Genomic DNA, 144,179 nt, shown 5'->3' on the forward strand with positions numbered 1-144,179 from the left:
TCAGGCAAGACGTTACACCTTTATTAGGAGCAGATAAAGCTTATATTGAATTACCTGGAATATAGCACCCAGCAGGAACTTGAAACTTCACAGTACTGCTGGGGTCTGTCACTTTCAACACCACTACCTCCACTGTTGTTCGAAACACAGAAACACAGCGCTACTGTTTATTTGCTAAAGGCCTCAGCTCATAATGATAAGCAGCAGCTAATCCTCCAATATACTTCTCAAAATTTTAAGCACAGACTAAATTTTGCAACAGAGCTTATCTTGCTGCCCGTTTGTGGTCACCAGCCCTTGCTGTGCCAACTGCGGCAACTACTGCTTTGGGAAACCTAATTTCTATCCGATTTAAGACATTGTTTTGATTTGCAAAGCAGGGAAGCCAAGAGCATGTAGCTGCTCAGTTCTTGCTGGTCCAGCAGGACCTCAGCACCAGTTTTGGACTTCTCTGTCAACTCCCCCTCCCATTCTTTATCCTAGGGCATGCTTGTATGTGGGAAGGATAAGGAGGAGAGTGAAGGGGGAAAACAGAATAGTCTTTCTCTTCCACTCCTGGAAGGCAGCAAGACCAGCTATAGAGGATGCTGAAGGACTGTTTTTCTGTACTTTCCTATGCAAGTTTTGGAAAGGGATGGTTACAGGAGTGAGAGAAGGGAAGATGCCCATGGCTCTGAATTTAACAAGGTGAGCTCCGAAGGGATTGCACCAAGAGGTCCCTGGATACAACATAGATATCATCCATGCAATCACATTCCACTTATTACTCTGCTCATCTGGCTGCATAGCACCTCTTCCCCCAGTACATTAGTCAGACTTCTCTGGCAGTGTCATGGGCAGATGGGAGATCTATAGGACCAATGCAACAGAGTTTCTCCTGAAAGCATTTCAGAGAGACAACCCACCTACTAGGTCTAGCACATGCCACACTCTTACACGGTGTATCCTGCGAACTATAACAGTCAATGTAAATGACTTGCATGAATCTGGAAATGATGGAGAATCACTCACCTACATCTCTCAGACAACTGGTCCCACTACAAAATCCCCAAACTCATCTTCCAGTGTTTCACAGCATTTCAAAGTGCAATTTGATGGCAAGCTGACTTGCTTCCTTCAGTTCAGATGTGTCTCATCACAGACACAGTAGCATCATCCAGTTTGTTCCTTGGTGGAATCATGAAATGCAGATACTTTTGCTTTCAGATTGTCTGAAAAAATGACATTTTACCATCTGTAAATTAGAAAGACAATTACACCTTTGCACAGTCAGAATAACTACACCGAGCAAAACTGGATGCATTCTGTACTCCCAAACGTGCAGACCAAGGTTATCTATTGAAATGCCAGGCGTAAGTTATTCATTAACTAAAACCATTCTGTAATTTTATTGATATATTTTGTGGAGTTCACATATTTTTGTACAGCAAACATAACACTGTAGGCCACAAGAAGCTGCAGCACTATTGTTTAATAGCAGCAAGGTATATTTTATAATCAGGGTATGTGGACAATAAATAGTCTGTTTCTTTGGATGTGAATGTTTAAAATGAAGTTCTGCTGCAGCTTCATAATGTGATTGCTATTTTACAGAGCTTATACACAAAAATATATATGCAATCTTTTTGTCTATATTTTATACAAATACAACAGTAGTTTGTGAATACATTTTAAAGTACATATACATGATAAGCAACTCAATTTCCCATATCACAGGATAGCAAATTTTAAATGCAAGAAACATATACAAATTCAGTCTGGAATGCAGGGTTTTCTGTGTTCTTTTTTTTTTCTTTCTCTATTTTTGACTCAAAACTTTTCTCATTAAAACATAAAGTCCAAACCATTTTTCCACTAGCTAAAAATATAATTTCAGCAATCCAAGTCAGGTTTGGGTGTGTCATCATTCCCCAATATACTTTCCCCAGTTATTGTCTAAATTCAAAGGCTTTTAGTAATATATAGTATGTTCTTCACTCCACACCATATAAAAAGCCCACATTTGAGTTTAACTAGCAGTCACCTGTGTTTGTGAACAAGAGCTGGGCTTGTCAGCGTTTAAATTTGCATGTCCAAAATTTTACTTTTGCAAGTGCATATGAATACATTGTGGTGTTGCACAAAGTTCATTAATGACAAATTAAGTCACAGTATAAAAATATATCATACAACTATAGGTCTAGTATAGTCCTTTTTTTCTATGGGTAAAAATACATCTGAATGAGACAGGGAGGTTTGTAGCACCATGAGAGGAGTTGTATCCCAAGTTACATTAGCAGCATGATCCAATATAACAATATTGCAGGAGTGTTTCTGAGGAGATAAACATTCACTCTGGTTCAACTGTACCACTGAAGCTTATACTGAAAAGTGTTTACATATGATTAGCAATAGTTCTGTGTCACTTCCAGGGCTAGATAACTGTTATCAAAAGACACTGCCTTCCAACAAAAGTGAGACACCCTTATTGCGTAAAAGCTTTGGGACTATCCAAACACAATTTGAACGACTGTGGCATTATCTGTATGTTGAGCATGATGCTAAATAGGCTGTGGCTTTAACTGTACACTGGGAGGATGCAGGATGGGCAGCTAAGCCTATGCAGTTTACTACACGCTAGATAAGTACATTTATTTCAGAGGCTTATCTACAGACTGAGAAGAATACAGGATGAGCTGCTAAACCAGTGTATGAGACAGACATAACGAAGGATGCAATCCTGCTCCCCCTGACCTTTACGGATGCAGGATAAGGCCCTAAGTCAACCTCAGGCAGCAGCATAGCGATGACAGGATATGATAAAAAGATCTGCATCAAATACTGCGTGTTAAAACATTTTTGCCATAGTTTACCATCCAGAACTCCAGAGGACACAGTTTGCATTTGGTGAGGACAAACTCCTTTCGTTTGACTGGTATTCAAAATGGCAGTAGAAGACAGTGTAGTTTGAAACATGTAAACCTAGTAAAAACCATTGTAAAACCCTCAAGAAAGACACACTGGTTCTGTGCAATATAGCAAATTGATAAGAAAACACTGTAAAAATGTACCTGTTTAAAATTACAATGTCTACCATTTTGTACACAAAGCATTATACCAAAGGCCTACATATATGTAATCTAATGGCACTTGAAACAAATTATAATAAAAGGTTTTATAATAAAAAGCATAACCTGTAAGAAATTTTCTTAAAAGGTTTAGGTTTTCTTTTTGAAAGTGCTATATCTTGTAATATGTGTAACATAGAGGTTGACCAAGCTTTATTTTAAAAAATATTGGCCTATAATACAAGTTTAGCTCACTAGGCAAATGATCCTGAAAATATGTACTCTTAACATTCATTATTAGCTTAATAAAGCAATCAGCTCTGGCTCATGTTTCAGTCAGTATATGGTTTTTAAAAACCGCTACTGCCAAATTAACAATAAATCACTCTATTCCACAATTTACTACTAAATAAAGCACAAGCAACAAGTACACAAAAATATATATCTTAAAAAAAAAAAAGGAAACAAAACCCAAAACAAGAAAACAAAAAAAACCTTACTAGAAGTCTAGAAGTTGCACAAAGAGTGGTGCATGATCAGCCAGCCCTCCCCCCTCCCACCAAGAATCCATCTGAAATCGAGAAGACAGGGTTTGAAAACTGATGGTTTAGTAGTGGCCAATAGTGAGTCCGCCTAAGTGATACTCAAAAGCACTCCGGTAAGTATTGCTTACAGTGTCAGTCTGCTTCCACGTTACCATACATCCTAGTTCAGTGGCAAACACGCTCGGTGCAGCCACTCACTGAAACCCTGACTGAATGAGGTTCAATATCTTGTCTGAGGTCCCTATTTCTTAAGTGAAATGTACATCTAACTCCAAAGTGAAATGTTAATCCCTTTTCAGGAAGCTAAGGCACGAATAAAGTAGTAAGGATTCTGGCTACGTGCTGAGAAACAGGTGTTGGCAACGTGTCTGTTTCAGGTTTCTTTTTGTAAATGAAGTCTAATCGGCAACTGAGCCTGATAAACAGCCGCTATGGATTGGGAATTTGTGTGCCTGAGGCTGCACAGCCACGCCGCTGGGCTGGCTGCAGGATGTTGAACACTCCCAACTTTCCAAACCACTGGAGGAATTAAGCTCATTTATCTTCATCTCAGATTGACTTAAAGGATTGAGAAAAAACCCGAGTTCTTCCTAGCTGCGTTATAGTTGCTGATTTAAGCTAGAGTTACATTCGGTTGCATTCACCTTGTGCTCTGTTCATCTGTGTTTTTCTTTCGTTTAGAAAGGTGAAAGAGAAAAGAAGCAATATTGAACAAATCATTCAACTAAAGATGTAAGCAAGCAATCTGTTTCACAGAAACCAGAGGAAGCAGTCATGAAGCAGAGCTAAAAGCCCACTTTGAGATAATGTGCTCCTAAACCCAAAATCTAGGAGTAGTTTGCAGAATTTCAAAAGGTATTTTCCTTATTAATACATCCTTATTTTAATGCCTTTGGAACACAAACGCATTTATAAAAATGTTATCTTTCAGTAATAAAATTTAAATACACATATGTATAAAATAGTAAAACTACACCTGCATATTGCTCCTAAAATTACAAAAAAAAAAGTAGGAGCTACTGATAAAACATCTGGAGCATGAGCTCCTTAAATGGGAGCAACTTTTGTTTCTGTGAAGTATATTTAGTTTAACCACTTAAAACCTTGTACGAATTCTCATTATTGTTTGAGAGATACTAATGTACTTGATCTCTATTTTTTAATTCCTTGTACAAAAATGACAAGGAAAAGAATGTTACTGTTGAAGTACAGCAAATCTAGTTTGCTTTCATGCATCACAGGGTTGTTTGTTGTTTTTTTTTTATCTTTTGGTTATTAGGGGTTGGGGAATAGAATATATTGCATTAGGTAAAAGTGGTGTAAGCAATATGCTTTTACTTCACTCCTAAGAGTCCTGTCTTTAAATCTTGGCAATGGGCAAAAAGTCCCTAACCAAGTACCCAGGTGTAGAAAGTGTGATTAACATCTAACTTGTTGCTTAGGAGGACATAACACACCATGTAACACAACTGAAAAGATCATTCCAATAGGAAAAAAAAAAAAAAAGGCAAAACAAAACCAAAACCCGGTATTTGCAAATTTACATTCACTCTCTGACTGCACACTAGTTTTGAACTGAAAATAGATACACACTTTCTGGCTGGACTTGAACCACCCTTCGGCGGTGGCAGCTGGGAGAAGACTGATGCTACAAATGTGAATATACTACTGGAAGATTCCTATGCAGTACTCTTTCTATACTACTAAAGAGAAAAAACCAGCAAGAATTAAAACAAAAACTGCGACAAAATATTCTGCGTTACTACATTACAACACTTTTATATTTCAAGATCAGCCATTAATTTAGCCTGTTTCCCTATACCAGAGTCATGAAAGCACAACAACACAGTTCCAAATTCAACTTGAAACATTCGTCATTCAGGCAAATTCTGTTCAGCCATGATTTTAGAGAATTAAACTAATTTTGTTTTTCATCTGTTATCTGTAACAGGCCAAAAAAATTTAAGCCAGAAAATGGCAAAATTCTTAACACCTTTTATAATGACTTCAATACAAGTCAAATGCTATATATATGTATTTGTGTATATATGGACTTCTATATATACACACGCAAGTTTTCAGAAAAATCTGAATTCTCTATTTATTTAAAAAATTTAGATTTGTCATTATAGAACAGATCAGACATGACAGCATATGGGAAGAGGATTTGTTTGGAAATGGACTGGAAATATATATTTTTTTTCCCAAATCTTCAGGAATCTTTGTGACACATACTTTAGCTGGATTCTTTGCAAATAGTGAAATATATATTAAAAGTGGTGGTAGCTCTACCACTGACATCAATAAAACGGAATAGCTGGTATGGTTGAAAAAGTTATGACAAAGGGATGAGCGCTGAGAGTTTGCTTGGGATGACTTTCTACTGAGCATTTTCAATGTGTCAATTGGCAGTGAAAACGAAAACAATACAATGAGACTGCTTAAAAAAAACCCCAACAAAGTAAACACAGCTGAGAATAAACACTTTCAAAACATTTTTAAAAAGTTAATTTAAATTTCTTACTGGCTTCATGAGATCGGTACTGTACAAAAGCAGAGAATTTATAATGTCTTATAGTAGGCACTAAGTTAAAAATGGTCACCTAAGGCATTTCTACAAATAGACAGTAACAAGCCAGCTTTGTACATCCTATTGGAAAGCTTGATGAAATCGTGGTAGGGTGGTGGTTGTGCTTAGACTGCTTGTGAAAGCTGCTGACAACGAGTGCAGAGACCCAAGACCTATACTATTGCTAGGATCTTGTGGATCCTGGGTTTGTGGTGGAAGTTGAGTCATAGAAGAATGTGCCTCCTCTTGCGTATAACTCATTCCGAGGTTCCCCACTGAAACGGAAGGATTATAGGGAGGGCCATTTACAGGTATGAAGTTGAACAGCTGAGAAAAGTCCAATGATGGGGTGTTTAGAGGTTCACTAATAGGAACAGAGCCCTTGGAAAGGGAAACCTCCCCAGACCCATCATCTAGTGGCCCTACTTGTGGATCCAGCCCTAGTTTTGATGAAGATGCTTGAGAATCCTGGGATGAAGAAGGCATACCACTTTGCAACTCCATTAAGTAACTTTCGATTTCCCCTTTCAATGGCTGTTCTTTTTCAGGCATAGAAATTGCGTATGAGGTAGTACCGAGTGGATATTTCAACGATAGCTGGTGAGGAGGGTGGACAGACTCCATATCTATTGGACAAGGCATTCCCAATGGTAATGATGTGGCAACCATTTGGTGTGCAGATGCAGAACTCTGCATGGACTGAATCTGAGTGTTGTAGAGATTTAATTGCAAAGTGTTTGTAAATGGCTTTGATGTCAGTTCACTGGAAGGTAAAGACATCACTGGAAGCAGCTCATCCTTAATAGGCACAGAAACATTGCAGGTAAAGGGATCTAGAAGGTCCATTGGCTCTGTTTTGACCTTCAAAAGTTCTTGGTTGTGACTTTTCTTCATGTGACGCGTGAGGTGATCCTTCCGCCCAAATCTCTGTGCACAGTACTGACAAAGGAAGTCCTTTCTTCCAGTGTGCACTACCATGTGTCTACGGACATCCTTTCGGGTGTAGAACCGACGATCACAGTGTTCACACTGGTGTTTTTTCTCCTTCACTCCACCCGATGACTTGCCTGCGTGAGTTTTTAGGTGCTCCAACAGCACTCCTGTGCTTTCAAAAGTCTGCAAACATACCTTACAGGTGAGGTCACCGCTTGTTGCAGCATGCAAAGCCAGGTGACGTTTGAACCCAAGCTTGGTATTGTAGTTCTTTCCACATTCTTCACACTTAAAGGCCTCTTTGTTGGGATTGTGTGTATGTAGGTGATTCTTTAGGTGATCTTTTCGGTGAAACATTTTCTCACAATAATTACACTTGTGGGTTTTCTCAGGAGAATGAGTAGCCATATGCCTTTAAACACAGATATATTCTGTAAGTAATTATTTTGATCAAAAAACACACGTGCTCATTTTTTAATGGCAGCTAAATACTACACTAAAGGCTGCTTTGCAACAGAACCTTTTAACTGAAAGCATGACACTACATAGACAGTTCAACAAATTTAAATATAGCAAAACACGAGCCATTTCTCTTAAATCGACACTTTTAGGTTTTGGTGGGTTTTAGCTACTGTAACAGGGACATATAGGCAAGTATGAAAGTACTCATGTAAAAGTCCATAGCCAAAAAATTTTCAGTCCATACTCTTTTTTCTTGTGACAATTCCTTACACAAATGAAAATTCTACGCTCATTTAAAAACAAAATGAAATAAAACAAAAATAAAAACAAACAAACAGAAAACAAAAGCAGAAAACAAATTAAGAAACAAAATCAAAGACATTAGCTTGCAAACTTAGGTAATTTAGAATTCTAGAAACAATCCAATGGCTACTTTAATTAACACATCCTCTCTGCAATCAGCTGAAGGCGTACAAATATATACTTTTACACGGCTTAACACGGCCAACATAAAATAGATAATATAATCTGAAAGATAAATAGAGTTTAATACCTTAGTAATTTGTACTTAGAAACAAAGGCCTTGGTGCAGTCTTGTTGTGTGCACTTGTAGGGCCTCTCTCCTGTGTGAGAGTATGAGTGAACCTTTAATTTCTCAACACTGTTAAAGGCCTTGTCACACAGTTGGCAAGGAAAGTTTTTTCTTGGTTTGGTTTCACCACGCTTACGTTTCCCTGAAGGGACTTTCTGGGTATCTCTTACTTCTGACAAATCACCAGGAATGACAGTGGCCATCGCAGCCTAAACCAGGCCTTCTTGTTGGACACTTGGGAATTGCCCAACTCCACTAAATGATTTAGCTTTAGATGGCTTCTCAAGTTTCATGTGGTCGTAAAAGAAAGCAAAAGGGGACTGGAAAAAAAAAATAAGAAACAACTAGTTTGTAACTAAACTTAGATTTTGAAGTTTACTTGCTATGTGATGCTTCTGAATAAAACTTAAAAATAAAATTAGGTTCAGCTGGTCTAATGTAATACCTGCAGGTTTGTTTTTTGTTTTTTAACACTATTTGCTGCAACTCTTACAATGCATTGCTCAGGATGAACAGATCCACATATGCCCTGAAATCACACCTCGCAACCTTCCCCTCAAGCACTGATGGAGAACAGCAAAGTTCCTGACTGATTACGGGAGGCACCAGGCAAAGAGCCTACCTACCTACCCAGATGGCTTTTGGCAGCTTCGGATTTCAAAGGAATTAAAGGTGTGCCTGTGGTGTTTGCACAGACACATGCACACACACATGCACACACTTATCACAGTGAGAATCTGTAAGGCTCGAAGTGTTTGAAAGCCTGTGCGAGAAGTGGCAGTACCCAATGCTGACAGTCTGCGGGGACAAAGCTCATGTTCTCGGGTGTACTTCCTCGCTGAGGTTACTGCACATCTATGCATCTGCTCTAGTGAAATATACGCACTGACACTGATTGCTAATGCCAGGAGAAATTCTCCTGTAAATTTACCCCTCGCTAACAGAGACCTGATGTATTAACAACAGAAATCCTACGGATTAGGGATAGATTAGTCAGATTAGGGTTTTATCAGCGCAGTAATGGAGACCTCCACTCTCCTCATGCTACCCTGGAAGATGTAGGGGCTATAAATGTTCAGATTTAGGCTAGCTCAGGATGGAGGCTCTTAGTCCTGCTGGGGCATTGCAAACCATAAACTAAGCCAGACGCTTTCGGCTAAAGGAGGTGCATGATGCTCATCTAAGCTCATCTAATGTCTAAGTTGCGGGTGAACAGCTTGAAATTCATCATCTGGTAACATATAGTAGCAACTGGGCACCTGCTATTACATGGCACTCAACAACAGCCCTCCTTTGTCAGGGGTAGCTGACAGCGTTTTTTCATCATCAGAGCACAACTGCTACTACAGATACCAAAACCCAGCGCAGGAAAGGTGGAGTGCAAGGTCTGCAGCAGTGGGAATGAGGAGGACAACAGGAGGACAGCGCTCAACGCAAGCGTTTAGCAGGGCTGGAAAGCCCTGAAGAGTGGCTTTTCTCCCTCAAAAGCATGCCGTCCCCCCAGCCCCGGTGTCACGGCTCACAGCTGCTGTCCGATCCAACCTTAGCCAGGGCAGCTGCTGCAGCAGAGGCGGCTGTGCCAGGCAGCACAGAGGCTGGAGGCTGTGGCGGGGATGGGGGCTCAGCGGCCGGCCACCAGCCAGCAGCTGCTGGGACAGGTGGAGCTGGGAGCCTGGAGCAGGGCAGGGAGCTCCAGGCCGCAGCTGCTCAGCCTAGCACCACCTCCTCAATGAACAGAGCAGGCTCCTCGCTGCTGGCAGCGAGGGAGGATGCAGAGCTCAGGGCAGCCTGTGCCCGGCCTCAGCTGTTCTCTCTCCCTGCTGAGGCTCAGCTGACACCTGAGCAGTGCCCAGGTGCAGCAGGAGCAGAACTAAATGGTCCTTGCAAGAGCCCCAGTGTGGTCCTGGAGGAAAGCGAGGAGAAAAGAGAGCCTGTGTGTTCCTCAATGCATGGCAGGATGGGAGGGCTGGAGGGGCAGGGAGGGAGAGGAGGGGATGCGCCTCCTTAATGTCTGCATTTTACAAAATATTCAGACTGACATCTCCACTTGAAACGCATACACAGAGTATGCTGTTGTCTATGCCTCTTCCTCCCTCCTCCCCATGACTTTTCCTTTGTCTTTATAAGAGGAGAGAAGTACTGGCACACCAAGATGGAAATCTGCTGCCTTCCAACCTAATGTCCTTGAATATCAGGTTAAACTCTACTATCATCTTTAAGTGAGACATTTTGTAAGACCACCTTTACTCCCCCCCGTTACATATGGAACCACTAACCTTTTTAATGATACCCAGTGACTGAAAGATCTTTCTTTAAGGACTCTTATGATTTCAGATTTGTCTCGGACTCATTCCCACTCATGGGACAAAGTCTGCAGACATCAGTTCCATGAATGGGAACATGCACAGGTCTTCAAAGGATCAGCTTAATTTTATGGTCTGTCTCACAACCAACTATCTAGTTCATAAGTGAAAAAATGAAACAGTTGTTTGGAGACTTGGGAGCAACAATTTTCTGCAATAAAAGCAAATGAAGACCAGCTCCAATGTCAATGAGGCCGCCAATGGGATCAAAAGGAGGGTCTCATTCACATCAAAGTTGTGATATATTTGTGAATTGAAAGATTTTTTCCAATATACCCTTTAATCAGAATCTGGTAATAAAATAAATTTTGCTTTCCTGTAAACAAACGCACTGGTCTTCTACACATATTGGCCTGAAAATAGAATGAAATCTTGTTTTAGTCTAATGTCTTCTGACAAATGAAGTCTAGGGGCAGGGGGAGAAAAAAAATCCAACCTGATCTACTTAACAGAGAGTATATCTATACCACACAGGCCCCTATAGAAGACCTGCTACACAGAGCTGACAGTGCAGCAGCCATGACCCTCACTACGTGCCTAGGACACCTAGTCTCAGAGAGGTAAGAAAAAGCTGTGATCTCCTTCACCTCCCTACCAAATCTATAGGCTGGGACAAGGCAGGCAGCATTAGCAGCGAAGGGCAAGAGAACCACCTCCACAGTCTGTGGCAGGGGACCGTGGTTAATTTGACCATGCTGGGTCCAGAGTCCAGCAGCAAGTGGCTTCTCTGCCTAGCTGGTGACAAGGAAAGCCGGCACAGCTGGTAGGATACAGCAGAGAAAGTGAACTGTTGCAGAGGGCACAACAGACAGAACCTAGATGGGGCTATAGGGCCAGGAAGGTGCAGGGAGCGCTGTGTAGGGGTTGGAAATATCTAAGAACATGAGGATAGGAGCGAGTTGATGGGGACAGGTGGGGAAGAACAGAACATGCATCAAGTCTGGGAGATGCAGGATGTTAGGGCATATAGAAGGGTGATATGCAAGGTCTGATGTGAGGCCAAAAGCAGTCCTTGCTGTGGAACAGCATACAAGCTTAAATTAACAACTCTGACTACTTCCCCTTCCTTTTCTCAATGCAAAGATCACATCTCAGGCTGGAGGTTTAGACTGGACATTAGGAAAAATTTCTTCACCAAAAGGGTGCTCAGGCATTGGAACAGGCTTCCCAGGGATGTGGTGGAATCACCATCCCTGGAAGTGTTCAAAAACCGTGTAGATGAGGCCCTTAGTGACATGGTTTAGTGGTGGATTTGGCAGTCCTGGGGTAATGGTTGGACTTGATGATCTTAAAGGTCTTTTTCAACCCAGATGATTCTATGATTCTATATTCAGGCCAATCTTTTCCAAAAGTTCAGGTAACCTAGCTGCTGCACCAGAAGTAATTCAGAACATTCACGCAGATGAATTCAAGATTTTTTCCTCTATGATCAAAATGAATTAAGCTGACTTTGAACTGTGCTTAAATGTCCTTAAATATGCATCACTAGAATAAATATAGTGTGGATCCAATCTTTGACAATGACAGTGTTTTATTAAAAGACATGTATACACTATTATCTCAGTATCATTTCTCAACAGATGAAGAACTTCAGTATTGATCTCTGAATAGCAAATAACCACTTTTTTTTTTCTTGTGGACTGAGCAATGGAGATAAAACTTAAAAAACCACTGATCCTCAAATATTACACTTTCCAAAGACCAGCTGAAAGAATTTTATGAGTAATATTGCCTGCTTGTGTCTCAACATATTATCACTTAAAATCCTCATTCTTACTGGTGCTTTCACAACTGCAGGATGAATGATTATATGCAGTATCAAATATAACAAACACATTACACAAAACCTCATATATAATACTATCTTTAAACAAGCATATACTTAAAGCAGAATTAAAGCAGCCTCTGTTCAATGCACACCTGATGTTTGCCCACTAAAGTCCTCAGATTTTGGTCTTAACCAGTTCCGCTGACTCTTCTTGGAGGAAACCAGAATCCAGTACTTCCCATTTTTACTGGTCTGAAAAACAAAAGGAAGAACGGACTAGACTCCAGCAAAACCAGTACGGTCAGAAAGCCTGGGATGCAGCAAGACCGAGGGATGGAAAAAATCAGAAAGGAAAAGTTAAAAAGGGATAGATCCAACCCATGCACAAAACATTATGTACTGTTAATTATAAACTGTAGGAATCAATCGTTCTTGCATTATCAGTAGCAATTACGCACTTCAATTTGCAGTATACTTACATCATTTCAACTAATGCTATGCTGGACAGTAACACATAAAGAGATAAAATTAGACAAAAGCAAAGGAGTTTTCAATAAAGTTAAAAACAAACCAACAATTTCCACAGACCACAAATAATTTAGAAATAACAATAAAACATGTAAAATATTGGGCCCAGACTTGAGTTTCTTACTCAGGAAGGCCTGAATAAGTGATTTCTGGATTAGGCCCAACTTTACTAGAACCTAATGCCTTCATTCTGCTTAATTATACAGGAAATAGCAGCTTAAAAGGTGACCTGCAAAGGAAAATAAAATTAATTTAAAAAATAATAAAGCCTCTTAATGATGTACATGCTACAGGTAAATCCCAGTGGAGGCAAGTCTAGGTGTGCCTGAGCAAATCCAGAGGGCCTTTCTGGAATTTCCCTTAGATCTCCCTTTTCCTTGCCACCATCCTTTTGTAATTTGCAGCATGTCTTTCTTTTCTTGCTAGAAGACCTTCTGGATGACACAGGCATAAGTGGAAAATGTTCAGTGCCTCATTATAATGGGAAGGTTTATCCTCTCCAACTCTTCCAGAGAGTTAAGGGCGAAGCCCTATGCAGTGTGCACATATCCCACGTGGCATAGCAGGCTGAAGGTATTTGGCAGGAACCTGGGAGTAATGTAACATTTCCCTTACACAAACCATTTTCCCTTCTCACTTCCCATTCGCTCCATCAAAGTATTCTTCCTTTTGGTACCAAGTTCAGCTTTGCACAGCCTCTGATGGTAAGCATGAATGTGAGCAAACCAGCATCCTTGAACATCTATTAAAGGCAAAAGTGCTTCAGAGCAACTGACTGAAGCTTTCTGACAGTTGAGGAGCATTTATTTGGGGCTCCAGTACCCAAAGAATTTGTTTTCCACTAAGGAGCAAGAAAGGGAACACAGCCCTCATCTCTTTTGGAGGTCCCCAGGTCACCTTTCAGGGCAAAAATGCCAATGACTCATCATTCACTCTCCCAGCAAGACCCTTATAAATTAGTTACCCTGCAATGCCTATCTCAGCATCTTCCACTGTCACAGCAGAAGGGAAGAGCTTCACTATCCAGATTTTTCTGCTAATGTAGCTCACACTACATAGACAATATTTAAGACAGCCACACAAATGTAATGAACTAAGTCCTCATGGACTTAGTGCTTCCACTATTGGTATTTACAGACTATTCCCTATTCAAAACTACACATGCCTCCCGCTCCCAAATTCTGCCTAAAATATTATAATGCCCTCTCACCACTGTTCATTGTTTTCTCTTACATGCTTATGGTACTCAGTTCTCACCACACATCTAAAGTCTCACTAGCAAAAAGCAGATGCCCTCAGAAGACACGCCATTAGAGGCATGGAAAGACTCGTATGAGGGGAAACTGAAGCAACTGGAACAAGTAAGCAAGCAACAAGAAGGAGTCAAAATGCTGAAGGTACTCTTTATTCATTACCTTATGAATATAGCAAAATCACAATGCAGTGCATCCAGATGAGGGCAATGCTATACCTACAATTAGCTTGGATCTCAACCTCTAGACCATAATTAAGCAGAGCTCAACAACATACACACAAAAAGGGGTAAGTTTGTATGAATAATGAAAACATTTGCTACATTTGACAGGATTAACACAAAATGTACTATAATTCCTATGCTTTGTGACAGTAAATCAGCTATTTGATAAAAGACATTTTCTTCTGCACAGAATATAAAAGTTGTCTCTGATAATGTTGAATTTTAGAGCACCTTTCTCAGAAGCTTTTGGAGCTGGCAAATGTCTGAGGCAGAATACTGAACAAAGATGAACTATTCTTCTCATAACGGCTTATAGTTACAGTGTTATTACGTTTTCTTCTGAACTAGATGAGTTAGGAACAATCTTTTAACAAATAACGAAGCTCAAATTATTCTCCACGTGAAGCAGAGAAGCATCACACTGCAGAAGGCACTGTCACAGCACATGCCCCAAACACATTTGCGAACTAGTAACAAAATACAACTACTGTGATTTGTCAGATTACAATTCCTAGAATTGATCATCTCTGCCAGTATCTGTGAGGCACTAATTTTGCTAACTCTCCAGGCACCCAGTTCCAGATTAGACAATATTTCAATTTCTACCACCTAAGTAGCCAAAGAAAACAAAACAAAACTCAAACCCTAAGCTAAATCTTTTACTTCTGGTTTTAATATTAAAAAAGACTAACATACTTCTTTCAAAACTCACAGTTCATGTTTAAAAATCTGAAAAAACAGCTACACTTGAAAATGTTTTAAAACATTGTTATCTAAATTAAAAGGATAATGAAGACATTACATGAATACAACCAAAATCCTCCTCCTAATTTGCATTTCTTACTTTTCTTAAATGTCCAAGCACAGTAAAGGACAACACCAGTTTCATGGCTATTTTCTTGCAAAATAAGAGAGCAATAATGAGAACCCAGCATTGAGAACACTGTATCTGTCATTCTGCCTTGCATACAGGATAGTGAATCTAGCTTCAAATCCTGATATTAATCCATTTTAAACCAGAAGAAGATTCCTAGAAACATTAGTCATAATAATGGTGGAACTGGTTAAGAATTTAATAGTATTACAAGGTCATCCTGGGTTTTAAATATTTCTGTAAGGAAACAAAATGAAAAGCAGTTACTTACCCTATGGAAACTGTGATTCTTTAACAAGTGCTGTCCACACAGATCCCAGGTGAGCATGTACTCACATGAACAGGATCAAGTTCTCTGAAGACAGTAATGTCCATCCAGGCTGCGCCTGTGAACCCTCCCAACTTCTACTGGCAGTGGCATAAGGCAAAGGGTTCCTGACCAGCGCCACGCATGTCATCACACCACCTAACACGCTCTGCAGCGACAGCAGCTCCCAGTTCTGCTCTTCACTCACGCCGTGGGGAAAGAGCTGTTACATATATCACTGCCTTTAACATACTGCTTTGACAGGTGACAACCTCCCTCTCCAGTAGCTGACGTAGCCCTGCTGCTCCCAAACCTGATGCTGATGTGGAGGAGCTGACAAAGTCTGCTGTGGCTGAAGAAAGGGAGCAGGGCCACGGGAGAAGAATATGTGGGCAAGAGCTGATGTCCTAGCTGGGAGCACAGTGTGAGGAGTAGAAAGCTGAAACACAGACTGGCATCCTGGGTTGGGAAGAAGGAAGATGAACATGTGCAGCCCAAGGAAGCCAGGAGCTGCTGCTGCTCAGGGTGGTAAGGGAGCAAATTAAGCTCAGAATGCCCGAGTCTAACCACTCTCCGGTTTGCCAACAGCAAAGGCTCATTCAGAGAGAAGGACAAGAAACTGCTTGTGGTTCCTCTATGGAGCGTGTGCCTGGAAGAACCACAATTAGTGTAGCATAAGTAACCATTTTTCTTCTTTTCTGTATCAAGAGACTATTAGTCACCTGACTAAAAATCCTGTGACAGAGGAAACCTGCTCTGTCCAAGCAGTCAAGGATAGCTGGGAGAGCTGAGCTGAAGGAGGCATCAGCACGCATCAGTCAACGTAGCCATGTACTGTGGCTCCGCTAAAGACCAGCAGAACTGAACTACAGATTTCATCATGTCTGCTCCTCACAGCTGAGGCTACTGAAACTGTGCAAATGTCACCAACGCTCCAGAGGTGAAGGAATCCACCCTGGATTAATGCAACTGAAGAAGGAGCACCATTTAGCTGCCTGCTTTCCCTGTGCTATGGGCTTACACACAAGTCTCTCACTGGGCAGTTCAATTTGTGAAGGTGCAGATTTAGCCCTCCTTCCTTCAAACACTTCTGATACGACAGCTGTTGGAAGGGGCTGAAGGCATTCAGTGGTGAAGGCTCCAGGACAGCACGCTGAGATCTGTAGCCCTGCAAAGTTCAGCCATTCTTCCTGGCTCATCAAAGATCGAGGTGGCTACTGCACCCTAGCACTGACCTCAGAGCGGTAGATCTCACAGGCTTTGTGGAAAAACGCTAGGCTTTTTGCAGCAGAAAGCCTCATCTCAGAGCAGGAAAGGCGAAACAAAGTGAGAACTCTATGGCCCGAGGTCTCCTACATCTGGAAGCTCAAGTTGAGGCTTTGATGGTGGAGGACAAGGAGGAAGAACAGGCATTGCTGGGGTGAGACTTAACCAGAAGGTGGGTTTGACCGGGGAGTCTGCCTATGCTAGGAGGGGCTCACGCCTGCACTTTCACAAAGTGATACTTCATTTAATTTCCTGCCTGTTTTATTGTGTAATTTGGAAGTGATTTGAACAGGAAGCAACATGTACGTGCACGTTTCTGCCCCAAGCAGTAAAGACACCTGGCACAACTGTCTACAAACACAGCACTGCCAGACGGCCCGAGGGACCAATCTCAACCCCCAGAGCCCTGACTGCAGCCACCATGGCCTTTCACAGGGGAGGCAGCAAGAAGGTCAGAGCCAATAGGTACACTACTGGACAGCAGCCAGGAGTTAAGACAGGGCTCTACAGCTCCTCTCCTTCAGCTTGTGAGGGAACAGCTTGTAAAAAGACACAGGGGTCCACGCTGAGGCCCAAGGGGGACAAGACGGCACTGAGAGGTGGGTGAAGCAACTTGGCCTTTTGCATTTTTGGGCAACAGTTACTGTAAATAGTCATTCAAAGACGTAGGTGCTGGCCCTACCATACAGCAGTGTCTCATGTAAGGGGAGCGCAGACACACATGAACAACAAAAGAACAGATAGTTTGTTGGCTGGTTTGTTTTTTTTAATATATACAAGGCTGTATTTATCTTATCTTGAACTTCAGGACTTCTCCTTATAGCAGGCAGCTAAGCTCAGAGACATCCTTCATGAATTCAAGCTCTAGCCTATATTATAGAAGGGTGGCCAGGACAGCAGCAAGAGCATGCACAGACTTCAGGAAGACACAACCAACTGCAAGCATGCAGCAGGAGAACTGCCCATGAAAGCTGCTGCAAGAAAATAGAACAATGTGGGCAAAACAGTGAAAGTATCTATCCATTATCTTAGGTACAAACGTAAGAAATACTTAGAGATAATAACACATAAGACTTTACCCTTCAGGGAAACACCCCAACATCTAGAACATAATGAATTAACATCAGCACTGAAACTAAACCCAGGCAACCATTGTAGTCTACTATTAGTGACAGCACATTACTAATATCTACTGCGTGTGCAGAACAACGATTATGCTGCAAAGGGTATTACACAGAAGGTAAAAAGAGACAAGAACTAAGGTATCTCATCAGTTCAAAATTTTAACAAAGTCTTTCTTGGTGTTTTGGGGTTTTTTTTGGAATACCTCCATAAACAGAGAAACCTACTGAGTACGCATAAAGCAGTAAAAAACCCTGACCTTTCAAACTAGTGTGAAATATGGGTAGCAAGGGGAACAAATGCACTAAAATGATGAAATCCACTTCTTTTCTTTTGGGCAGTAAATACACAGATTACACTAGCAAACTTGTATTAAAGATACATACCTTTTATTAATTAATAAAGCAAGCATTTGAAGGAAAACAACACTAGGCTGCTGTGGGACAGTAACCCTCATGAAAATAGGTATTTATACAGATTTGACTATGAAGTATGACATGGGTTTTTCATGATTTTGAGTAAGACCGCTCGCAATTCTTAAAAGCTATACTACAGTCATGAAATTTGGACAACCAGAATTTTTATTTCAGAAAATAACTCATTCTTTTAATATGCTACAGTAGAAAGAGCATTACACAACCTTTTTCAGAATATAGAGGAAAATTCTAACACGCCTGCCTTTTTCTCCTTAAGTTTCTGGAAAAGCAGAACATGAATTTACCAACGTTTATTTTATCATGACCTAATAGTCTGTAATTTAAAGGAAAAAAAAAATCACAATACTATTCAGTATCTCTTTGTAGGCTTTCCATGTTTCAAATTGCTTAGGTCCACTTTAAGTCTGAAAGCTCAGTTTTGGTTACTAAATGTTTCAAAGGATTCCTGATTATATACTAAATTTAAGGAAACAAGAGCAGCCTCGAGTTAACCCATCTGATAATTATGGTTTTATGGGCTTTTTAAGAATCAATACGGCACTGCATAGATGTTTTTCTAAACACTTTGGAGAGGCTATCATACAAATAACGTTAATATTATCACCACTGTTAGAATGTTTATAACATTCTTTGGAATCACACCACCTCACTCCACCCCCCAGGAATAATCTGCATCCATTTTTAAAGTGATGATGCTTCTGTGAAAACAAAGTTTGGTTACTGCTTAATCTGCATACAGGACCAAGTCAAGGCTGAGAGAGTTGGGGTTGTTCAGCCTGGAGAAGACTCCAGGGAGACCTTATTGCAGCCTTTCAGTACTTAAAAAGATACTCATAAGAAAGATGTGGAGAAACATTTTAGCAGGGCCTGTTGCAATAGGATGAGGGGTAATGGTTTTAAATTAGAAGAGGGACATTCAGGACCGATGTGAGGAAGAAATTTTTACAATGAGGGTGGTAAAACACTGAAACAAGCTGCCCAAGGAGGTGGTGGATGCGCCGTCCCTGGAGACATGCAAGGCCAGGCTGGACGTGGTTCTGGGCAACCTGATCGAGTTGAAGATGTCCCTGCTCATTGCAGGGGGTTGGACTAGATGAGTTTTGAAGGTTCCTTCCAACCCAAACTATTGTATGGTTCTATGATAAACCTTAATCAAAAGCAAATCCTGAATATGTACAAGTAAACACAAACACACATCATAAAGGTACATATGAGATTATACACTAATATGATCAGAAGTTACCTGATGTTCACAAGGAGTATTATTTTCCTTTGTCTGAAGACATCCTAAAATGAGACTAGATGTTTAGGCTAGATAAATGGTACATCCAGGCCAGTATTCTATCTCCAGTAACAGCCAAAAGTACAGAATAGGTCGCAAACGTGTGATGTTTTTTATTGACTGTGTATGTTCTTGTTTTGACAGGCAGTGGTTAGTCTGCCTCTTCCTTCCTCTGCAGATCTTCATGATGTTGCCCTCAATTTATTCCTTTCCCAGACCAAAGCCACAGTTTACAGAAGTGTTTTTCAGAGCAGCAGTCTCAAGAATTATAACATCGGGGGTAATAATCTTGAGAGAGAGATATATATGGTTTAGTGTGAGGTGTCCCTGCCCATGGCAGGGGGGTTGGAACTAGATGACCTTAAGGTCCTTTCCAACCCTAACTATTCTATGATTCTATGATATGGAAGCCACCCCATGTAACGCATCATCCTTGCTGACCTTCTGTAAGCCTCTTCCAGTTCTAATAAATCCTTTCTGAGATGAAGGCTCCAGAAGCACACGCAGCAGTCAGCAGGGAACTGGACCATACACTCTTGTAGATCACATTATCAATTTTATTCTATATTTCTTTCCTCTAACATCTGGGTTGTGTTTTGGTGACCAATGAGCTCATGATCCCACAACCAAATCCCCAAATCTTACTTCTCAATGGTAATACTCAGCTCAAACTCATTACCTTCATATATAATCAGGACTGTTCTGCCCAGTGCTCCTCAGTTAGCCTCATTTATCTACGCTGAATTTCATCATCCATTTTGTTGCACCGTCCTCAGCACTTCAATGCCTTTCTACTCATCTCCACAGCTGGCTCTCTTCTTCACAGCAAATTTGTTCACCCAATTGCTCATCCCCTTACCGATACCATTTACAAATAAGCTGAACTGCACAGAACTCTGCAGAACATAACTGGGACCCTCGTTGACTGAGAATTGACTGTCTACTTCTGCCCTTTGATCCTGCCTTTTAAACTGTCATTTACTTGTACAAAGACTTCGCTCTTACAATATGGTTCCTTAGTTTCCTTAAAAAGCCTTTTTGATAAAGTTCACTTTGATTTTTGAACCAGAACATCTTGCTGATGCCTCCAAAGTACTCAAACTCCCTAAGACTCCCAAACGACAACTGATGAAGGACAAAAATAAAGTGCCTGTGAGAAAGGGTAGTGTCCCCAGCACATACACCACATCCTGGATACAGGTGGTAAATATGCGATAGTCCAAAGAAAGCAGCAGAAGTCCAGTCCTGTCCTGAATATCACACTGCCTGGGAGCAAAAGCTGTGACAGGGTTTAGCATTGCTTTTTCTGTAACTCTGGATTTTCATATAATTTATTGGAGGTATTCCAATTAAAATGCTGATCCTGGTTGCCAGTCTCCTCTGCCTCTTATCCCAGCCTCCACAGTAAGGCAACACGTAAAAAAGAGTGCCCAATTCCCAAGCAGCTGCTAATCTTCTAATACACCCTACAGTTAACTGCTGTTCTGTCTGAAAATACTTACTAGATTATTTCAATTTTACCTTAAATAAAAAGTGTCATGTTTAGTCATGATGTCCTTTACTACTACTGCTACAGCTGTGATGTTGGGTGATTATATCAATGACCTTATGAGCTAAAACACAAAAGCCTTAGGAAAGGATAACTAGAGGTGCAGAATATTTAGGGTAATACCAAAGCAAATCCCTTTTCAAAGCTGTAATCAATGAGCCTTTTAGATCCTGCACAGCACAAATATTGAATGTATTTCTGACTGTTCATGTACCAGCTTTGTCTATGCAACGATGTTAGCATACACCTAAACACCTTACTCTGATTAGGGTGACTTCACAGAGTGCTGGCATGCCATTTTGCTATGAGGGCATCCTTGTTAACAAGGTAAGTAAACAGCTCTGCATTTGTGCCCATCTCTCATTTGGTGCATTGTGCAGTTCATTTACAGCGCTCTGCTTCAGTTTCAGTCATGCAACACACTTTGGGATGTACATCTGAATCTGTAAGCATTCTGAGACTTCATGCCAGGTTGATGAACAATTAAAAGCAGTTATGCATGACTGAACATAGCAGAGGGAGATGAAGCTAGGTGGTTAGTATCCAGAACAATCACTTGGAGTACAATTTTTGGATTTATGTGACTGGCAGCAACTACTGGATTCAGTTTCAGGCAGCAAAGGCAGAACCTGCCAGAAGTCCACACAGATTCTACCCTGGAGCTGCAGGCACAGAAAACCAGTCTGGGAGCTCCTGTCAGCCTGACGAAAAGTTGTAAGGATGTAGTCACCGAGCAACTTGACCACTAAATCACAAGGTAATCAGCTTGTTATTGGCAGGGCAACCAAGTCAGGAAGGCAGACAGAGCACTAGAAGGTTTGTTTGAAGGGACAGGGCTCCCTGCTGGCACAGAAGCAGGCTGAAGAGATGCGTATCTGTCGCCTTACTCTACCCCAGCTCTACTTCCCAAACACACAGGCTTATGACTTTACCAACACAATGGCATATTCCTTCACAGTCTTGTTGGACACAGTTTATGACAGTAAGCATTCATCAGTGTCAATCATGGGTGCTCGATGATGAAAGGCCTGTGTTCTGCAAGTAATTTTTGCCCTCCACAAGAAACCAAAGTAACTTAGTAGGTTCAGCTTCCCTGACTTCCAAGCCTACAGTAAGCGATGGGAGAAAAAACACATGAAAGACTCTGCCTTAAATAGCTGCAGATTGCCAGTGGAGCAGGCTTCCAGAAAGGTGGAAGGAAGATGGTGACAAAAAAAGATGGAATTAAAAACAGTCTTATGACTGTATGGCATGCATCAATGTTTCATGCACATAATGGGAAAAAAAGTCCTGGAGGGCAGATGGAAACATGAAATGGAGATGCTTTTGTAGAGTCCCAGAGAATGTATTCCTCTAAAGTGCTCTCCAACAAGATGCTTGAGCTCCTTTCATGCTGTAGGAAAGTAGCTGTAGGCTAGCAAAAAAAATTGCAATCAAAAAGGTATGGTTTAGTTTTATTTCACTTTTAAAAAGTTGTGAAGAGTCTTACAATAGTTGTGTTCAATTAATTTTTCAGACAGGTGTTTAGAAATATGGATTTATTTACTGACTTAACTGATGGCGAATTTTTTTCAATGAAAAAATAATGACCTTAAAACCAAAGTAGGTCATACAAGAACTGCTCCTCCAGATGACCCTGAATACTGTCCAGGAAACATTTCTGATTAGCTCAACTGACACAGTGGTCTCAATACAGAACATCTTTCATGTTTTGCAGGGTGTTGGAGGTAAAGTGCTGCTTGATCAGTGTTTTGTTACAACTGTTTACGGTTAGCACCTTTGCATTGCCTGTTTCTTGTCCCCTTCCAGAATTGTATAATCCATTTCAATCTTCTGGGAGTTCTCCAGGAAACCTTCCTTTCACCACTCTGCCTTTGCAACCTCTTGCTGAGCTGAGCTGACAATTTCAAGGTTCAGATCCACCTTTTGTTTATCTTCTGAAATCTGATGGCTATCTTTTAGCTAATAATTCCCCTCTTCACATGGGCTGCAGCTTTTTTATGGGCTAAGAGAAATCAGAAAAAATAAAGATGTTACTGGTCACCCCACTCATTACAATCTCTATTTTATATTGTTAATGAGTTTCTTCGTGACCACATTCAAATTCCTTTCCCCCAACTCTTCTTTTCACCGTGTTCCCTTCAAAACTGCAAGATGCCTTCCAAATTACTTCCACATACTACATATGCTGTTGTAGGGGTTTTTTTATGGGACATACATAATGGGGTAAGTTGGCTGCTATTGTTTCAAAACTCAAAATGGTCACACACTGTCGGATAGGCATTTGAGTATAAAGGGTTCTGCTTTGGGATCTGTTTTTCTCTTTAAAAAAGGAAAAAGAAAAGAAAAAACCAGTAGGCATCACATTTGTAACTGCACACATGTGCAACTGGCTGTCCTTATGCTGAAGGATATTACTCCCTAGGGAATTCCTAGGAGACTTAAGGGCCTCATTTAGAAAAACAACAGGCAAACTGTGATAATACACTGCAAGGCTATCTATCAGCAAGCCTTATCCAGGAGTGCTAGAGGAGCATTTCCTCAGAGGGGAGGGGAAAAAAAAAAAACCACCCACAAAAAAAAAAACAACGGGGGGGAGTGGGGGTGAGGGATGGGAATAAAAAAGAAAAATGACGAAAAACCCCAACACCTCCTTTACCTGCAATGTCTGTGTCAAACCTCCCTCCCACTCTTTTCACTCTTTTTATGGCTCCTACAAATTACTGTAAAATACACTGCAAAGTTAAGACAATTCTGTAGCAGCTGTTAGATACACACAAGCTCACTCTACTAAATAAAAGTTTTAGAACAGCAACACAGTTCAAAATTCCTTGTGTATTTCACCCTGAGCAAAGATTGAGCATGCCAGTGAAACTCTGAGACAGCATAGCATTATATTTGAGGCTGCGTTAAGATTCATAAACACACTGAGCATGACTAAGGTCTGGAGCAGGGGGGCAGCATAACCAAAGCTGGAGAAGGCTGTGATTAGCGACAAGGAAATAAGAGGAGATTGAATCAGCTGAGAGAGGAGGCAGAAAAGTACAAGTTTGGGACTTGGCATAGCAAAGAAATATACCATTAAAGCTTTATAAAGTGAGACCAATGAGAAGATGCCATTTCAGAGAGGGGGGCAAGAATTTAAAAAAAAAAAAAGTGAAAAACATAAAAGCATCAGAAAGTGTGATCAAGAGCTCTGGTATTCGTAGTGTCAGGTACTGGAGAAACTATGAAGCCTTGAGTTAGCAGCACAGATGTGACAGATGACACTGGCTGGAAGGCATACCAACAGTTGTTAAACTGAAGGACATGTTACATGGGCAGGGGTGTAGACAGCAGCAGGAGGAAGCAGTCCCATGTAATGCCATCTGTCCTTTACATCTGTGCATCCCCCAAAACATGGTCCTGTCCAGACTGCTTCCCCCTGCACCCACACAAGGAGCTCAGCTCCAGGGAGCATAGAGGTGAGCTGTGCCATGGCTCCAGCTCAGCTGGAACAGGAATGCTCCATGCTGTGTCCAGCCAGCCTGGGCTGCTTCCCCACAGCCCCAGGGCTCCCCAGGGCAGGGAGGTGACAGCGCGCTCACTGTTGTCATCAGCACCAAGAGCAGCGTCATCTCTCCCTTATTAGATATCTCCAGGCCTCCCAAACAGCACAAGGTGTCTATAGGGCAGAGTTGCAAAGACTTGGGCAGTGAAGATAACCTGATGACACACCTCACGGGATGGATCTTTCACACAGAGGGTAGAGAGAACGGAGAGAATAAGGGAAAAGAGAAGACATGGAAATACAAGAGAAATGATATAGTACAGTTTCTCAGAAATCCTTCAGTACAGCAGGACTGGTAACAAGACAAGAGTAGCTGAAAAGAATTTGCTGGATTTGACATGCAGAATTTTGGGATAGGGGATACCAACAGTAAAGGCTGTTAATCTGGGTGAGATGGTATGAGAAATGTAGGGATGCAGGGACAGTAACTGGAGTGCAGAGGTGGCCAGTGAGTGACTGACAGTGCATCTGTGGGGACGAGGAGCAAATAAATAAAACAGGAGTTTGAGAAAGGCAAAAGGAAAGCTGCTACCTGAGCAAGAGAGCTCTGTTCCAGAAAAAGTAGTTTTTAAACTGTGAAGTTTCACCTCCTGTGAAGTTATTGTGCAATTGGGCATGCAATACTTACCAGATCAGCTTCCTCCTTCAGCCTCTGCAGGATCCTGTAGCAGTTTCTTGGGTATTGTTCATGTCTGATGAGTCACAGTGCGTGCAGCAGGCCCAGCTGGACACTATGCCATAGGTGATGCTACTGACCTCTATTTTCTGGGGTTTTATCCTGTTACCTTGGGCCTCTACTATGGCACTGTGCAGCATCCCACGGCGGGGGTTGGGGGAGGGAATATAAATCACTCCTGGATTCAACAGCAGTATCACTTGCAACACCACAGGCCAGCACACTTACGAGGGCACTGATCAAGAATTCCGTTGTGTTTGTCTTCTGCTACATCCTTTGATTCATTCCCAAGGCCAGGTCCAGGTGTGCTTTCATTTATGTGGGCAATGACCTGTACCTATTCATCCTGTAATGATTTGTATCTAAGTAGGGTCAGACATAGATGAATCAGAGACCACCAAAGCCTTAGCAGACTTTTCGAAACTAATCAGACATTACAACAAACTTGCTTACAACCCCCACCATAAAAAGGCAACTCTTGACTACCTACAACACGTATGGAGCATTTACCTCCAGCCAAGATGACCCTGGATAAAAGTACATAGGCAGCAACTCAGAAGGGAATAAATGCAAACTCCAGCACATTATAAACAATTCACCCAAAGAAACCTTAGAGTGGAAACTAACCCATCACAACAAGCATTTACTGCACTTGCTAGAATATGTAGTCCTTTTTGATATAACCTTGAGAATTAAGTTCAGAATGGACACATGATGCTGTAAGAGGAACTGAAGTGTGTTCAAGGTAACATCCTACTGCAGACTGTGCCACAGTAAATTATTTTTGTTAGTTATTTCCCAGTGATCAACAACCTAGACATTCTCTCTCGCTATCTCCATTTTAAGGTTTACAAAAGAACAATTCTACCTATTATTTGCTTGAGTGAATCCTATGTTTTCATACTTAGAAAAGCAAAATAAAAGCAAGAACCTGAAAATACAGTAAAGTTTGCATGCAGTTTCTGTTTGTTACAGCAAATCTTTTTTTTCACCATGCAGGAAGAATATCATGCAGAAGGGGAAAAAAAAAAAAAGCAAGCATTCAAAGGATTATTTCTCATCCTCTGCCTTTAAAGACTACTCTAAAAGATAACACAAATGGGTTTGAACAAGTTTATAACTGTTTTCAAGCGTATCTTCTCTAAGCTACTGAGATGCCAAAAGAAAAATTCAGGTGGACGGACATTTCAGATCTGCATAGTCTTGGGTCCTCTCCCTCTCTCACATACCCCTCTGCAATTTTGAGCAAAAGCAGCTCATACCTACTGCATATCAGCTAGTGCATTTTTATCAACCTGCAATCCTTGCTCAAATAAAGAAGCAAACTCACTTAACTAAATCCAGGCTACCTCTCTGTCAAATATGCCCTTCTCCTGCAACCTGACCAGACCATCCCTAGTTCCCAGCACACAGCCCCAGTCACTCTACTCTCACAGCTCCTCCATCATCCATTAGCAACTGCAGCACCACACTCCTCCTTCAAAGGTTTCACTGCTCTAATGGCAAAAGTTAAGGAAACACTTCAGCTCCTTGCTGCAAAAGCCTGTAGGTCACTGTGAATCAAGCGTTGGAGCTTTCTATTAAATACACAGGCTGATCTTTATTTACAAAGGCTTGGACGTTAAAACACCACTACAAACAGAAGTACTTATTTACAGTTATCATTAGCAATTTACAAGAAAATGTAATAAAACCGGGTCACATACAAATGTCTGAAGCACTAAGTGGCTAACGGGATATTTCAGCTATCTTAATTAACTTCAGTATTGCATCAAATGCTGTAAGAGAGCGACAAATCACTAATGCCAAGTTAGTCATTTTCAGTAACAGTTCTCATGGAATTTTTTCCTTCTAAATAATCAAAACAATTGGTCATTGGACCTTATAAGGAAAAGTGCCGTACCAAAAAGAATTCCATAAAATACAGCTGCTTTAACTTCACAGTTCTCTCCAGCATCTTTGCAGCACCTGAATTTTGGGGCTGCATTTTCACGTTTGTTTTTTAAACAAGAGGACAAGATAAAACTATTAAAATAATGTGCTGAGATGGTTTCATCAGTTCTTGCAACAAAGACATTCAATAAAACCACACCATAGCAGATTTTAAACTAATAAACACCAATACTTTATTTTTTACCAGCAAAGTATTAGCCTGTGAGATTTACTGCCAGAAGACAGCATACAGTTAGACAGACAAGACTTATGCACATAACTGGATCATCCATAATTATAATAAGATTTCAAGAAGGCTTCAGAAAAGGGTAATACCAACTCTCTTTTTTCCCCAGACAAAACTCAAACCACCAGAGAATTAAATAAGAGAAGATCGTCTCCTTTGAATCTTGTTATGCTACCCTTAAAGCATCTAACAGCAGCTAATGTCAGGACAGAATACAAGACTAGACAGAACAGCAGTTAGAATTCCAGAATTCCTGTGCTGTATCAGATCTAGAGAGGATAACACTTTTATGAACCCGAATTAGCAGCCTCCGCTCTCTCCAGAGCATCTTCTGAAACACTCAGTTAAGCTTGCCTCGAGTATAGCAAAGTATGTTTTAAGACCTTGGGCACTGGGATACCTGCCAAGTCACAACAAATATGTATACATAATCTAATCTACTTAAATTTTGAGTGGAAACTCTGTGCCCTTTAGCTATATCCCTCAAGGCTACAAATAGCATACTTGTCGGACAGGATGAAGTGTCCCTGTGTAAGTAATAACTGAGCTCTTCTGGCATCTAACCACACCTCCTGGCTTCTTCCAAAACCAAAGATGGGGGAGGGAGGAGCGACGAGGATGAACGTGAGGTTTGGAGATAAAGGAAAAAGGAGATTTAGGAAGGGGAAACAGAGACAAATTATAGGTGGATTAGGACCAAGAAAGCAACCTAGCGGGTGACAAGTTGGTAAAAAAAAAAAAAAAAAAATCAAAAAAGTGGGGAACTCCATGAAAAGGAAAAGGAGGCCCAAAAAGCGAAATGGAGCAAAGCAGAGGCAAAGCAGCAGAGTTACACTGCCCAACACTCACTGTCCAACAGCTTTGAATACAGACAGGATTATTACCAGCCTTGGTATAGTCACCTTTTCTTAAGAAGGAAAGCCAGTGAAATGCTTGGGAATCTGTATGGGCTTCTACTGCTAAAAATAAAACTAGCAAAACAAAAATCAAACTCATTCAGAATACACACAAATGTAAACAAACGGGCATATTTTGACAGCACAAAGCAGTAGTTAAATAATTGCACTGCCTTCTAAAATGAGGGAATATTACTATTTTGCTTTAAAAGCAGGTGACTACTGGGTTTGAAATTTCATACTACACTTGTTTCTGTGACCTATGAACCTTCTGTTAAGAAAAGCTAAACAACTGGATAAATTTTAATAAGAGATCTTTGGATTTGGACTCTAGAAGAAAAAAATTTCACTGGCAGCCTTACTTCCTACCACTAACCAATCTCTTAAAATATAGTATCTACTAATCCTTTAAAGCACTTGGTGTAATTGCACACAATAATGGGCAGACTTACCTGAAGCAGATCTAGTGTGGTCTATGGTACTTGTTTTAGCAATAAAGAGAAAAAATAGTCAACCTGCTACCAGATAATGTTACAACTACAAATTTCAAACTGCAGCTGCCCTGCTTACCCAAATCTAAGTACCAGAGGGCAGGAAAGGGAGATGTAGAGACTTATGCCCATGCCACCAGTGTTTCCAACTGCACAAACAAGCAGTCTTTAAGAAAAAAAGAAATACTTGTGAACACTAAGTGTGGATTCACGATCAGTCAATGATATGTAATACAGTCTGACAGCACAGCACCCACCCAAGCCTTCTATCATTAAGAACACGTGAGAAAGTAACACACTGAAACTTGGCTGTAGAAATTACATTTCTTTCCTGCCTCCTATCATATCACAGAATCTGCTGGAGTCAAGAAAGGTATGCATCCCCTTCTCCGGCAGAGAGAGCTGGAAGCTCATCTTTCTAAGGCACACTTGTTACATATTATCGACCACACATAACACACTCCTTCCTGACCTGTAGCAATGACCGTCTACCATCCCTCTCCCCAAACACAGGGTTCTCTCCTAGCCCCGACACTTCACATAAGCTGTTGCCATGACTAGAGCTGGGAAGAAACCTCTGCTAAAGGGCCAGCTGGTCAAAGAGAGTTTCGGTTGTGTGAAGGAATGGCTAAGAAAAACAACACGAGACTACCAAAACAGGTACAAGAGCCTGATAACCTCAACACGTCTCTTTCTGAAATAATTTTGTTTCGTTACCAAAGAAGACAGGTGCTTTCAGAGGAGCCTGCAAACCAAAACAGAACATGAGAACATGTCAGACATCTGTATTTCAGTCTCATTATTACCACAGTTGTCACCAAAACTTCACTGTTTGTACCCAAAAGCCTGTACTTGCAAAGACAAGTGTTGATACTTCCCATGAATTACAGCGCCACAGAAACCAGCACTGAGACATCACTTTTTTTTAAAGAACCAACAAAGCCAACACAAAAGAAAACACTGAAGAATCACTCAGCATGGATACAGCTCTGGTACAGATAATTGCTGCCAGTTAACCTCAAGGCCTGATCCCTCATCAGATTTGATAGCTGCCTTGGCAAGCAGCTTCAGCAGTTAGCTTCTCATCTCTGGACCCAATCGCAAAAGCAAAGCAGCCACCTCCAGAATTAGGGAACTCCACCCAAGCAAGCGGTGCTATGTCCATAGGCAGAGGCAGCAGTGCCCAGCCAACATCCCGAGCTGGCCAGACACAAGCTGCCCTCCTGGCTGGGCTGTGCAGTGAAAGCAGTGCCAGGCTGGAGTGCCCATGAGCAGTTCAGAGGCAGGGGGTAACAGCTCTGGCACAGCACCTTGGTGAACACTCTGGGGCTGGAGATGGACACATCTGTCCAGCTGCCATGTTGAAGAGAACACAGGGCAGCCCTCTGTCAGTCTGTCCAGAGCTTAGGTATTTTTGGTGTGCCTCCACACTGAAACAATTCTAGGTACACTGCTTTTTCCTCCCTTCCTCCCTCCCTTTCCTTCTTGCACTGTGCTTGTCTGGCCACACAGGACCAGACCAGAGAGATAAACGAGTCAAATTAACCCTACAGAAAAAATGCTGACCATTTCAGTGCAGTCTGATTTTGGAGTATCTTGGTGCCAGCACAAGAGGACGCAGAGAAGAGCTGCCTCAGGTACAGGGATGAGCAGGTTGGAATTCCCGCAGCTCTAGCTCAACCTCCAGTCACTGAGAAACTGCAACCACAGATTTCGCCTTGGCACTAACTGGAGTGAGCAGCTGCTCAGAATCAGGAACAGCAGAAATTTCAGCACCCTACTAAACAAGGGGATTTGGCACCACCTCTGTCTTGCAGACCCAAGGTCCAGGAGGGCAGTGAGGGGAACCAGCCTGGCAGAACAGATTGAGCACAACAGATTAATGAAGTATCACAACACAGTGAGATGCTCTCACCTTAGCGGGGGTCATGAGAGGTACTGACTAAGTTCATATTACTGGCAGTGCACAGATTTCCTTGAATAAACTTGGTCAGAACTAAGTCAGCCAAACATCTACAATCACAACAGAGAGAAGCACTGGCCAATTGTTTCAACTCATTATTTCCACTACAGCAAAAACAGGTAGAAGTTTACAGTCCTCTGCATCAGAGTTGGCTACCAACCACGGAGACCAACACAGGGGGTTCTGAAAGGTCCATTCAAAAAGTATCACATGTACGTATATAACCTTACCTTTCATACTGAAATACTATGTTCTGATTTAACAGAAAGCACGTCTGCTATGTGACGAAATGGAGGAGTCTTAAAAACAGCATCAAATCCAAGTAAACACTTTTTGCCTTATTTCAATACTGAGGGAAAGCAGAGAAAAGTTATCTGGATATACAATTCATAATGACAGCATACCCTCTTATTTGGAGCATGTTTTCAAAGAAAGAATGAAAACATGAAGGTAAAGAGAAAATCGAATAAAATGTAACATGATTCTTAAAAGCTGAACCATGTCAAACATCCAACTTTTCTTCAACATGGCAAAATATTCTTTATACAAAGGAAGCAAAACAGTTCCAAGTCTCATTTGGCAAGAAATCTGATACATTACCACCTGAACAGTAGTTTGTTGAGCTGAGAAGGGTTAGTTCAAGAACAGTATGGCAGGAAAAAGAGCAGATCAAGAAGAGATGACAACAGATTCTTTCTGAAAGGTGGAAGGATGTTATTTATGGACTTCGGCCAAGACTGGTCTTCAGTCTTTTTTGAGTCAACATTTTCATTTTTTTTTTATGCTTTTAAATGAGCACTACCAAAATGAGTAGAAAATACAAGACTAGGATGTACCAGAAGTACAGTGCAGACTGAAACAACACATGAGAAAAATGGCAACAAATCTTAAGGACAGCAGTGACAGAAGTGGGATGAAAAGTAACAGCAAAACACAGAGTAAGAGAAAATAGGGAATTCTGCTGAAAAGTGACCAATCATCAGCTGGAAGTAGCAGATATGGAGTGTATAACCATCCTATAAGCAGCTAGTAAAAATCACTAAGAGCTGCTTTAGAGGAAAGAAAATATAACGATTAGGAAAAGCAGCTGTATTTCCAGTGCAGAAAGGGACGCAGAGATGACACTATAGCAGCAGAGTATCAAGATCTTGCTGGAACACCATGCATAAATTAGTAATACATATTCTCAAAAATTTATTTGGGATAGCACAACAAAACATTGGACCAGAAGGAAAAAAAAAAAAAAGGTCTTAAGTACGCCAATGAGACAATCAGCAGGGCTGGCATAAAGAGTAAGTGTAAGCTTATTGAAAGTAACTTTAGCCTGGAAATTAAAGGAGTTCCTAAGCAACCAAACACTGGCTTTAAATTTACATGTCAGAAGACAGAGATGTGATTAGAGGAAAAAAATGTAACTAGCTTGCAAGTGAATCTATACAGGTTCACAGAGACAGACATGGCTTCTGTGTCAGTAAGGCATTTGGCTCAGGCAGGGTGATTTGTTCCAGTTCTGGGTGATTTGTTCCAGTTCTGGGTGCTTGCATACTCATTGGAACACAACGATGGTCCTAGCAGGTCAGAGCAGAAGTCCATACAGCCCAGCATCCTTGCTCCAGTACCAGCCAACAGCAGATCGTGAGGGAGGCAAGCGTGTAGTATTTTGGGTAGTATCACCATTTGTGATTTAGGGACTTCCCAAGCTAGACGCTAATTTGGCAGGCCCCTCTTGTGCCCATGTAAGCTTTTTTACTCACACCACCCCATGGCAAGGAGTTCCAGAGCTTAATTTCACATTTTATTAACAACTGCTTTCTTTAAGCTTGTTCTGAACCCATCTCCCATTATTTCTCTTTTCTCTCAGCTAATGATTTTGCTCCCTCTTCATCCCATCTATGCCACTCATGATTCCTTTCTGATCCCGTATGTGACATGAAACCTCTATTGTAGTCTCCCTTTTGTAGTCTCTTACCAGGCTACTTAGCCCTTCCTTCCATGCAAGCCATTTCACTACTTATTTTCATATTCATTGCCTTGTCCTGTATTTTTGCCATTCTACATCTATCTTTTGTATAGTACTCAGGAGACAGACACACCACAGATTTCTGTCTTTTTTATTGCTTTCCTAACAATTAATTCCCAATGTCCAAAGTACTAGAGTAAGCTTGACATTTACATCAGGCAAGTGAGCATAAACTTGAGTAACAGTGGGGGTGGTATGAAGACGTGAACAAATACAACATATTGGTGAAAAGGCAACAAATCTTGGAAAATTAAATCAAGCTCTGCAAAGCAAGTGGAGTTCTCTGAAGGAATGAATACACACGTAGATAGGGGAGATGCAACTGAATGGCATGCAGGCGTACCTGAAGTGGTTAGAGACCGACAAGTGAAGCTGAACAGACTGGTAGTTACTGCCTCTTCCAATAAGAGACCTGGAGATGTGAAATGAGATGACAAGGACACAGACTCACGAAGGAAATGTACTGTTCTTCACATGCTTCTGCTGTGGAACTCCTTGCAACAGGGTGTTTAAACACTTAACAGTTTACAAAGGCTCTAGAGGTCACAGTAAGTAGTTACGGAGAAAGTCCAGTAAAGGTTAGTAAATACAAACCCACTATGTCTGGCTCAGGAAGCCTTTGACAAGCGAATTATTGAAGATCAGGAGAATACTCTGAGAAAGCCAGCCAGATATGCTTGCCCTGCTTCTGCACCTTTCACACCTTTGGTTTTGCCACTGCCAAAAACAGAACACAAGGCTTTGATATGCACACAAGTGTAATTATTCTTATTGTGTAAAATGCAAACACAGAATTTGATTAGCATGTATCAGGTTGATTGAAAGCAGTATTTGTCATGTCAAGGCCTTGATTTGGCTGGTAAGACCTGTGATAACAGTTCTCTAACAGCTCTTGATCTGCAAGCAGGACAATTCCTCTGTTAACTTCCACAAGAGCTGACGCTGCTGTCAGTAGGTACAAATGCTAACTCAAATCCAGCATATTTTACTATTGGCAGAATGAGTAGGATCACATTTCACCAGGCTGCCAAACACTTGCCATTGTAAGACAAACTCCTCTACATAAGAAAAATCATGACTTTGCCAAACTGCCATTGTTTGGGCTGAAATTTTGCAAGTTAATGTCTGCTTCAGTGTTTTGTTTCTTCACTTTTTCTTCATTCAAAACAGTACAGCCAGTTCAAAAAATAAAGGTTAATGTAAAAAAAAGCTTTGTCCATGCTAAAAGCTTCTGGCAGGTTTTTCATATTCCTAGAGTTTTGAACCCCTGTCCTTTGGTATGGAGACTTGAAATTAACATGGGGATAGTGGTAAAGCTGTCATTTCTGTGAACTCTACCCAAATTAGGCCAATTTCTTGACTACTTATTCCACAAGCCCTTTAGTCATTCAGAAACCAATTTTTTCAGTCAGATAATTGAACACTGTCCTAGAGGACTCAAATTTAACTAGAGATCTCTGTGTCATTTAAATTGAATGCTAAAGAAGAGGCCATTAATTTTCCAGGTCCTTGGCATAGGTCTAGAAGAAGTGATTTGCAGAAATACTTAGTGTCTGCAGCTGCAGTGGAAAGCAGTGAAAGTTTCATTCTGAACAGATTATGAAGACAATGGTTTTGAAAAACTCAGCCTATGAATCTCAAAACAGGTTCTCAAAAAAAAAAACAAAACTAAAAAAAAAGAAAAAGCCTTAGAAACTTGATTCTTAAAAAAACCAATCCTCAGAAAAAAAACCCACAAGATCCATTTACTGCATTTTATCCTGTGTATGCATTGCAGGGTTTGGTATCAAGGTGCTTACAGTACAAGTGTCATGATGAAGGCTGGGCAAGTAGTGTCTCTCCATCACAAGGGTCAGAAACAATGTACAAGCAGCTAGGTGTTTCACTAGGATATGGACTGTGACTGTAGATCAGGATCTCTCACAGTATCCAGAGCCTGAGGCAAAACATCAAACGTGCTAGGGAGCATACCAGAACTCAGTATAAATATGTTCCATTGTCAAGATTCATGTATAAGTTTCCAGCCAGCAAACTGGCTTGTGAACTCCCATCTGCAGGATACATACAGCTCCGAGAACTAGCATCCCACTGGGTATTTGCCTTCGGTGATCCAGGGCCTGAAAAGCAGGATAGCATAGGAGTGCCCATTGTGATGACTGAGAGGAACATAAATTGGTTATGTGTAAATGAGGGGCAGCTGAATTTACTATTTTATTTAAAATCTGTAGCGTTGGCTGCTGTTGTTATATTAACACACAAAATTAAACAGGGTGCATATATGCGACCACAAGTACTTTAACTGCTTTTCTCCCTTTCCTTTCCATGTGTCTCAGTTCTCCTCCTTCAAATAACACTGTAAGCTTGTCCGGGGAAGGGCAGATGCCTGCTCTGTTTTTCTTTTCAGCCTCTAGTACACTGAATCCTAAAAATGGATGCTACGGGTTTTTTGTCTTTTTTTAAAGACATGAACAAAGCAACACAACTCCAAAAGCCTCCTTTAGTTCTATTTATTCTTACTTGGTCATCACTGCTTAGAAACAAACATTCTTCCTCTCTACTGCTCTCCTGTGAAAGACCACAGTATCTATAGTTACTGGAGAAGAGTGCTTCAGTTATCTAGGCTCCGATCCTTCCCATGCTTTACTTTTCAGCTTGCCCCAGAAGGCTTGCTTTCTCAGAGGACACCAGAACCAAGATCTCTCTCTTTCCAAAGGCTGCCGAAATTCTCTCAGATCACTGGGAAGCTCATCACTCCTAAAGAGAGTAAATATCAGAATCACGTCTGAAACTGAAGAGCTGAAGAGTCACTCCTGATCAACCTACAACTTCCAGCCAACTTGCCAGGCCCCCCCAGTGCAAGCAAAGCAGTGAGACTGCAACTCTAGCCCTATGAAATGCTGTCCGAGAGCACAGGCTGAGCTTTTTTAAAAAAAAAAAAAAAAAAAAAAAAAAGAGCCACCAACTTCCCCCAAAACATTTCTTTTCTTCTTAGCTGTAGGTCTTCCTGCCAAAGGAAATCATATTGGGCAGGTGGCACTCAGCACCACAGCAACACTGTGAAACTCTCATCAGAAGGTCAGAAGCAGCATCAGAAACAGCACCTCAACTTCCTTCAAAGTATCTGTGATTTTCTAACAGCCCTAAGAAGCAAACATCACCATAGTTCCCTATCCTAATAACAGAATGGCATGAGGGAAAAGCGGAGGACTATATCAAACAAGAATCTTTCCTATTCTTTTCTTAAGCCATTCCTGCCTACAAGTGGCAACCTCCCACAAATATGACATATCTCCTTGGCCACTTGGAAAACAAATTTATTAAAGAAAAGACTATTATTTTCATAGAGGTAGCTTAAGAGCTTTCCTCCTTAGAATCCATGTGAAGATACTTCCCTCTATGGTTCAGTGGAGCAGCACAAATTTGTGGCTAAGAAATTTTGGGCGTAATTCTGAAAAGAACAAACAAGCCAAAGTCCAAGTTCCCGCAAATATCCCCTCAGGATAGCTGTTTATTTTATATAATTCTTCCAGCTGTGCAAAAGGTGCTCTAAACAAACACAAGTATGTTGCAGAAGAAAGGGAAGCAGCTCAACACAACCTGCATTACGGCAGAGTTCTTCCCTACAGAGAAGTCTGAGCACAGGAAGCTGCTGCAGCACGTAACACAGGGCAGCAAGACTCAGGACATGAAACTCTGTTGGCAGATGAACATTTCTGATGGTTCATCTCAAGGAATGTGTTAAGAATAGCACACAGGAATCCACTGAAGCATTCAAATAGTTAGAGGATCAACATATTTTGCAGGTATGTCCTTGGCCACAATCTGCTAGTGCTTTATCTATAAACTACTTATCAATACAGAAATACACTCCGTTTTCTACTGCTCCTGTGTCACAGAGCAACATCAGACAGTGCAGAAATAAGCACACAAATATTTTTCTTTAGCAACTGATGAGTAATATGTGACTGAAAAATTATGAAAGCAGAGTAGAAAAGCAATGTGGTACAAGGAAATGATACATTAAAAAAAAAAATACTAATGAAACATTCATGAGAGGATGAATCAAAATAAAAACCAAACTGAACATTTCCTATAAATCAAATATTTCAAAATACTAAACAATAAGAGATTTGATTATGCAGAAACCTAAACACATGCAAAACTAAAAGGGCCAGATCAACAAGGTGTTTTAAAGTATTATTAAAGTGATGGTTCACCTTGAGAAGGTAGTTTTCACATGCACTGATATCTCTGGACAACCTTATTTTATGTTTCCCTTTTTTTTTTTTTTTTTCCTTAGAGATATAAATAAAAGAGGCTGTTGAGGAAAACTGCACAAACTTTGAATGAATAACAAGGTGGGAAACAAGTCATTACTAGGCAGGAAAAGAGAGAAAGCAGAAATCTAGAAAACCTGAAGCAGAAAAATCAAAACCAGTTTATCCTTTTGAGGGTAGCAGGATGCAGTTATGACAGCTAGGAACACACACTCTTCTGATCCTTTTTACTATAAGGAATTTATCATGGGCTTGACCTCTCATCTGTCTTGGCTTTTTATATTTAAAAGTTCCACTTTGGCAAATACATTCTCATCTTTAAAATATAATTATGGTCTGAAAGTTGACACTAAAAATAGCACTAAGGAGCTTCATATTTATGTCTTCCTGATTTTTGTATCAATTTACTTGATTGCAACTGTCAAGCGTTATGTTCTCCGGTCCTCACAACTGAGTTCTCTACGAGGGTTAGTCCCAAAGAGATGTTTGACAGAGTGACACTTCTGAGTATAAATCCATAAATAACAGTTGAAATATCAATGCGTAACTGTAAATACATATATATAAAGCACAAAACACTCACAAGTGTTTAGCAACTTTCTTACAAGAAGCAAGTATCTGAGTAAAAAAAAAAAAAAAAAAAAAAAAGAAAATATCAGATTAGGGAAACATTAAAAAAGTAAAAATAATACATATTCCACTAATCCATACTGGCATGCCAGGAAAACTTAAAGACAATTTGGAACAAACTTCACAAATTCTTACAATTAGGAAATACATGAGGAATAACATCATGAATAAGTCTTCAAATTATCAAGTGACCAAGAAGTATACGCTTTGCCAATTTCGGTTCAAATCAAAATACTTCATGATACAAGCATATTTTTAGTACTTTAACAAATAAATGAGTGAGTTCTCTGGAATAAGGTTCTTCACTCACGTTCTTATTTTTTTCCTGTGGTGTCAGAAACAACCCTTTCAAGATGATTTTTGCAAATCTGCAAATTGAAAGGGACAATTAATATGTAATCTCATATGAAGTCAGAGTCTTTGAAAAAAGGACAAAAAACTTTTAAACATGAATCTTGGAAAAGTTAAAAGTTTTGGTTTTCTGGTTGGTTGTCTGTTGGTTTGGCTTTTTTTCTTTCACTTTAATAACTGCCTGAACTACTGCACTAACCTGATGACACACTCATTTACTATATTTTCTTATGCCCGTTATTCAGATGTTGGCAGGAATACAACTTCATTTAGCAATAGCTTGGACCCCTCAGTAAGGGAATGTGTACATAGTAGCTCTCTAATCTTGCTGCCCAGCTGCTAAGACAGTCACATGAGTCACTTGCTGCCTTTAGAGCAACACACACCACTTGCTGAATTTAGAGACATTCTCTGTTTCTGCACTGGTCATACATATAAATTGAGTAATACCCTATCCTAATCACACGCAAAACTGCTCTCGGTGGTTTTTTGGTTTTGCTTTGTTTTGGTGGGTTTTTTTTAATTTAAACCGGTGAGTCAAAGAATGTATTTCTCACTAATGCAGTTAAAAACCCAGCTACAAAAAGTGATTTATGTACCAGTTTTCAGCATTATCGTTTTCACTCCAGCTAGGTTAACTTCAGGATTCAGTTCAAATGTAGGTAACTTCATCTAATTGCTCAGTGAAAATCCAGCCCTGAAAGAATGAGGAACTCTATCTGCCAGGACAATTCAGCATACAGCTTCGGAACAAAACACTTTACAACAATTCCTTCCTTATCAGGATTTTAAACTGTGACTGTCTGGAACAGCACCTTCTTCAACAGTCTATTTTAAAACAATTTACAGAAAGACTGGCACAGTTACTTTCATGCAGTGCTTCTGTCTACCGACACTTAAATCTCCTTGTGGAAAATAACTTTATTTATTAACATAACCTACAGGCACTACGTAGGAAGTACAAACAGCACGCAGCCTTACAGCAAAAACACTGTGAGGATAATCTTTTGTGGACTGTCACTGCACCCTCAGTGTAGGCCCTACAATGTTTCAATTTGCTCTGTATCACACTCTTTCCCGTATTTTCCCTGTGGTTTATTATGGCACTGTTCTTTGCAGATAATTGAATATGGAAGTGATCAACAGCACAATGTATTATGCTCGTATTATGGCCATAGGTGTTTAAACTACCAGTGTAACAAAAAGGCCGCACAATCATACTTCAAGGTATAGGGTTAATGCCACCAAAACTAAGGGTTCTTTTAGATTATATGAAACACACTTCTCCAGTTCAAAACTACCTTGGCCCAAAAATTACAAAAGGTGTTTAGTGTCCCTAAAGAAGAAAGCAGCATGTCAAACCTTACCTAACTCTATCAGTTTCAAGTACAACCAAGCTTGCCTTAAAATGGTCTTTACAGACTTCTTGCCAGTAGGAAATCATAGTAGGCAATGTCCCAACTCACCAGTCGAGCAGCAGCACTTTTTCAAGTTAAATACTCTAATCTGTCAGATAACATTAAATGCAGCTCCATAACTAGCCAGAATAGTATCAAGTAGTAACAACTAAAGTTTTCACTTATGCTGTACCATTCTGAATCAGCATTTGTAACAATAAATGAAAATGGCTATTTCTAAGCTGTTTCAGCAAACTTTGCACCCTAACTCAACTTGCAAATCCAAGTGAATTCCTTGTACTGGTATTTAATACCTAAAAAGTAGGTATTAAAAAGGAGTCACTGATGTTCACAGTGGCAGTCAACCTACAGTGAAACTTCAGGCTGACACATACATATCGACTGTTCTTACAAGTAACATGTAAGATTTCTGAAATCAAAAGATAAGGCAGAACTATATTTTTCTGTTGTATTTTTTGCACTTCACAGAATTTTCTGCCAAGTCAGTATTGCCAGTTCCCATGTTCATGTGACACATCATACAGTGACAGTATGCAATTATAAACATTGAATGAGGAAAATGCAGCTTCAGAAAACAAAGTGGCAGAGGAACATGCGGCAAGATTAGCAATTGAAACTACTAAAGCAGTTGAACTTCAGAGTTTCCAATCTAGCTGGCATAAATTCTCATCCTCCTTTACTCTGTCTTTCAGTATAGCATTCCACTCAGGTATTTGGCTATCACAACATAGCACTCTACATCAAAATTAGGAATTGCTACACCACACACACTAAGAAAAGGTTTTTGCATATGCCATTTTTAATCAACAACTTGTCTCAAATAACCAGAATGCCTTAAAGCAGGCCAAACCATGCTGACATGTAAAACAATTCTTGGAAAAAAGGCTGCAATTTGATAATGCATGTATTGTGCATTCAATTAAAGAAACCTCTCTCCTCAAGAATTTGAGTTTATGAGTATTTTTTTTTGATAACATGAAACCTTTCAGATGGACTCTAGTAAGAGGTAGCTGCCTGGAACAAAAACACTGCCTACAGAATGATGTATGATGGCTTAGTGGATTAGCACGTTAAAAGCATAATCTCTTTGGACAAAGCTATTTTTAAGTGGTCTTAGGGAAAAAAGTGTAAGATGTTAATTCTGTTTTCCAATAAACATAACTTTTGATCTGCTGAGTCAGAGGTGTTATGCATAATCATCACAGCAGGAGTACAATGCTATTTGTATTTGTTTGGAGGAAAAAGCATGAGCACAATTCCACACAAATAACAAGGAAAAAAAAAAAAACAAATCACTGAGCAGAATTCAATTAAAGGCAAATACACCAGAGGAAAACAGTAATTCCGACAAAACAAAACGCTTGTTTTCCTAGGTACAATCCCCGTTACCAGTAAGTCAACTCCATGTAATATTTACATTCAAGTTTTATAACCTACACTTCCAACACTGGACTAAAATACTTTGTGCTACTACATCAGTACCATACCACTTCTCTATGTATCACTTTTAATTCTAAATTCAAACTCACAAAACCAACAAACTCACTAACCTTAGAAAGCACTTTAGAATGCACTATCTGCATGTAATAGAAGAATCTGGTGTTTGTACAGCTCACAGGAATAATTATGGAAGGGTCCTGAGTACCTATGCATGCCTAGGTAGCTAACCTTTACATCACAAAAGAAAATACGGATGTACACGGACAAAACAGGTTCTTTTTCTGTTTTCTTTTGATCAAGTTCTGATGGGGTTTTTACTGAAAACTACATTCCTCTAAAGGCAGGTTATGTATTATTTTCATATGTTAATACAACACATTCCCTGAGAGATCCAAGCCATTGCTAAATGAATCTCCCATGACAGATATCCATGTATTATTTACTTAGTTATAAAGCATCATCAGATTAGCATAGTAAGTATTTGTCTTTGCTTTCTAGACATGTAAATATTTTTCCAAGATCTTTAATAAAAGGATTTTTGTCCTTTTCAAACACTCTGACTTCATATATGGTTACACTGATTGCCTTTTCAAGTTGACAGACTTGTAAAAATCATCCTGAAGTGCCCATTTCTGACAGTGGAGGAAAAAATGAACATGTCAGTGAGTGAAGGAAGGATCTTATTCCAAATAATTGATTTATTTGCTAAAGTCAGAGTAAAGCAGTTCCCTGTTTGCACAGCAGAAAAAGACCAGTCCTTCACTGCAGGTCTACGCTTTCCACATTTAGGACACTAGAGTTCCATCATTAAGCAGCATCCCCTGCTGAGAGGCACATGACTCTACTGTTCCATGATGTACACTCAAGGACCAGCAGTTTCCAAATAATGTTAAAAAAATTACTGGTTTCAACCTATAAAAACCCCAACCCTGACCAGCTTGATTCTTGACAACCTGAAAGATCAACCCTTTTCATGAATGCTACCTGAAACAATCTCAAATATGCATTACAGTAAAACAAAACACCAAGAAACAAACAGATGGGGAAGTACTACTCACTCCCTGAGAAACATTTCCACTTTAACACAGGTTTCATTCTGAGACAGGCTTAAAATGTTAGCATTGCAGACTATACAGTTCCGACTGTACATTTACTAATGACCCACCCAGAATTAGATAGATGGAAATGATGATATTTGGAAAGCATGAAGTAGAGGCTGCATACCCTTAAGGTCACAGTGAAAAGAATAGTCAGAGTCCAACTGGACTTTAATAAGCTTTGCCAGAGGGACCCAAGACATGCATTTTTATTGACTGTTTGTTCAATTTAAATTGTTCTGATTTATAGCAAAGCACTATTGAAGAGGCCAAGGAAGCTCGCAAATAATCTCATCAAGATCAGCTAGGAAAACAAAGTCTATGTCTTCCACCTACGAATTCTGTAGTTCAGGTGATTTAAAAACTTTGCCAGCCACAGCAAGATACTCAAAAAATACCAAGAAATGGAATTCCTAAACAACTGATGAATGCAACAAGTGGCAGGGGAAAAACAAACAAACAAACAAACAAAAAAACAAACAAAAAACATTTTTATCATCCCATAACAAGTCTAAAAATACCCAAGACAAGAAGATAGAATACTCAGGCTCTTCAGGCCTGATCTCTGCCATGCACAGGCAGGGAGTATACATAACTTTGACTACACACTCTCTCAGATGTACCCCCAAACACCAAAACACATCATGAATAAAGGAAATTGCTACGTAATAGTTCATTCATATGAGGGATACAAACACATTATGATCTCCATCCACTAGACCCCTCAACCTTCCTACAAAGGCCTAAGTTACAAAAGATTTAGTGAGGGAGATACACGGATAGATAATCCTCAGATCACTGTTGGCAGCAAAAGCGGTGGTGAGTTTTTATGTATATTGGGAAAGGAAGAATTAATAATGAAACTATCTCAAAATCTCAACGAAACAAATGTGATTCAAGTACTACTTCAGGTAATAGTTAACAGAGCACTTGCAACCTGACAGCAAATTTCTGCCTGCCTTTAAGGTTTTCTGTTAAGCTACCTACATAAAACCTTTGTGCTAAAACTACCGCCAAATATCGAACTACCTCCTTCATGGTAAATGCTGGATGCTTAACAGAAAGGGTTGACCTTAAACCACATTTTAACAACTAAAACTATGAAAGGAATAGGAGAGGTTTAGGTCATCTGTGAAATCTTTGAGGGTTTCCTCAGGGTTGACTTTCTAGTCCTTGATTTCTGATAACTGGAACACATAGCACAGTACTCTAGTACTTATTCAGACAAAACTTTGGGGAATTTGACCTGCCTAATGAAGAACTGTGGAGTTAATCTCAAGATAACTGAATGTATCATCAGTTTCGAGGCTGCAACATTACTGTGCAGCCAAAATCACAAATTCTTAGGATTTAAATATTTTGAGATTGAGGGGCAGTGATTTAAGGCATTAGAGCCCCTTACTGACCACAGCTCCCTTTCCACTCAGAGCTTGAAGAAAGATCCAGTCTCCTTTTATGCTCAATATTTTTATTAGACAAACTGCAGAAAAATAGAAAATAACAATACATATTCGACCTTGCCAAACTAAAGCACCTTTCTACTCCAACCAAATGAATGGGTAATCAATGTAGTTAAAAACTGCTTTAAATGCACTTCCTTTTCAGTAAAAATATTTAAATATACTGAAGAGTAAGAAGTTTGTTTTACATGATGCATAGATAAAAAACTGTACTAGAAACTGGAATTTATTACTCAAGATGAACTTAACTTACATTCTCAAATATTCTTAAGTATTCAAAAGTAAAATTATATTATATGACAGAGGAGACCTCTAAACCCATTTCTCCCTCTCTCTCCCTCCAAAACCTATTTCATAGTTTATCATTCTGAAAGTGTAATCTAGATTTCTGTTTGCCTTCTACAGCAATTGATGCTAGGAGTGTGTTTGAGTATTTCTTATGAGGAATAGTGATATTGCATATTTGATTAATGTTACAAGGCTGCAAAACCCGACATCTTTTCCTCATAGGTTAGTTTAACATTCAGCCAGTTTGGGACTATTCCCATCATCTAAATACTGTTACGTTTGAGTTTCCCACGTTATTCTACACTCATAGCATCACCAGCACAAGTTAATTCCACAGTACTCCTCAGCATGTTTTTTCTAGTACAAAAATTATCATGACCAACACTTAATGAAATACAAATTCATTTTGAGGGAATGAAAGAGGTTTAAATAAGTGAAAGAACTGCTGGATTCAGGAACGAGTGTATCCAAAAGAAAAGGATACACTCATGCAGCTAAGACAAAAAACCCTTTAAAATTACAACAGGGAAAACATTACGTTTTACAAGTAATGAGAAATTAAATGAGCTTGACATAAATATTTCACATATACTTTTTAAAGCAATTTCAACACATATTAAAACCAGCCTGAATAATTAGGATAATTAACATATTATGACTTCTGGTTAACTTTTTAAGTAACAAATAATGTAACTTTGCCGTTTAGGAACAGAGCTGATTTCACTGTACTGGTATGCTTATAACTGTACTTAAACACCATTTAAAATAGCATGTAGCAACACCATCCTTTGACAGATGCAATAATATTTTTATTACTTTTTCTGAAACTGATTAAAATATAGCCATAAGCTATATATTTGTGCTGGAGTATAATTAGAAGTGGTAAGTCTAAACACAATCCCAGTATTCAAAAGAATTAAAGAAAACTGTCAAGTTACAGAGGAAAAAAATTCTACAGATTGCAATTAATTGGCATTTATTGTGACCAGCTATGTCTAAGCTCTTCTCTAATCTAGTGTGTTAGATGAAACAAATTCTGCATGTATTGACCACAATAACTTCCAGTGAACAAAATAAGCTTGAACAATGTCCATATTTAACTTTCAAACACAGCATAAAACCCTGACAGGATTTTAAATTTGTTTTATTTTAGTTTAATACTCACTCTTCTTGAAGTACTTGTGAGGGTGAGAGAGCCAGTTGCTGGTAGCTAGCACCACAAATTCACACCTTTGCAGTGTATCATCTTATGAAAACCTAAGAACAGCTGTAGGCAATTTCTACTTTTACATATATTGTATCTATACTTCCATGTGGTAAATACAGTATTAAGGCTTGCATGTAGGCAGCTGTAGTAAATGAACAATTAGTACAAATGAAAATTCCACACGTGACAGTAAGAGTTTGAAGAAACTTAACATTTACAAACTTGTAAATATTTTATTACTAACTATACAGGCTTGACTGAAATTCAATAGTGAGCTGCCAGAATCTCTTTCTGCCTTTCCTTCAAACAGGTCTCTTTAAAAAAAAACAAAAACAGAACAACAAAAAAAATCCCAAACGACAACCAAGGGAAAAAAAAAAAAAAATCCTATTGTCAAAGACATAATGTTGTCCCTAAACAGCCAGATGTTACCTTAAAAGGGGTGCGTGTATACCTGTATTACGTATAAATGTAACACCCATGAGAAATACAGGTACCATGCAATAGACCATTCTATAAGAAGTGAGAAACACTTGGGACAGTAAATCTGATTTGCATACACATGGTCTTTCTGCTGCTCAAACAGTTAGTGTAATAAGATCTCATTAATTCAGAATCAGATGATTTGCAGGGCTTTTTAGAGAACTCATGCACTAGTAAATCTGATATCCTGCAGCATACAAGCACACACTCAATAAAAGAACAGGGAAGATAAGTTTTTTGACATTCTTGCTTTTTGATTACTTGGCAATTCACAGTAAACATGCAGAAGACAAAATCAAGTATCTACATCTTGTTTCATGAGAAATACTTCAGATTTGGCAGTCTCCAAAGCATAATGTGATCCACAACCGTAAAGAAAAGCTTTTAGGGTGTAAGTTAGTGATACACAGCATCAGGCTACCAGGTAAATTACCTGCACCATATATGTAAGTCTACGTGCAATCTGCACGGTGAAATGATATCAGATGAAGTATTATTTACATAATAGGGAAGAGATTATTACTAGTTATCCTAACCTTAGTAAAAGAACAACTTTGACAAATAATTCCCTTTATACACTTTCTAATCTGATTTCTAGGGATATTCTCCATTAAGAGAGGAATTTAGCACATTAAGTGCAAAAGAAGATTATAGCAATTCAGTTCTCTATAACAGACACTTTCTGCATTTTTCCAAGTTCCTTTACATAGTTATTTCTTAATTGCATCTGATGGTAGTTCTAGGTTTTACTTTCCTGATTCCCATCTGACTTCTCAAAGCTGATTTGAGCTATTTTACTTCAGGGCTTTGAGTTACTGTTCTGTGTATTATAGCCACAGTTGTCTACATACATTTGTTTTACCTATCTCACTTTTTTGTTTTATGCTACTTCAGACCTTTTGTGGAGGGGGTTGTGTTTTGGTCTTTTTTTAGTTTGTTTGTTTTCCATCTTTCCTTTAAACAAATAAAGTAAAATTATGTACACTGGGCCACATTCTACTTTCTTTGTGCCCCCTTGTAAGTCTATTAAAGCCACCATAGTTGGACATGCATAAAATAGCCCATCACTCTGGTCATGTATTTTAATGTATTTGACAAGGTATCTCTACACTCTGAACAGACAGTGAATTAGGAAAGGGACAGAAGTTATTACAAAGGCGGCTATAATAGGAACTGATCTATTCCTTCAACGTGAAAATAACTATATAAGCTTTCCCACTTTTTACTGTTAAGTATGTACTTATGCAGTCTTCTCAAAACCCTGCTATGTACAGTGGTTAATTTTAATGCCATGATCCCACAGTAACCGTTTACAAGAGATGCAGGGTCCACTTAAATATTAACAATTTTAATATATTCTATGAGAAGGCCCCATACTGTATAACTATGATCACATAACTGTTTTTAAAAACATGTTATATCTTGTAAAAAAATTTAACCCCCCCATCTAATTCTATTCATTTCTGCTAATTCATCCTTCTAAGATGAGACAGTAACAGGTGAACACTGATACTGAAGCAGACAAAAAACACTTTAACAAGCCAATCTAAATAAAAGTAAAACTGAATTTGCAGTAATGGTGACCAGTTCTGTTTAATATTAGGCTTTTATAACTTGCTCACAATTGGAACTTTTCACATTTGATGTCTGGTGGACAACAGTTCATTTAAAATGCATTAGTAAATGCAATCTATTGAGTTTCAGATAAAGAGTCCTTACATTCCTTGAAAAATTAAAAATAAAATATAGGCAGCTGTATAAGCGATTATATTGATAGTTAATCGATTTTTCACATTTAAATTACAAGCTCATACAATTTAAAAATTAATATAAATTTACTTAAATTCTATATGTGATTTTTTTATTAGCAGGAAAAAACACAACCCTCTACTAAGAAGATCTTCAGATAAAGGAAAAAAAAAAATCCCTTACACTTCACAAATTTAAACATTTTACTTTTGATCAATATAAAATGCTACTTTGTTCTAATATATGAATTAATTTTGAATAGTTTTTTAAGGCTACCTAAATGTTCGGTAATTGGTTAAAGATGCTTAACAGTTCAGTGGATAGACACTGCACATTTCTTTCAAAAGCAATGTAAGCTAAATCCTCACTAGTAGCAGGTATTTGGAGAGTATCTCCTTGAAAACAAGTGCTCTCTCACTTTGGTGGTGGTGGCTACTAGCTCCTTTTAACTCTACACTGATTTGAGAATGGTCTAACTGCGCTAACATATTTTACATTTTCCAGAGTATCTCCCTTTTGTAAACAAATAAACTTGTTCAAGAACCCTCCCAAAAAGTACTTTCTGACAAAAACTGGTTTTAAATACGTAAGAGATTCTAGATACAAAAGTTAAAAAACTTATGCTTTAGACTCTGAAGTAAAACATCTCTTTTAACAAAATAACCATGAACAGTTACAAACAGCAGTTTATTTAGAACATTAGCAGTGCCCTCTTTAACTCTTAATTTTAAAACGCATTACACTGAAAGGAGGAGACTTAAGGGCACCATTTTGACTGACTAGCTGTGGAGATGGACAACCATTAGAAATGCCTGCACTTTGTATGCAGTGCCTTTTGGAATTATACAAATTTTTAAAAAGCTTCTTAATTAAAGTCTCAAAGTTCTATACCGGGAAACTCATTTTTCAGGATAATTACTAAATGAAAAGTACACACCAAAAGACACACTTGAACTAAGCATTCAAGAAAAGATGAATGCATGTCAGTTTAGATTTCTGTGTTTGCTGTACTGTTGTAGAATACCATAGTTATTAACTTTAAAGCATTATTGAATAGGATGGGTAAGTATCTAAAAGGGATTTTAATACATTTATAACTCTCCAGTTTACCTACAAAAAGTAGGGTAACTTTGGCAGCAACAGCCCATAATATTTGCTTCCCTAGATGTTTAGATTTTAGAAAATCTTGAAAAAAATAATACTGAACAATGTATAGAATCAAAGCAACATGTAATACAAATGATTATCTTAACTCTTAGAAGTAAAGGAACTTTGAAAGTTACTTCTGATTTTATTAAACACCACATCATCCCTGCAAAAATAATTCAGTTTTCTACAAAAAAGAGAGTAAGTTTGTGAAAAACAATCCTAAACAACATTTACCTTCTGCTATTATTATCCCCATCTGGATTATACCTTAAAATTAAACCCAGTTCAGGAGAGTATCAAATTCTGTGAGAACACCCTTTCCTCTTCCTCCTCCCTAGGTCCTGAATCTTATACTATGGTTGGATACCCTGAATTTACTTTGTAATACATAACTGTAAGTCAAGAAAGATACTCCACAACATGTGCTTCTGCTTTTTTTCAGCATTACAGTATTAATGACTTAGAAGCTCTTAATTAGGTAAAAATGCAGTAGCACATTAAACACTTCATACTGATGATCACAAACACAGTATTTGAGAAGTCCTTAAATACTGTTCTCAGTACCATTAACTAGTTTATTAATAACATTAGTTCTGCACATCTACTAGTACCTATCTACCCTGGTACATCAAAAACACCAACACATGGTGTGCTGCTATTAATTTATCAAATTTCTATGCATTTCAGGATGTTACTTCAGTCAATAAAAAGAAGAGATCACTGTATGAAATATCTGGAAAGGAACTTTGAAGTATGAATTCTTTAAAACTGTAGAAGAGATCTCTAAACCATAAGAAACAGCTTTGAAAAAATGTTCAATTTCATTCCTTTATACAAACTGATTAATCTGTCTTCCTTAATGAGCCTTTTTTTCTAGCCTAAGAGTTGCTAATGTGATTTAATTTTCACAACTGTGAGTCACTGGAAAACTCTGAAATTTCTTCCAAAATCTCTAACCACAAGACTACCCCAGTCAACAACTACTATATCACAGCTTCTTTGGTCACACTTGCAGAAAAGGTACAGATAATTTGCGAACACATGCTATTCAATACAGAGAGATATCACAATTGATACTCAACTTTCATAAGTTCAAAAAAAGCTATTTGCTGAAATTGCCTCCCTACAAGTTCAGTACTCCATCTTCCCTCTTGAGAATCACATACCTGTATTCAATTTTTAATCTAGAATTAAATACAAAGACTACAAAAACAAGGCATGTGTAAAAGAAACACTGTAACTCTGCATAAAGATATCAAATTGCCATGTTAAGAGGCGATGCAAGTTTCTTAAATAGAACATTTCAGTAAAAATTAAAATACATAGGTGAAAGCAAAGCATTTCACATCATTACAGTCAAACATTTACAGTTAAAAATTAAGAAAAAAAACTGTATCAGCCAGAACCCATGCTAAAGGCATGCATGCACACACACACGCACACATATAGATGAAACTAAACCACAGTCAGGATGATTTTTCTTTTTTAAAACAAAGCCAGAGGCAACTCTTCCAAGTGATGTTATAATTACACAGCTAAGGTGTACTTGTAAAAAGCCCCTACTCTGGCCAATTAAAACCTACAGTTATTTTCACTATTTTCCAAACCTTTGGGGAGTGTTCAGAAAGTTTAAGTACAGAACAAGCTTCACAATACTTTGCAACAAACTCAGGTGTCCCCAACAAAACTGAACTTATTCAAAGTAAAAATAACGCACTTCACAACTTCTGCAAAATGTCTGTGAAACTGCCTTATGCACACAGGTCTCCTCCCTGGGAGTTCATAGCCAGCAGAACAGCACTAGGTTTTAATATTAAACAACCTGAGACCATTTCATTTCTGCAACACCCATTCCAAAAAAAACGCTCTCCAAAACGCAGCATTTTAATTGACACACCAAGAAAACTCCTCTGAAGACCTGCTACACACAAAAGAATTGCCTTGATCCAAACGAGTCTGCACGTTTTCCCCTACTATCCTGCCTTAATTTATCAGACCAGGGCCGATTTGACACCTTTCCATTACAAAAATAAACAACGAACCATCCCTCTGCTAGAGGCATCACCTCTGCAGAAGTGATGATAACCCTAGGAAAAGAGAACCTGTCTCTTTAAAATGCCCTGCTATGTCCCTGATCCCACGTGGAACCAACATCAGCAGCACTTTCGCATTAACTTCAATGTGAGGCGAGATGAGGCATCATTATTTTGCATAAATAAAACGAGGAGACTGCAGAACACATTCTTTGTAGGAGACAAACAGGTGAACTAAACGTGCCAGGGAAATCAGCAACCACCCGCAGAAGAGGTGCCCTGTGCCTGAGCCTTCTCTGCTTTCCCTATGGAGCATTACCTCAACCCCACACTACTCTGAAGAATTCAGTTTAAAGAGAGGAGGGAGCCACCAGGAAAACTGGAAATTCAAAGGCAACGAAAATGCACTTTATAAACCGGAAAGGTTTACTCTTCGCCTCACACATCCTAATTAGATCAGGAAAGTGACACTACAAAAGCATTACATTCCGGCCCGGGGAGGGACATAAAAAAGAGGAAAAAAAAAAAAAAAAAAAAAAAAAAAAAAAAAAGGAGGGTGATAAAAGAAAGAAAGAAAGAAAAAGAAAACAGATGAAAAGAAAGGGGCCCCCACCTCCCCAAGCCCCCCAAACATACAAAAAAGCATTTTAAAAGGAAGTTATAAAACAGCACATATAGTATTTATCTTATCTAGAATCACTCCACATTACCCCCAAGTTATGCACTTTCTGCACTATCATCTCCCCCTACCTCTCTCTCCTGAAAGGGATTTTCACGTTTTCTCATTGTCGGTGGCGAGTTATAAGAGGCTTTTGCCTTTCCAAAGAATTCATCAACAAAAAAAAAATAATAAATATTAACTCCTTGCTCCCTGAAACCTTAAAACGGTCTCGGGAAGACACGGGTTTTATTCTGTTACCTTGAGGAAGAAAACGGGGAGCAGCCCCGATTTTTAGGTATTTTTTGGCATTTTTTTCTGATTTTTATTTTGTTATATGCCTCAGTTCTCCCTCCATTTTGGTTGTTTATGATACTGACAACAAGCTGTCCCTGCTCTCTCTCTCTCTCTCTCTCTCTCTCCGGATCTCTCCTGCTTTCAGTTAGCAAACCCCCCTCCCCAATGCAACACGACTCAGCACTTACTTGGGTCCACACTTTTCTCTAAACACACACCGACGGGGAAGGGAAAAGCTTCTGGGCCACTCGGAGGGGGAGAGCAGGCAAATTCGTTTCTTTATTACGAAAAAAAAAACTTTTGTCCAAAAAACGACGGGAAAGGGGAGCCGAGTGCCCCAAAGTCACTCCGGATCCCCCCAAAGACGCAGCCGCCAGGTCCGGGAAACACCCCACGGGTAGCCGGGTCCACGGGGAAAATTTCTGTGCGAAATTCGGCCGGTTTGATGCGGGGGGCGAATTTATATTAATTTTTTCCCTCATTTTTCGGCACCGCGGTCTCTAATGTCTTCCGCTCCCTCTCGCCGCTCTCGCCGCTGTCATTGCATTCACAGCACAGGCTCCGGAGAGGCGAGGAGGGGAGGGGGCGGCTGCGCAGCTCCTGCTCCTGCCCCACGGCCCCGGCCCCAGCCCCAGCCCGCCGCGGGGGTCGGCGGCGGCGGGCACCCCGCGCCCTCCTGCCGTCCCCCGGGCAGACCGCTGCCTCGCCCGCTTGCTCGCGAACCAACATAGCGCCGCGGGGAGGGAGGGAGGGGAGGAGTGGAGGAAACTCCTGAGAGAGGGCTTTTTTTTTTTTCTGAAAATCATCTCTTTTTCTCCCTCCGAGGAAGGAGAAGGGGGGGGGACACCGCTCGCCTCAGCTCCCCACCCTGGCTCTTCCCCTCCGGGGAAGTCCGACGCGGGGCAGTGGGGGGCTGCGGGAGATGGGGGGTTGGGGGGGAGAGCGATGGAAGGGAGGGATGGTTAACACAAACTTTTCCTCACTGCTCGCTGCTCCTCTCTCCTCTCCCCCCTCCTTCTCCTCCTCCCCTTTCATAATTTAAATAACCCTGATATTTCCCTGCTAAACCCCGGCGCCTGCCCCCCAAACCCGCAGCAGACTCACCGCGGGAGCCTCAGCATCCCCTCTGCGCCCCGTTTCCACCCTTTACAGTGTTCTCCGATTTTTCTGTAATTTTTTCCCCATATTTCGGGCTGGACGCGGCGGGCCTGGAAATTGTTTGCTTTCCCGTCTTTCCAGCAGCCATTGTAGTGTATGCGCTGCGGTGCAGCCCAGCCTGCCGCACACGCCGCGCCCACACCGCCCGCCGCCCACACGCACCGCGGGTTGGACACCTCCCCCAGTCAGTCAGGGCCGCAGCCGCGCCCCGCAGCCGGCGCCTGCGGCCCGCGCCGCCAGCCCCGTTGGTGGAAGGAGGCGCCGCTCAAGGCCGGGGCGGGCCCGCCGCCGCCGCTATTGGCGGGCAGGCGCTGCCACTCAGCGCCGCCGGGGCGTGGGCGGTGGCGGCGCTGGGCCGGGGGGAGCAGCGAGGCCGGGAGCGGGGTAGGCTGCGCCCGTACTTAAGCGGGCTGCCCGAGCCGGTGACGTCTTTCGAATTGGAGACGGGCTGCCCCCCTCCCGTCGCGGGCTCTCTCGGACACGGCCGGGGACCGAGGTGAGTGCTGCCACAGCCGACCCGCGCTGCCCGCTCGTCCGCCTTCCTATCATGCCTGTGGCCGGGCGCCGCTTCATCTTCCCTGTCAGGAGAAGGGGAAGGCTCGCTCGCCTTCTTGTCTGGGCCCGGTGGCGGGGCCCGGGCACCGCTTGCTGGCGGCAGGTGGTGCTGAGAGGAGGCTGTGCGCGCGCGTCGGCCGTTGGGGCACCGGTGGCCGTGGGGACAACGGTCGATTCCTCGCGAGGCGGGCGGAGGGGCCCGGGACATGGCTGGGACGTGAGGAGACGGACCACCGGGCTCCTCCAGATACCCCACCATCGGCGAGGCAGGGGCTGGGTGGTGGGCGCCCGCTGTGGCCGTCCCGGTGGCGGCATGCCCGCAGCTGACTTGCCCCCAGCTCTCGTCTGGAGGCTGATCTGCGGGCTCAGCGGTGCCGAGCGTCCGGAGCCACCGGCTGCCCCCTCCCGCTTCTCGCTCGTCAGCTGTAACAGGGATAAAAACGGTAAGGTTTTTATACGGCCTTCGCTCCGGGGTTTAAGGTTTAATGAGTTGGGCTGTATTGCAGCATAATTAGCAATTTTGTATGTATATATGCGTTTAGAAAAACTCAAACACTTTTCAATGGGAGGGAGCCTACAGAAAAATATCCTCATGGTTTATGAACTGAAAAAGCCCTAAGGCTAAAGAGTGCTAGCAACAAAGTCATTTCTCTGTGGTACAGTTTACAACTGTTAATGTGTTAAAGCATAATTAAGAACTGTGGCATAGACAAGCCTTTGGTTGTGGTTGGGTTCAGACCTGCAGTCTGCAAGCAGGAAGGGAAGCCTGTGCATGGGTAAGGACTGGAGAGGAAGGCTTGCTTCCTGCCCAACTACTCATTCAATCACACTGCAGCGTTTCAGTGTGACCTGCCTGCCCTTCTAGCTGATAATGTTTCAAACCCTGATGTACTTCTGGGCGGAGGAGGGAGGAACATGCACAGGACTGGTCAGACCTCTTTGGTAGCGCTAAGTATGTGTAAGCTTTTGCCTACTTCGAACTAAGCAGCTTCATGAGAACCTGAACTGCCTGTTCACTAAGTAGCCATTTAATCTATTGTGTGCATTGTTCCTTAAACTGGGCATGGTTGCAGACTGGTAGTGTAATCAAATTGAAAATGTTAATTGCAGCTTGTATAATGAACACTGATGATGATACATCTTATGACTCACAAATAGCCTTTCAGGGAGTAAGGCTGAAGTCAGTCTAGTACCGCACACCTTGAGGCATGTCTGCTTAGGTGGTACTTGCACCTCTAATACCAGAGTTAAAACACAGACACAAACCGATCTCTACAAACATTGTGTCTGTCCTACTAACTTAGATAATCCACTGTGATATGCTGCCTTTGTTTTCTACTAATCCTCCTCTCCCTTTAAGTCTGAGATGATGCTACTGTGTCCTACATGTGTGTGCTTCCATTTGAGTTGGAAGTGCCAGGTCAAAAATCCTCTTGCACCCACAAAAAAACAAATGTTTGCCTGATTTGTAAAGTTAGATTAAACACTGGGTAGTTCTCAAAAGGAGGTGGATGGGTTTCTTGATGCAGTTCTTTAAAAAGCCCGTTTGTAGAAAATGAGCATGTAGAATGCAAAAAAACCCTCAATACTTCAAGCACCAGGAAAGTATACTTGTACAAGGTGCAAAACCTAAGGGTTATTCACCTGGAATACCTTCCTCCAGAAAGGAAAGAAGAACCTTCCTCTTGAGACCAAGCTATTAGGCCTTAGCTGACATAAGTTTGCTATTTCGGAAGAGTATGACCGCACACACTTAATAGAAACCTATCTGCAAGTAAGGACCTGCCCTCCTGATAGGGCATGATATACAGTAAGTTAGAACTCTAGTACGTAGACAGCCTTGCATCTGTTTTTGTAAGTTGCTTATAAGCAGGGACATCCCTGATGGCAAAATATGATAAGAATTTGAATGAAGAACCAAGTGCGTAGCTCGCAGGTATTAGCAGTTAATAATACTAAGCTCAAAGGTAAACAGCTGTAAGAATCCTGATTGATACTAGCCTGTAGACTATAGTTGTAGCCCTAATCCAAGTGCACAACAGGATAAGAAAACCACAAGTTATGTAACTTACTGAATTGTATGGATGCGTCCTTTAGGTAATATTATATCAAGATGAAAAGTAGGTATAAAAGGACCCCTAAGATTTACTGTTCTTTGGGCATGTGTATGGAGATTTGAACCCCTATGTGCTCCTGGTGCCAATAAAGGCTTGTGCTTTACTTTACAGTGTGTACTGTGGAGTGATTTCTTTGAATCAAGTTGGCAAGCCAGCCGGAGACTGTCCGTTTGGCTGTGAGACCTTCTGGGGCCGGGGACCATCAGGGTGCCCCTAGAGAATTCTCTGGAGAGACTTCCTGATTTCCGTTGGATTATCACAGGAACGGACAAGATCCTGAGACAGGTACACAACTTCAAAGCACTACCTTACTTTGAAGGAAATTCTTAGCCTGTGGTTTGGGGCTACCCATAAGTCATATGCTGGGTGTTGCAGCACTGACTTACTAGCGGTACACAGGTGGTTGGGGTTAGAGTCCCCATTGTTGTTTGTGTGGATTGCAGGTTAAAGTCCTGCCCAGATTCCAGGCTATAGTCCTGATTTGGCATGTATGTAGATAGAGGTTGGAATTTGTGCAGTCCTAGCTACTGTTATCAGCTTCCTAATTTCTTACGTATGGATATGCTTTAAGCCTTTGAATTTGGTACCCTGTATCTGTTGAATAACATCTGTCTCATAGTAAATGCTACTCTGTCTAGTCTGTCTTTAAGACATGACTAAATGCATGTTGAAGAATCCATAGAGGATGTTGCTGTAGAATTGATAGGATTATCACTTTGTGTTTAGTGTTCACCCATTTCTGTGTGTTATCTGTAATAAGTGTGCATTTTTTGGGAAATTTGATATAAGGGAAGGGCAACCTGATTTATGAAATCCAATTAGAAATAGTTCAGCATTTGCTGGAACAGGAACTATCTATTGAACTATAACTGCATGGTATGGAATGAGTGAATGTATGTGAGAGACATACAGTTAGGTACAAAGCGAATGTGGAGTTCCGATCCACGGTTCTGTTCTCCCATGAGGGAAACACTCACAGATGAACAAAGCAAAAGTAACGTGGAGCGAGTGCACAAGTAACAAAAGCACGACTGGGACACGATACTACCACAAAGCAAGTGCAAATGGGAAACCAGGAAAGTCAAAATTTAATACTGAAAGTCCCCTGGGATGCATCTTAACACATGGGAAGGAAATGGGGCATCCACTAGGAGGAAGCATGAGCAAAAAGACCTTGATAAAATATTGTAACCAGTGGTGGCCATTGCATGAATTGGAAGGGGGAGAAAAATGGCCAGAAAATGGATCCTTAAACTATGGTATGATGTTACAGTTAATGCTTTCCCTACGAAGGGAGGGAAGGTGGCATGAAGTCATGTATGCAGATAAGGTTTTCACACTCTGAAACCATCCAGAGTGGCAGAAAGACTGGGATAAACATTGCACCAAATTCTGTTTGTATTAACACTAGAAAAAGAATAAAAAGCAAGGAGAAGTTGAGGAGGTGCTGCTCATTATGCTCTATAGGCCAGAGGTGCTTGAAATACAAGGAGAAGGGGCCTGAGGAAATGCTAGAAGGTTTTCTTAGTTCCAGGGAAACTGCAGAAAAAGTATTAACTCCTCCCCCTTCCCCAGAGCATGGGAGGTGAAAGGAGAGGGAAAGGCAACAAAACTCCCTGTCACCATCATTTTTGCGGCTAAGCGGGAGAATGCAGGCCAAATTGTGAGCTTGATTGGCTCTGCCCATATTGAAAGATAAAGGTGTGGTGCAAGCCCCCCTTAGGGAAGATGAGGGACCCATGAGGCTAAAGGTTAATTTCTCTATGGGAGACTTAGGAAGTTGGAAAGCGATAGCAAGGACTTACAGAGAAGATCCCACAGATGTGGCAAAGAAATTTACAATCTTCACTAAAGCTCTAGACCCAGATTGGGATGGTTCTAATTTAAGGTTAGACGCACTGCAACTGAGACAATAATGAAAGGAAGAAGTCAGGTTGAACAACCACTCGTGCAACCATTGCAGTCTTGTGTAAAGTAACTTATCAGGGAGATGAGAAACTTGAGGTGCATAGAAAGAATCCTTTCGGGGTCATAACACGAGGGCTCCTAGTAATAGGGTAAGGGCTAATCAGTGTGCTTTTTGTAAACAGGAAAGGCACTGGAAAAGGCAGTGTCCCAAATTGAGAAGGGAGGAGGAGTACCTCCCATGCCTCGCTGAATTAGAATAGGGGGGACCGGAGGATCAAACCCCGGACAATCCCCTGGTTGTAATGAAGCTGAGGAAAGAAGACACAAATGTGGAATTTCTAGTAGACACCAGAGCTATGTTTTCTGTGTTAAATCAACAGTTAGCTTTGATTGATAGTGAATCTTTAAATGTGACTGAGGCAACAGGCCAGCGACAGAAGGTACCATACATGCAACCTCTCTGATATAAAATGGGTAAAATGGTAGGAACGCACATATTTTTATATATGCTGAACACCCCAAAATCGTTATTAGGAAAGGATCTGTTTAAAACAGTTGGAAGTGGAGATCAAGTTTAAAAATGATGAAATACAAATGAAAGCTAAAGATGACCAACTAATGGAAGTATTAAGTTTAGCTCTAATCCAGCCACAGGTAACAAAGCAGGTCCCCTTGGGTATCTTGGATCAAGTCTATCCAGAAGTGTGGGCTGATGGAACACCAGTTAAGGCAAAGCATGCCAAACTGATCCAAGTAAGACTGAAGTCTGGGACCCAACTGATAAGAATCAAACAATCCCCCCTCAAACTAGAAGACAGGAAAGGAATTAAACCTGTGATAGTTGTTTTTTTTTTTTTCTCAAATTTGGCCTTTTAGTAGAGTGTGAATCCAAATATAACATCCTCATTTTGCCAATTTGGAAACCGGGTGGGAAAAGCTATCCATTACTACAAGACCTAAGAGCTGTCAATAAAATAGTGGAAGACCTTCATCCCATAGTGGCCAACCCTTATACTTCATTAACAAAACTAAGAGAATCTTTTTTGGTTTACTGTTTTAGACTTAAAAGATGCTTTTTTTCTGCCTGCCCTTGGATCCAGAGAGACAAAAATTGTTTGCGTTTGATTAGGAAAATCTAGAGTCAGGTTGGTAATTCCAACTCACCTGGACCATGTTACCCCAAGGCTTCAAAAATAGCCCAATGTTATCTGGAAACCAACTGGCAAATGACCTTAAGGACTGAACAGCACCCGCTGGGGAAGGAGTTTTGCTCCAATATGTAGATGAGCTGTTGATAGCCACCAAAACCTTGAACAGCTGTAGGGAATGGGACAGTAAGCCTGTTAAATTTTCTTGAACTTAAAGGATATAAGGTATCTCAGCAAGAGGCATAAATAATGAATCAGGAAGTCACCTACCTGGGCTATGAGGTCTCAGGGGGCAGTGGAAATTAGGACAAGAATGCAAAGAAACAAGTTGCCAAACTCCTCAGCCCAGGACATCTAAGGAACTTCGAACATTTCTCAGGATGACAGGTTGGTGTTGACTCTGGATCTATAATTATGGTATATTAGTAAAACCCCAATACCAGTTGTTGCAAACAGAAATGAGGGAATTACAGTGGACTGGGGAGGCAAAATGAGCACTTAATGAATTGAAGGAATTCATGCTAGCCCCAGCCCTCAGACTCTCACATATCACCAAACCATTTTGGTTATTTTCACATGCGAGACAAGGCATAGCCGTAGGTCCTAGCTCAACATACAGGACCCTATAAAAGAGCTGTAGCTTACTTCTCAAAGCAACTAGATGAAGTAACCAAAGGATGGCCTGGATGCCCATGGGCAGTGGCAGCTGTTGTCCTAAACATCCAGGAACCTCGAAAATTCACTGTGGGGAAAAAAAAGATGACTGTCCTGATACCGCATACATATCTGCAGTACTGGATCAGAAGGGGCGGCACTGGCTATCTCCCTCTTGGTTCCTTAAGTACCAAGCAATATTGGTAGAACAAGATGATGTAGATGTAGTCACTACTACTGTTGTCAACCCAGCCTCTTTTCTCAGCAGTGCCACAGCAGTCAGGGAGCCAGTAACTCATGGCTACTTAGAAACCCTTGAAGCCACTTACTCAAGCTGGCCTGATTTAAAAGAACACCTGCTGGAAATGGAAACCTGGTTCACTAATGGAAGCAGCTTTATTGAAAATGGAGTTTGGAAAGCAGGATATGCTGTAACCACTACTCAGAGAATCATTGAAGCCTGAGCCCTGCCAGTGGAAACATTGGTACAAAAAGCGAAAATGATTGCTCTGAAGAGCACTAGAATTAGCCTACAGAAGAGACATTAATATTTGGACAGACTCAAAATACGTGTCTGGCATAGTGCATGCCCATGGGGCTGTGTGGAAAGAGCATAGGCTTTTGATGTCTCACAGAAAACAAATCAAGTACTCTGCGGAAATACTGGGGCTTCTTGAAGCTACAAAGTTACCGAGTCAAGTGGCAGCGATGCACTGCAGAGGACACCAAGGGGTGACACAGATCAGGATAAAGGAAAACCGACTGGTGGCAAAGAGCGGCAGAAGAAGAAGTAGTAAACCTACTGGCCATAATACCAAATGGAAAGATAGTAAGTGTTACTTCTGAAATTTCTTATTCAAAAGAAGATTAAAAACTAGCTTAGGATTTAAAGGCACAACTTGAAAGTTTATGTTCTTCCTGAAGGACAAATAGTAGTGCCAGAACAAATATTATGGAAAATAGTTCAAGAAGAACATAATAAGGCACACTGGGGAGCAGATGCCTTATGTAATAGTTTAAAGAGACAAATAGTGGGATGTAACCTGTACACCACAGTAACACAAATAACAAAACAATGCAAACTCTGTAATAATCTCCAGATTACTAATAAACCCAGTTTAGGGATGATTGGGAAGGGCAGTGTCCCTGAACAACAGTGGCAGATTGATTTCTCTAAACTACCCAGAAAAGGGGGGTACAGGTACCTTTTAGTACTAACAGGTATCTTCTCTGGCTGGCTGGAAGCCTTTCCAACCTGGAGCTACAAGGTTCGAGAATTAACCAAGGTGCTCCTTAATGAAATAACCCTCAGATTTGGAGTACCAGCAACCATATCCTCAGATAAAGATATTTGTTTTTATGTACAAGTTGTACAGCAAATCAGTCAGATAGTGTGAATTGATTGGCAGTTACAATTAGTTAACTAATTTAAACTGCAGTCAAGCATTACCTCTAGCCTTGTTGCGGATAAGGGTTAGACCAGGATTAAAAAAGAAACTAAGCCCTTTTGAAATGCTTTATGTATGACTGTATACTGTACAATATCAAGGGGAAGACTTACATCAGGCTGATATCTCAACCATAAAATCGGAATGTAAATCTTTTATTAACCAAAGTCTTGTAGGATGGGAAGCCTGGATTCAGTCTAGAATACCCTGTACTAGACACAGAATGGACTTGATGGGATGGTTCGGATCAGGAATGGGAGTCTTAAACTCTGTTGATCAAGAAGTCTTAGTAAATAAATTAAGCACAGTCACCTTAGAGCTAGGAAATCCAGAAATTCCACTCAGATCATCTCACCTGACCATTGCCTAAACACAGCAGTTGGTAAGTGATCTTACAACAGTGTTAGCAGAACACAACTCCCAGGACCTATATCACATTATTAATTTTATAGGGAATTTGCAAGGAAATCTGTCTCTAGCTTTAGACCGGATTCAGTCACAACTTTGGTTACAATCTGTTGCAGCAGCTATTATTAGGGAAGGAGAAACAGGACTTTTGCCCCAAGAGATATGAACAATTATTGCTAGAAATAGTACTGATTTTGAGAAAACATCAAGCATGGTGGAAACTAGTAAATTTCACATATAACCCATTTCAGAGGGAAATTACTGCTTTTGTATTGACAATTGAACATGCCAAAGTATTAGACATATTTCCTGTATTTGTCTCTAGAGACCATACACCAAGGCATTGTAGTCAGACCAATGGGACACAATGTATGGGCAAAATTTAAGACCCAGAATTGACAAACTATAAGCATAGAGGCTTGTACTCTGAGGGAACAGTTAGGGTTCATCTGTGAGAATGCTGTAACTGAAAATGGAGATCTGAGTCTCTATACTGAAGACAGCATTGCATTTTCAAAATGATCCCTGTCATTCATGCAAGCTCCCAAGTATATTATATTGAAAAGGGATGCTCTTCCATAAGAACCACCTGTGAGAATATAATGACTGATAGCTGTATTGAGGAAACAAGTGCTACCAACTTTTGTGTATGCAATTTCACAAGAAGATGTTGCATCACCCAGACCTGCGAAGATGATATATAAGGTCAGTGAAACTTCCCAGTGAGCAGTGTGGACTGTTAAGCACAGTGTAGAAGAAATTAAAGAAATCGTCACCAACATCAAGACAACTGGGGAACACCGCCGGTGCAAAATTTTCTTGGGAGGGACAAAATGGCAATCTCCTATGGCAACTCAACTTCTTAATTTTCAGGTCCACCCCATTCTTATGCTAATACTGACTATGGCCTTATTAACTATTGTTAATTTGTAGATATGGTGGAAAGTTCGTACGGTAGCTCAACAAGTGTACATACTATGGACTGCACAAAAGAATTTGCACAATTTTAAAGAAAAGGGGGGTTTGAGACCAAGCTATTAGGCCTTAATTGACATAACTGCTATTTAGGAAGTGTATGACCACACACGCTTAATACAAGCCTGTCTGCAAGTAAGGACCTGCCCTCCTGGTATAGAATGATACACAGTAAATTAGAACTCTGGTACATAGGCAGCCTTGCATCTGTTTTTGTAAGCTGCTTGCAAGCAGGGACATCCCTAATGACAAAATATGATAAAAACTTGAATGAAGAACTAAGCATGTAGCTCGCAGGTATTAGCAATTAATCAATCATACTAAGCTCAAATGTAAACAGTTGTAAGAATCCTGATTAATACTAACACAATAGGATAGGAAAACCACAAGTTATGTAACTTACTGAATTGCATGAATGTATCCTTTAGGTAAAATTATATCAAGATGAAAAGTAGGTATAAAAGAACCCCTAAGATTTACAGTTCTTTGGACATGTGTATGGAGGTTTGAACCCCCATGTGCTCCTGGTGCCAATAAAGGCTTGTGCTTTACAGTGTGTATTGTGGAGTGATTTCTTTGATTCAATCTTAAACATTGTTTTCTGTCTATGAGCTAGTAAGAACAGTATTTGCCGGTTTTTTTGGGTTTTTTGAGGGGTTTTTTCATTTGGTTTGCTTTTCTTTTGTTGGGTTTTTTTTTGTTTGTTTGTTTGCTAGTATCAGGCAAAACTGTTTTTTTACTGCAGATTTGCAGTTATCAGTCTGTTACGTGAACAGAAACAGGTTTAAGTTAGAAGATCAAGCAAGGATGTTCTTCAGCAGTTTCCTTGATCAGCTGTACTTTAATTTGCTGCAAAGACAGTCATCTGGTCATCATTATTTTTTGTTAGATTTCTTGTTTGCTTGGAAGAAATACCTGCGTGGCCATATGTGTGCCTGAGGCAATGTATGGGAAGTTGTAAAGGGAATGAGGATCTGCTGTTCATATTGATGTCATCAGTTTAGGTTCTTGGCACTGAACTCTGTCTCAAGCTTACAGCTCCTAGAGTCAGTATTAAACTACTAAACTTTTGAAAAATACGATTCAAGCTGTCAAACACAGTGTAAGTGGGTCTGGTCCCTCGCAGTGAAACCTTTTTCTGTTAAATAAGATCTGACACAGCAGCACAGGAGGTGGTTGGGCACTTGTTACACCTGGGAGAGCTCAGTGAAGATACAGATGTGATCTAGCAAAGGAATAGCCACAAATCTGGACAAGTTTACTTGTACGTTGCTCCCACACACTATTTACTGAAGTGTCTCCAGTGTGTTGGCTGTGAACAGCTTCTGTGGAGTTGTTTCTATTAGACGAGGTCACTTCCTCAGTGATACGACAGGCTGGTGTAAGAGTCATTGCCGTGGCTCTATTATCTGCAGGAATTTGTTAGGGAATAAGCACTCTTGGTGACAGGCTAAACTTGCTTGAGTTGTCTTGCTGCTAGTGCTTTTGAAGTAACATTTTGCAAAAAGTGTGGTGGTGGTTCGTTGTTTTGTTGTCTTTTTTTAAGGCAACCAAACTGTATGTTATTGGAGGGCCTTTATAACATGCTGAAGCCCAGACTTAATCCTGATTTACTATTGAAAGTGGATACTTAACCTGTTTCTTTTCTGTTTCTAGCCAACATACGAGTATCTGTCCAGAATGTCCAGGCATGCACAACTTAGAGACCATGATGTAAATCCATGTGTAGTGGTAAGATGATCAAATTGGGATTTTGGTTTGTATGTTTCAAAGTTAAATAATACAATTTCTAGAGGATTTTTTTTTTATGGGTAGCAGTCTCACATTGGCATTTTGCATTAGAAGTTTCTTAAAGAATCTGAAGGTGGGAAAATCATACATTATAGTAAGTGTGAAATGACAATTCCTCATAAATAGGAATAATACAGCTAATAACAATCTTTTCAATTTTCTGTCCTTAAAACCAGAGCCTGAAATCCTGGTTAGACAAGATTGGTTGATTTTTAAAAGTCTTTTGTGGGTTATATCAAACATCTTTGTAAACAACTATTCTATGGACTCTATCAGTACTATTTAAAGAGCACTAATGTCTGTTGTCTTCAAATGAAGTCATTGCTTGGACTTACTGATTATTCTTTGTGATAGATGTTCCTCTGCTCCCTTTGATAGTATTTCATCTGAGAAGCTGCCTCCTATCTTTGTTCTGGGACTTGTTAGAATTGTTAGACTTTGAGTACATTAACTTCCGTCAGCCCTGAGCTGTTTTCCCTAATACAGGAAACAGATGCCTCTAATAAATGTATGGATGACAACAACTATAATAAGGATAAGTGTACTGCTTATTTTTTGAAGTACAGAAACTGCAGAAAATTCTGGGTAAGCACAGTAGATTTTCTGAATTTTACTCTTTGCCTCGCTTTAAGTACATTACTTCTGACACACTGCTTTCTGAACTCTGCAGACTAAGTGCTGACTGCTACTGGTTTTATGGTGACTTGCAGGCCTAGCTAGTCTCAGTATGTATTGCTGAAAGAGTTAAGCAGGTGCACATCAGAGTACTTGGTTCTCTTAAATTTACCCTCTTGCATTATGAGTGTTTTTGCAGTACCTGATAATGTTTCCCTCTGAATTTGCATCAGATGTTTCTAGTAATAAGTTTTGTTTTAAATGGATGTAATGGAAAATAATCTAAGTTCCCATTTTTGTATTGTTTTGGGTCATGTTTACTTGAACCTAAGATGAAGCTTAGGAAAAGTTCATTCTTATTTGGTGGTGTCCTAATTTCCTTCTCTCTTGTGGTAGAGAAGCATCATGAGGAACTACGTGCAGTTAAACTGTTCTCTATTTTCATATGCCATAGTAGTAAAGAGTTTTCTAGCTTAGCCTTGCACAAACTACAAAAAAAAATTTACAGATGTTAGTCTGACATAGTGAAGTTACAGTATTCCCATTACACTATTTTCTGAAGCAGCAAGGTAAGCTATCAGATTTCTTCAATTAAATAGTATCACATTTCGTTACCAGCTAATCAGACTAAGAGTATCAGGCTCTTGATATATAAAGAGTACTTCTATTAAAGAATCTTATTCAGAGCTCTAAGGCAGAGACTTCTGAGAAATCTGTGTTCTCATGGTCATTTCCTATTTTCAGCATACCATTATGATGCAAAGGAGAAGAAATGGAGTGAAACCAGAGATGCCCTCAGCAGAAGAGAGAAAGAAAATGTTGGAATCGATGGGGAAGCCCTACTGACTAGAAACTTGTGTTGCTTGACTGTTTTCACCATACATACAAAGATTTACCAGCAGCAAGTTTACCTTTCATGAACCAGACTTTAAGGTTGCCATATCTTGGATTAAAATGAGCTGCTAAATTTGGAAATGTGTGAGCTTTCTAGGATAAAACTTCTTGGTTTTATTCATGCTCCCTGTCTTGGGAACTTGGCCTCTCACTGGAAGACAGTATTGACACAGATTACATCTAGGTACTTTGGAAGTAGAAACTAATTTGCTCTGAAATGCTAAATATAAAATTAATGGGACTCACAAAAAATCCTGTTTGAAAGGAGAGAGCTGGTGAGTGTTGCTGTGTAGTCCTAATGATGGAGCAGATTAAGAGACTGGTATGTGCAAAGTGTTTCTGGTATCCAGCTATTCTGCCTAGTAGTGCGTATTTACTGTGTGTGATCTTACCGCTGTTTTCACAAGTTGTATTCTGTGTTCCCAGTTTAATAAGACCATTCATGAACTAAAATCCCAAATCCAACAAGCTTGTCATTAAGTCTCCCGCTACACTCATCAGTGAGAGCAGAAGCTTGCAATAAATCAGATTTGCTTCTTACAGGATTAGAGAGATTGATGAAAATAGAACTGAACTCCTTGGGTCCAAACTGAATAGTATCATCTGTGGATAGCAAATAGATACTTCACTGGTGGGGGCACGTGGGAGGGACTCACAGAGGTGTAAACATATACTGAGTGACATGGCAGGTTTAACTATAGTACATCTCTCTAAGACTCTCTGGACAGCTGAAGCCCTAGATTTGGAAATGCTTACTCATACAAGAGTATCAAAGCTCAGTTTGAGCTGGTACTCTAATCTTAAGTGAGACTGATTCCTTAACTAAACTGAACAACTACTAAGTGTAAACGAGTTGCTGTCTAGTGGAAACACTGTTTTGTTACCTCTAGTACCTTCTGGTGTCTTGGCTTAAAAGCTTGTACCCTATGGTAAAACAGAAAAAACGCTGTCATGAGCTCAAGTTCCATGTGAAATCCTTTAGGACTCACTGCAATCAAGTTGGCAGAACTCTGGCTGACCTCATGGAGGATGGTGTGTAAAAGTGTTGTCTCTCTATTTGGACTGTTTTGGAAAGACTTCATGGCTTCCTGTTTCTCCTTATGTCTGGCTTGTCTTGTTTCTTTCCACTGGAGGCCTGTTTCTGTGCTAATGGAATTTTTATGCTGTTTCCACCTTCTGCCTTGTTATTTGACCTGACTAGTAACAATTGGAGATCTGCTTTTGCCCCTCCTCTTCTTTCTGTCTGTTGTTCCCCTTATGCATCTGAGTTTTGAAATGGATTGATCATGCCCTTTCTGTTACTGGAAGGAGTGTGTAACTCTATGCTTTTTGAATTCTGTGAGCGTAGCTGTGCAGCCTCCAAGCTATGTCACAAGTTCTCTGGTCAGTTTCTGGCAAGGGAAATAGACTTTTTTCAATCAAGATCATCAGATTCTTTATTTTAAATTACTTTCTCTGTACCTAAAATGAAAATTTTGCTGATTTTTTTGTGTGTGTAATGGAGAGCAAACTTTCATTATAGATTCAAAGACTCTTCATTGCCCACCACCCCCTTGTCACCTTCTTCCAACACTCTCCTACATACCGGTTTTTCCTTTTTTGTCCATTTGGCACCAGTTCTTTTTTGCCAATTTGAGCATTTTTGTCTGTTCCCATTCCAGCTTTTATTTTAACTAGTAGTTTTGTTTTGTCTCTGATCTAATGACGTAATCCTGCAGTGACTTCTAATACAGCTGCTTTTGAAGGTCTTGTGTTCTCTGTTCAACCTGTCTTAGAGAGAGAGCTCTTTGCTTTCATTAGTCAAACTTAGCCATAATACTTCCTCATTGTCCATGCCTCTACTTGATGATCTTGTTCATCTGCAGTTTTTGGGGAGCTGACTGTCCCCTTTTCCTTAGGGTTGTGTCTCTCTGGACTCTTCTGGTTTTGCTGCATTGCTGTCTAAGGGCACCTTCTCTCCTACTTGGCACAGGTTTGTCATTTGGCACCTCTGCTGTATCTTTGGGCATGTTCTTTGCTTCTATGGCTTTAGCTACTATTCTAGTGCTGCTGTTTGCCTGTTGCTGTGCTCTTATGTTCTGGGCTTACATGAATATATACTGTACATTTTAGTTCTATGCAAGAAAAACAGCATCTCCTCTTGATGTGGTTATGCTGATTGTTCCTTGCATAAGCTCAAGTTCCTTAATCTTCTTTATCCTAGGTTTTCCTTTCAGGTTTTCTTTGAGTGTCAGAGTGCCCTTTCTCATAGGCTAATTGTTGCATTTACAAAATTTTCCTGTCAGTGTTTACTTGGAAAGCTTCCACTGTTTTTGTTTTCTTTTAAAGGATGACAGAGTTATCTCTGGATTATAATAGGCATACGATACTACTTTGTAAAGTGTTTCTAAAGAACTGGGACTGGACTGGACTTTGGAAAGTCAGAAAAGGAGATGTGTTCCCTGCTTTCAAGTATCAATGCAAGTATGTGGGATCACAGGACAGGCTAAGGCGCATGTAATGCAAGATCAGTATTCTAATATTAGACTTCCTGATCATCACTGGACACACATGGTAAGCCCCCTGTGGGTGTTATGACAGAATTGAGTTTAATGAAGAACTGAGGGCAATTTAAGCAGTGACCTTGTAGATTAGTTTGGGTAATCTGTTAACCATTGCAGAGAATGCTACTTGCTCGTTTATTTCTGTTGCATATGCCTTATAGTTACTGTTAAATAAGACAACTTTATGAAAAGTCTTGGAAAGCAATAGGTCAGGTCATAGTGATTCTTGAGTAATCCATTACTGAAGTCTAAGTTTTCATCATTTTTCCCCCTCACTGAACGCTGATGTTCTTGCTTTCACTATTGAGGCTCAAGAGTGGTAAGTTATGATAGCTAACACATAGGCTCTTATGAAATTGTTGATTTTTTTTCCATTAATTTTTGTAGTGTGGTTAACTGTCTTTGATTGTGAGCCAAAGATACAGGTTTTTTTCCTTATACTGGAGAGTTTGCATTCCACACTTCACTAAAACACTGAGGTAAGTTGTAGCCAGCCAGTCTTACTGAGCAGAATAACTAGGCTGAGTTCTGTTTTGGTGAAGTACATTCTTGTGTACTAGGCCAGAAAACATAACACAGTGGACCAGTATAATTAATTCAGAAGCTGGGAAAAGACCTATGGGGTTTAATAGGTGTAATTCTTCATTTTGCTTGTGATATGAGGACCAAATCTGCATTAATGTTTTATTTTTTTGACAGCTGGATGGTGCTGTTGCACAACAGACTGCATGAAAACAGACTCACTCCACCCACTACTGGCTCTTTTGAGCTTTTTTTTTAGCCTCTTCCCACAGAGATCACAGAATTCATGCAGGAGAGAAGGAAGATTGGTGCTCTTTCTATAAACAGAAGAGGAGGGCAGTTTCAAGCACTACTGGAAAACAGGTTTCTGTGTAGCCTGAGAAGCTTTGGAATATGGTCCTAAAAAGAGTATTTTTCACTGTGGTCATTTGATCGCAGCTGAGCACTAAGCGGCAGCTGCAGGCTCTCTGTCAGGCTCAGGTGAATGTCCAGGCTCCCATCTGTACATTTTTACCATCTCATCTTTCCCTTTACTTCCCAGTGCATGTTTGTATGTTTGGCTCAAAGTTTTGTGCTGCCACAACTTAGTCTGTGCTCTTGAAGATGCTAGTAGTCATCTAGCTCTAGAGTCCCAAAAACTTCTTCACGTTTAATAGCTGAAGCTTTGAAAGGCAGGGAGTTGCATGTGCTGCAGCTCCGAGTGGTCTTGTAATAAAACTTTAACACTCTTGTGATCAAGGCCATGTGTATAGGTTTCCCTAAAACTTCTGCAGACCAGACAGGATGAATGTAGAGTATATGATGTTATTCTGTTCCAGTACCTTTGGAGGCAGCCCCTAACTCATGCTAAAAGTATCTGCACCTTTATAGTAATATCTTCAAAAGAGCTTTGAAAAAAGATAATCTTATTGTGAAAAAAGTTTAGAAAAATAGTATGGTATTGCAGGCTGTTCTCTTGAAATAATTTGAGGCAACTGGAGGAAGTAGTTCTGTGAGTATTGAAAATAGTGCAAAGTAAAAGAAACATGCTACTTGAGATTTTTTTCATGTTTTTGTTGCAGCCTGTTTGATAGAAGAAAATTCTAAGAGGGAAGTACTGCATTATACTGACTAAATACAGTAGGTCGTTAAAATAAACCCTTAGTATGTTTTATACACATGATACCATGCATATAATAACTAAGACTCATCAGATTTGGAATAAGTAGTTTTTCTCCATGCTTCAAGTTTCTATCCTGATGAGTTCTGTTTTAAAATTCCTTTCTAAGGATTTTCAGTCTTAAGGCCTTAAGTGTAATGATCCTCAAATCCCACATGATTACCTGCATTTTGACAGTTGAGCTGCTAAATTGAAATTCCTTTGCAACTTGCCTGTCTTCAGCATCCCTTTCAATAAGCTCAACCTCTTGTCTTCACACTGATGCTATGTTCTGCCCTGGACACTGTTTTCCTATTGCATTATTATTTTAACTTCTTCAGGTGTAATACAATCCTGATTTTGATAGTATCTTTTTGCTTTATCAGTTACTCTGCTTTCCACGCTGTGTTTGAACTTTGATCACAATTCATGCCTGAAGTTCAAAGTTCATCTTGGAGGTTTTGTTCTATGGCTTTATCCTCCCTAATTGTCTTATGCCTAGTAATCTTTCACAAGCTAATTTCCATTCTCTCTGGCTGGAATATCTTCCCTGCTCATACATGTATTTTACAACTGATTTTTTTTTTTGTCTGTTTTTTGCAACACTGTCCTTTCAACCCAAAATATACATTTCATGCAATGTATTTTTTGTTTTCACAAAACACAGCTAATTCCCTGTGATTTAATAAAAAAGGTTATTTTAGCAGCAAACCCCAAAACTACCTGTATATCTACATAAAATGCTAATTAGGCAGCTAATGAAAACATCTCTTAAGTTCTGATAGCCCTTTCTCAAAAAAGCTTTCCAGTCTCTTTATGGTGGTACATTGTCTGTAATTCAGGCTGTTGGCTTCTTGAGCAGCAACCTGCCATTTGTTAGCCTGTACACAGCTGAGGCACTGAAGGAATGGTAAAAATAACACGGAAGTTGTGCTGAGAGCTACGAAATGTTTCATGCCTTTCTGATGCTGAAGTAATGTGGCAGATGGTCTAGTTCTTGTTAGTAGTTCCTTCCCTACCAAATCTTTTATGAGGACTGACATGAGAGCCATTTAGTATGAAATGCTTTCTCCCAGTGCTGTCTATGGAAGCAATTCCTTAATTTATTATATAATAATCTGACAAAATCAGACAAATTGGATGGCATGGCTTTTCTGTCAACTGGACAGATTTCTTTTGTTGTGGGTTCATTTTTTTTCCAGGCTAATAATCTTCATTGTCAGTGAAGCTAGGCATACATCTATTTTTCCCTCCAAAGATTCTTTTAAAATTAATTTTGAGAATCATTTTCCATATCTAGGGTTTTTCCACTTCTAAGTAGATAGTGGTATTTGCATTAACTTCTAGGTACTTTGTACCACAAAGGATTAGTCATATTCACAACCTCCATGTTTATTTGCAACATTCAGTTCGAATAGATTATGTCTGGAGCCCCAGCCCTAATTTAAATCTATCTGGAGCTGTTCCACAACCTGCTATTGTTGTTTGGGTTTTGCTTTTTTAAACTCAAACATTAATTGCTGATGAATTACTGCTGTCTTAAAAGTCCAGCTGCCTTTGGGCTACCTCTTTACCTGTTTTACTTTGATAAACAGTTATGCACTGCATACTTCCTGATATTTAAGTGATTTTGGCAAAACACAAACTTGAAACAGAAATGGAAATTGCTCAATCCCTGCTATTTAACGTTGCTTTCATTTTCAGTTTCAAAAACGTTTTGCCTCCTTTCGTATTTATTCTGGATCACATTAGTGGATGCAAGCTATGGGCCATGTTTAGAAGCTGCTGTGTAACTAAAACTTCCTGTCAATGCCAAACTCTTATTTTACCTGGAAAACATTTTTACCCTTTTACAGCAGACATTGCCACAGATACTTGTCTTCTATTTTAGCTTTTTCTCTATTGTGTATTTCATTCTCTTCTAGCAAAGAGTTTATCTTGTATCTAACATCCTCAGTGGAACAGAAATGCATGCAGCTTTGCCTGCCTGTCCTTTATGTTTATCTCTGACCACCCAGTATTTTAAATTCACATGTTCTCCAATATACTTTGTATTTTTTCTCTTAAAGGCTTTCTAATTCAGCCTTTTCTTTTGGAAAGGTGCTGTTAAATTCCTGTACTTCAGCACCTTCACTATGCCATGTTTATGTTTTGTTTAATGCTTCATGTGACAATTTCCTGGCACAAATCCTGTCCTTTGTGCCAGGGAATATTAATGTTGTCCATTGCCCTGTAAAATAAGAATAACCCCCTCTCAGTCATTGCAAAACACCATTTCACGTGTGCTATGGATCACTAGATTTAAAATAGTAACAAATCAACAAAACTTTTTTTAAAAAGCAGCCCTTTTTCTAAATTTGCTGTTACTGGAAGGGATGAAGAGAAAACATTTCTTTAGCTGCTTTTCAGTAAAAACAGTTGAATATGAATGCTGGCTAATGTTAAGTACCTGCAAACTATACAGATAGGGAACTGTATGGGTCAGAGGTCAGATTTCTGTTGCGTATGCTTGCAACAAAATTGAATTCGTGTCTGTCAAAATGGGAAAAAAATTCTAATATGAGTTAGGTGATGTATAATGAGGGAAAAAAAAGATAATGTCCAAGCTAGAAAGAGACACCTGCTGAATATACTAAAAGCAGTTCACAGCTCTAAGACAAAGCTAGCCTAAGAGCAGAAATCAGTTCAAGCTTGCAAACACTTAAGCCTAAAGAATCTAAACATTTTTCATTGATGGTAAAAGATTGCAATCTGTTTGCACAGAGAGAGCCTGTTGGTAATACTACTTTGTCACATTAATCTAAAAAATTTTTCTTGCCATGAAATGTGGACCTCTGAGCAGTCCTTGGTTCTAAAGTTGTGAACAACCGTTGAAGTGATCAGGATGGATTGAAGATAGAGGAGAGATCCTAAAGCAGGGTGTGCGCTATGAATTTGCCATATTGTGCAATATGAGTCTTCAGTTCTTTGCCTCTAGGTCTCCTAGTGGTGAATGGATTTGCACAGATGTTACTTATGGTCTAAGAAATGCTGTGGTTTAGTATTCTACTTGACAGGTAAACAAAAGCAGTTCCTTAAATAAGTTAAAGATGACAGTTTAAGATCCTGGGCTGTTCCTATCTATACAGGGTGGAAGGACCACTTTGACTCTCATATTTAAAATGTAGATCCCTAAGGGCCTGTTGGGTGTCTCTGTGTTCAGACATCTAGAGTCTGTGGATGCCAAACACTTTGATATCAAAAGTCTCTGGTGCTTCATGTTCTGCTTTGTACTTTGGAGCCAGCAGTGCTGATGGACCAAGGCTTTGTCCCCACCTTGGCACTGTTGGGATTTATGGAATAAGCATTTCACTCCTTTAGCCCTGGGGAATGATTGTAAAGTCTATTAAAAGGAAACTTATTTTCATTGTGCCATGTTACTTGAGGGTCATATTTTCAGTGTATCCCTTCAGCAACTGCCATTCCAAGTTCCTTGTTCCTGCCGCTCCAGCTGGTGCCTCTTTCTGATCCCCACATTGGTGCTGGTGCAGCGCTTCAGCCTGGGGAATGTATCCAGCTACAAAATAGAAAAGCAGCAATAGGAATATAGCAATAGGTCAGCCCAGCTAGACCCCTGGGCACCTCAAGGTGCAGTTGCAGCCACACTCCTAGCCCTGGGCTGGATGGGATCATGTCTGAGTGAGCAGTAAAAGACTGGGAGAAAATGCTGAAGCCACAGCTGCTATCACAGGTCAAGCAAGGCTTTCTGTGCTTGAAAAAGAGACTTAGTTATTCCAAGCTGTGAGTACACAAGGGCTGTGATTCTTAGAATTATAGAATAGTTTAGGTTGGAAAGGACCTCGTGAGATTGAGTCCAACCACTAACCTAGCACTGCCAAGTCCACCACTAAACCATGTCCCTAAGTGCTGCATCTACACGTCTTTTAAATGCTTACTGGGATGGGGACTCTACCACTGCCCTGGGCATCCTGTCATGCTTGAGAACCCTTTTGGTGAAGAAACTTTTTCTATTATCCAGTCTAAACCTCCTCTGGTTCAATTTGAGCCTTTTTATGCTTGTTCTATTGTTTGTTACTTTGGAGAAAAGCCTAAACCCCACTTTGCTACAACCTCCTTTCAGGTAGTTGTAGCGAGTGATGAGGTTTCCCCTGAGCCAATTTTTCTCCAGCCTAAATTGCCCCAGCTCTCTCATCCAGCTTGTGCTCTAGACCCTTCACTAGCTTCGTCCAAGGTAGCAGTTCTGCTGACCCTCCTGCTTACTTCTCTGAGAATCGAAAACTCTCTCATTTTGTGATTACTGTGCCCAAGGCAGCCTCCAACCATCACATCACCCACAAGTTGTTCTCTGTTCACTAACAACAGGTTCAGGGGATGCCTTCCCTAGTTGGTTCCCTCACCACCTGTGTCAGGAAGTTATTTTCCGCTTGCTCCAGGAACCTCCTGGATTATTTAGTCTCTGCTGTATTGTATGAGGTGGCAGGCAGATAAAACCTAGAAGGAGCCACGATTTCCTAGTGTCTCCAACTGGGCAGTTTAAATAGTCTTCTTGACAGTGTGCCAGTCTTTTTAGTACCAGATATGATGACACTGCAATTAAGTGCTGCAAACCCACATGGATGAGGAGTAGAAAAGCACTGAAAAGGCTCACTGGTAGGTTTTACCTACTTGTGAACTAAAAGCAGTTATCAGGTTTCTACCCTTTAAATGTTAATGTTCAAACCCCCGAGAATCAATTATGTTAATAAATACTTTAACACCTCAGCTCTTTTAGAGTTGCTGTGGGACAAGAAGAGTTCACAAAGTGCTTTGGTTTTCTGTGGTGTAGAAAAATTGCCAGCCAGGAGTTGGCAGAGAGCATCAGTATCTCTCTAGGCCTCCTCCAGTTGGCAGCTGCAGGATATCAGCATGCCGGAAAGGCTGCTGTAAAGCTGGATGTTTGCAAACAACCAGCTGCTCCTTGTGTCAGGGAAACCTCATGCTCAGTTTGACCCAAATGGGTATGGATCTGCTTGATTTTTGTACAAGTCTGGAAATGCACACTGCTCATATGTGAATGTGCTCATGAGGTCAGTTGTTGCTGATTACTGCTGCCAGTTTGCCTCTGTAAAGCAGCAAGAAACTGACACTGTTTCTAAAATCAGGGCAATTTGCTAATTTAAAATGTTAATAGATTCAGGGGTTTTTTGCATCCTTTATCAGGTCTAAAACTGCTATTCACTTTCAGAGAATTATTTTATGTGCATGTTTTCCCTCGTGATTTATTTCCAGTCCAACTTTTACATTGCTAAATTCTGCACTAACTGAAGCGAAATCATATTTTCTGCTCAGTGAAGGATTAATACTTTTGATGAGATGTTTCTGACACAGGAGGTTCACAGATGTTCTTGCACAAGCTTTAAAAAGGACATTTGACATGTGGTATTACAAGAACATATTCAGCAAATTTTAGGTAAGTGAATTCACTTAATAAACTGCTTTTCATCAAACTAGATGGAGCCAAATCAACTACTTTCCCAATAAATTTATTAGTGCAGTATAGTTTGGTGCTTACTGAGCTATCTGGTTCATGCTGTGTTTTGAAGGGGAAGGAGTGAAGCCAGTGGCAGTGGGAAGTTTCAAGGCAAAAAAGGGTGGCTCCCTAGGAGTACAGCAATGCACTTACTGCAGTGCTCCTGCTTCTCCAGGTTTTGAAAGAAGGGATTCATATTGTGCTACACAACCATCCTTGAAACTCAAAAATACTGAAGCCAAACGAAAGGTGAGCTATTTTGGATGCCCTCTTCACTGCTTTCCATTTCATAAGTGATAAGGTGTCCCAAATGGGCTGGAATAGGAAATTCTCACAGCACCAGAAAGCATCTTGGGACTCCGTTTCTAGCCTCACAGTTAATGTCTGGAGTTTCTAAAAAGAGGAGCCATTCACTGTGTTAAATTCACATGCATAAACCCTTTTGTGGATACTGAATGCTTTGGCATATGCAGAGTTCTTCTTTCATAAGCCCATATTCAATACAGATTTCAACATTTCTGGACAGTAAATCATCTCTCCATCAAGATTGAGAACCACAAAAGTTGGGTGCTTTTTATAATTAAGTGTGACTTTTCCAAAGAGAGATGATTGCACCATAAGAATGGAAATTTTTCTGCCAGAATTTGCCTCCCTGTATCACTTTCCCTACTGAAAGATGTGTGTGGGATTTGGGATATGCTGTCACAATGGGTCTTGGATGAGACATTACAGATCATGTGCTTTGGATTTTGTCTGACACGGAGTCTTGTCAGGCAGCTCGCAGATAACACTGACTCCTCCAGTATTTATCCAAATGACCTTAAAATGGCTTAGTCAAAGGAAAAAAAAAAAAAAGGAGGTTATAGCTTTCCACTCCTTACCTCAAGCTCTTGAACTGCATAAAGATCAAATTTCTTTAAGAGATATAGGAAGAAGACTTTGTTTATATTCCCCTTATTTAAATTACTGCTATTGTCTAGTATGTCCTGCTATTTTTGGGTAGGCAGCACTCTCTGAGTGCTAAACACAGCTTACTAGACTGCCAGAATGAGTTTCACATCGTGTTTTGAAGGTGGGTCCTTAGTGTGGATTTTATTAGAGTAAGGTATCTACAAGCCCCTAAGAAGTTTTTCTTGATGTTATGCAAAGTAATCAGGCAAACCAATATTAGATGCCACCATTTCAGCTTCTGGAATGAGTTTTGTTAGCAAAGTGAGATAGAAAATAGTTTTATTTTGAAACAGTAGCATTTGGGTATTTGCTTGCCAAGTTAACTTTATGTTTCTTAATACACATATTCCTTAGACTGAGCCATCATTTCCTGGTTTCTGAAGCTGAAACAATATTTGTTTCCTTCCTAATCACATGGTTCTAGTTAAAAAGGAGTTTTGATCTGGTTCTCTTAAAATTAGAAGCATATTTTGTTTCAATTTGATTATTTTTAAAGTTGGGCAACTCTGACAACAGGAAAAAAGACTAAAAGCAATTTCTTACAAAAATCTGGACACTTCAAAATAAATGAAACACCACCAAGTAGTTTTCCTTCAATAACCTCACTATATTTTAATTTCTCTTGGATTTCTTCTAACAGTGTTATCCACTAATATAACCCAATAAAGATATTTCAGTCATTGCATCCATAAACTAGCCTTGACTCATGGAGAAGCATCCACACAACCTCTCCTGAAGATCTGAACTTACAACTTACATGCATGTGAATGCTCATTAATTTCACTGATGGATGTCAGAGAAGCTGTTAGCAGACTGTAAAGACTGAGCTTCAGTGTTGAACCCTTCTGGGTGACTGGGAGGAATATGATTAAGAGTTTCCCATCCATCTCACAGAAGTAAACTCTCGAATACTAGTTCCAAGTAAGAAAACACATTGTTCGCATCAGGGAGTTCAGACATTCTTCTTTTGAATGAACCTCAGAATGTCACAAGTTGCTGTAAATGAGGATAACCTTGTGAAATGTTCCCTCTCTGCTGAACAGAATCAAAGCTGTTTGAAAGAGACCCAGGTGTGACATCCTGCTTACTAGCAGGTGTGTCATCTGCTCCTAACAACTTATCTGGGGGTGTAGCAAGCAGCATGGGTATACACATTGAAATAAAGAGCCCACAGCCTCTGGCAACTCAGCAGAGTTAAAAGGTATTTAGATTCAGTAAAGACAGTAGTAGGAAGCCAAAGTATTTTTTTTCTGTTCCCAAGAAGCCAGATCATATCCTCAGAACCTTCTTCCTCAGGTACTACAAAACCCAATTCTTGAGATAAAATAAAAATAGACATCTGGCAGTAGCTCATTGCTCCTTATGTGTCTGCCCTGATTTTCGCTCTGCTATCAAGGACACCTTTGATTTTATTAACCAAAAGCAGAAAAGCAGCTGTCAGATTCCTCACACAGACCACATTCTGCCAGCTGTGCTAAAAAAAGTGATGTAAGGATCAGCAACTATAATGGCTCCTCTGGAGAGGCCATCTCTAATCCTATTATGAAGAGAGGTATTTTTCCAGGTAAACTTATACCAATGGTTTCATTGTTCAAACTTCTAGGCCTCCTTCCCCTAAAAATCAAACAAACAAAAAGCCCCACAACACCACCAGAGAGGAAACCAGCACACATCTATGAAGGCATTTACATGTGAGTGTTCACTGCATGTGTATGGTCATGTGCATGTTTTCCCTCTGGAGAAGAAATCACATTTTAGCTCTCAAAACTAGAAGCATACTTTCCCCTCCTTTCTTTGAGACCTGTTTAAACTATTTGGATATTAGTAAGCTAGGTATCATTTGTGAGGATAATTCAAGCAAGTGGAAACAGAATGGAAAAAAAGAATATTTGAGAGTATTTGCAGATTTGTTTTAGTATTTAATAATGCAACTCTGTTTTTATCTAAAAGAAAAAAAATCCTCCACAAGAGGGGCTTTATTACCAGTGTAAATTCTGCCTTAAAAATAAATAAATGTATAACAGGCTCAAGCATTGTGAGTTTTAGATGAAGCTATCAGAATGGAAAGCTGTGATTTTAGGCAGTGTTTCTTCCTTGTGATTGTTGGCCCTCTGGGTATGTCTCAGGCTATACTCATAGTATGGAAATGCCCAACCACTTGTTACATCTCAAATCCTGACCTTTAACTGTTCATATCACATTTGTAATGTTTTTATACCTTAATTTAAGTCCTTAAGAACTTGCACCATATGCTAAATTCCTGACTCCTTCTGTCTGGGGAAGTTTGAGGAAAAAGAGAGGTAAGATATGGGAATATTTTGCCTTCACTCATGCTTCCTTTACAGAAACTGAGCTAATCTGGGAACCTGAAGCCTAGTTCTAATTCAGTTTTCTTGTCCTGAGGTGAAGCCAAAGTTTACCTTTCCATTGAGAAGACAAGTGTGTCCACTCCATTCACCTCCACCCGTGATAGTAGAAACTGGTTTGAACACACGCTGCATGGTCAGAGTGGAAGTACAGTGGATGATTCTTCTCCATGGAAACTACAGATCAAAGTGATTTTTGAGACATATTTTGAATGTAGCCAAGCGTTCTAAAGCATTACACAGTCTATGAATTTGCTTTTCTTTCACTATGGGTTAATGAATAATCCACTGTGTGGACCAAACCAAAGTTTGGTCTTTAATTGTTGGTTGCAGGAGACAGAAAGCAACTAAATATTACTGCTGCTTTTTTTTTAAGTAGTATGTGAAATCAGTCAACAGAATGTTGTAAGGTTTGTTAAATTGTAGCTATCTAACAGCTCACCATTGTCAGATGGCATAGACCCTGCTGCCCTTACCCCATCCCCTTGCCTAGGACAGTCTCATCTTCAACCTTCTGCTAGGTCTCACACCTCCTGGATCTTTCACTGAGCTGATCAAATCTGTTAACCCAGCAGGAACAGCTTCTGTAGGGTTAATGACTGGTATTACGCAATTTCACACTTAAGCAAAGTGATTGTGCAAGGACTAGGACACGTGAGCTACAGGCACTACATGGCATCTGCTCACAGATAACCATTTGTGACTGCTGCCCTTCTGTTCAGTTTTGAACATTTAGGCCAAGAGACCTCCTGTGTAAGCCTGGGCTGCCACCAGCCAAGGTGGTGAGTCAAGACTCTGCGACAGCTCATATCCTCTGTGGCTCACCAGAGAGACCTCTAACACCAAAAGACTCCAGTTGCATGACAGTGAGTTCAGTTCCAATTTTCCCATCTAATTGTTTCTTTAACAACAAAAGTCTGCAAAAACCAGCCTGACAAACCAATCTTATGAGTACTGCTTCCTGTTTTCTGAAGCTGAATCCAGAACAACAGTTTGTGTAATGCTGATGAGCTGTTAAATGAAATTAAGTCTTTTTCCCTATAGACTTTGTAATAAAAATTGTAAACAATATTTTGCAAATAAAGCTGCAGGCCTATGGGCTGTCACTCCCAGATGGCATGAATTAGTGGAAGAAGATTTGTTGTGTTTCCTTTTCCCAGCTGCCCCTCCTCCCTGGATTTTGGATGTGCTAACCTTGGACAGGGATGACTCAGCTGCTGGTGAATCACCTGCTGCAGTGCTAAAAGTGATAGCTTGGCTCCATTTCCTCAAGCAACAGTGAGCTGTCAAGGCAGACTAGCAAGAAAATTGCTGTCTTCTGTCCAGCTGGGAGAATTTTCCTGCTTGCACATCTAGATTCGCTGCAATTAGGGGTAGTTGCACAGATTGTAGCATGACTTCAACAATCCCTGTTGAGATCTTGTTTAATAAAAGCTTCCTTGTGCAACTGTGTGTTCATGATAGGGCTGTAAAGCTTTCTTCAATAGAAAACCAATCAGTGAATAGCTCATGTACAGTATAACTGGAGAAATACTGATCAGGGACATTTCACTGTTTTCCAGTTGGTGGCATGGAAAGTAATGGAGTATTTCCAACCAGATTGTTCCTGAAAGGAAAGGTGATCTAGAAAAATACTCTAAAATCTTACTGTTTCAAATGACTCTTTTCCGGACTGATAATAGTGGCGAAAGACATAACTAAAACCAACATGGAAAACTTTGCCAGGCTCTACATCTCTATGGGACTGAACAAGTAAAACCAGCTGCTAGGGAGAAAAACATGGAGAACCTATTGTCACTGTCAGGTGAGTCTAAATGTCCTTACAAACAGAGGCTGTGAGTTACAAATCAATGCTAGCTACCACAATAATTTCTAACGAATGCGCTCAATGGGTCTTTTTGGCTATTTCTTTCAATGTCAGTACCTTCTTCAATAGTCAAAGTAGTGTGTAAGGCAGCTGCCTGTTCTCAGTGACAGTAGCACCAACCACTCCTGCTGACAAGCAAGCAGCCATTGTGAGATCATCTCAAAGTCTTTGTTGTGAACATTGGGAAGAACCAGCATGCCAGGTTGCTCATATAACCATGCTTACTGTTTCTCAGTAAGCCTTCAAATTAGTCTTACGATAAGCATGTTGTTTGAGAAACAGATATGATGTTTACTCAAAGGCATTCCTTCACATATTTTTCCATTAACATCCCACATCTTTCATGTTAAACAATATTCCATTGTCTGGAATAGCAGACATTGGACTTAATGATATTTGAGGTTCCAGAACATCACCACTTGCAGAATGTAGATATCCAAATATTTACAGAAACACAAACGAAAGGGTACACATACATCTCTAAATTACGTTAATACTGTGTACTCTTAATACTGTTCCAACTACAGCAGACAGCCACTGCTGTGTGATTAGTTGCATGACAGCACACACAAATCTTTCTTAGAGCCAAACAAGTACTGTCAGCATTGTACCATCTGCGATTTGCCTTTTTTAGGCAAAGACCAAATCACAAAGATCAATGAATTGATCTTCCTCAATTCATTTCTGAAGTATCAGCCATTTTAGTGCTGGAATTCTCAGACTAGTGAAGTCAACTATTTACCATTCTATTGACTGTAAAATAAAGTTAAGCATAATGTATGTGTATGTAAGTTTACAGGTAGTATTTTTTCCCATCAGATTTTCCCATTGCTTTTGTTAAGAGGGATCTTATTTCTTTAATTAAATTTTTTATTTCTTATTGCATTCTCAATCAGTCCATCTCGATAGTCTTTAAAAAGCTCTAAGATAACATCTGTCAGTTTATAGCAGTCCTTTCTCTACAGACAAAATACAAAGGTTTTTAATATTTTCCATCCAAGTCTCCTTATAGTCCAACTTGGGAGTGGTAATAGGATGAGAGCCAAGGAATTTCCAGAAATCTTGAAGTGCTAGTAAGTCATTACTGATGCAGTGCCATGAATATTTGGTTGATGAAAGTTTCTGCCCCTGATTAACAGATATTGTCAATGCATTAGAACAAAGTCAAAGATTCTTGCTCACGCAACAGGGAAATAATAACAGTAGTTAGTTCCCCACTAGGAACAAACACAACCTTTTAGCACTCTCTAACCTCAAATAGTCTCTGCAAGAGTCTATTTTAGCTACCGCCTCTTCTGAGTCCCTTCCTCACCTCAAGTCATTCTTCATTTACATTATATTTGGTTTAGTTTAAAAATTAATAGATCTATTGGTGTGAAAATGTATGAAATCTGGAGATCAGTCTTGTGGCAAAGTGTGCCTTCTAAAACAGATTTCATGTAATACATGGGCATGAAGCTTTAACAAATGGAGACTTTCATTAGTCACCCCAGAAGCTCTAACTGTTTACATGTAGGAATGTAAATGTTACAGGCAGATTCCAAACAAAACTTAAATATTATACTTCATATAAGTATAATTGAAGTATATATGTGTATGTATGTTTGGATATATAGAATCATAGAACAGTTAGGGTTGGAAAGGACCTTAAGATCATCTAGTTCCAACCCCCCTGCCATGGGCAGGGACACCTCACACTAAATCGTGCCACCCAAGGCTTCCTTCAACCTGGCCTTGAACACTGCCAGGGATGGAGCATTCACAGCTTCCTTGAGCAACCCATTCCAGTGCCTCACCACCCTCGCAGTAAAGAATTTCTTCCTTATATCCAATCTAAACTTCCCCTGTTTAAGTTTGAACCCGTTACCCCTTGTCCTGTCACTACAGTCCCTGATGAACAGTCCATCCCCAGCATCCTTATAGGCCCCCTTCAGATACTGGAAGGCTGCTATGAGGTCTCCACGCAGCCTTCTCTTCTCCAGGCTCAACAGCCCCAACTTTCTCAGCCTGTCTTCATACGGGAGGTGCTCCAGTCCCCTGATCATCCTCGTGGCCCTCCTCTGGACTTGTTCCAACAGTTCCATGTCCTTTTTATGTTGAGCACACCAGAACTGCACACAATACTCCAAGTGAGGTCTCACGAGAGCAGAGTAGAGAGGCAGGATCACCTCCTTCGACCTGCTGGTCACGCTCCTTTTGATGCAGCCCAGGATATGGTTGGCTTTCTGAGCTGCGAGCACACACTGAAGCCGGCTCATGTTCATTTTCTCATCGACCAACACCCCCAAGTCCTTCTCTGCAGGGCTGCTCTGAATCTCTTCTCTGCCCAACCTGTAGCTGTGCCTGGGATTGCTCCGACCCAGGTGTAGGACCTTGCACTTGGCATGGTTAAACTTCATCAGGTTGGCATCAGCCCACCTCACAAGCGTGTCGAGGTCCCTCTGGATGGCATCCCTTCCCTCCGGCATATCAACCGAACCACACAGCTTGGTGTCATTGGCAAACTTGCTGAGGGCACACTCAATCCCACTGTCCATGTCACCGACAAAGATGTTGAACAAGACCGATCCCAACACTGATCCCTGAGGGACACCACTCATTACCGGTCTCCAGCCGGACATTGAGCCATTGACCACAACTCTTTGCGTGCGGCCATCCAGCCAGTTCTTTACCCACCGAGTGGTCCACCCATCAAATTGATGTCTCTCCAATTTAGAGACAAGGATGTCGTGTGGGACAGTGTCAAAGGCTTTGCACAAGTCCAGGTAGATGACGTCAGCTGCTCTGCCCCTGTCCATCAGTTCCGTAGCCCCATCATAGAAGGCCACCAAATTGGTCAGGCAGGATTTCCCCTTAGTGAAGCCATGCTGGCTGTCACCAACCACCTCCTTGTTTTTCATGTGCATGCCTTCCAGGAGAATCTGCTCCAAGAGTTTGCCAGGCACAGAGGTGAGACTGACTGGTCTGTAATTCCCCGGGTCATCCATTTTCCCCTTCTTGAAAATGGGGGTTATATTTCCCTTTTTCCAGTCGTCGGGAACTTCACCTGACTGCCATGATTTTTCAAATATGATGGCCAGTGGCTTAGCAACTTCATTCGCCAGCTCCTTCAGGACCCGCAGATGGATTTCGTCAGGTCCCATGGACTTGTGCACGTTCAGGTTCTTAAGATGGTCTCGAACCAGATCCTCTCATACAGTGGGCCTGGGGTCTTCATTCTCACAGTCCCTGTATAGACACACACCCTTTTCCTTTCCTATATTGTACTTTTCCAAAGTGCTAACCCTCTGCTAGTCTTCTTTACAAAATCTTGTCCTCTCTAGCTTGTTTGAGACTTCAAGACACAACACTCACCTATTCATTTTTTAGCTCAGGAAATGCTCTAAAGCAGTAGAAATAGGTCCAGCCTTCAAGAATCCTGAGGACCAAAAGGATGTCTTCTGGTACTTCCCATATGGAGACCATGTATCAACTAATTACTCATCAACAGTATCACCAATACCACCCTTCCCTCTTTTCTTGGATCCCTCCACATATTTAGGGGACTCTCATTTGAACTGCTGAATTAAACTTCCTCACTACTTTTTCATGCATCCTCCAGCCTTTTTCTCTACGGTGGTTTTCCACTTTGGAAACTGTAGCTCTCTCCCATCAAATGTAGCTGTCCTTCTTCAAGTCTAGAAAGAAGCAGATGACAGGACTTATTCCTTGATCCTGAAATGACTGTTTAAGTGCTCTCTCCCCTTTGAAGGGAATCTGAAAATCTGATCGACTTTATATGGAAAGAGTTACAATCCCACACAGACTAAAATCAAAGACACTTTGTTTTCTTAATTACCTGAATGCTAAGGACCAACCATAATCTTTAAAATGTTAATATGAGTATTATTGCAGAAAAAATTACCTGTATCTAAAAGCACGAGTGAAGGCAGCCAGGCATTTCATCAGCAATGTAAACAAAGAACAAAAAGTTGAGGAAGCTTTACAGCTGTCTTCTATGCACTCGGCTCTGAAGCAACGCTGAAAACAGATTTCTGCCTGTTGCTGCAGGTGGATGTAATTTCTACAGGCCAGCTCCACCTGCTGCAAGTATTTAACTTCTTGTGAAATTAACTTGGTCTTCATTTGTTGTAAGGAGTTGTAACACAGATGATTTCACCTGGATACCTTGTAATTTTACTCCCATTCTCTGTTACTGCCTGACTCAATAGCAGAGTGTGGAAATGACGTACTTCCTGGAGGAAACATTTCAAACAAGCACCTCTTTCTGGCAGAGACTTTTTTTCCTTCTGGATACACACCCTTTACAGATGTGATGACTTGGAACTGACAGCTCTCTCTTAAATTAAGTTGTTAGAAGCTTTCCAAAACACAGGTATGCTATTTTGCAATAACTTGAATCAGTTTTGGAATTTCATGAACTGTGCATGGTGCATTGTATGAGCATGCTTCAGGGTCAACCATTATCATGGCAAGATAGACCAGTGAGTAAAGTGTATTTTCTAGAATGAATACAGAGAAGACCCTCCATGTTAGCCCTCCACCAAGAATTCCCACTTCTGGACAATAATCATTGAGGACTGCAGTGCCTAACAGATCCCTCAGCTACCACATCTCTTTCTGCATTAATCTCCAAGCAAACTGCTTTTACAGTTAGGCACTTAATACAGGTGATGCAGATTCCTCCCCAGAGGGACTGTGCCATCACCTAGGTTTCACAGCCTAAATCATGGCACCTTCATGGTGCCAACAGACAAAGCCTCTTTTTGCTATTGGAGGCGTCTGCTGATAGTGCTGTAGCTGCTGTTCATGTTCTGGCTCTGTTAACTCTTCTTCCTGTGCCACAGCCAGGAATGCTGCCACTGGACCTCAAGACACAAAGAGGATGAAGAATCAGAGTATGCCAGACCTTGTCTTAGGGCTTTGCTTCTCACAAGTCTTTTCTGCAGTTCTTCCCTCCTGGGCAGGGAGGCTGGGAGACTATCCCACTACAAGTCCTGCAGAACCACGTTTTCTTAAGTAGATGTAGTTATTCACCACCTTCGATAAGGGTGATGCCTCTCAACAGAGCTGTACCAATAATCAAGGTTTATTTTGATCAAGCAGTAAGTACCCAGCAGACCCAACACTGCAAGGCACCTTGGCACACAGCCTTTGCCTTTGTCATACCTTTTTCATACGTCTGTGTCCCAAGCATGAGAACATTCTTATTCCTAGTGTGAATATTGCTGAGGGCAAGTGAAGAAGGTGTGAAGTTTTCCACCTCTCTGCCCCAGACAAAGCTATTTTCCTCAGGTATAACATCAGGCTGTGTGCTTGATTGCTTTGGTGTCGTGGTTTAAGCCAGTCGGCAAGTCAGCCACGCAGTTTCTACTCCCCCCCCACCTCCCGGAGGGACAGGGAGCTGAATCTAAAGAATGCAACTCCCAGGGGTTGAGATAAGAACAGTTTAATAACTAAGGTATAACACAAATCACTACTGCTACCACCAATAGTAATAATGATAAGAGAAATAACACAGGAAAAGAATACGATACCACCTGCCAAAACGAGCCCGACCGAGCAGAGAGTGCCCTTCCAGATAACTCCCAGTTACATCCTGGGCATGACGTGCTATGGTATGGAATACCTCTTTGGCTAGTTTGGGTCAGGTGTCCTGTCTCTGCTTCCTCCCAGCTTCCCCTCCTCCCTGGCAGAGCATGAGACTCACAAAGTCCTTGGTCAGACCAAACATTGGTTTTATCAGTGCTGTTCCCAGGCCGAAAGTCAAAAGCACAGCGCTGCACCAGCTACTAAGGAGGAGAAAAAATGACTGCTACTGCTGAACCCAGGACACTCTGGCAAGCAGAAAAAAGATCTGTTAAGATGGAGATACCTAGGACTACAGAGAAAGGGTGTTATATAGTGAGTGGGCAAAAGCCACTGCCTGTAATGCTCCCCCACATTTTGAAGCTTCAGTGATCCTCGTAAGTTTCACCAGAGACACAGTAGTTCTGCATTCCACTAGCATATCTGATAGCTGTGAATCCAAACCTGACTGGCACAGCAAAGAAAAACTCAGTCAGAGAAGCTAGTTTGTTAAAAGATTTATTTTAGAAGGCTTATGGTTTTGACAGCTGCTTAGCGAGGCACACAGTCCACACAGGTGTCTTCAGAGCATCAACTGCCCCAGGAAAGTTACCAGAAAAGGGGAATCTGCTTGGTTCCTTCCTCAGATGAGATCAGATCACCATGAAGACCAGTTTCCAAGCAGCTGCCTATTGCTCTGGGGTATGATTTCCAAATTCATAAAGTAAATAATAAGAGAGCCTGTATCTCAGCTGCTACTTTTGTTGTTGTTGTTTTCCTTCCCAGTTTTACTCAGAGGATCAAGTTAGTGACATGAAAAATCACATTCTCTGTGCTTTGAAGCATTACAGGATAGTAAGATTTCTGCTACCACAGGAACGTGAACTCACATGGAAAAGAAACACAACAGGCAACAAAATACTATGTTCTGTACGGTCTTTGAATCAGCAACTGTCAAACCAACGCAGCCACCTCAGTCAAGTTTGGAACCCAGGCATTTTTTTAGAGACTACTTGAAGTTTCAAACAATGGTCATGAAACCAAGAATTCCTTTGTGGGAGCTGCATTGTACTTCATGCTGTCAGACACGATGCTGTCACAACTGAGATGCTCTGCCACATCATGTACCATCTTCTTGTTAGGACTTGACAGCAAATCCTTCTGTGAGTCTCAAGATCACCACCTCCAAAACCTGATATATGCCACTGTTTCTGCACCAACGCAGCACATATTTTCATTTCACAAAGCTTCCATTTGTATAAATTCAAATCTGTTGTTTCAGGAAGCTCTTGAGTTCCTCAGCCTACCAGGGAATGGTAATGGCACCAGCAGTACTGCCCCTCCTCATGGTTCAGTGAATGACAGAGAGAAGTCAGGTCCACGAGAGGCTTTCCTGGCTCCCTGCCAAATACATGTGGTTTCCCAGTCCTTTCTCCCACAGAAGTGCCAAGTATTAGTCTGTGATGCAGGATCATGTTTAAGGCATTACAACAGACATAACTGAAAGGATTAATTTCAGTTAATGTATTTCCACAATAAGGTGAAAAGAAAACAGTTCATCAGATTAAAAACAAATAGTTTGAGTGAAAGCTATTGATTAAGAGCCAACTAAAAAGCAATTTTCTTAAAACCTGTTATTAATGAGAGGTGAGGCTCCTTCAGTTCACAGCTGCTAGAGAAACAGCTCTTTCCCACCACCACCTTTAGCAAGGTCCACTTTAGAGTTGCTGGTCTCTGAATTTTGTGCTTTCTCAGTCATTCTTTGCTCGACCTTTGAAGCTATCCATGACATGGAGGGTTCCAAAATACTCCATAAGGAGAACAGAAGCTTTCACTGGTAGGATGCTGTAAGGCAGGGAAGTTGAAGAGAAGAAAGAACATTAACAAATAAACAACCCAGAACAGACATTACTAGAGTTGTGCGTTTTTATCACAGGATTAGTTTTACCTGGCAAATACTAGCAAAGACAGTATACTCTCTAGAATATACTACCAGTGGTCCTCTCAAAATATCCCTTACACTCCCTTGGCAGCCTGAGTTATTAGGCAGATCAATTTCCCAGTCTGGCTTGCACCAGTCAGAAGTGCCCTATTGCTAGAGCAAGACACCAGATATGCAGTTACTGAGAAGCAGGCCTAGTCTCTAGAGCCCACAGTAAAACTACAGCAAATGGAGTCAGCAGGTCAAAGTTAAGACATTGCTGTCACTGTCCTGTGGTCCAAGGGTAGACTGAATCTCTAGAGGTGAGCTAAAAAAAGAACTCCAGAAACACTGGTGTGAATTTTCATTAAGTTCTGCCCAAGTGGAAGCCTGGTTGGCACTTTTAGTCAAGCACATAGCTGAAACATCCTTGGGCAGAAAAGAGAGAGGGAAAGAAGGAGAGGCATAACTTACTTTTTCAAAGCGAAAAAGAAATAAAGAACACGTGGTAGGACTAATATTTCTTGGTCCCGCCGAACAGCAGTGATTACCTTCTCAGCCACATATTCGGGCTCCAGATGGGGAAGCACATGTGGCCACCTGGAAGAGAAGACATTTCTTACTGTAACAAATTGCTTTGGATTCAAAAAGCAATTTTTTTACTCAAAAAGTCTCAATTTTGCAGCTAGTCAACTAAAAGAAGGAATAAATACTAGAAATCCTATGAACAATAGAACCTTCATTATGTTAGAGAATGAGTGGCCATTGTTATTTCCCCCTTGTATGATCTCTCGTAACACAAGCAGTCCTCATATTAAGACACAACAGGCTTTTATTCAGCTCCTCAAATTCTGTCATTATACAAACATTCTAGCAAAGCTATGCCACTGATTTCAAGAGGCAAATGGGGGCTTAGAAAACAGAGAGGGCAGCTGGAACATATGGCTTCTGTAGAGGAAAGGACACCAACTAGGTTTCACATTTCAGCTTACATGAATATCAAAGTACCAAGGGCTTTGCCATTTGGGTTGCCCACTCACTGGGTAAGCACTGTTAACACCCACCTGAGGCCCTAAAAATAACACAAGCAGAGAAAAGCCTAGCTCATGAATTTCATAAGGAAATAGGAGTATGCAACATACAAAACATGCAAGTTGCATTAAAAACCTCACAAAAGGTTACTCACTTAGTGCTACAGCCATCAAACATCCCTGTGTTTATGAAGTAAGGGCACACAATTGTGGTTTTAACACCAGTCTTTCCCAGTCTTCTCATCTCTAGATTAATTGACTCTGCAAAACCAACAGCTGCAAATTTACTTGCGCAGTAATCTGTAAAACAAACAAAACATTGCAGTTAAACATTTTAATCTACTAACTAAACTTTACTAAACAGGTTCTGTGAGTATACACTGAATACACACACAGGAGCTGTAACATGACAGAGAACCGGAACAAAACTATGTTCTAGCAAGTAAACTATCCCACCACAGATTGGTGTTTGTTTTTTAACAGTATCAACAAGCACTTTGCTACAGAAATTATATATACACAGTACCTGCAGGAAATTACTGTCCAATAATAAAATACTTTACAACAGAGTAGCAACTGTTTTCAGGTTTAAGTTACAAATGAAATTTGCCTTTGATATGACTCACTCATTTACTTTCCCCTTCCTAAATTAACTGTTGTTTCTAGACTGGCAGACACAGGGTTTCTCATCACATCCTGGCAAATCACCTTTCCATTCTCTACTGAACAACAGCAAATGAAATGATCTTTTCATACCAGACTTTACCTTTGAATTCACGCACTAGCTTCTTACTCATCAAACTCAAGCTTTCAAGACTCTAATGTGGTTTCAACTTGAAACTCAATTTGTCTTCATTATCAGTGCCTTGAAGCGACATTTGTTTTACTGCTATGTCACCTTATTTCATTTTCCTCCCCCTTTGCATACATTTTTCAAAATGCCTTCTGAGTTTGCCCTAATCTCACCACTTTCTTTCCATCATTGTGTGGGCTGTCTTGAATGAATGGCTGAGACAGAGAATGCAAAGTGAGATATCACAACTTTGCACCACACCTGGATTTTAATACTTCTCTGAATCAGGGAAGCTCGTACTCCGCTTAGCTTGGGAACATGCTTGCCAAAAACAAACCACTAAATGGCCTCTTCCCTACCAAATACCTGCAGGTTAATTTTAGTACCACTGACGTTCTTGGTTTCCAAAGCTCTACATGGCTCCTAGATCCTCTAACTGCCTTGGCAGAAAACCCTATTTCACAGCACTGTGAAAACTCTTTTGAAAGGAATGGTCTACTTAAGGTCAGGTAGTTTGCAAGTCTGACCATTTACTTGACCTGTACGTAAAGACATAGAAACCTGGGGGTGTTGGTCGATGAGAAAATGAACATGAGCCGGCTTCAGTGTGTGCTCGCAGCCCAGAAAGCCAACCGTATCCTGGGCTGCATCAAAAGGAGCGTGACCAGCAGGTCGAAGGAGGTGATCCTGCCCCTCTACTCTGCTCTCCTGAGACCTCACTTGGAGTATTGTGTGCAGTTCTGGTGTCCTCAACATAAAAAGGACATGGAACTGTTGGAACAAGTCCAGAGGAGGGCCACGAGGATGATCAGGGGACTGGAGCACCTCCCATATGGAGACAGGGTGAGAAAGCTGGGGCTGTTCAGCCTGGAGAAAAGAAGGCTGCGTGGAGACCTCATAGCAGCCTTCCAGTATCTGAAGGGGGCCTACAAGGATGCTGAGGATGGACTGTTCATCAGGGACTGTAGCGACAGGACAAGGGGTAATGGGTTAAAACTTAAACAGGGGAAGTTTAGATTGGATCTAAGGAAGAAATTCTTTACTGAGAGGGTGGTGAGGCACTGGAATGGGTTGCCCAGGGAGGTTGTGAATGCTCCATCCTTGGCGGTGTTCAAGGCCAGGTTGGATGAGGCCTTGGGTGACATGGTTTAGTGTGGGGTGTCCCTGCCCATGGAAGGGGGGTTGGAACTAGATGATCTTAAGGTCCTTTCCAACCCTGACTGTTCTATGATTCTATGATTTTTGTGAGTACTAATTGCAGAGTTTAAATCAAACTAATTGTCTAGGTGAATAATAGCTTTAATACAGCACCTGAAAGAAGATTGACTCCAGTCAGTCCTGCTGAACTTGCAATACTAACCAAGTGCCCGTGGTTAGAGGCTATCATTGCTGGGAGGAAGGCTTTGTAAGTCTGCAACAGAAGTCAGAGTTGCAATGAAACAAGTTACTAAGTAAGATATGTGCTATAATATTCTGAAGGTGTTGCTTATAAAGAAATTCTCCCTACAGTTTAAATAATGGGGAAAGAGTTTGTTATTTGAATTCTAACCTTCAGCTACTAAGCTGGGACTTTCTAGGCCCCACCAGTACCACTTTCTCCTTAACATCACAGACAGATTGTAACTTGCTGAAAGCTAAACATACAGCTTTAGCTAGTTGTTAAGTTTCTTTCAGCCTAAAGCTCAGCACTGCAATGCTTCAAATGAGAATTAAGTGTTCACTGTGATTTTTGTAAAATGGCAAAACTCTGAATTTCACTTTTTCCTTCTATTAAATTCATTTAATCTTTGTGATTAAATTTATTTATGAAGAAACTGAAGCATGTTCTAATATCTCTTTTGCAATTATTTATGACAGCAACATCATATAGATGACCTGCCTTCTCTGGAAGAAAAAGCACATTAAGTTATTCATTTTGGACAAAAGCCCTACTTAAGAGCATTGTCTGAACATGTGGTATTTCTCACTGAAACTATTATAACCACAAAGCAACTAGAACACAAGCAAAACTGAACACTTCTTTGTTAGCAGAGAGCAGCAACTTTTAGGCTGAGCCTGCTTCATATCAATTCATTTTGATATTATAACTATTAATTTTGAGATTATGACTAGCTTCAGAATTCAGCAAATGGTAAACTTCAATCTTAAGAGCATTTCTAACTATGAAGCAGTTTTGCTTCTATCTACCTACCCCAGAAGTTCCCAAAGGACCCGTTCTTCCACTCTTATTTTACAGACTTCCATAGAAAGTAATTTCTCATATCATTTCTGAATGAAGCTACAAGGATCTATATATCCTTGCATATTTCTCTCAATTCCAAAAGGCAAAATTAACACTGAAAACATGTTAAACCAATGTCTTAGCATGCATATGCAAAGTATAGGTATTACCCAGAAGTGTGCCATTATGTTCACGTCCATAGTTTTTTCCACAAGTGAATCTGGAGAATCAATAAATCTCTTCCCAGTTACAATACCAGCATTGTTGACTACAATGCTAACATCGCCAACTTCTTTTTTAACCTAAAACAAAAAGCCTCAAGATATAATGCAATAAATACAAAATACGCCTTTTAAGTTTTACATATGAAAACAGCAAACAGAAACATAGCATGTATCAACTTGAACTTCTTATGCTTGTTACAGATCCAAACACCTCAGGTTCTTGCATGTTCTCACCCAATGTCTTTCTAGAGCTGAGCTTACAACTGGACTTGGTTTGGAGGTATGAAGCCCAACAGCTCCACACAGGCTTCTGCTTTCAGCAGCTCTGGTTCTTGCTGTGACTGTTCCAGACAAGTTTCCGCTGCAGAGAGTTTAACTAACACAAGTATTTTGCTACAGTAAACCATCTTAAAGCCAATGGGCAATCCTGTTTGTAAGGCCATTTTTATGCCACGCGGCGAGACACAGTACATAGATCCTCGTGCAAGTTCACCAGGATCAAGTACATCAAATATACATGAGGGCTCCAACATCTAAACCTTCACTTGTGAGGTTCCTTGCATTATATTCAAATCCTCTTATGTTTTCCACAGAGCAACTTGAGCACAGAAAAAGTGCTGCCATACAACTTGAAGGCTGAAGCCAGCTTCCCCACTCTGCTTTGAGGCAAAGTCTAGGAGACCTTTACCGAGCCTTTCCTCTAACTGCTGGGAGAGGTGAGCTTGCCAAAGCTCTAAACCTCCCCATTTGTGCAGTGCAGGAAAGTATGTTCCAGCTGATCTTATTAAACATCTTTTTCAGGTACAAACACTATTTCCTGTTTGTTTCCGCATTTATATTTATGCTTTTATATTGAAGTTTAGTAGTGAGCAATTACCACAATTCCCAAAGACCATCCCAAAACAGCTTTCTAAGAACCACAAACCCCTTCAGACTGCCTGCAAGAGGTGGAAGAAAGCACTGGGCGTTCTATAGGCAGCGCAAAATACCACCAGGAAGCATGCTTCTACTGTTGCTCCTCTGCAAAGGAAAGCATTCTGAGAAAAGATGAAAACTGGCTGCAAGCTGTCATTTTGATTAAGCAGCAAGAAAAGACAATGGACAGGCAAAAGAGATAATATGCATCCTGGAAGTAAATGTGAACCCACATGTCATTTTGCAACATAATAAGGAAAAGACTTCTGGTTCTTCAAAAGTAGGAGGATCAAAACACCCATAGAGTTATTCCCTCTTTCAAAGCTCTAGATTCTTAAAAGTTCAGCTGAAGTCAATGGAGGGAGGAGTAGGTCAGAGAAGACCACATTCCTTTTGGGGTTGGGTACTTCTGGAACAAGGATAATTATAAGTTTCTTGACAGCCAAAAGCTGTTCATCCTGGTGGTACAGGAAAGGAACAAGGACATCACCATGTGCAGAGCTTTTTGGTTTTCTTCCTAGTGGAGTGGCTCTTTCCAGGTCTCTGTGTGGCTGATGAAGTACCAGAAGCAGGTATTTAAGGTACACATACATTTTGTATTGGCTTTGAGATTGTTTTACTAGGCACAAAATTTTTAACCATATCCTGCCCTGTGTGCATGAATTTAGCTCACTAGAGTCTTGCAAAATTCCAAGTCATTGTGTGAAGCTGAATCACGGGGGGTGGGGTGGGGGGGGATGGACGACAAAACCTGGAACCATGCTGCCTCATCTTGCAAAGCCCAACACTGAACACTATGATCCAAAGTCTACTGCACTGCATTAAGTGAACAGTGGTACCAAGCTCTAGTATTAGAGTCTTGTTGTCAACTAAGATAGGAAAGTTGTCAGTATGATTCTACATCAGCTGTCAGTACGGCATATTTCTGTATTTACCAGTAGTAGGGCCTTTTCTTCTACCTGGCTCAGCAGGAGGATTATTAGTGGATTAGCTGTTAATGAACTGCTGACAGAAGACTGCAAGTGACAAATCATGCACTGAGACCCTCTTACCACTTCTTGTGCTAGGCTCCTGTCTACCTCTGGTTTTATCATCCCTAATCTGTGTTACATACTTTGCTACACCCTCTTCTGTTTGGCTAGAATGGCTCTGCTATTGCTTTCCTCCATGGGACAGAAGGGCTAGCCCTTGAGTCCTGAAAACTGAAGGTTAGTTTCTACCTTCTTCATTCCAGCATCTTTCACACTGGAATACTCCCTCCTCCTCCACTGCTCCCAGCTCAGCAGGAAGCACAGTTGCAGGGCTGGGGTGAGACACGTGCAACTGCTCCACAGGGACAGCAGCTGTGCAACTCAAGCAGCATAATGAAGCTGCACAGGGGACCAAGGGTGACCAGCATTACCAGGATTACAAAACCAAGAGCATCAGTCTCAAACAAGCTTCAAGTCATGCACAAGCTCCTCTTATTAGGGAGTTTGTTCTAGTCATTTTTGCAGATATAAAAATGCAGAAGGCTAAAGCTTCTTAAGCAGCAGCAAAAGAGGAACATCACTGCAGCCAACAGATGTTCCTGAAGACAGCTCAATCTTTATTGTTTTTTTAAGAATTCATCCTCAGGCAAACACTCACTGTGGAAGCTTCCCAGTCCAGCAGTTAAGTTCAGCAACATCTTAAGCAAATGAAGACAGGTTGTTATAATGGAAACTGTTAAGCAATTTTAGCTTCTGGCAGTTCTACTTGTCTGCCCAAAATGTCTAACCACATGCTATATTTACAAAGCTCTTCAGAACGGAAAGTACAAAATATGTAAGATTTAGAGATACATTTATTAATTCTGATAAAGTGAGTCTGCAAACATCTATTCACAGCCATGGAACTATTTGAAAATTGCCAAAGCAGTTAATCCTTTTGACAATGTATGGTCTTTAGGGTTTCCTTTTGGTAAAAGCCTGCCAGCACTTGAAACACTGCTTTAGCTTCAATAAACTGATTTCCTGCACTTCACCAGTAAGATTTCGCTCAGTAATTGAATTAATGAGAAGCTGCTCAGTTGAAATGAGCTACTGAAAAAGAGAACCAGCTCTTTTTATTTTTAAAGGAGCAGAGGTACACAAGTCAACTCTAAAAAAACATTATTGAAAAAGGTAGCATGTGAAATACATTCTGAATCAATCGACTTTAATCTCTTGCTTTGAAGTCAGTAAAACTTACCATACATATGTGCATGCACTCATCTTACAATAGCATCAAAGCCACAAATATGATACTTTACCTGATCAGCTACTCTATAGACATCCTGCCTGTTGCTACAATCACAGACATAGCAGTGTACTCTCACCACTCCATTTTCTTTGACCAGTTTACTTGTCTCCTTAAGCCCGTCTTGGTTAATGTCCCAGAGAACCACTGTGGCTCCAAGGCTGGCAAACTTTAAGGATAAGAGTCTCCCAATGCCACTTCCTGCTCCTGTTATTAATACTATTTCACCACTAACACTCTTCTTCCGTTTAGGCACAATTGAGAACACTAGTGACTCCAGCAAGTAATAGACAAGTAGCCCAATGACTTTGAATGTTTCCAGGAAGAAGTTCATCTTGAGAATATTTCTTCAGATACCTGGTAAAAGAAAATGTTTTTCAGACAGGTTAAGCTGTAACTAGAAAAACTGCAAACATCAGTATTTCAAAATGCATTTTCAGATCCATTCTACATATTTTCTGTGGCCTGATTCTGAGTGTTGCTTCAAAAAACGATGTAGGTTTACATCTGCACATCAGACACATTTGTCCTTCCTGTATCATCTCCGGGTTGCTTCAACTGCCCTCCAGAACACAGCACACAATTGATTTAACATTTGGCAGAGGCAGGAGACACCTGTCCTCATCTGCTTCAGCAATTCCCTACTCCTCATGTCATGGGTTTCCAATGTCTGCTCTGTCAGAATGTGGACTCAAAAAAGTGATAGCTGCGCCCTGAACATCTTAAGCAGAAATTCACGGCAATTACAAATCAAAACTTACGGCTTGATCAAACAACTTTAGAGCTCACAGGCTCATCCTTCAGCTCAGGAAAAATTCTCCTTTTAGGACTATGACATTTTTGCTTTGCAGGCACTCCTTGTAATTAAGAAACCATATGCAGACCAAGTCAAAGTCTCAACCCTGCTGACAAACTGCCAGCATAGGAAGCTTCAGAATACAATATGCTTAAAAGCCTCCAAGCCACACCTGGCTGTCACTATTTGCTTATGAACTACCAGCACTACTATTATTGAGGAGAGCTTACTTTTAAAACTGAACAGTGTTTTGTTTAGGGACACACTGCAAAGTTATTGAGTTTCTTCTCTTCACCTCTCTGCATTAAGCAAATGTCACGGACTTGAATCATACCATCTCAGGTATGCGTTACCCCCACAATCTGTACTCGTCACGGTAATGCTTACACAAAGCAGGAATTTAAGTCCTTGAAAGAATGCTATTTATTTCCCAGTACATGAATGCTATGGTTAAAGCACATTTTAATTGTTGACTAACTGTGGTTTAACTATGGATTAATATCTTCCTTCTCAGCTAAAGGTAGGGCACACTGGGACTTACATTTCAACCTTTAGCACTGCAGTGCCAGCTTGAACACATCTCTTAGTTAACACTGCTATCTATGTGTATAGGTAATAATTTTTGACAAGTACCAAAGAGATAAGTTACTTAGATCTCTGCTACTCTGAGCAAAGTTCATGAAATTCAGCATGTGGGGCATACAGGTGTTATCATGAGTCTCTGGCTTTATACACGGGAAGCAATGCAAGACCTGAAAAGGGATAGGCCTCTGCTGGAACACAGCAAGTTACTTCAGAGAGTTTTCTGTCAGAAACATTAGGACATCACAAAAACATTCCAATAACAGAAAAGCATTCATCAAAACCTTAGTGGGTAGGGAAAGAAGTTCTCTCTGAAGAGAAGCCACAGGGTAAGTTTTTTCTATTCTTTGTTCCCTTTTTAAAAGGGACAAAATGCGTGCAGAGGCAGTAACACCAGTAAGAAATGGAAGAAATATCAAATCAGCACAGGAATGTTTTTCTAGAGCCAACATTGACATTTCCTGCAGTAAGCTCACATAGAGCTGCTACAGATATAAACAGAACCAGAGGTGTACAGGAAAAGTGTTACTAAATTTCATGTGCATCAAGAAGCCTGCAAGTTTTTGGAAACAGAGTTCTTTGCTGGTCCTAAACCAGAAGCAATAAATAAGTAGTCGCTGAATTTAACTTGATTACACTGACTCCACACACTCTGAAAGGAGACTGGTATCTCCGGAATAGATAAAAACGGTGCAGTTAATCCCTATGGAAAACCAAGGGAAGCAATTACCTTCAAAGTATAATACACAATTTGACCTAAACTCAGTTTAGAACTTGGGTTAGCAATTTATTGAGCAAAATAATAATGAATTAGGCTTGCATAGGACAGATGCTGATTAAATCTTAGGGAAGTACTGACTTTCTTTTAGAGAAATAGAATTGGTTTAGGCATAAAGACCAGAAGGGACTTTCTGTTAGATCACCAACTCCACATCCTTCAATGAGATGCTTAATTCCCACTGTCACATCTCTTGCCAGCCCAGCTTTGACTGGGCCAAGAGCCCTCAATTCTCACTGCATTAGCACTGCTAATTACACAGCTACTGTAACCAAGCATATCCATAGACAATTACATTAGCCAAGGCTGATTTTGGCTCCTCAAACTAGAGCAAGCAGGGATCTGTTTACAGGTGAATTAACCAACGGTACCTTCAGCACAAATAAGATCTTCTGATACCATGTATTGTTCTTTAATATGCTACACCCAAACAGACTTAAGTATGGAGAGCTCTTATATTGTAGTAAAGCATCAGAGGTTTTACAATAGCTTATCACACAGATTTCTTTTCAAGCACAAATAACTTTGGCAGCACAGACTTGCTGGTAGGTGTGCTAACGATTACAGCCGAGAGGCTCTTGCAGACTCTCAAGTGCTCAGGAAACACAAGGGCAGCATTAAGGCTGGCACCTGAACCACAAAACACTTCTGCTAGCCAAAGGGATTAAAGGTTGCTCACGCAATCATCTGCGGAGAGTTTGGCAAGCATGGATTTACTCATTGCATCTACAGATGTCTCCCCAGAACCATAGCGGCCCTGTGCCATGATACCCTCCTCACCACCCGAAAGCCGCTGAGCAGCCCTACTCTCCTCTGCTAACCGCACTGACACCACCAAGCCCCAAACCGCACGGGCAGCTCTGAGCAGCGGTGACCCGCTCACCACCTTCTCTCACGCCCGGGACCCCCGCTCCCTACCTCCCCAGCACCGGAACGGCCGCGGGTACCTCTGCCTGTGGAGCTGAAGGACAGAGAGGGCACCCCACCCGACCGGCACTGGCAGCCCCGCGGCAGGTGAGAGGCTGCAGCAGCAGGAAACAGGCACCATGCACGGTTCCGGGTGGGGAGGTCGGGCTAGCCTTTATGCCGCCTGCCCCCTCCCCCCGGCGTGGGGCTGACCGGAAGCCCGGAGGCGGGGCGGAGAGGAAGGGCGATGCGCTCCCGGCGCCGGGAAGCAGAGCTGGGAGCTGTAGCTCCGCTGCCGGTGCTCTGGCTGGCTTCGGGAAGGGGAGCTGCGGTCTGGGGCGGCCGTCGGGGCGCTCGGCCCCCTTGGCTCCTTGCTGAGGCTAAGGCCGGGGGAAGGGCGAAGGGCTCAAGGACGGAGCAGCTTGTTGGGCGGGGGTTCTCGGGCAGCTCTCTCCACTTTCTCTTTAAAGATAGCGCTATTTATAACGTGCTTTTGATTTTGAAGAGAAAGATTCTCTGTTGGAGAGGTGATCGCTGGGGACAGGAGAGTTTCGTGTTGGATGGTCTGGATGCGTACTGCGGGGCTGGTGCAGGAACGCTCCTTTGCGGCGAGGGGCTCAGAAAGACGTGTGTGGCGGCTGGAAAGGTGCCAGTGAGAGGGTAGGGCAGGCGGCGGCATCGGAGGAAATCTGGAGGAACCAGTTTGGCCGTACTGAGCTTTGGGAAGTATAGGATTTAGGGAGGCCCGTGTAAACAAGCCGCTATGCTTTGTGTGCTTGTCATTCTGTGCAAGATCTGCAGCCGAGGGCACGCTTTGGGTATGATGAGATTACCTGGCCATGTGAAGCCATGCTGCATGGAAAGGGTTTCACTGGGGTGAACGTGGCCCTTCCAGAGTGGTACCCCTTCCAGGGTGTGAAGGAGACTTGGGCTTGTGAAATGTGTTCTAGCTATAGTCAAGAGTACTAGTCTAGTCAAGAGTCTTGAGTTCAGCTGCAGCGGTACTGCCTCACACCATGCTAGCATCAGTGTATTGCAGATGTTCTGGAGCTTGCCCCTGTTCCAGTGCATTCTGGATCAGTCCATGGCAGATGGTAGGGCTGTGTTTCCACCCCTGGGGCAGTCGGTTCCAAGTGTACTGCATGCCCGTCCAAGTAAAAGAAAACTGTGGCCTGCACTCTGCTGCCAAAGGAATTGAGAAGAATGCATTGGCAATATCAGTCGTGGCATACCACTTGGCTGCCTTCGACTCCAGTTCATACTGAAGTTCTAGCATGTCCGGTACGGCAGCACTCAATGGTGGTGTGACTTCATTCAGGCCACGATAGTCTACTGTTAGTCTCCACCCTCTGTTAGACTTATGCCGACCATATGGGGCTATTAAAGGGTGAGTGGGTCATGCTGATCACTCCTTGACTCTCCAGTCTACGGATCAGCTTAAGGATGGGAATCAGGGAGTCTCAGTTGGTACGATACTGCTGCCGGTGCACCACTCTGATAGTGATCAGCACATAGAATAGTTAGGGTTGGAAAGAACCTTAAGATCATCTAGTTCCAACCCCACTGCCATAGGCAGCGGTGCCTGACACGGTTTTCATGTCGCCCAAGGCTCTGTCCAACCTGGCCTTGAACACTGCCAGGGATGGAGTATGTTCTTCAACCTTCAGTAACCTCAAAACACACCACCAGAAAAATATGACTGGAGGTGTTTTCTTGGCATAGATTAATATGCCGCCTTTGAAGATTGGCATGTTTGTGTGGCTGGTATACTTCTGTAGAAGTATGGGAACACAGCTTTTTGAGTGTTACTGTCATCTGATGAGTTAAGCAAACACTTGCTTATGAAACACCAGATTTAGTATACTGCATAATAAATGAATGGATATGAAACAGCAATTCGTAATGTAAGCTTCCTTAGGCAGCTTCAAAAATCTGACGCTTGATCCAGTAATTCCAAAGAAATTTCAAGACTCTCGTGTGCACAAATACTGCCAAGGAGAACGGATGGAGAGCGTCCTGGGCGATACATATTGGCAAGGGAGCAGGTTGCTTTACTCGCTTGCTTGTCTTGGAACAAATGGCTCCCTACAGTCAAGAAGAGCAGGGGCTTGAAAGGTGCAGTGCTGTTTAAATAAATACTTTTCTTGCTTTCCCTGCACATTCTGTTGTTGAAAGAGATCAAAAGGTCTTTTCTGTCAGGGACACAGTTTTGGGTCAGAGTCTAGGTGCTTGACTAAAGACTGCTGCACCATCAAGAGCTCTTCAGAGAAGAAAAATTAACTGCTGGATTAGAATAATTTAGTGGGAGTTACTATGTTACTGTAGTAAAGCAGTAAATTCAGGAGCCTAATGATACCCAGTGACACTGATGAAATACGGGGTTGGCTGCTGCTTTCTTTTTGTGGATTGTATTGTTTACAGTGACTCGCTTAAAACAAGGAAGTGTGGAAAAAAAAACCCAAAACAAACCAACAAGCCATTCATGTAATTTGCAGAAGGTGTAAACAGAATGTGCTTTGTAGTAATACTTGGAAATTAGTAACATTTAACACTGAGGCTGACCTTATGATCAGAGTTGAAGCTTGGAAGGTAGGAGACCTGGCTCCTTTCTCCAGCTTGTACAAAGGTTTCCTGCAAGTATTAAACTCACAGAATAAAACTTGACAAAATGAAACTTGCCAAATATCTTCAGTTTACTGTTGTGTATAATGAAAGGCTAAAATTAGCCTTAAGGCAAAGAAACCCTTTTTAAAGAGTCACATTAGTGTCTTCCACAGTCCTGGGTCAGAGAAGACCCAGATGGAATCATTACTCTGGATTCGAGTCCAGAAATGGAACTACCCTAATTCATATGAGATGAGGATGTCTCCATTTTGCCACACATTATTTTGGACCAATTTGTGAGTGCTGGCAAAATCCCAGGAGTGCAGAACTGGGACTGGTGTTGTTTGTGCACTTTGTGTAACATCAGGCTGGATATTTTCAAAGGAAGCCAAGGTCGTTCAGTCATAAGAACAACTTTGTAAGTGCTCTCTTGTCGCAGAATGGACTCAGTCAGAGATCAATGTGATCAGACAAAAGCCATTTATTATAGAAAACTAACTCTTTATATACTATTGCTTAAAGTTGCTTACAATAACTTGGCACATTGTGATTGGATACCTATCTTTAAGGCCCTTAACAACTACATATAATTGGTTAAGCACAGGTGTGAGAACCTGACCTTCAAAGCTTGCCCACAGTCCACAATTTAGCAACTCAGTAAATTCCAGCTCCTTCTTATCTTGCTGGGATTGTTACTCCCAGCGCCTCACTCCCATCCTCCTTCACCTTTAGCTGTCCCTTGGTTCATGTCAAACTCCATGTAGGCACTTGCTGATCTGGGTATGTGGCCGTTCTTTGCCACAAAATCATCCACACTCTCTCACTTTTGCTTGGCTGCAGTACTTGTGCTGCCCAAGTGTACTGCTAGTCTGTAGCTGTTTTTTACTGAGGGCTGTACTGTATTTTGGTCTACTTTAATTTCCAGAAAGCCTTTGACATTTGTTGTTGGGTAGATACTGGCACCTCTAGTGGAACAACGCAACCAGCAGCACACTGAAGAGCTATTTATGCTTCATGTAGATCTGTGATCGATTCTTTATTACATTGACCTGACCAGTACCATTTCGGCATGATTATGAATGTGTGAGATGGAGATAAAGCAAATACAGAGTAATGGTTGCTCTAAGCTGGATAAATGCAAATGCATGGTGACTAGGATACTCATCCTCACTTTAGAATAATAAACAACACCACCACCCTGGTGCTGTTGGAGCCATATTCTCTTAAAAGCTATTTTTTTCTTTATTAGTGGAGCACTCAAAATGTGATAAATATTTTGATATCAAAGCATTATTTATCCCCCACATACCTTAGCTGTTGAAGGGAAATAGTGTAACATGCTTGTAAATAGTCTGATCTTTCTACTTTCTTTTAACTGGCAAGAAGTACAAAATGAAGTACAGGTGATACCACTGGTGCCTATATACTGTTTTATTCTAGGCGTCTACTGTGAAACCTGTAGAATTCTGAGAAGTCTCCAGTGGCAATGTCAGCGGCTTTAGCAATTGCAGGTACATCATTTCAGTTGCAGCCTACACAAATTGTCTTTAGTCACATTGCAACTGCCCAGGGAGAAGTGGGTCTTAATCTGAAAACTACTGCTTTGCTAATACAAGTCAGATGTCTTCCATGTTGCCTATGAAGGAAGTAGGACAAACACCACTTAGCCAGAATTCTCCATAATCTACTTTTTCTCCCTATTCTAGCAGAAGAAAAACAACTGGGGCAAAGGAGATTCCAGTCAAATGATTCCAGATCAGCATCCTGAACACAGAAAACTTGAGTTGCATTCTGAACTTTCATTTATCATACACATTTTGTTTTATTCATATTTACCCTCTAACAGGAGTTGATTGAATTCTAGTTCCTCCTATCAGCAGATTGAAAACACAGGAATTCTACAAGTGACAAACTACTACCCACTGGTGCCCTATTCACTGCATTTGGAAAGAGAGTCAAGTCCTGTTCAGTGAGGGTGAGGGGGTGAGATGTACTGTGCTAACATCTGCCCAAGGTATTTACTAACAACACAGCAAATATAACCGGTGGTGTACTGAACAGCGTGCTTCTATCCCTTGCAAATCAAATTAAGAAAGGGACAAATCCTCAAAGGGACAAATCAGAAGATGAACATGCCAGCACTAAGTATCATTACGAGTTAGTCATTGAATGCTTGGACCCCACAGTTCACAGCTGTTTAGCTGTGTTTACAGTATGATGGTCAGTGGTCAGATCATGACACTTTGTCTTTCATTCCCTGAGCATTTCACTGCAGTGTGGTGACTCTCATCAGAACTGATAAGTAAAACCCTGCAAAAAAATAATTTGGTTTCGTTTTTCCATCTGGGCCACCTCTGTGATCAGATTTACCGTATGCCCACACAGTACAGAGGATTGTGTGGGAAGAGGAGTGAAAGCCTGCAAAGGGAGGCTAACTTAATCAGAGCTTCTGCATGGGTAGAAGTCACTAACCTTGGCAGTAGGTAGCATTATAGACAGGGGTGTGGCTGAAATCATCTTCTTTCCTCAGACAGGAATGCCTGTTAATGTTAGCCCTCTAATGCCAAAGTCCAATTGTTCCTTGTGGATGTGACCACATCACCTCTTGTGACTACGTGGTGTTTGCTAATGGTGAAAGGGGTGCATGCCCTTCAGTCACGAAAATGTGCCAGTTTCTGTTACAGCAGGGTTACGATGTGAAGGACCTAAACACACATTTTCCACCTCCCAGGAGGACATGTCAAATGCCTGGTTATAATTTCTTTATCAGAGCTGGAGAGCTTTGAGTCATGCAGGGCACATGGGTACAGCACAGGTATCTGGCCTTGTTGATACCTACCCTCACGCAGCAGTACGGAAGTGGATGGCAGCAGCAACATCACCTTTTTGAAGTCAGAAGAGTGTGGAACTTTATTGAACTCCCTGCACTAGGAATGGAATTGGCATGCTCTGCTCACCTCTAGGTGCAGAAGTGTTCAGTCTGTTGATCCCAAATATGCTTCGGCACAAAGTAGCTGGGAGTGGCAGCTGAGTGCTCACTCAGGTAGGCAGGCAGCATTGGCTGAGCTTTCATCTGTTTCCAGAGCTGAGCCACTTTTACTCAGAACAGTGAGACAAATGAAAGAAAAGGTGCAAGTAATTCTAGTGTGATACAGAAGTGTTACAACATATGCTCACATATTAAGTATGTGTCTAAGTGGTATTACAAATCAGAGCCTTGTCTGGCAGCACTGGGTGTTCTGATCCCTCACTGGGATTTTATGCGCAAATGTGCAAGCTTTAACGCACAAGGAACACAGCCAGTACCCTGGACAGTCAGCTGCAAAGACTGCCGCTAGTCTTTTTGCTCACTGTTTTTTGCATGCTGCCCTATGTGCCCATGGTATATATTTCTCATAGTAGTTTTACTTGTAAGAGAACCTGCCGGTACTGCAGGAGGAAGTGGCCCACAAGATTTATCTCCTTTCTCTGTGAAGAAAATACATTTGTGAGTGGTTACTTGGGGAGTCTGGGCTAAAACATCATTCACAATACAGATGTCTACAGGCTGTCAGGATGGATTTAAAAGGAGAAGGTGGGAAAAATAAAAAAGGTAATTCATAATCCTCACTGAACAGTAAACAGTGAGGCAGCTTCCTGCCATTCAGGACTTGGAAAAACTTCTTCCTAAGAAAAGGCTATTGCAGGGTTTCTGACATGGAAAAATTAGAGACACAGCAGGGGAGCAAAACTAGCAAAAGAGATCTGAGGTCTGTAGTGATATTTGGGAAATGAGGCAGCAAGGCTGATAGTCAGCTAACAGAAAGAAGAATCAGCAAGTTTTTAATCGAGTGTACATGACAGCAGTGGGTGAGAGAGTGTGTTCTAATACAGGAATAAGCTAAACCACTCCCCAAAAGAAGATAAGGGTGTACAGGCCTGATTTCTACCAGGTGGTTCTAGATATGCCTCAGTGATACATGCTTATGTGGCATGGTACACACAATACTACATACAGTGCAAGCCAATGATGTAAAATTCTGATCCAAACCAGGGAGATGATTTGTATTCAGGACTTTGAGGTCTTGAGTACTAACAAGGCTATTTGCCTGTGTAGTACTCTGTGGGTTATAAATTTAGAGAGTATAAGGAAAATGACATTTCAGATATAAAAGCAAGGAAAAAAATTGTGTCCAGCTCTTTTAGACATATTTCCCAACCTTTATGTAAGTTGTACTACATTTTCATGTACATTAATGACTATATTTACAATTTGATGGCTTTGTTACATCAATTTGCCCATACTTATTTGATTTGCATTTGTTAATACATTTTCTCCTACAATAAACTGTTGTATCTTTGCGTATTATATATTAGATTCATATTCTTAAAAGTCACTGTTGTCACCCTTCAGGTCTGATTTTAATGCCTGTATCAGGCTTGTGAGGCCTGAAACTTAGCATCATGCTGTTAGGTGGCAAAGGGCTGACGCACTTGATACCACAGCAACACGAAGTGGTATGATAAAAAAATCTCAGTGAAGTTTGTGAAGAAAGGAGACCTGTCCAGGAGGTGTTTACTCTCAGCTAACCCTAAGGAAAAAGCTTCTTTCTACTCTTGTAGCCCTTCGTCTCGTTGTATTTTATACTGGAGAACCTAGAAAAACCGTGCTCAATTGAAGCTTTCCACAGTTGACTGAATAGCCACAAAAGATTTTGACTTTTGTGATGTAATTTTTTTCCAGACAACACCTAGCCAAGTGTGAAATCTCACCCACAGAGAATCATAAATCAGCTCAGTATTACAAAGGCAACTTTCTACCCCTCCCCCTTTTCTTTTGGGTTCTTTTGAATGCAGGATATGATCTTAGCACTCACTGTGGCATGTGTCATCTATCTGAATATGAAATAGGTTACTTATATTTTCTGAAATACCTGTATTTCCTATTGCTCATTTAATTTCTGAAATGCTTTTTCTGCACTAGACAGAAATCTATGTGTTAATTCCACAGCTCAAACCCAAACAAAGCCATTTTTAAAAAGGTTTGCTGTTGCCCATGTAACTGCCTGTAGTTGATAGTTCTGCTAATGTTATTTTCCTCAGCCTCCTTCCTGTTTCCCCAAAAATTACTCTTGAACAGAACATGACTGCTGAACCCGGTTTTAGACTGGACTTTGTTTCAAAATCTGTCAGGCTGACAATTGCTTACGCCTCTCCGAAGTAGGCAAGGAGCTTGGAAAGCTTTGGGACGAATGTCAGAGTAACATGTAAAGTGAAATTATAGTTTCTCAGGGAAGAAATAGGTAAGAAAATAGAAAGCAAAACCAACATCTTCGATGCTGACTGAAAACTAATTCCCCTGCATCTTTCCCCATTCTCACAAAGGATCTAGCAGAACTTAAAAGGTATGCAGAAGAGTGAGTAGGCTGGTTACAGGATGCAGTAGCTTTTGCTTAAGAGACATTTCAACAGCTTAGAAGAGTTGAAGGGGGAGGGTGTGATACAGAAATATAAAGTCTCTAATGGCACGGATAAAGTGAATGGTTATTCAGTTTCTCACAGGAAGTAAGTAGGTGATAACAAGTGAACTTCATCCTCAAGTTGTAAATGGAAGAAATTGCCCTTTCCCTCAGTACCCTTAGCCCTGGAAATAAGACTGATGTTCCCACTGCAAACTGTAACCCTTTTAGGCAGGTTGTTTATAAAACAAATACATACCCATAGAAGTGTACTTACTAACAAGTGTTTCTAGTAATTGCCTACTAGAAGCCCCTTTTCAGAGATTCAGCAGTCAGCTAAGTTAGGTATGAGTACTGGCCACCATACAAAGTGATTGCAGAGAATGTTCTTATTGTTCAGAGCAGCAGTTTAAAGAAAGAAGTGTTTCATTTCAGAAAGCTAAATTACATAGCTGATCTAACATGATTGATTCTTGTATCTATGCAGTCCTAGCTGTGACGTAGTTCTTTACAACAGAACAGCCATACTGTTTTAGACAAAACATCTAGTTAACCATCTATTTTACTTCTCAGATAACCAGCAGCAACATAAGAGAGGAAACACACAAGTGCTATATGCCCAGTGTGTACAGACATATTCAGTTCAGGGACTTCCACAGCCACAGAAAATAGTTTTGTGTTTAGCGGTCCCCATGGATAAGTGGAGCAAATGCAGCTGATGTGCTAGCACATTACAGCAGCTTCTGAGTAACTATGGAAATACTGCTTTTCTGCCTTCTGATCTCTTGAAAAACTGTGCGAATGTCCCCTTAAAAAAGACCTTGTATATAAAGTGCATGTTTTCAGTTTGCCTATATTGTCACCCATGTACAATTAAAGTCTCTGGGGTTTATTTGACTTGCCTGCCTTTGTAGGCATTAGGTTATAGGCTCATAATACTTATATTGTGCAATTAGGAGAACTGATTAATTATTGAAGGTACCACTGAACTAGAAAACAATGTATATTAGTCTGGCAGTCTTCAAGGCCAGGTTGGATGGGGCTCTGAACAACCTGGTCTACTGGAAGGTGTCCCTGTCCATGGCAGGCTAGTTGGAATCAGATGATCTTTAAGGTCCCTTCCAATCCATATGATTCTATATGACGATTCTACCTGCAGCATCTTAAACTGTGATCCATGGATTGCATCATCTGGGAAGCATGCATAATATAATGACAACTGAGAAAATAAACCTCTTCTTACTGGGCTTAAATTTGCCACATGGGACATTTAGCTCCATTCAAAAATTTCTAGCAAACTGAGTTGGAAAAATACATTAAGAAGGGAGGATCAGTAAGGAAGCTGGGAAAGATCTTCCCATCATGTTCAACAAAGAACTCCATCCTTTTTTTTTTTTTTTCTTTTTAATCAACAGACCACTCAAACTTCTTGAAGAAAAACAGTGTTTTTACTAACTTCCTGAGCAAAGGCCAGCTTCTGCACTATTGTCCCACAGGTTTTCAGTTAGAAGCAACCAAAATCAAAACTAAGCTTTGAAGATTCAGCTCTTATTTTCATATAGTCTGTATCTGCTTATTTATACTCCCAAATACTTGTAGGTACAGTTCTGTTTTGCTTGTTTATGGTGATTTGATACACTGCCTTTTTATGTTTGGCATAACATTGGGTGAGAAAAGAGTGGCTGGGAAGGTACTGGCAAACAGATGGCCCAGGTACCAACCTCATGTTCTTGGTCTTTCCTAGAAACGACCAAAGAGCCAAGAGAAACTGAAAGATGCATGATGTATCTGCTCATCTCAGGTTATGTAAGAACTGGGCAAGGGTCCCTGTGGCGTGGTACAGAGCCATGGTGTCTGCCTCCCCCAATCTCAACTTTGTATGAGGAACAGTACCCATAAACGCAGTCACAGCCCATAGGCACTGCAGTCTTCTAGCAGCTATTACTCTGCAGGATGTCTGTGAAGTGATTACAGAGATCATAAATTAAACAAATGATTCTTAAAAATCAACCTCTCAAATGCCGCAGCCCTCAAAAGGAAGAGGCTGCTTCCCCCTCGTCACCACCTGGAGCCAGCTGAAAACCTCCTCCGTGCTGACTGGCACTACCGCACCGGCCCCAGGAGGAATGGGGGCTGAGTAAGCGGTCTTGCTCTTTTCCGGCTGTTGGGCTTTCCCCCTTTAGGTTTGCACCTACACCGGCCCCCCTCCCTTTCCTTCCTTCTTTCTTCCATGGTGCATCGAGCCGTTGATGCTCCGGAAAACCACGGGGGACTGAGGAACGGGACTGAGCGACCGCCGCGTCCTACAGCAAAGCGCGCTACCGACAGCAGCAGATGCCGAGCGACCCCGGCGAACGCGAACCGAGCCCCACTCCCCTCATGAGGCCCCCTAACAGCTCTCCCAGCAGCCCCCGCGGCCGTCACGGCGCCGTTCCCCCTCCCGGGGCTGCTGGGAAACGTAGTGCTGCCATGGCGAGGGGCAGCGCGGCGCGGGCGGAGCCTGCGGGCAGAGAGTTTAGGCATAGGCATGGGCATGGTTATGAGCATGAGGATGGCGGCCTCCTCCTCCGCCGCCCGCTCGCAGCCCCCTCGCGTGGGCGGAGGCTGCTTGAGGTGGTCGGGCCCCGTGTGCCACAAAATGGCACCTGCTGGTTGCGCGTTGGGTGGCCGCCGTCGGGTCGAGGTGCAAAGCTCCCTCACGTACCTGAGGGCAGGTGATCGTCAATGCACCAAGGATGGCGATTGAGCAATGACGCCTGATAACGTGACAGGCATCCAACATAATAACATGGGTCACAAAATGTTTTCTCTGAGGATAGGGCTTAGGTGTGCCCCTGTGATGACACCTCCATGAGTGGGGAAAGCACCTGGGCACTTCTGTGTGAGCAGGTTTCCACCCCTCACATCCACGGTGCCGGGAGGGCTCAATGTTACAGGCTGTGTTACAAACAGACCTGCTGCTCCATGTTGCCAGGGCTTGTGTCTCATTTTCCACATCTGTGATGTTTAAGGCTTAAATCATGTGTAATAAGCATGAATGAAATTTGGCTGAGAGGCAAAGTGCTCAAAAACAATTCACCCAGAGCCTTACTGGCTTTGTTGTTGGTTTATTCTTTCTTTCTCTGTCTTAGAGAAACAAAGAAATGAAGAGATGTTTCTTCATCTGCCAAATATTTATACTACATTCCATTGTCAGGTATGACAGAAAAGAAAACCCGTGGGGTTTATTTCATGTACTTCCCTGTAAACCTCCTTCATGTTTGGCAAACTTGCTTTGCTACAAGGAAAACTGAAATATAAACACTTTGAAACTAGCTTGTCTTTTTAACTTTTCCTCTGAAGCATTTATCATGTTCCCTAGCAAATAATTCCCTAGAACATTATTTCCTGATGGCCCTGTAATGAAACAATAAAAATTGCAAAGTTTTCTGAGTGCTGTAGCTTGGATACAGTGATGAAGAGGTGATAGTCATTAGGTGTTGCTGGAAATTACACATGCCTATCTTGTAACAGGATACACTGAGTGGAGCCACAGAAAGCCACACAAAAAACATGCAAAAGAACAACATTTCAGTGTTACATGATTTAGAAGGTGGTCAAATGCTGGAACAGGCTTCCTAGAGAGGTGGCCCAAGCCTGTCAGCATTTAATAGGCATTTGGACAGTGCCCTTAATAACATGTTTAAACTTTTTGTCAGCCCTGAAGAGGTCAAGCAGTTAGACTACACGGTCACTGTAGGTCCCTCCAACTGATACATCCTATCCTATCCTATCCTATCCTATCCTATCCTTTCCTATCCTTATTATTTTTTTTTTTTATTCTTATTCTTTTATTCTTCTCTAATGTTGAAAGAAAACAAAAAATTATGTTGGGAAGTGTATTTTTCATCTCATCTGTATATATTTGGACTTATATACTGGTCGCATTAAGTGCCTGTAAAATATCTACACATGGGGACCATTGAATGTATGAAGGTCAGTGCAGGACACAGATTTCAGGTTTGATAGGTTAATACGATTCACAAAAGAATCTAATTTTAAAGAAGATGTATTTGTACTAGCATAGAGGAATTTACTGTGTGTGTTATTTTAATATTATGGCTAAACCTCCTACGAGTGTGGAATCTTAAGTGAAGGACATGTGGCTCCTTGAGTAGTTGCGCCGGCAGTTGTCTGTCCTGAACAGCTGAGCCAGTGTTGTCTGGTTTTCAGATGTAATGCCCAGACTAATCAGTCCTTCCAGCAGAGCCATTACTGGTCTGTCTGTTCTCAGCATCTTATCTCTGGTGTCCCTTTGTAGAAAGTCCTTGCACTGAATTTCCACTTTCATTTGGTTTCTCCTGTTTCTTTATCAGTGTAGCCTGTGAACTTCATCTTGTGTGTTCTTCCACCTCCTGCATAGATGTAATCATGCATTCCTTCATTTGTTTAGGACTTGCAGCAACCACAGTGAGAAGTACACACCAACATATTTACTGCCTAATGAAATGATACCTTAATTTGATTTATTACCAAGAAAAACAGGACAAATGTAATAAGGAAGTCATGCGCTTTCATATTTGTGCAATTAAACACATGCAAAATACAGCAGGCAAGATTGTCATAATGTTGTTTTCAGCCTTACCTAACCTCAGTACAGTTCCAGTTGCTGGAGACCATCTCTCAAGGCCTGACAGAACTGAGTATGAATGTAAGACATCAGAGATGAGAAGGCTCGGGAGTAAAGTATCATAGAATCACAGAACGGTTTGGGCTGCAAGGGACCTTACAGATCATCTAGTTCCAACCCCTCTGCCATGTGCAGGGACACCTTTCACTAGACCAGGTTGCTCAAAGCCCCATCCAACCTGGCCCTGAACACTGCCAGGAATGGAGCAGCCACAACTTCTTTGGGCACCCTGTACCAGTGCCTCACCACCCTTGTAGTAAACAACTTCCTCCTTATATTCTTCTTTCTGTCCAAGTTGGACAGAGCCTTGGGCAACATGATCTAGGGTGAGACATCCCTGCCCATGGCAGGGGGGTTGGAATGAGATGATCTTAAGGTCCTTTCCAACCCTAACCATTCTATGATTCTGTATATAATCTACCCTTTTTCTGTTTAAAGCCATTTCCCCTTGTTCTGTCACTACATCTCCTTGTAAAAAGTTCCTCTCCAGCTTTCCTCTGGGCTCCCTGTCACTATAAGCAGAAATCAAAAGAGCACCTTAGATTTGAAGCAGTATGTATTTGTTGCCTCATACAGGCTAAGATAACTATGTATCGGCAGTATGAGTATGTATGTCTACCTCATACAGATCAGTGTAGTTTAGTAATAAAACATATTCAATCACCTTGTACAGATACACCTGTAAAATAACTTTATACTATTGTTAAAAGGAGAATCACAGAAACATAGAATCATAAGGGTTCCAAGAGAAAAGAAGGGCTCTTTTCCAAGCCAGTGTTCCTCTAGTCCTAAGTTTGTGTTCACATCTACCGAAGTTGCACACCTTCTCCGAGACTTACGTGTGCTAGAAAGGTGAGATATTCTTCCCTTATGGGGTTATCTTTCTGTTGGTGCTTGTAATAAGATGTTAATTTTCAATTTAAATGTGTTCCTTTTCTTTTACATTTATTTTCCTTGTTTGTTATCCACATAGCCAGACATGTCCTACACTCCATATTACTGTAATATTTGAACTTCTTATGTATTTTCTGTACAGACTTGTTCTTTGCTTACTGATTGTGTAAATGCAGCTTTCGAGGGCTTTCTCTTATAAAGACAAGAGCACAGTACTAGGTGTTTCATGTGAAAATTGGACACCCTTTTACAAGTCCTCAGCACAAGCACATTACAGTTTCACAAGCTGAATGTTAAAGGTATCCATTAAAACCTACCCCATTTCTCTATGTCTGTTCAGGTTTTATATTGTCAGTTTTACAACACAGAAACACAAGCTGAGGGTCAAAACTGAAAGTGGCTACAGTATTTGCAGGATGCAAAATTCTTCCTATATTCCATATCAGTTTCAAATGCAAACATAGTTCTTTATATGGAAAAAAATGTACACATTTTATACTCTACAGAATAGTTTGCATAGGTAAAACCCAAGCTTGTTAGGCTTATGACTAAGTTTACAGCAAACAAGAACACCATGCATAAGCTCTTAAACCAATAAAACAGGGCCAACAGTGCATTAAAGGCTCATGAGAGATAAACTGCCCTAATTTTTTTGAATGGGGTAGTCACACAAGGGGAGAGAGGATTCCATGTGGAAGAGTGAGAGGGAAATGGGTGAGCTTGTGATTTTAAAAGCTTGGCCATTAGCTCAGTAATCCTTCCAGTTCCACTGTAGAAGAATCTGTTAACACATTGTCAGAATTGCTCAGTAATGTCTCTCATGCTCTTTCAGGATCTGCGGTTCTGTAACTTTCTCATCTATGAAAACCAGAGTGAAGAGTCAAGGTACATGCTAATGCAACCTTAACTTTGACACCTGGAATGGGCAGTGAAGAGTTGTCTGCTGGTATCCGCCTGTGTCCCCATCTTTAGATGATACTGAATTAAGGGTTTAGGGGATTAGCTGGAGGAGCTTGAGAGAGCTGTTATTGAGGGATGAGATGATCCACCCCAATTATATAATCAAAAGGAATCATGAGAGATTCTCTAAGGGTTACAGAATGGCCAACGCCAAAGTTTTATACCATGTTTAAGTGGTGGACTCCCATGGTCTTGTCAGGGCTGCTGATGTAGGAGGGAAGAGGGGGTTGTGGGTGTCCATTGGTAGGCCTGTGAAAATACAACCTTGTGTAATAGTTATGTGGCTGAGAATAAAAGAAATGGTTGTAAAATTTAACAGGGTTAATTCTGGGTACCAGACCAAAATTTGAGTGCACAACTGTGTGGGAGGTTTTGGTTTAATATGTCTCATGCAAACATATGCTTAGGTTTAGCAATGAGATGGATTCAGCGTAGAGCCTCAATTCTAGAAAATATCTATACTCTGTGTGCAAAATATATTTATGTGAATTAAATTACAGTTGCTCAAAGAAAGCAGAGCTTAGGTGTCTTCGGTGAGTAACTTACTATTGCCTGATTTCAGAAGTTTGAGTGACACTGAATGCAGTGCATGGTTCCTGTGTGATTCTAGTCTAATCCCTCCTCTCTATAGTAGAACATAGATGGTGGTCATACTTAGAAATAGCTAAAATATGTTAAGGCCAGTGAGGGAAACAAAAATTCAGTCTAACTGTGCCAGATCCTGACAGCGTACTGGAAACATCCCTCTCCTTTCCACTTCCCTGCTCACCTTACCTCCAGATATCTTGTCCTTGCTCAGGGCAACTTTCCCAGCTCACCCTCTTTAATTGCTATTGAACTGTTGCAGGTGGCAAAGTTGTGTATAAGAAGGTGGCGCTTTCCCTCTTAACGTTTTCTGTTGCTGAAAGCACCATAGACACCAGTTTAGTTTGGGATTCAGTAGTTCTGGGTTAATTGATGTACCTGATATACTCCATGTGGAGATGCCTCTTTGTAGTGACGGAATTAGCTTGATTATTTTTCTTTGAGAATGAAAGAGTGAGACTCTTGTAGAGTTCAGCCTAGTGAATTTGTAGCAAGATCTGACAGAAACAGAGGATGCATTGCAGTAGCTAAATCACTACATTCATGGGGATAAATCAGTGTGTTGGGTGGGAAATGAGCCCAGACCAGTGACTGCTCAGTAATTTATGCACAGCACAGGTATGTTAACAAAGAGCTTGTGATCATGATTGCTGTCCAAATCATGTATAACCACATAGGTATAAAATGCTCCAGGGATGTAAGAAATAAGAGATTTTCTGGCAGCAGCTTCTGGAAGGAACGTTGCTTGTTAGAGCTTTGTCTACTCATCTGTGGTGATGAGGAGACTTATTTAAATCTCATGAAAGTGGAATGTACTGCAGTTTTGTCCTTCCCAGTCTGAGGGTTAAATTTGCATTGCCTTCAATGTCTCTGCAGCTAAGATGAAAATAACTTCCATGTGTCACTTTTTCTCTCTTTTAAAATAGTTGGAGTTCCTTCTAAATTATGTTCAGTGTTCAGTATATATCCCCAAAATACAAATATCCCCAAGGACTTGAATACAGTTTTAATTTCTTCATTTCAGTATGTTCCTGAGTTAGATCTACTCTCTTCTTTCTTCAGTGATAAAGAACAGCAGTCTCCAAATATACAACCAGTGTCTTAAACTCCCAACACCTTTCTAAACATTAGTTTTGATAAGTGTTTTCATGTTTGTGTTACACAGGCAAAGAAACAACAAGTGAGGTGAAGCCTCTTCACTGGAAGCACAGGGAAAGTTGTGTTTTAGCATGGGTTGAGACCCCAGACTCATCTCAGAAGCCTGATTTCTGGCCACAAGAAGACATACTAACCAGGATGTCTTCTGGCTGCCCTGCTGGTAATTCAATCAGGAATATTTGGCAGAAGGACATAGAAGTTACATTTCCATACTTTTTTGAGAAGAGTTGTAGGAGAGAAGAGAGTTGAACTGAGGGAAATGCAGAATGCAGGAAGAATTGAGTCACTGCCTGCTCTGAGAGGCAGCCAACGCTTGGCCAGTCCTCCAGTGCTATCTGGAGAGGGTGCTGTCAGTCCCCAGCCAAACTGGCAGGAGCTATGGAGAGCAGACAACAAGGGTGTGAACTAAGTATCCTCAGCAAGGGTGAACTGAAGGTATTTCTGGGTCCTGCCTTGGTGAAGAGTTGGAAGAGTTGTACTGTGGAGCAGAAGGGATGCAAGAGAGGAGGCAGAGTGCTGTGACAGTGCTGCTGAGGAGATGCAGGGGCATTGTCCAGGAACGATTAATTGAGCTGCTCCTGGAACAGCTTATAATTTAGAAGCTCTGATTACCATTTAGAGAAAGGGATGAGAGGAAAACAAGGGCGGCGCAGAATAGTTATGTTTCTTTTTGTGATGAAGTGGGTTTTCAATGAAGGGCACAAGATCACATTAAGGGCCAATATAGCTTTGCAGGCTCTTTCACCAAGAATGTTTTTGTTTCTTTGAAGATGAGGTTACTGGATTCTGACAGAGCTGTCTGTCTCCATGGTAGCAGAGCAGGCTATGGAGGGCACAAATGCAAACCCAAGTTTTCATTTCGGCTAACGTTGTTTTCTTAGGACTTGCCTGCACTGGGACACTCAGGAGTCTTAAAATGAAATAAGCTGATGCACATATACTAAGTTGCACTAAACCTCTACGTTGATGCTCTCAGTCATTGTAACTTAGGTCACCATATCTTAGCCTACTGTAAAATAAAACTGCCTTTCTTCTGAATGAAAATGCAATAAAGCCTCACTTATGTACGTCGACTAGTTAATTTGTCTTGTCTAGAGATTTTTCTTAGTGCCCCATGTAAATGAAACCTTAAGTGAAGACAGGACTGGGGCCACATTGTTGACAGTGAAGATTCCCAAGCTTAGCTGAGAGTGGTGTTAGGGTATGATAGGACTAGGTACCAACTTCTCCTTAGGAAGCCCTTGTTATCACAAATCTAAAAATATCTGCTTCTTGTTTCAAACAGTCACATCTATTATAGGACATTTCAATCTGCCTTTTTGAAAAAGTTTATAGTGAGTGAGGCAATTCTAGAAATATTTGGAGGCTTCATATTTCCTTGATCCCATCCAAATTGGTTTCAAGCCTCATTATGGTAGGGAAACTATAAGACTGTCTGTCTTACTAGCTTGCTGATGATTGCCAAAGACTATTACATATCAATTATCTAAAAAAATAGGGTTAGGAAGTTTGGGGAAATCCGTGATAGGCAGATATACTTCATTGGCTTACATTACTTACATTTCACAAATACACAGGCACTTCTTTCAGTGTAGAAGGTCACAGTGAAAATGACAACTGATCTTGTGTTACAGGATTTATTGTATGATGTTTGACAAGGTACAATGAATGTGAAGGCTAATCAAGTCAAAATGTCACAGAAGTGACTCCACTAACTGGCAGAACTCAGAATTTCCTATTTTGTGATAATGGGCAGATACATGACTTTGAATGTTTCGAATACTTGCATTTAATTTATTCTGGTCTTTGAAAATATAAAAAGCTGCCAGAATGTTGTATCAATGAACCTAGCTACAGATAGTGTTGCTTACCCGGAAACTAAAAAGCATTTCTGACAAGAAATAGGATAATTAAGATCTTCAATCAGTTAAGAATGCATTTCACATTTTTGCTATCATTTGAATCTTTATCTGAAAGTGCATTCCCACAGGTTGACAGATGTAGGAAATACCTTTGTTCATAAGAGGGTGCTGACTGTATCTCAAAAGTCAGGTGAATTCTGAAGATGAAGATGTGGGAGAACCACAAGACTCAGCAATAGCTCTTTGGAAGATTCAGAGCTGAAGACCTGCTGTGTTTGTCAGCCCATTTCAGTGTGTTTGTCAGCCCATTTGAGTATGTTTGTGTGGACCTGGATAATGTCACATTCTCTAGAACAATGTTTTTCTAAGCCCTGAGGAATGTAAAATGGCCGGTAAAGAGAGAATCCAGAAGTATATGGCTGGTATCTCTAAACCAGAGCAAAACTGTATGAATTTTGAGTGTTCTTTTTCCAAATTGTTAGTTGCACTCTAGAATGTAATTTTATTTTTTTCACCAACAGAAAAAGAGTAACATTTAAAAGAATTGGTATTAAAAATACACATTATGCTGAAACATTGAAAAAGTGATAAAATCAGGAGATTCCAGCTAAAATAAAATTGTTGCAATGAAAAAAGCAAGGCAGAAATACTAAAAAAAGAGTAAAGACATACATTATACACTGAGGCCACCTACTGGGTATTGTTGAATTAGCAGAGCAAATTGAGTAGAGTCAGATGGCAAGAGTCCAAAGCAAAGTAAGAGAATTATCTTGCTCTTAAAAATAAAAAGAGAAAAAACTACCCCCCCAAAAATGCCAAACAAAAAAACCAACCCACAAACCTAGAAAAAAAGAGAGAGAAAATTTACGTTATCGAAACTCAGATTATCTTTATTTTTTTTTTTCTTCTCTTTAAGAAGTTTCAGAAAAAAGAAACTGAACTTGCAATGGGGCTTAATTTTTATTGCAGCTATCAGTCCTCCAAAGGCATGTTATAATTTTTTCCAATGATAATATTGTCCGTTTTGCTCTAATGAAAGTGTCATGGCTGAGCTGGTGCTCAGAGTAATGCAGCCCTTTGGATCTGGGTTCAGCTATCCTGGCTGGAAAGCACGTCTTCACATTTCTCCTTTGTAAAATCACAGTAGGTTAATCTAAAGGAATCTCAAAGAAAACTTATAAAACAGTTAATTTCAGTGCTTTAAACTAGTCCCATTCAAACCTAACAGTACAGTTCTGTGATGGTATGGTAGGAAAAGTGCATTTTTGTCTCTTGAAGTGTGGTCAAGAGAGTAGAAATGACTGATTATCATATCCCTGAATGATTCCTTTTAACTTAATCATTAAAATGAAGTTAGTATCTGGATTTGCTAATGTCAAGGTAAGGCAAAGTTGCTCCAAGAAGAACATAGCAGTCAAAATGGTATGCTAGAGCTTCTTATGCTTTAGGAAAAGGCATTGGTCTTATCTAGTTCTGTTAAAATTCAGATTGCTTTTTTAAATTTAGTGTTTATTCTTCAGCTTTAAGAGGCAGGTTTTCCTGGGCAAATTCATCAGTCCAGGAAAGTCTTTTGAACCATATAAATGTCTGAGCAGAGTCAGGGTAATATGAGTGACTGTAACACACATTCAGCACTGTCTTTATGAGAACTTTGTATGAGTGTAGCCTCATGGTAAAACTGCAAGATTTACAAGAGCTGAAGATTCTTGATGTCTGATCTTTTCTGCCACTTGACTAGCAAAATCCTGTCCAAGAAGCAGAGTATTTTGGGGAAGGTGGAATTCCATCACCAGAAGCTGCCTGTCTTTTAAGCACTTCTCCGTTCCTTTTCCTTTCCACAGCCCTTCCCTCTGTTGGTGTAGATAAGTATGACTAACTAAAGAATGTATAGAAATTTGGCCACTGATTTCATTGCAAAATTCACAGCAAAACATAATCTACACGGAAAACGCTTATTCTACCACCTGTATCAATACAACCTGTAGCAATGAATTAGCAGAAATGTCTTATGATTACACCACATTTTAAAAGGATCAGGAGCAAAATATGAAGGCTTTGGCAGAAGAAGATTCTCCTTCATTTCAGTGTGGAAGGTGGCATTAGGTTAATTTAGGCAGTAATGTGTTGCGGATATTGTGATAAGCTCCACACAAGGTCCTGCTCATGATCCTCCACTGGTGGCAAGAGCAGTGCTGTGGCCCCAGTCCTGCCCCATGAACTCTAGTGCAGCTTCTTGGCAGGACAAGAGTTTTGCATGTCCGGGGAGATCATGGTATAGGAAAAATGTGGTGCTCTGCTGTAAATGCATGAGAGATGGGCTTTAGTGTGTCAGAAGGGTGGCCGAGGCCTACTGGTGTAATTGTCCCAGGTAATGGCATTGGAGGGAGCACAATGTTTTAGCCTATATGCACAGCTCAGTCAGACTCTGGAAAACTCAATTAACCAGAAGAGCTTTCCATCCAGTAGGGCAGGGCAAGAGACTGCTGGGTTATCCAGCAAAAACTTGGACAGTTTTGGCCTCAGTTGTCATGATTTCTGCTTCTGGCCATTTTGTAGCTAAACAGAAGCAGAGAAGATAGAGCTCAAGAACTTATTCCACTATTAAAAAAGAACAATGCAGGCATGATACAGACATGGCTACAGTGATGGGGAGAAATCTGAGTGAAACACATACTGTGTGAACAAATGATATCATTTTTTACTCCAAGCATCTATGCAGTGCCTCATGCTTGCTGATGCTGAAGCATCAGATGGGGGGAAAAGCACTGTCGAGGCTGAAAGACTGCTATGTGGTTTTGCAGGCATTTCACTGCAGATTTATAGTTGGTAAACTTGGCTTCTGAATTATAGGGATGTATTCGATTTTTTTTCTGGCTTCAGTATGTTGCTTATTTTCTGTGTACATTTTTTTTTTTTCTTCAGAAAAGTTTCCAGTTCCTAGTGAATGGTTTGTAAATTTAAGTCCTATTTTTTTTCCCTGCTGAAAGCAATATGCTGGTCTTTGACTGGTTTGCAAGAGCAAATCTAGCTTTCAACACATGTGCTACTTGGTATATACTGAAACTATCAACATGATTATGTAGTCACAGCCTCATACAGTATAACCAAATATACTCACAAGGTCAATGAGAGGCTTTTGTCATTCTGAATCAGATAAGAACAGATTGTACTGGCAGTGAAGAGCTACCAGATATCTTGTCAAGAGATTAGCAATTTGTACAATGCTTGGAGAATACCCCACTTCACGCATTCTTTGTTTAGAATGATGGTATGAATATATTTGATGGAAAATCTTAAGAAACTTAGGAGCTATACCTTGAAAGTGCAAGTAGTATTGAATGAAAGTAATGCAGACACTTATGCAGGGAGGTCTCTACCATCTAAAATATTTAAATTTACTATTATAAGAACAGTTATAGTCATGGCAACTTTATTCTACTTTCAGTGTTTCTATTTGATTCAATGGATATAAAAAATATTAATGTTTTATCTGAGAGGTAGTTTTCAGCACTGAAAAGTAGTATTTGCATGTCAAATCTAAAATATTTTGGGGAAAAAGAAATCTTTTGTCTAATAGATTTTGGTCTCACTTAATGTGTTGTCTGTGCTATACAGTTAGTTTTACAAAAAAGTAAAATGTTGATGGAATCAAAAGCCTTTCCCTTATGTGAACTTTCCTGAATGTACTTAATAAAATAAACTTTTACTTAGTTATAATCACCATTATTCCTCATGCCATAATGAATATTATTTCATAAACTGGTATTAGGCCAACTTTTATATGTAAACCACTGAAACTTCTTCAAAAACAGGTTATGTATTTAAAATTTAAATTTTGAGATTGAAGTATCTTTGTTGTTGAAAGAAGAATTCTATGCAAAACTAAATTCTTATTCATTTATAATAAGTGTGCATCTTTGGATTAGCCATCATAAAGTACTTACTGGAATACTAGAGTAGAAGTAATACTGTTAAATATGTATGATGTTACTTTCTCTTGCCATACATTCTGCATATGTATGTATGTGCCCTAAAATAGTGTGTGACTGATCATAGCTTCCCAAGAAAATTCATAGATTCTGATTTTGATGACACTGTGGAAGACCATAAGATATACAACGTATGGTTATGTCACGTTTTTGGTAGAGCTTTGCTAGTCCTGTTTCCCTAATCTTCTGTTAACTTAATTTCCAAATTTATTTGTGTGCATTTGTGTGCTATTTTCTGTTTATAAGCCTGTATTGGATGGGCAAGGAAAGAGAGGTGCTGGAGCGGGTCCAGAGAAGCTTCTGAAAGGTCCAGAGAAAAAGTCTCATGGGGAGCGGCTGAGGTAACTGGGGTGATTTAGCCTTGAGAAAAGGAGGCTTGGGGGGGACCCTATCACTCTCTACAACTATCTTAAAGGAGGATGGAGCAAGGAGGTGGGTGTTGGTCTCTTCTCCCAAGTAGCAAGTGATAGGACAAGACAAAATGGCCTTCAGTGGTGCCAGGGGAGGTTTAGATTGGATATTAGGAAAATACCCAATATCCAGCATCCTGGGATGCTCAGGATGGACATGAGGAAAAACTTCTTTATTAGACTGATAGTGCAGCACAGGAGAGTGAGTCCAGGGAGATAAAAGAATCTCATTCCAATTTTCAAGGCTCAGATAGCCAAAGCCCTAGCTGACCATGTTGTGTTGAGTGGGAATTAGGGTTAGAAACCTCCAGAGATACCTTCCAGTCAATGTATCTGTGATTCTGTGATAAGTCCTATGAAAAACAAAGATGATTCTCCTGCTTGAAATGAAAGCTGGCAAAGTTCAGCTGCACTTACTACAGCTCATGAGTATTTTTCATGTGATTTAGGAATTATTCCAAACACAGTGACATCATTCATGACTGTACAGTGGTTACAAAGAATCACTGCTATCATTCTTTGGCTGTCGATAGATGTCTATATGGCAATAATTTAAAGCAGAAATATCTACGAAGCCCTGCAGTTGTTATCCCAGGTTACTTGCAGATACATGCTGCATAAACAAGAATAGAAAACACCTCTGCACTGTGAGTTTTTGAAATAGTTCAACAGCAAGTGGCCCATGAATCACAAGAAGGAAGTGATCAGTCACCACAGCCTTCCCTGGCTCCCCCAGGACTGTGCAAAGATGCATCATACCCTTGGTTTTCCTCTTCATCTATCAGTGTCTGCATCTGTACTGGGAAACAAAACAGCATCAGAGCCTGACAGCTCTTCAAAGGTTATCTATACTGTGGCATTATTAGTGGGGCTTGTCCTTTACCAGCCAGCACTCTCCCAAACAATGCATGGCCATGGTTTTGAGGACAGTCCAGGCCAGGGATGGTTTCCTGAGGCCCCTCCATTTTTTTGGGGAAGAGAATTTAAGTTTGCAGACCTCAGCGACATGACATCCTATTTATCATTCACATGCTTTTTGCAACACAAAATAGTCCAAAGTTGTATGTGTCTACAAAGAGTCAAGAAACACAGTGTGGTTTCTCAGGTGTCTCATTAGACATAAAGAATATTCAGTCAGTGGTAAACATCAAAGTATTGCTAGTAGGTTCAAGTACCATAAAGACTGCTCATCTGGTGTCTAAGATTATTTGAGAGCTTGCAGCTGTCCTTCTGATGAATAAGAAGCTGTAATGATATACACATTTGTATCTACAGTGCATTTTGTTCCGAGTGTCACTTGATGTCTCCCAGATGTTTTAGAACAGATTCTTTATTCACCTTCTTCATACTACCCTTGATATTTCCATCTCTCTCCACGCTGGGTTTATTAATCCGTATTTATTCTACCTCTTCTTTATAGGAATACCACTTTCTGGTTCAGAATTATCCATGCTAGGTTTCTCTCTACCTTTTTCATTTCTGCTATGCACTTTCAGTCATGTGCTTGGTATTCGTAATGAACACAATTGAGTTTACTCAGTGGCATAATGACATTTTTTTGTCATGTTCACTATTTATTTCCTAATAATTCATAGCATTTCCCTTAATTTTTTATTGTTATTTAACACAGATATTTGATGTTTGCCCTATTATATCTTTAAAATCTTACTCCCTACTAGTAATAGCTAATTTGGGGCCATCATTAGATTTGTATGCAAAGTTAGGATTGTATTTTCACTTATTATTTTACATTTGTTTACATAAATGTAATTTCCTCTGTGAAATATTTTTGTACTTAGTCACTCAATCTCCTGAGGCTCTTCTGTAGTTCATTTTCAGCCCTTATGATGCATTATAGCTGCATCAGCAGCACACTATGTCTCTTTCTCAGTCACACCTCTTTTTGTGGTCATTTTGGATATGGTGAACACTTTGGATCTCAGCACAGTTCCTAGAGATGCTCCATGTAGTCTGTGACAGTTGGCATTTACTCCTATGTCTCCTATTTTTTTTGTACAATGGTAATGGCACATGGCACAAGGGCTTTTCCTGCTAGCCCTTGTCAGTGTATTTTTTTATCTTGTCAGATGTCTTCTTGGAGACGTTTTCTCCATTGTCTGTAGGCTTCTTGATTCTTCAATGAAGAACAATAAATCTGTGAAGCAATGTAGTAACTTTTCTGAAGTATATGAAGTCCTGTTCTTATTCTGTATTGCTGGTGTCAGGCATCTGCAGGAAACAGGTATTGCCTCTGTTTAGTACAGGTAGAGATGTATTGAACGACATGAATGGAGATGGACACCTGAAACAGTGCAGAAAAAGTATTTCTGGAATATATAATTTGCTACTGATGCAAGTTATATTTTCCCATGAAAAAATTCCCGAGTAGCTATTCAGAGGCAACTACCCACTAGTAAACAGATATAATTACTTTTTGCTATTCCATTGCAATGAAGATGTGCAAACTATAAAGCAAGGCTACAGAATCTGTGTTTTGACCAAGCAGTAGTTTGTTCCATGCTGTGAATAAGAAAGTAATGAATGAAAAAGAATTGGAAAAAATATCCTGACAGGCTCATTATGTTTAACTGTTCCTGTCACTAAATCTTCAGTCTTCATTATGATCAAGTAACTTAAGAAAATGAAATGGCAGACATTGCACAGCTCAGGTGTGGATGACATGTTAGCCCCCTCTGGGTTCCAACAGGCAAGAAATTACCCCATAGAAGAAATAGGATTGCTTGATCTCAGGCCTGGCTGTTGACCCATAAAGAGAAGTTTATCTTGTGTGGCTAAATGTCACTTACATAAATAGAAATGACTCCTTACTAGTATGTTCACATTCTCCCATATCCTCCCACAACACTTGAGATGGTCAGCTGTGAAAACAAGTTGTTTCCTCTGAAAGGGAAGGATGCTGGAGAATGTACTAAATTGCTTGGAGTCCTCTCTTGTAGGCTTGCAGTGATGAGTACTTGCTAGATGCTACTGGATTGTTCACATGTGGAGTTCAAGAACAATATCTCTGGGATCTTTTTTATCATCGAGCTAAACTGATCAGGTGGCATAAACTCAAGTACTAGAAAGAGGTAGATGATACACTGTTCTGTCTTACTCCATACAACTGTGACGCTGTTTCTGTCTTGTTGGCTCTGTACTTCGACAAAGTTAGCCCAAGGATGAAAAACAGCTGTGTGAAACAGAACCCATGCAAAGAATCATGATGTGAGGAAAGGCTTTCTGAGGAGCGCAAAATGCAGTCTACTTTGGAGCTAGTTGATTCACATCTGTAATTGATCAACTGAATCTATAATTTAGAAGTCCTTTTGCATTCCTTGTTTGTGCTAATTTTGGACATAGCATTACCCATGAGTAATGCTTTCTATGAGCTTTGATTGGCTAGAAGACCCCATCCCATGCTGGCAGACAGTGACACGTTACTCAGTTATTCATGCTTCACTTGCTTCCTGGCTGGTCTACAAGAGCCTGTTGTATTTGGTCACCAGGCTTTTCAGCACTTAGAACAATTCACCTAGAATAAAAGCCCTCAGCCATGCTGTTTCTTTTGAGTGTATCATCAGACCTGTCCTCAGCAGTCTACAATCTCTTCCCACAAAAAAGTCAAAAGCAAGATTTGGTCCTTCTCATCGCAGCAGGGTTTTCCATGATGGCCAAAAAGCATCCAGAGCTTAGTGTTGACAGCTATACTCATCTGTTTCTGCAGACCATTCGCTTTGCTCTCTATCTACACCTCAGTAGGGATAAATGCTGTCATAAAAGGAGGAGACAGGAATGTTCAGGAGACAGAATGTTCTCGGAGACCACTTTGAGACTGTAAGATTAATTTCCTGGGATATAAGGAGAGTTACAAACCTGACCTTTCATTCAAAGTGTGAGACACATTTATGTGATCTTCTCTATCAAAAACACTGAGGCAACATAAAGCTTTATAATCAAACCAGCTCTATCAAAAGATGACACTTCACTGCCCTATCATGTTCCCTTGGGAAGAAGATGAAAGAACAAACAGCATGCAACAATCAAGAAGTAGTCGTGCTGCTTAACGTATTTTGGAATGACTCTCTGATGCCATGCTAGTGAGTGAGGTATAGTGAACTCCTGCAAAGCTGAGTAGAAAATTGCTCAGAGCCTAGTTCCTGTGCTATAAGCTGGTCCTGATGCAACTTTGATACCTGCTCCATTAAGCAACATGTAAATGGGGTTGAGAAAGTAAATGCACCCTTTCCTTCAAACACACTTGTTTCTTCCCTTTGAAGTTGGCAACACTGTCTTAGGTCATTTGCATTCACGCATTCACATGCAAATGGTGAATACTCAACATTTTTCTCTTGTTGAAGCTTTTATGATTGAGGCCCAAACCCCACAAAACCACAAACCAACCCCTAGTTATCCTCTGTGCTTAGCCCCAAAATCCTTAGCCACTGAATTCCAGTCTCCACTCCCTCTACCAGATGCCAAAATTTTTGTAAAGCTCACAGCTTCCTTTATCCATGACAAGAGCTCTTAGGCAGACTTAACCAACACATGAATGAACACAAATGAAAGTGATTGTAATACTGATAGGAAAGTGCAAAGACAAATATTAATAAAACAATAAAACTAAATGAGGGTAGTGCCCTTATTTTTATCTTCTGCCTTTCATAAGAATTCATCTTCCTCTGTCTTCTATGTCTTGACAATTCAGCAGAAACGTAAACATACTTAACACGTAAGTTGCAAGGCATTTTAGTGATAGAGTTGTGTGCACTTAAGAGAAGTATGTGCAGACAGAGATTCCTGTCAAAGTTTCATGAAGGACCTGGGACAGTCATTTCTATGTCTCATTTTCTGTCAGATATAAATAAATATGGACTCTGTCTCTGTAGAGGGACACTTTTTCTACTGGTCATATGTCATTTTGACCATTGCAGACAGTGCCATGGAAACACAAGTTCTAATTGATACTTACCACATATTCTCTAAGAAAAAAAAAAAAACAAACCATACAATTTTGTTGCACTCCTGTCCAGAAACATTTGCAGTTTCACTGGTAGGTCCACAGCTTAATCCAAACAACTCATAATACTAAAGGCCAGGCTGGAGATTACGTTTCTGGAACCTTCGATAATAGAGAAAATACCAAGTCTAGCCACTGTTGATTGAAGCTTATTTTCTTTTAGGGTCCAAGCAAATTCCACAGTCACCACAGAATGTTTCCCTGACACTTTTCTTATTCCTTGTATCTTCTTACCCGTTCCCAGCAAGTCCCAGTACGAAGCCTGCAGTTGCCTGGTGTGCTAGGAGCCACTATCCCATACTACAAAAATCCACTCTGTTTGTGTGCCATCTTGGCTTTCCAGCTTCTTCAGATGCAGGACTGCATTTAGGATGGTGGAGCTGAAAGGTATGTTAGCAGAAGACAGATACAGCTGATCAGATATCCATTGCCCTTCACAGAGGCAAGAGCTTGCTTTTGCAATGAGGATTTTCTCCAGGTACCCTCTGCTACAGTTTTTAGAGTTCAATAAAAGAGTAAGACACTGAATTGTGTTGGAATTGTATTCAGTTACTTTTATGCATCTAGAATACTCTGTGACAGGAACTAACATTCTCTGTATTTCAGTGTGAAATTACTGTGTGTGTTATTTGACCTTGTGCATAACTGTGCGCATATCTGCACACACTGGTGTGGAATTTGAAGCTGAATGCCATAACATGAGGAATTCTTTTTGCGATTTCTTTCTATCACACTCTAATTTGAGAAATTACAAGTAGAAAAACAAGGAATTTTTTCAGAATACTCATTAAAAAAATATGTAAGTATGATTAAAGAGGAGAAACTTCAAGGCAATAGTTTATTTCTGAGAACATGGGGGGTTTATTTGTTTAATAGTTGTTTGTATCTGTTGAGAAAACTAGTTTCTAGAGAAGAGGGAAATCATGCCTGCTCTACAATAGCATATTTCCTCTTTCTTATTTGATTCTTTATTTGATTATATTCTTTTTGCTTTTTTGCATTCAAATATTTTCATGGCCTATACACCCTCCACAGCCCCATACATCATCAAAACAGAAGGCAAGAAATTACAGACAGGAGAGATTCTCAACTATTTACTGACAAATAGAGTACACAGTTTACAGAATTTACAGAGAGATTAGTTAAAAATAACCTTGTTTGAAAGTACTTATTTTACTGTTTTACATGCAATGTGTAAATATATACAAAAATAACTGTCTTTTAGCATTTAATAGGGAAGAGCTACAAGTTCAGCTAGATTTAGCATGAGTTATCTGCTTTATTTAAAAAATGAATCAATTTTCTACATATTTGTATATTTATATATTATATATGTTGTTTCACAAATAATGTAATTTTAAAAGAATAAAGAGCAATTTTCACAGCATTATTTCTTTAGCAGACCTTAAGAATAACATCCTGAAAAATCTTCAGCATCATACAGAAAACGTTACCTAAACAAGGACTAAACCTAAATGACTCATTAATTCTGCTAAGAATAAGAGAAGAAGTTTAAGTTGCTAGTACCAGTATTTTAAAGCTGTATAGTCTTAGTCCTTTCTTTTCTGAACAATGATGTTATCTAAGTGGTTGAAAATCCCAAAATAATTCAAAATGAGCATTGTTTCTTCCCTTGGTGCAAAACTGAGATGTCAAGTACAGAATTTCCATCAGTCCATGAAATTGTAGAAATCACCTTCTTCTTCCTCATCCTCAGTAAGCCAATCTAAACTCAGAGTGGTTAAGTCACACTTCACGGTATTTCTTCAGGTCTCCAGCTTTCACTTTCATTTTATGTTTGTAACATTACACAGGAGACACCAATAGTAGATGACCAAGAAAATTAGGTTAGATGCAATCATAGAGATTGCTAAATTACTGGCATTTAAGATCTCCAGAGCCATTTGTTTTCAGTCGTTTCTCTTTCATTGAGTGAATCTTTAATGAACTGAGTAATTTCACTCAATGAAAGATTGCAAGATGAATGAAAGGTACTAGCATCACTTTTGAAGATGCCAAACGAGATATTTTTAGTTAGCCCTGAAAATATTATATGTTCCTGTCACTAACAGTATCTGAATACCCCTTAATTATATCTAACTTCCCCCCATATTAATATGGTTATTGCAATATGCTATTTAGCTATTACTGCAGTACGATCTTCTTTAGTAATAAATTTGACAATCTTGCATTTACATTTCTGACACTGTTCTCCATGATCTATCTGACTTTCTCAGGTTGCAGATGAAGAAGAATCCTCACTTCAGTTGAGCCCTGTAGTTGAGAGAACAGTCAGTAACAGAGGCTTTGGAAACTGGGAATTGTTGATTCCTCCCTCGGAGGGCGTTTTGCCAGAGAATTCTGCTTGAGACGCATGGAAATTCTTGAACTAAATATATGCGTGCATGGGACTGGAAAAATATATATGAAGCATGTGTTTCTATAGGAATCCTATTCATCTAAAGCATAACAAGATTTGAAAACACTTTTTCTTGGTAAATCAGATCGGAAATGACCATAAGCTTGACAGTCTATCAGGTTGCACATTTTTACCAGGTTTTTAGCAATCGATATTTGCTAATCAATATTTGGCAGAGAGAGTAAAGAGACCATGAAGAGGAAAGACACATTCTTAAGTGCTTAAGTAAGAGTGTGCTTGTGTTTTTCCACTTGAACTTCAAGCGTGATCTTTCTGATGGCATATTGTACGTCTGAAGTAGAAAATTAAAAAGTGCACCTGATAAAATAAGGAATGTGCATTTAAAAAAGTGTAAAGTTTCACATTCAAGTCCCTTATTTTAGGGCAAATGATTTCAGTATCGATTCTCCAATCTCACAGAGTTGTCCCCCAATAAAATCTGTCAGAACAGCTGCAGACAGTGTGAGGTTTTAACAATGAATGAATAGCACTTATTCCAGAGCCTGGTGAAATTTATAGGACTTTTTCCCACAGTAACTGGCTTGTTCAAATGTTTACTAACTCGTGCTATGTATAAATATTCAGGGTTCTCCTTCTGTAAATGCATGCCTAATCTGGGCCAGCTGAAGGCAACTCTCTGTGCTCAGTTTTTCCGGCAGTGATACGGACACTTTTCTGGTAAGGCAGACTTAATTTGCACACTCATATACACAAAGAGGCCTCAAGATCTCAGCAGTACTTCAGATTACCTGCCTTCAGTTTCATTTTCTTTGGTCTTTTCCCTAGCTGCATGGGGAATACATGCAGCTATGGTCGACAGTTCTCAGCACATTCATTAAATACAATGTGTTAAAGATGAAACTCGTGGCTGATAAGCAGTTCTGCTGGAACAGCCTGTCATGACCACATCAACATTACTTGGGATATTGCCTGTCTAGGTAACTAAAAAGGATGCTGGAGTTCCTGGGCAAGCCCTTTTTCTTTCTTCTGCTGTGTTACACATCAGGAACTGTAACATACTGTGAAATACTTATGCCTTCCAATGGAAACTGAAGTAAAAACATGAATAATTTCAGTGTCATTTGATGGGGTGTTCAAACTGAATCTAAACTTGATTAGGAGGAAGCGTTTATTCTTCAGGACTGAAGCCTATAGGGAGTGTACAAAGATTTTATCACAAACATATGTAGCCATACAGTGGGTGTCTCAGCCCCAGAGCGCTACGCATTAGTTCCAGGTTATTCACATGGTCACTCTGGTTTGGATATGCCAGGAAAACATATCCATATGCTGTGCAGGCTTTGCAGAGCCAGTGAGTGACAGGGCCTGTCGATGTCTGCATCTGCCTCACAATATCTGCCTCCCTCAAGTGAGTGCACGAAAGCACCTATGGTTTGTACACTGCATGTCTGCACAAGGACATACTTTTATCCCTTTCAGGATATTTGCTAAGTAGCTGTTCTCCACAGGGAGCTTTGTCTGCTTCATGAAGAGGAAGAACTAAGCCTTCCTGAGAGCTAGACCTGGACTACAGGGGCATCACTATTTTTTGACACTGCTATACATCCTGGATATCCTCATGTTTACAGCAGGTAAAAACCTCCATTCGGGACATCTCAGCTCTGTTTGTAATGCCAAAGGAAACCTGCATTGGAATGAGCACAATAGTAACGGTCTCCTGCAGTAAACCCTAAATACGTGACTTCTCAATGTAAATTAGACCAGTGATTTATTTGCCTCTTTCTCATGCCCTGGAGAACACTATTTCTATTATGTGTTCGTAACTATCTTCATCACTCCTAGTACTGCTGATGTGCAGGGAACTTGATCCCTAACTTTTGCATTTTTCTATGTTCATCCTTCTTTTCCCCTGTAAACATTGGTCAAACTCACTGACTTCTGTTATTTTGTGTTACCAAGAGTTTCCAAATTTGACTCTGTCCCATGCCTAATCTTCTGGATCCAGCAGTCTTCTGGACATCTCTTTTTAAATATCTTGCTGTGCTTTTGTAACAATTTGCCCTCTCAATTTCACTCGTGTGCAGTCATTTCTTATTGCTAGGCTTGCAATTAATTAAGGTATTGTTAAGGCTGTTGTCAAAAGACTTAAAGAAGGAATACAAAAAGTGTCCCAAGCATTTGAATCACTCCAAGATGCTTTAGAAGGTGCATCTGATTTTTCTGATACATAAAAAAATATTTTCAGCTCAAAATCATGAAAACTTCATGTAGACTTTGAAATAGTCATGAAAAGGTATTGCTTTCAGAATACAAATGTTGTTATTCGCTAGAAGGCACTCCCTCTTTTACAGTGCCTCCCTGGGATAATCCTTCTTCTTCTTTCAGGGAATGAGTGCTGCAGCCGAGGACTATGTATGTTTGTTTTGGCCAGTCAGTAAGGATTTTCTTCTTTCCAAGTAATTGATGTGTCCTAGGAATTATATGCTAGGGGTTGTCGTGGTTTAAACCCAGCCGGTAACTCAGAACCACACAGTTGTTTGCTCACTCCTCCCTTCTTTCTCCTCTCCCGGCAGGATGGGGAGGAGAATGGAAAGAATGTAAATGCCATGGACTGAGATAAGAACAGTTCAGTGACTAAGGTATAACACAAAACCACTACTGCTACCACCAATAATAGTGATGATAAAGGGAAATAACAAGGGAAGAGAATATGAAATTAAAAGGGAAAAGGAAAAGGAAAAAAAACCAATAAACACAAGGGATGCACAGTACAATTGCTCACTACCCACTGATAGATACCCAGTCTGACCTGAGCAGCAATCAGCCTGTCCTGGCCAGCTCCCCCCAGTTTCAATACTGGGCATGACGTGCTGTGGTATGGAATGCCCCTTTGGCTAGTTTGGGTCAGGTGTCCTGTCTCTGCTTCCACCCAGCTTCTTGTGCCTCTCCTCACAGGCAGAGCATGAGACTGAGAAAGTCCTTGATTGGGGTAGATGTTACTCAGCAACAAGTATAACATCGGTGTTATCAGCTTTGTTCTCAGACTGAAGTCAAAAACACAGCACTGCACCAGCTACTAGGAAGGAAAAAAATGCTGAACTACTACTGCTGAACCCAGGACAAGGGGAAAACAGAAAAAATATAAGGTTTGTATGGGGTTACATTAGTAGATGAAATTCCTTGAGTAGAAGATGCTGGTTTAATAGAATTAAATAGCTATGAATATACAATGTGTTTGTAAGGAATACAAAGTGGCTACTCTTGATGAATGCCGGGCTAACATGGCAGTTGAGGGGAGCACTGCAGCAGTGGTGGCAGGGAATGAGGGAGGGTTGGCCATGCCTTCTGCTGCCCACATGGCACTGCTGGCCTAGCAAGGAACAGTCGCCACATGTCACAGTGGGTGTTGGGCACAGGTGAGACCCCTCACTGGGCTGATGTTGGGGTGTACAGCTCGGGGTGAGGGCTGGCAGTCACCCCAGGTGCCAGAGGAACATGTGCAGGTTTAGGTTTAGGCTTAGGCTAGGGCTGTGGCTTCTCCTGCCCTCTGTGATTTCAGGAGCAGACACTGTTGGCGGATGGGACAGTGTGTGGTACCAGGGTACCAGGTTGCAAGCAGGTAAGAAGATGCCCTTGGTGTACAGATGTGTGTGTGATGAGGGGTTACAGCCAATGCCTTTGTGTCAGAGCATGCTCTGCAGTTGGATATACAGGCACCTACCTATAGCTGCGTAAAGCTGGGTGAGTTAGGTCTATGTCCAGGTACTAGGTTCAAAGGGGAAATAATATGGTTCCTTCTTTTTGCCCATGTACTTAGAATCATATAATAGTTAGGGTTGGAAAGGACTTTAAGATCATCTAGTTCCAGTCCCCCTGCCATGGGCAGGGACACCTCACACTACACCATGACACCCAAGGCTCTGTCCAGCCTGGCCTTGAACACCTCCAGGGATGGAGCATTCACAGCTTCCTTGGGCAACCCATTCCAGTGCCTCACCACCCTCTCAGTAAAGAATTTCGGTCATCGAAATGCATGATGACCTATTGATCACTGGCAATAAACTGCACATTTCTAATTTGAACCTCTCCAGTGTGTAGGTAGGTGGAAATAGTGAGTACAGAGTTTAGGATCTTCGTGTCTCAGATAAAAACCTCAGAATGGGTACAGCTTGGCCATCACTGAAGTAATGAAGTCTGAGCAAGGCAGGGATAGCAATCATCCACCACCAGACCTGAGCCCTCTGCTGTTCAGCGGTGTGGCATTGCACTGTAAATAGAGGCAGGCCATAGCCAGGATCTCTGAAGCTTTCCCTGCCAGATTAATCACCTTTAAATTACTTTCAGACTTACAGTGGGTCACTGAGTTCTTCTTTTGTCCTATATTCTGGCCATAGCGCTGTCTACACCACCCCTGGGGAGCCATGCTTTCAGTGAACAAGCCTGAAAATGTTGACCAGTTTTCGTCTGGGGAAAAGCCCCCAGAACAGTTGGTTTGCCTTAGTTTAGCTAGTAGCTAACTCTGCACTGTGGATGCCTGAGGCAAAAAGGTACCAAGTGGAGGAGGGAATGAAATCAATTATTAAAGTGTCCATAATATCGTTAGATGATTTTGTTACTTTACCCTTTATGCCAGACGAGTAACAAATGCATGAAATGAGGATGGCCCCCAGGACAGATCTTCTGGGGTACCCCAAGCAGCCCCCCTCCACTCTGGAGATCAACTCTTCACTCTTACTTGTTGTCCCTACCTTTTAGGTAGTTGTTTATCTATACAAGGGCCTTCATTTTCTGTTCCATAGCAGCTTAGTTTTCATAAGTGAAAAGCAGCATTTTTAAATAACATAGAATGGGGTAAGGTACCCTAGCAATTTGCATGATAAAAAAAAAGATAAAAAATACAGAATTTGAACTCAAATTTCACCACTTCATCAGTATTTTTCATTACATGTTTGCCTTTCTGAAGCTGTGAATAAGAAAAGGGAAGCAATTCTTCTAGCCAAGACCATACTTTCTAAGGCTATTTTAGAAATAAGAACTGCTCATTCCTAATCTTCAATAGCATTTCTGAGATAATATCCTGTAAAGCATAAAAATCTTTTACATGACATTGATCTCCACAGAGAATGAATGATGTGAAGCATATTTTACTAGAGAAAGGCCATTTACCTAAAATACTAATTTGAACACCTGTAGCTTAATCAGTTGTCACAGGAAAGACATCTGGTGTTTTAATAGCCTGCTGCATTCAACTCAGCTTCTATTGTTTCCAGCTTCCCTAGTTAGTTTGAATTTATTAGTTAAAAATAATTGCTAATCTATGAAGTGAAGAAAGAAGGAATAATCCAACATATCAACAGCATTGTGATGTTTTGGCATGGTATTTAGTTATAATATGTATGTGGGTTTTTAATAACAGTTTAAACTTGGATATAAATAAGCTATATCCTTCTTGTCTGTTTTGTGAAAGTCCAAATATTTGGACTAATGTTCCTAAGAACATAGGGTGGAATTCCTTTACCCCATTTTTAAATATTTAAATTGACATCTCAGGATAGGAAATCCATCCAAATTTCTTCATCTGCTGGTAGGAATAAATTGCTGTGAAGGGATTCATGCTATCAGAAACCAGTCAGGCAATGGAATGGGTCTGCCACCTTGCTTCCAAATAACCAAAATTAAGTGAGACAGATCACATACTTACTGCTGTGGGATCATTCAGGTGGGCAAATAGATTTTAGTATAACTAAGGAAGTGTTTCAGAGATCTTCAGTCAAAGTGTGCTGCAATTCTAAGTAATATACTTGAATTTAAATGAGCATCGTCAGTGGATGTTGGCAGAATGAATTATTAGCTCTGGATTACAGATAGGTATCTAAAGAAGGAAAGGCATGACAAGCTACAAAAACACACCCAATAGTTTATATCTCTTTCCTCCCACTTCAAACCACAGTATTACCAGGCACTGCTGCTGATACCCATCTGACTAAACATAAAGGACAAAACAGAAGTGCTTTTTACTCTTGGTGCCCTTTGAAAACTTTGCATCTCAGACAAAGGGGAAAATTTCAATTTTCTGATCGTTGTCTAAAGCAGCTAATCTGTTTTATGTAAAAGTTTAAAGTGAAGCAGTTTCCAAGACACGTAAGCTATTTATTACAGACACAGTTTAAGTGTTTACAACTTCTTTGTTGAATTAGAAAAAGGTCACACTCCTGTTTCAAAATGCCACAATTTTTAATGACATGTAACTTGGAAGATTTACTCTTCTAAGGAATAACAACACATAAGCAAGAAATCCTACCCTACCTGTGTGGCCCTCCTCCCTACTCCTGCAGCCATGCTGGTAGGCAAACATTCCTTAAACTGCATTTTCTCCAGCTAACCTAAATCCCTCTTTTTATTGTCTTTGTCAGTGACGTAGAGCACTAGGGTATCTCCATCTGTATCACAGTTGAAGGCAAACTGCCTTTCAATCCCATCTGAAGTTCTGCTTCTTCAGCAGCACTTTTTCTGTCTGGAGGAAACATAGATGATATAAAAGCCTTAGAGAAGATTCCCAGGGGTTGAAGAGTCTCAGAAATAGTTTGTAAGTTGCACATGAAAAACACAGAGGGTAATTCTCTAGTAAGAAAGCAAACAAACCAGAAGCAAAAAATATTTCATTGAAATGCAAAAAATGTTTCATTGAAATGTAAAAAACACCAGGACAAAAAGAGGGCTCGTCCACTAAAAGGCTAAATATGTGCCACCCCTCTGTTTTGCATGCGATGCTAGTTAATGCTGAATGCTTCTTTCTTGTATTTGCCCAAAAGATGACATGTAAAAAGAAACACAATGCTGCAAGTGTAGTGTTATCAAATTCTCCTAATATTAATCACCTGCACTTTCCTTTTAGATACTTTAACAGGTTATGTCAGTAAGCATCTTAATGCATCTATGTTGCAATAAGAAAGGGGCTATTTTAAAGGTATTTTGCATTTGGTGGAGTACAAACCACTAAGACTAATCAATTAACATCATTAGATATGATGCTATCTCCAAGATGGAAACAAGCCTTTAATTTACAAAGTGTGTGTGACAAGAATTTATCCCAGCAATGCATCAGTTGCTGTTATGTATGGCTGAAGTCACCTAAGATTTACACTGTGAGAAGTGTACCACGTTTCCTGAATTATGGAGGTTGTCCCTTATATAGGAATTCAGTCTCTTGCTTCTGCTGATATATAACAAACTTGCTTCTTATATACATTACATATATTTTCCTGATTCTTACTTTAGTTATTGCAGTGGCTTCAGACTCTCACGTAAACAAACGTATGTGCCTTCTTTGGAAAGGAGAGTCTAAAAAATGCAGATTGAAGGAAATAATTAGTCAACAGTCACTGTAAAGTCTGCATAGGAAGCAATCAGCTGTCATGAAACTATATATATTAAAGAATTATATATGTAGGAGAAACATCACCAGTTTATCAGGTGGTAAACATATCTGTATTTTGAAGGCATGGTTAAAATCATGGCTTTTCTCTTAATTTATATGGGACTCTTAGATTTACCACTTTAGCAGTTAAGGCACTGCTATTCCTTCAGCTTCCAGGGAAATGTAAGCTATAGATAAGGAAAGACTTCAGATAACGGAGCAGACATCAGGTCTAGCCTGATTTCTTACTTTAAGCTTATTTGCTGTCAGGATTTAAGTAGCTTTCAAAGACCTTTCTCAGGACTATCACACTCCCTGACTTCTTTCAGACTCTTTCCTGTTCTGAAGCAGTATCTAATTCCTGATTTCCTTTAACCTCCTAGCATGTCACCCCAGTCAGACAGGCCCCTGACACTTGACCCAGTTCTACTCAGCCCATTCTATTGCAGAAAAGAAAGTATCTTTATGTGCGCAAGCATAAGAGAAGAATATATATGCTTGTATCTGCATGAAATTTGCATTTCATCTAACTATAGGGGAAAAAAAGTGAGAAAATAATTATTAACTTCTTAAAGGTTAGTATGTGTGACTTAGCTAGAGAAATGTCAAGAAATTTAAGTTGTTTGGTGAAACTCTTTTTCCGATATACACAGCCTAGCAGCTACAACCATATAATTCATATTTATCCCCCTCTTTCATCGATAGTGATTTGCTTTAATTATATACACACTCTCCTTCAATACTAGAGTAAAATCCCTTGTATCATTCTTTATATGACAGTTGAATCCTGTGTACATTATGTAATGTCTAAAACTCAAGAAGCACTTTAGAGTGTGTTATGATTCTGCTGAAAATTATATTAGGTCTTTCCTGCTAAAATGAAAAACATAGGGATTTAAAACCATGTTCATAACATCTGTTTTAGATACTTAGCAAGGCACATGCAACTTGTCTGACTGTACAGTCAAAAGGAAGAGTAAAATTCAAACAAAAAATAAATTTCAATATACGGAGATGCCTAGAATTAGGCCATGGGCAAAACTGACAGCATCCGAAGAGCCCAGAGCTCTTAGGGTCTTAGAACATCGAAGTATTTCACAAGACTTGCGTAGCTCTTAATTACCAGGCAAGATGGGTTAGATAAAGGAAAATATTGAATTTTATTCCTGGATGCTTTGTGTTTTGTGTATCAACATCTCTGGTGCTTGTACTGGGGTCATCATTGCAGCTACTTTACAAATGTTTCTTCTTGAAGGAGCTGAGTTTGATAAAAAGTAAATAATTTAACAATGTAAGACATTTACTGAGTAATTTCTTCAAATGGAACTGATGATTTGCCTGTAGATCAAAGATTTTATTTGTAAGGCCATAAGTATGTACTTAAAAATGCTAACAGTGAAAAGATAACTGTCAATAATGAATTTTCAAGGTTTGTGGGATTTTTGACTAAGCAATTGAGAAATAGAGGAAGAAAACAACAGTTTCCATCCTTACAACATCTTTCTGTCTCTCATGAAGCCCATGGCTTGGTGGGATGGCAAGCAAAGCTTCAAGTGAAGTATTGCTACAATGGTGCAGGGAAAAAAATGCAATTTGAGATTTCTGAGTCTTCTCTCCATTAGATAGGAGGGCTGCCCTACTATCTGGGGAATTAAGTTGACCCAGAGTAGACATCTACATTGTGCCCACCTGTAGGCACAAGCCACTTAGACAACCTTAGTGCAACAGAGAAAGCATTCCTGGGTATGATTCATCTGAACCAGACAGCAATAAGAAATCAGGTGACTGGTGACTTAAACAGCACCCAAAATGCGTATTAGAAATATTGAGGTGTTAATTTGTTAATAACATTTGTGAGAAAGAAGCAATGGAGGAATTGACAGAGCAACTGCTAGAACGCCACTTCCACCAACAGAATACATTTGATGAATGCACACCAGGGAAGCATGGAGTTTATGAAAGCATTGAGCAATGCCTCATGACTATTTAAATCACTGCTGCCTCAGGCAGTGCTGTCAGCTGACATTAGTTAATGAAATGGATGGCCACCTGGTCATTTATTTAGCTTCAGTAACGGTTCTGTGCAATGGTAAATGGCACTTAGATCTGTATTAATTATTTTTTTAAATTAAACCAGTCATTCTTTATTACCAGTCCGTGGCATCCTGAAATATTGAACAGAGGCATTGTATTGACTGAAGAAACGGACTCAAAAAATCCATAATATTAATCAATACTGAGCTCTTTGTATTGATTCAGGCCTTTCTACCTCATGAAATTAGGTAATTATATACTGAAAAACATGAGATAATACACAAAGTAATAACATTTTTCTAGGTGTAAAAGTAGAAATCAGGATTCTATTTTGAGTTAGCTTGAAAAATTGCATAAGCATGAAGCCTTTTTTCCATAGTTTGTAATAGTGAAAAATAGTGAAAAATTATACATACTTTATGTCACTTCCACAATTCTTGGTGTTTCCCAGGGTACAAATAGGGATATTAGAAGAGTGGGATGAAACCTTTTGGTCAATGACAAAGGCAGTGACAGAAGAACAGAGAATTTCCTGATTTCCATCTCCAATTTTGTTTCTCCACAACTGTCCCATTACCTGTGGGAACTGTGAATAACACATCTTTCCACACAGAGGCTAAGACAGAGATACAAGTTACTCATGAACAAGACTTCAGATATTGCATGACTTAAAAATATGTTTTTCACTGTTAGTATACAAAAATAGCCTCAAATTAGCTCAGAGTATCTTAGAAGTCTCTTTTTATAAAAGCTGTCCTACTTTCTTTTGTTCCTCCCACTCTAGGCAATCTTACAGTAGATTTCCCAGTTTCACTATTACCACTCAATAAATAGGAGAAGGTGACACTGAGAACTCCTAGTATCTAATAAGCAACATGCCTCTAGCACATGCTTGAACACTAAGTGAAATTTAATAGGGATCGTCCTCACAGTGAGTAACATCTTCCAATACTTATGTATGCTACTCAAGAGGTTAGTGTGCAAATGCATCTCCAACCTTTGTGCAGGCTGGGAACATCTGATGGAAATGAACTGTCCTTACCTGGTATCCTGATACTTTTGGCTGGATTTTCTGCAAACACTGGCATCTTGAACCTTGCACACAGAGGTCTTCAGTGTAAGGCTGTCTTTCCCCATCTGTTTTCACTGGTCTTCCCTTTGACTGTACTAATCATTTACTCTCTCAGATTGTTTTCACTCTTCAAAACTGAGATCCAAACAAGCTCATTAAACTACCGAGTTTTCCAGGCTGACATTTATGGAGGGTGATTGTGCTTTTGGAAAGCCTGAGATTGTTCTGGAAATGTTTTATAATTTAGTGGGATAATGACAATTCAGGTGATTAAACAAGCTGTCAGAATTTATGGGAAAATCCTGTTGTTTCTATGATCTGCTACAAGTTACATCTCAGTGTCTCTAAGCTGTTGTTACACGCATATATGCATGAATATGGGTATATATTCATGCATATATGAATATGAGAAACTGCAATGATGACTTACAGGAATATAAAATGAATTTGATTGGGTTGGGAAACATTTCTCTCTCAAGTAAAAGATGAACCAAAAAACATAGGAGAACATATGCAACATCTCCATCCACATGCAGTGGCTGTCTTCACTAGAGCTGTGTACTTCAGATGGTTATCCTGCTTTGGCTATGACACTGCATAGCCAAACAGAACCAGGAGAAAAAATGAAAATAAGACTGCCTTCCAGTCCCATCTGCAGCTTCAGTGGTAACAGAATTTCTCCTGCAACACTGGTTTTGTGTGGAGGAATTCACAAATAAGCTGAAAGCCTCAAAAAAGGAAAGCACACATTTCTCAGGAGTTGTCAGTAACTCTGAAATACTTCTTACATGGCACATTATATTTCAAAACACAAAAGATAATTTTATATTAAAAACCAGGAACAGCATCTAATTGCATCTCCTGAACTTTAACAGGAAGTTTTTGTCTTACAGTTTTAGAATTGCAGTACAGGATCCATCACACTTCTTTTCTGCAAAACAAAAGTTGAAATATTTTCCTGGTATTTTAAAAGAATGAGTTATTGATTTCTAGGGTAGATTAAGAAGCTCTAGCAGATCACTATGAGACTTAGAAAGTATAAGCTTTACAAATTCCCTCTTGAGGAAAGCAGATTAGCCAGAAGAAATGGATCCAAAGAGTGCTCTGGGCTGAGATTGCAGCAATACAGAATAAGGCTCTGCAGTGTGACTCTGCGGAGTAGGTGAAATATGGCTTAGAAAACAAAGCACTGTTTCCTTTATGTTACTCTCAATTTTCTCATTCCCTGTATATATTGATGGTAAACTTAGACTTTGTACCTGTCTCAGTTTAGAGAAGAAAAGCAGATTTCAATTACTGATCATCTAGGTAGTTTTTCAAAATATAGATCAATAAACCTTGCTTTCCAAAAAGCCAAACTACAGTCAGTTTTCTCCTCTCAGCCAACATTTCCCCTGTAGTATCTACAGGGCACATGAAAGAATTTACTGAGTGTATGCATACTTTGAAAACACTGGGATTTAAAAAAAAATAGGTTTTGAATTGGAGCATGCACTCTTATGGGCATTTATAACTGGAAGGGAGCTTGTAAGTATGGGGTTAGTTAAGTACAATAGAAATACGGTGACAAATGTGGGCAATAGAACACTGTTCAAGGTTCTCTAATTCCTTACAGTGGAGTTTTATAAACTATGCTTTGTAGACTCCCTATACTGGTCTGAAATGTATTTATTTTTAAATTAATTATGAATGTTTTATGTTAGGATTTTCTGGAAATTTGCATGAAGATTGATTTTTATCGATTAAGAACAAGCACATACTTTTGCTTAACTAATCTTTGAACTCCCGTCCTTGGGGAGTTTTTTCCTTTAGGCCCTTTAGGTTGTAATTACATTTAAAGACAGCTGAAGAACATGTGTGTGACTTCTCTCCAAATGTAAGAAGATATTTTGCCTATAAACCAGCCCATAATTGTTCAAGAATACATGAGGTATTCCTCTTGTCTGTATGTCTTTTCCATGGTTTACAGCAGAGCTATGTTTCACACTAACAGGCCACCTGATTGAAGTTTCAGTGTCTGAAAGTAATAGAGTCCCTGCAAAGTTGTTGATAAGTCACTTTACACACTAATTATGTGATTTTAAATTCTAATGGTTTTTCAGAAGTTACTCAGAAAATTGCCAAAGATTTCTTGCACAGATTCCTCACAATGCTCTTAAGCAAATAATTTTCTAAGTAATTTTACTAATTTAAGGTCACTGAAACTAAAAAGAACTGTGTGGACTAGCTTGCAGGTCCAGATTCAGCTGCTGACTTAGGGACCCAAACTTGGACACAACAGCTTGAACCCAGTGATCTGGCCTTAGCAGGGTGCTTCAAAGCTGCATAGGAGCCTACAGGGTTAGAGAAGGGAGTCAGGTGCCTCAGGGCTTCACCAGTGTTCAACTTGCGTAGAGCAGATACTGAAGAAGAGCCTGTGTTTACAGACTGACTCTTCTGCTGCAGGACTATTTTACGAAATTTATAGAGGCAATTAATTACCACATGAGTAATTTCTGTAAAGGACTTTTTCCTGTCTGCTCCCTCTGGTTGTGGAGCTTCACCACCTTTCCTTCCCAAGTAGGACACAATTTTTTGCCACTGCTACAGTTTTATAAATGCTCTAAAACCCAGCCTTTGATAAATGATCCTGAATCAGCCTTTAGCTGTGGATTAAAATGGAGGCACACATATCCCTTAGATCTGTGTTTAGAAATGTGCTGTGATTAATGAGGAGCATGGTAAGCGCCAGCACTGCACAGACTCTATCGGCGCTCAGTGCAGTTCACTCCTCTAAAGGACATAGGCTACCAACCAGAGAGCATCATCCTACACACAGCACTCTTCTTCATGTTGGTTTTGTGCAAATTGCAGTGCTATTCTGACCCTGAAAGGGAAATATATTGAATGCTTTGTCTTCTTTTCTTTCTGCATGAAGAGTGGTGTGTTTTTCCTGTGCTTTGAGGTTTTGCACAGAAATTGAGAATTCAAAGTATGAAATGAAGTCAAACATCCCTGCCTGGTCTTACTGACCTTTATTGAGAGTTCAGGTAAAAGCAGTGCGTGGTCATGAAATGAGACAGCGGATTGTAGCTAAATATTTGTGACTAAAAGACAGTTATGAAGAATTAAATCGGATGCTGACCAATGCCAAAAACCATACAAGAAGCACATTTTCTGTCAGAGAATAAACATTATTAAAAATTAATTTTTACTGATTTTTTTCAATTAGATGGCACTTGAGGTCTTCAGAGTATTTTAGTTTCTATCCTTTTTCTTCCAACTGAAGGCTTTATCCAAGCTGTTGGCAATCTTAAGGAAAGACTGAATGAGTAGCACCATTTTTCTAGGAATGAGACTGTTGAGACAAAAAGTTAGCTTTATGGTTTTAAGAAAAATGTATTAATAGAGAAATGAGAAATTTATTCTACGTGCTCAACCCTTCTGTGTCTGGCAATAATACATTTGGCGCTTCAGTCTTATAAATGGGAGAAATGAATGACAAACCCAGACATTCTGTGGAAGCCCAAACAGCAGTGGAAGTAGTTACTGGAAGCAGACAGCTCTAGCCTAGGCATTGCTCCCAGTGCACCATCCCAGCAAAATTTCTATACTCAACTATAGCTTAAGATGTATACTACACATAGAAGTGGCCAGAGGAATGGTATTCATCTAGATTATTAAAAGTTAAAACCTCTCTTTCTTCATAATTGTGTTGACTGGATATATATATAACTGGATGGACTGGATAAAACTGGATTGACTGCAGGAATGCTAACTAAAGGACTGTTTAGTCTAAACTTTCCTGGCATATATGCTAGCACATGGCAAGGGAAGGAAGGTAATGCTAGAAGTCAAGTCACATTCTTACATTTTAAAAGCAAGAAAGCGTAAACTCAGAGGCATGATTAGATAAAACTTTTCCTTTTGAATTGCATCTATGATCTTGCTGGCTACATACTCTGCATCATAAACCGGAAGAAAAGGGTGGTTTCTGGTGAAAAAAGAAAGAAAGCATTATGAAATTCTAAAACTTTACTTTGGAAATGCATTCTAACACAGAAATAATTTAATTAATCATTTAAGACTATTCCCCCTTCCCTATAAGTAGTCTTGAAAAGGAGTCTCCAATCTCTTTGTTCCTGCTATCACCAAAATAAATTGAAAACACTTTGAATTGTGTGAATTTTAATGACTTTTGTGCAAGCCCTGCTCTAACCCCAGCGTAGTAGATGCCCACAGTGACTGCAGCATTGTAAACTTCCAAGCCTAGCCATGCTATGTGCTGTTCTATGCATAATAATTTTGCCCTCCACACACCTTCTCTGACTCCACTGGAGCTACTGAAGGTGACAGCTAAATAGGCCAGAACCAGGCTTGCTTCCAGCGAGGAGGAAGGCTGTGCTCTACATAATGGTGCTAATACAGGATGATGAGTGTTGAAAGGAGGAGCAGAGCGCTGAAAAAACAAGATCGCTACTGCAATGGCAAATTTGGTGCCTCCCATCACTACAACCATAGAGCCACCTACCAGATACTACCACCACAGCTATTCTCACTCAGAGCAGTATAGTACCTGCTAATATAAATAGAAGGCATAGTTGTTAATGACAGATCATGATTTCCTGACAGCCATAACAGTAATCACTGTGCAAAAATTACTTGGGGGCAGAGAACCACAACATTTCCCATTCTACTGACAAGGTTGCCTTAAATACTGCAGTGCATCCCTAACTATTCCTTAGCTGCAAGATTATTACAAAGTTCCTTAACTGATGTAGCACGTCAATTATTAACTGTATGCAAGTCTTGGATTTCTTACATCAAGAGACACTGTTGTACGTGCCAGTAGGGCAAAAATACTGAACTGAAAAGCAATCAAGCTTATAATAGTTAGGGACTGAATATGGATACTGATTATTTTTCACAATGAAATAGTATGCATCTAAGTTTTACTTACTGGCTTTGAAAATCTTCAGCTAATTCAGTATTGATAAAAGAAGGGCAAATGATTGTGGTTTTAATTCCTTGTTTTCCTGCATGATACAGTTCCGAAGCTAAGGCTTCCATCATTCCAATGACTGCATACTTACTTCCAGCGTAATCTGAAATGTGAAGAAAGAGGAATTATCCAACATATGTCAAAAGCAAAACTGTAAGTGTCATATACAGGATTTAATGTATTCTAATATTATTTAAGCCCTGATATTAGTTATATAGCTTGTAATTGGTATTTTAAGGATGCTGTGCATCTTGGTGATGCTAATGAATGTTGTGCATCTTGGTGATGCTCTGAATGTTAATGGCTCTTCTCATGACTGTTGTACAGTTGTCTAAAGGTAAGATTAATCCTTTCCAGAGGACTTTTTTCAGTGCATTATAGAGAGATATAGAAGATGAGCTTATTCAACATGTTACTTCCAGATACTCATATACAAGGCAGATATTGTTTCAGTTCACACCATCTTCACCCTTTAATATCAGAGGTCACATTTCAGTAAGAACTAATTCTGATGGTAAAATCTAAATACCTTCCTTATAAATGCTGCTCCAACCTATTACCTATTCTGATTTGCCTGCAACTACAATGACATTTTGTTTCCCAGGAAGACTGAATCTTGTCTGACTTTTATTGTTTGATAAACATATGGAACATCCTTGGAGATAATCAAAATTTGCCCTCACAAGGCCCTGTGCAATCTGATCTAAGTTGGGTT

The 144,179-nt window shown here is 40.5% G+C and overlaps 4 protein-coding genes across 12 annotated transcripts in view; 1 reads left to right on the plus strand and 3 right to left on the minus strand.

Moving 5' to 3' along the window:
- Positions 1–780: 780 nt before the first annotated feature.
- Positions 781–52,732, minus strand: PLAG1 (PLAG1 zinc finger). Of its 9 annotated transcripts, XM_080639409.1 has the most exons (6): positions 52,538–52,732; positions 25,300–25,693; positions 22,899–23,126; positions 12,432–12,531; positions 8,110–8,468; positions 781–7,506 (listed from the first exon to the last, which is right to left on the minus strand). In XM_080639409.1, exons 5-6 carry the CDS (start codon positions 8,349–8,351, stop codon positions 6,243–6,245), a joined length of 1,506 nt encoding a protein of 501 aa, XP_080495535.1. In that variant the 5' UTR covers positions 8,352–8,468; positions 12,432–12,531; positions 22,899–23,126; positions 25,300–25,693; positions 52,538–52,732; the 3' UTR covers positions 781–6,242. The 9 variants fall into 9 exon arrangements, with proteins under 9 accessions (XP_080495535.1, XP_080495539.1, XP_080495536.1 ...); XM_080639413.1 differs by lacking the exon at positions 22,899–23,126; XM_080639410.1 differs by lacking the exons at positions 22,899–23,126; positions 25,300–25,693 and adding an exon at positions 51,622–51,710.
- Positions 52,733–52,795: 63 nt separating this feature from the next.
- On the plus strand, positions 52,796–79,247 carry CHCHD7 (coiled-coil-helix-coiled-coil-helix domain containing 7). Its single transcript, XM_080639493.1, has 6 exons — positions 52,796–53,087; positions 55,375–55,548; positions 63,461–63,535; positions 64,082–64,180; positions 64,955–65,426; positions 65,995–79,247. The coding sequence occupies exons 3-5, from the start codon at positions 63,485–63,487 to the stop codon at positions 65,054–65,056; spliced, it is 252 nt and encodes an 83-aa protein (XP_080495619.1). The 5' UTR covers positions 52,796–53,087; positions 55,375–55,548; positions 63,461–63,484; the 3' UTR covers positions 65,057–65,426; positions 65,995–79,247.
- An 8,072-nt stretch (positions 79,248–87,319) lies between these two features.
- Positions 87,320–95,266, minus strand: LOC308218022 (epidermal retinol dehydrogenase 2-like; the record flags this gene model as incomplete). The annotated part of the gene is made up of 6 exons (XM_080611540.1): positions 87,320–87,413; positions 87,964–88,089; positions 88,676–88,820; positions 90,625–90,724; positions 91,705–91,836; positions 94,946–95,266. 6 exons carry the CDS (start codon positions 95,264–95,266, stop codon positions 87,320–87,322), a joined length of 918 nt encoding a protein of 305 aa, XP_080467666.1.
- A 46,454-nt stretch (positions 95,267–141,720) lies between these two features.
- Positions 141,721–144,179, minus strand: part of LOC308217012 (epidermal retinol dehydrogenase 2-like) — a gene marked incomplete at both ends in the record, with an annotated part of 6,628 nt that continues 4,169 nt past the window's right edge. The window contains 3 exons of the mRNA XM_080609711.1: positions 141,721–141,820; positions 142,334–142,456; positions 143,423–143,567. Coding sequence (XP_080465837.1) covers positions 141,721–141,820; positions 142,334–142,456; positions 143,423–143,567 — 368 coding nt within the window. The remainder of the gene's footprint in view (positions 141,821–142,333; positions 142,457–143,422; positions 143,568–144,179) is intronic.

This window comes from Psittacula echo (assembly GCF_963264785.1).
Source record: "Psittacula echo genome assembly, chromosome: 2".
NCBI classification, from domain to species: Eukaryota; Metazoa; Chordata; class Aves; order Psittaciformes; family Psittacidae; genus Psittacula; species Psittacula echo.

Coding starts and splice junctions, on each gene's coding strand:
- PLAG1 (XM_080639411.1), bottom strand. CDS start 8,351: ATGGCCACTGTCATTCCTGGTGATTTGTCAGAAGTAAGAGATACCCAG. Junction 7,507..8,109: donor TCTAAGTACAAATTACTAAG/GTATTAAACTCT, acceptor CTGTGTTTAAAG/GCATATGGCTACTCATTCTC.
- CHCHD7 (XM_080639493.1), top strand. CDS start 63,485: ATGTCCAGGCATGCACAACTTAGAGACCATGATGTAAATCCATGTGTA. Junction 63,536..64,081: donor ATGTAAATCCATGTGTAGTG/GTAAGATGATCA, acceptor TCCCTAATACAG/GAAACAGATGCCTCTAATAA. Junction 64,181..64,954: donor GAAACTGCAGAAAATTCTGG/GTAAGCACAGTA, acceptor TCCTATTTTCAG/CATACCATTATGATGCAAAG.